Raw genomic sequence first — 141,385 nt, forward strand, 5'->3', positions numbered from 1 at the left:
AAAGCTTTTTTCCTCACCATTTTTTCCTTCCAGATTGAGGAATTGGTGGTGGTTTCCCAGCTCCAAGCATCACTCGTGAGCATCCCTCCAAATCAAGTTGCTTTAGTTGCTCTTGCTGGGCTTGGGCCAGGTGGGTTCAGGCTCTGCCTCTGGCCAGAAACCAGGGACCAAGTAGGCAAAAAATAAAAAACCAACCCAGAATACCCAACCTCTTGAAATTCTCCTCTTTACATTGCTCCAGGGACTGAGGCTTTGGGGGAAAACCCATTCCTGAGATCAGAGAATCATGGAAAGGTTTGGGTTAGAAGGGACCTTAAATACCATTTAATTCCAATTCCCCTGCCATGGGCAGGGACACCTTCCACTAAACCAGGTTGCTCCAAACCCCATCCAACCTGGGCATGGACACTTCCAGGGATGGGGCAGCCTCTCTAGGGGGAAATGCCCCATCTCATCCTTCTGAAACCAAGGACCACTTACTTGCTTTTATTTATTTTGTGTTCTTTTTTTATAAAGGCGCTGCTCACCTTGCTCTCCTCACCTGAGTGCAGAGGCTCCATCCCAGCAGGCTCCTTCTATTCCCAGCTTTTCCCAAAGCCCTGTTCTCACTTGCACACCATTCCCTGCCCTGGCAGGTGGCTCCAGGGGGCCTCTGAGGTGCCACAGCCCCTGGGGTGTCCATGGGGGAAAGGGAAGAGCTGCCAGCCAAGAGAGGACGTGCCCACCTTCCCCTGGGTGACCGAGGGGCTGAAAAGCAAATTCACTGCTGAGATTTGCCCCCAGTCCTCAGCCTGTGGGGCAGGGATGAGGGGAGCTCTGGGATAAATGGATGGATGGATGTGATGGTGCCAGGATTTGCTCACCACCCCCAGCACCAGTGTACCAAGGCTGCCCTCAGCGTGGCGTCACTGCGGCCGGCACGCCGGGAACAACCTTCCCACAAAAATCGGAGCCGGGAATCTGGAAATAAAAATATCACAGATGATTTCAGGCTTGCTGAAAGCATGATTGACTGTCTAATTCCCCCCCACCTCCACACACACACACACTCCTTTCCTCACGACCAGGCTGACTCAGCCCTGGCATGGACACGGAAGCTTCTCCTGGCTCCTGTGGAAAATGTCCCCTCTTGGAAAGGCCGGGGCTGAGCGGGCACTGCCAGGGCAAACAGAGCCAGCCAGGGCTTTCTCCCACGCTCAGAAATACCCAGTGCCAGCAACACCTTCTCCATCACCCTGGCATGGCCCTGCTCCAGCTCAACCCCAAATCCCTGTGGGACTGAGGCTGCTGAGCGGCTCCGCTGCTGGCACAGGCCCTGCTGGGGTGGGGAAGGCAAACACAACGGTGGTGGGGAGGTCATCAATGCCAGGGAATGGCCTCTGAAAAATGCCAAACACAACAGTGTTTGGGGTGTCATTAATGCCAGGGGATGGCCTCTGAAAAATGCCAAACACAACAGGGTTGGGGATGTCATTAATGCCAGGGGATGGCCTCTGAAAAAAGCCAAACACAACGGTGGTGGGGATGTCATCAATGCCAGGGGATGGCCTCTGAAAAAAGCCAAACACAACAGTGTTTGGGTGTCATTAATGCCAGGGGATGGCCTCTGGTTCCAGTGCTGGCTGTGGGAAATGCTGCCCATAAACCCATGGCTGTGCTGGGTCCAGGAACGTGGAGGAACAAAAACCTCGAGGGAAAAAGGTGAGCCCCTTGGGACAGCTCATCTCCCAAAGATGAGACAGTCCTGGGCAAAGCTGGGAAGAGGAACAGCAGGAAAAGCAGAAAAGCAGTGCAGTGGGTATGACCAGCATTGCTCCTGCACTGGGGAATGAGAAAAGTCAAAAGAGAACAGGCTCCTTCAGGGCTGGCTTTTTATAGGGCTGCCTGCTCAAGGGCCATCAGCCCGGTGTGGTTTTGGTCCAGATGATTATTTATAGTATCTGCAAGTCCTCACCGTGCACTGAGCACAAGCAGCCCTACCAGAGGCAGGGAAATCCTCCCTTGGCTGGCCCAGCTTCCCTTGCTGGCAGCAGGCAGCAATTTCAGGCTCACCTTGTGCCAGTGGTGCTGCAGTGACCGAGTGTGACCCCGGTGATCAAACACAGCTCTCCTCACTCCAACCTCCTCTTGTCACATTTTATGAAAAATCCTTTTGCTAGGAGTTTTTCTCCAAAATGTAACCAATGGTTATCTGCTGCTGTGGAATGCAACAGGTGCATCTGGGATTGGGCTCATGTGGTTGTTTCTAATTAACGGCCAATCACAGTCAGCTGGCTCGGATTCTCTGGTCAGTCACAAGATTTTATTATCATTCCTTTCCTTTCTATTCCTTGCTAGCCTTCTGATGAAATCCTTTCTTCTATTCTTTTAGTATATAATTTTCTTTTAATATAATATGTATCATAAAGTAATAAATCAGCCTTCTGAAACATGGAGTCAAGATTCTCATCTCTTCCCTCGTCCTGGGACCCCTGTGAACATCACCACATCCTCTCTCTCTGCTGCATGCACCCCTCCCAGCTGGTTCTCTCTCCCAGGAGAGAGAGAAAAAGAAAAAAAAAACTATACCTATACTTACACCACCTTAAAATTTAATATCATGTGCTAACAGCATAACCAACCAAAAAAAAAAGTAAAACCCAAAAAAACCCAAAACCAAAAAACCAAAAAAACCCAAAAAAAAAAAAGCCAAAAAAAAAACCCAAAAAAAACCCACAACCACCATAAAAATTCTAAACAAACCCCAAAATTTTAACCTGTTCCTTAAACAATAAAGACACTAATCCTCCTTAATTTAAATTTAAAAATCAAACATAAAATAAAAAATAGACAAATATATTAAAAATCAAAGCAAATAAAAGATATTTTAAAAAATCCCAAATAAAAAATAATAAAATAACCTTTAACTAAACTTTTCTTACATAACCATAAATGAAACCAATTTTTCCTATAACACAAAACCTACATTTAAGAAAAACCCAATAACTTAAACAAAAAAAAAATAACCTACTACAATAACACCAAATACAAAAATTTAAAAAAAAAAAATATATATATAAAATAATACCCTCTATTTTCTTCTCTACCCCTTCTATCCCCTTTTTCTCAGCCCCCAGTGCAGGATCCCCATGGATCAGCAGCCCCACAGCAATTCAGGGCTGCACTGTGCCCCCTGTGTGGGGACAAGGGGTTCCATGTGAGCTGGCATGTGCTGTGCCTGCCTCTTCTCCTGGAGTCTCTCACACCAATCTTGGCTCTCGTGCTATTTTTACACTCCAAGTTTCAAGCTGTAGACATGCAGCAAGTGCTCTCCAAATGTAAACCCCAGGATGCATATATTTAGAATTCAGCATTTCTTTCAAAACAAGGTTGGGTTGAATTTTTGTTTGAGGTCTGAATTGCCAGCTCTGGAGGAAGGAGCACGCAGGGCATCTCCTGGCACTGGTGGGATGCAGTGTGGGACTTGGCTTCCTTCCTCTCCCCCTGTGCCTGTTTTCCAGCTCCCCTGGGAAACCTGGAGCTCTCTCCCCTCAGTCAACCTGATCCCACAAGCTCCTGAGTCCCCAAGTGCACTTTAAGTGAAATACAAAGAGGCAAAGTGACATTTAAAACACAAGAATCCCCAGGTGCATAAGGACGGGGAGGGTTTACAAGGCACCCAGCTGCATCTCTCGGAAGGTGGAGCAGAGCTCAGCCCTTGTCTCCTACATCAGAAACAGCCTGGGATAAAAAGATTTCTTAAAAAAATCAAATCCAATAAGAAAAATCACAAGAACATTTGCTGCTGGAAGTGCTGGTGGGGAGGGAGGGATGCCTGGAAGGAGCCTGTGCTCAGAATGTGTGCCAAGGCAAGGGATGGGATGTGACAGCTCTGCATCCACGCTCAGAGGGGTGCAAAGAGCATCCTCATGGGGATGGGGTGCTCTGGGGCCACCCTGGGCCCCTGGCCAGGCTCTGTGGAGCCCACCAGGAGCACCCTGAACCCTGGGCAAGCACAGAGCTCAGGGAATGGCATCTGCAGGGGTGTGGGGGCGGCTCTGTGCAGATGGCACCACAGCAGCTCCAGTGCCAGCCCCACCGTGTGTCACCAGCCCTGCTCAGGCTGCAGGGATCAAAATGCACCCAACCATGTCATTGTGGGTGGGATTTTCAGGCTCAGACTGCCTGGCCAGGCTGAGAGCCCCCAGCAGGGCTGGGCAAGGATGGCCACCAGCAAGGGTGGAGCTGAAGAGGAACCTGAGTGACTTTTCCAAAGGTTGAGTCCTTTCAGTGCACAAATGAATTTTGTTAATGGCTCAGATTATCAATGACACTTTTGGCTCCAGGACATCAAAGCCTGTCCCCTGAGGGGCTTGGGATGGTGGCAAGAGTCACCCCAAGTGACCCAGAGCCCTGGGTTTGCTCAGCTCTGAACTCATGGAAACATCTCAACCTCCACGCACAAACTGACAGAAACTGGCATTTATAAAACACCAGACATTCTTACTTACCTCTGAAACTCCCCCCAGTGCCACGCTGAGCACAATGCCAGGGCAGCAAGGAGGGCTGGAGCCCTGTTAAACCCTTCTGCACCTCCCCACTGCATCCCACCCCGTGGCCAAGTCATGGCACAGGCAGAGGTTCCAGGGGCAGTGACTCCATCTCAGCTTTTCTGGCAGCAGCAAGGACATGGGACAGTGGCTTTGCCATCCTCTGCCCATGGGGCTGGCCCAGTGGTGCCTCCTCATCCCTGTTTTTCATGGGGAGTTGTGAGCAATACCTCCACTCAAACCCAAGATTTTTTCCTTTGAAAGCTCTGTGCCCAAGAAGGAGCTGGGGAAGAGTCTGGAGCACAGGCTTGGTGAGGAGCAGCTGAAGGAGAAAAGGAGGCTCAGGGGGGACCTTCTCACTCCCCACAGCTCCCTGACAGGGGGTCAGGCTCTGCTCCCAGGGAACAGGGACAGGACAAGAGAAAACAGCCTCTAGTTGTGCCTGAGGAGGTTTGAGTTGGATATTAGGGAAAATATCCTCACCCAAAGAGTTGTCCAGCCCTGGCACAGCTGCCCAGGGCAGTGGTGGAGTCACCAGCCCTGGAGGGGTTTAAAAGCCTTGTAGATGTGGCACTTGGACAGATGGTTAATGGTGGCCTTGGCAATGCTGGGGGAACAGCTGGACTCTGTGACCTCAGAGGGCTTTTCCAACCTAGAGAAATCCAGGAATCCATGATTCTTTGGCTACCTGCCCCAGAGCCCCTCAGGGAGGCACACAGCTCCCAGGGCTGAGGCACCCTCCTCCTTACTCAGCTCACACTGCCTGCAGCAGAGCCCAGGAAAATCCATTTCCAGCCCATGAGCTGCTGATCCTCCATGCTGCCTCAGCTGGGAGCCTGCACCCCTCTGGTTCCACCAGCAGGACCCAGGGTGTCCCTGGCACAGGGCTGAGGGGACAGGGGTGGGGAAGGAAACGGGAACAGCCTCACACAGGAAAGCCTGGGGTCCTCCATCATGCACACATCTGACACCCAGCCTGAGCAGCTCCTCATCCCTGGAAATACACAACCCTGACCTATTTCCAGGGAACATGAGCGCCCTTTTAAACAAATCCCTGACAAATGAAGGCAAGAAACCATTTCCTCCCCATTTCCTTCCATTAGAAATGAAACACTGCCATTAATCACCCATAAAGAAATAAAACTCCTAAATGATCTGCTAGGGACTGGTTGAGTCAGGTCCCTCTCCTGGAGCTCAGCACAGACCCAATCCCAGGCACAGCTGGGATCCTTCTGGCTGTGCTCAGCCAAACCTCAGCTCTCTCCCATTGTCACTGCATTAAAAAACAGCAGAGGATACAGAGCTGCTGCTGGGCTTGCTGATGCTCAGCCCTATGTGCACCCCCATTTTATTATTCCAATTATTTTCTTTTTACTCTGATTATTTTTTTTTCCTCCCTCCAGGAAAAGCTTGTGTGCAAGAACCCTTTAGGAAAAAAATCACACCCTGCACTGGGTACAAGTTATTCCTGGGGAGATTCCAGTTGGACACAAGAGGAAAATTTTTCACAATGAGAACAATCAGCCATTGGAATAATTTCCCCAGGGATGTGGTGGTTTCCCCAACACTGGACTCTTTAGAATTGGCTGGATGTGGTGCTGGGCCATCTTGTCTAGACTGTGCTTTTGCCAAGAAAGGTTGGACCAGATGATCCCCAAGGTTCCTTCCAGCCTGGGATTCTGGGATTCTATAAAACACCAGGGTCTCTGTGCACGAGCTGTTTTGCAGCCCCAGTGAGTGATCCCATCCCTGCCTGCCCTCCCAAAGCCCAGGAGCAGCAGCAGGAGCACCTGGTGGCTGTGGCAGCACTCACAGCCCGTCCCTGGACACCCAGTCCCAGCAGGAGCAGCTGCTGGAGATGGAGCAATTATCCCCAGCACGGGGGAGGGCACACACAGATGGCACAGGGGAATTCTTCCTGCCTTTCCAGGCTTGCTTTGTGAAGATAGCTTTGGGTGGGTTTGCTTTTTTGGAGGCAGGCTGGAGTGCTCCTCATGCACCCTGGGCAGGGCTGTTTGCTGATTGCTGTTGGCAAAGCAGAGCCCAGCACAAACCTCAGTGCTGGATGCAGCTCCCAGCTCTGGCTCAGGGGAGGGTGCAGGATTCTGCTCTGGCACAATCCCTGGGGCTTTCTGTGGGGTTTTCTGTGCCCCACACTCAGCAGATCCCTGGATACTCATGCACAGCATGCAAGGAGCTCCCTTTGCTCAGGCAGATTGGCTCTCACAGTGCTGTGTGGATGCTGAGCAGATGGAGGTGTCCCTGTTCCTGTGCCTGCTCAGGGGGTGCTGCATCCCCCTGGGACATGGGGAGGCTTCACACAGTCCTGGAATCATCTGGGTTGGAATGCACCTCAAAGATCAGCTCATTCCAGCTCTCCCTGCCAAGTGTGGAGCACCTCCCACTATCCCAGGCTGCTCCAAGTCCCGTCCAGCCTGGCCTTGGCCACTTCCAGGGCAACCACAGCTTCTCTGGGCACCCTGTGCTGGGGCCTCACCACCCTCACAGGGGAGAATTTATTCCAAATATCCAATCTAAACCTCTCCTCTTCCAATTTTAGCTCATTCACCCTTACCACCTCCAGCCTCCCTTTCTGGGTGAGTGTGGGGCTGACCCTGGGGTGCTTGTGCCCACCCCTCGTGGCACTGCAGGCTCCCAGCCAGGGTGGTTGTGTGGCTGCAGGATGGGGATGTTGGCAGTGCTGCCCCACCTCCCGCTCCCTCCAATGCCCCACAGCCACACTGGGACTGTTCCCAGTGTGGGACCTCACAGGAAAGCATGAAACCAACCCCAGGGTATCCCCAGCACTGCTGAGGGACTCAGGTGCTGCCCTCCAGCTCCTCCATCCCAGCATGGAGTCAGACACTTCCTGCCCCACTCTTATCTCCCTGGCCAGGCACTGGATGGAGGAAGCCCAGCAAACCCCCTGGTGCTGCTGCTGGGTGGCTGCTGGCCAGGGCTGCCCTTGTGTGTCACACAAACACAGCAGGGCTGCTCCCTCCCGCCCTGGGCACAGCCCACGGAGCCCAGCTGGCTGCAGCTGAGGGTGGCAGCGTGTCCTGCCACCAGCACAGGCTGAAAACAAACATTTCTGACCTGATCTGACTCTTACATCACTCAGCCCCTCATGGACATGTTCCTGCCAGGAATCCCAGCCCTGTGAAGGGGATGGGATGCCCAAAGTCCCAGGATACAGTGATGCACCCCAAGGTGCCTTCAGGCACCAACCATCAGCTACAAACCAGCTCCAGCCCCTCAGCAAACCTTGCCTGACAACTCAGGGACAGAACAACAGGGAATTTCCTAAACAAATTGTGCTGGGAGCAATTTATCTTCATTAAAATCCCCTCACCCAGGCAATGCCTCCCTCCAAAGGGCTGGGGGCACCTCAGGGTGCCTTGGGTGTTTTGCACCCTGCAAGTGCATGAAGAAATGCCAAAAACATGCAGAACCTCGATAAGGTCAGCAGGGAGGAAATGTAGCTGAAATCCTTGAGTTTCATAAGGGGCTGTGACAATGGGCTGGGGAGCTGCCAACTTTCCTTTCACGCACCGAGTGACAAGTGTGCTTGGAAACCTCAGCCTCGCTGCTCACAAAAGGGCCAGGAGAAAAAGAAATGTTGGAAGAGAAAGTTTTGCAATGGCTTTCTGAATTTCAGCTAGTTTTGCTGTAAGATGGTGAGAAAGGTCCCTTCTAGCATGGCTAAGCTGAGGCAGCCTTTGCTCATGCCCAGCCCAGGATGGAGCAAAGGAAATAAATATGAAATTCAAGGGCAGAGGAAAAACACGATGTTTCTAAATGAATATTTAGGCTTTTCTGTAAACTGCCTGCTGCAATTGCTTCCATCACATCACTTTTTGCATTTCAAAGTTGGGATTTTCAATGCAAATACTGCTGAGCAGCCAAGCAGGGCCTCTGGGATGTTCCAGGGGCTGGCAGGGGTGAGAGCACCCTCAGCTCTGCTGGGATCTGCCACAGGTTTGGCTCCTGGGGAAAGGCTCAGCCCAGCTGGAGGGTTGGAGGGGGTGAAAATGCTCTGAGGGATTTGCTCAAGGAGGTGCTCAGATGAAGCTGTGTCCCATTCCTGGTGGAGATGGGGAGCTGGGAGGGCTGCAGAGGCGATCACAGCACCACAAAAAGCAGCTGTAAGCCAAGAGTCCTCCTGCAGCAACAGGAAAGGGAGAAAAAGCAGCAAATCTGCTGAGCTCTGCAGTGGGTATGGGTGTGTGCCCTAACTGGGGCTGCAGAGATCCAGATTCAAACCCCAGGGAAGCCTTTGGGCCCTGGGGGGATGCACAAGTGACAAAATCCTCCCTGAGCTCCCTCTCTGGGGGCTGGGGACCCTCAATAGTGGGCAGAGCCAGGAAAGGCCATGGGGCCACCCCTCCCAGCAGGGCTAGGGAGTCCTTCCAGGGCAGCAAAGAGCATCCCCAGGCAGAGCAATTGACATCTGCACAGGGCACCAGCTTTGCAAAGCCTTGGGGATTTGCATTTGATTAAAATGAAGTGCTAGGAAAATAAAGGCAGCCAGTTCCTTACTGCAGCTGGGCCAGGGCAAGGTCCAATGGTGGGACCTGTGTAAGGGAAAGAGCAGGGACAGGGAGGACAACACCCCCAGAATTTGGTGTAAAAGGGGCTGGAGAAGGGCTGGGAGTGCTGAATGTGGCCAAAGCAAACACCCAGGACACCTCTCAGGGATCCTTGGGATTTGTCGCCTCCGCTCTGACACAGAATTTGTGTATGGAAAAAACATGCCAGGCCCATGACAGCAGAGCTGCTCCATCTGGATAAATAGTTAACTGAGTAGTCAAAATAGCCAGTGCTATAAAACAGCTGCTGGGACAGGAGACAGCAGCAGAAGCTCTGCTGGAAAAACGGGATGGGAGGAAGGAAGCGATGGAGGCAGAGGATGTGCCAGAGGAGAGCAGGGAACCACGGGGCCCTGGGGGAGCCACGAGCCTCCAGCACTGCCCAGGCTCAGCAGTGACCCCCACCAGCCTCCCCCAGGCTTTGCTGAGCCTCTTCCCTGGAGCACCCCACAAAACAGTGCTGGAGAGGGGACCCATTCCCCTGCACTGGTGCCCAGCTCATGCCAGGGTGTCTCACAGCTCTCAGGGGCACAGCAGAGAGGCTGGGGCAGGGATCCTGCAAAGCTGCTCACCTGGGGAGCTGAGAGCAGCAGATGCAGGGCAGGAGGTGATTGTGGCCCTGCTGGGAGCAGAGGCAGATCTCACACAGGAAATGCTGCACACCCAGCCTGGGCAGGATGTCACTCACCACCGGGGCTGTGGGTGCCCTGCAAAGGCCTTCAGAGGAGGGACTGGCCCCTCTCCACCCTGACTTTGTCCTGCTGCCACACCTGAACCAGCTCCCTGCACCTGCAAGCCTGGATTAATTTGCCCCAATGCTGCACAGGGCATGGTGGCACAAAAAGGGAAAGTTTCCAGCAGAAAGCTCAAATACTGAGGTGTTTGTCCCAACCCCCAGCCCTGGGTGAGCAACGAGCTGGGAGCCAGGGATGCCATCAGGAGCAGCTTCCCCACGGCTGGGACAGAGGACACCCAGGGCCAGCCCTCCCAGCTGTGCTCACCATGGGATGGGCCCAGCACCTCAACAGCAGCTGCTCCCAGCACAGCCCCAAGGGAGGCTCCTGCTGCTGGGGAGGGGCTGGGACCCCCAGAGCCCTGCAGCAAAGCTCCTGGTGGGAATGGCCCTGCAGGATGGAAGGGATGGAGCCTCTCCACACCCACAGGAGGCTCTGAGAGCTGGGGATGGAGGGGTTTGATTGTGCAGGAATCAAAGGAGATTTTGGGAAGGAAAGGGCTGACAAGCACTGTGACTCTGGAGACACCACCCTGGGGGAAGCAAAGTGCTTGTGCCCACCTTGCTGCACCCCACAGAAGAGCTCTGGGGACAGCAGTGCTTCCAAGAGTCCTTAATCCCAAAGGAAAACCCCAAGACAAGGCTGGATGTGGCCATGATGTGCTGGCACATGGCTGATGAAGAACAACTGAGCCTGGAGCCTTCCCAGGACCTCTCCCATCCCTCCCCTCTTACCTGCTTCTCCCACCATGGGCAGGGATGTGATTCCCCAGCCCCAGGAGCTGTGGTTTTATTCCCAGCACTAATTACCTGAACCTCTCCGTCCCCCCCAGGGCATGGAAATCACCTGGAGCCATTCACACACCTGGAGGGACAGGGGAGAAAACACACCTGTGCTCACCCAGCCAGAGATGGGCTTGCAAAAGGAGAAGATTTTCTTTTCAAATGCTATTTGCATGATCTGGAGGTGCGACCTGCAGCACTCTGTGTTAATTATCTCTAATTGGTTTACTCAATCCCAGCAGTGCCTGTGCTGGGAGCAGCAGATGCTCTGGGTGGGTTTGAGCACAGCAATAGGAAGTGGCAGATGGCTCCAGTCCCCAGAACCAGGCAGTACAGGATGGATTAAAAAATTATTAAAAGATTTATTAACCCTTCAAGAATTATTATTCTATGATACAGCTGGAGAAACAGGGACAAGAGCTCGCTCTGAAATTTCCAAGCTGGAAAAGGCCCCAAAATGTCAATGTTCCCAGGAAAAATTAGGAAATAAAAACAGTTTTTCTTCTTTAGCCAAAACATCATATTTCTGCAAAGTCACTTTGTTTTCTTTGTGATTTGTCAAAGCTGGTAACAGAGTGCAAAATAAAACAAATTATTTCCAAACAAGAGTAACTTTACAATAAAAAAAATGTAAATATTTGTACTGACGGAGTGAAAAGAGCTGCTCCAACACTTTCAACATCTTCCCTAACCCCTACTTCCCTACCCAGCATGTTTTGCTTTAGTTTTTACAAGGAATCAACAGTTGGAGAAAGCTTTTGGATTTTCCAGTGGAAAAGAGCTGGAGGGACACTCTTCCTACAAGTTCCGCCAATTAGCGCCTGGCTCCCCAGCCCGTGGCTGCTGTGAATTTTCCACTGCTGGAAATCTTAAATATCAAAACTGGATGTTTTCTTTCCTCCAAGACAAATGGGAGCGTGCTCAGGGCAGCTGACACCACACGCTGCTCCCTGCAGCCCTCGGGCTTACAGAACACCCAGCTGTGTGTGACCCATTTCTCCTGAAAACGCTCATTTTCCACCCAGCTCCAGCTTGGCTTTGTCTGCCCGTGGGACAACGAGCAGGGGGAGAGCCAGGACATCTCTGAAATCCTCCAGCTGTTCCCCTTCCTGCTCTGTCCCTCCTGGAGCAGCTGCCCAGATGTGCCTGTGCTCCAGATGTGCAGCATCACTGCAAACCTGCAGCAGTGCATCCCCACAGGGCTGGGATGGGGGATGTGACTCATGGGATATCCTGAATTCCAGCTGGAACCCAGTGCCAGGGTCAGAGCCTGCTTGGGGACTGCCCAGCACAGGGGCAGACGAGGTGCAAAGCCTCAGTGGTGTTGCCAAACCCAGTCTTCTTTTATTAAAGAGCATTAAAGGCCATTTTTCCCCTTTTAAAACCATAAGCCACGCACCACATACCTCCCATTAATCAGAAATTCAATTTCCAACACATTAAATATTTAGAAGCCGTGCCAAAGCAGCGGGACAATAAAGAACAATAACATTTGGGTGAAGCAAAAAGGTCTCATTTAATTCTTCTGCTGCACAAAAGTGGGGCCAAATCCTGGGAAGTGCCCCTTGCCCCAGCCCCTCCTTCCCACCAACACCAGGTGTCTGTGCTTGGCTGGATTTGTGCATCCCCTGCTCTTGTCAGCAGCACTTTGGGTGCCAGGAGGAAGAGCTGGGGCTCTGGGGCATGGTTAAGGCTGCAGCCCGAGGCTGCCTGGCTCTCCCTGGCTCCAGAGCATCCTGGAGGTGCCCTGGGATCCCACCCTGCAGGAGCACTGGGGGCAGGAGGGTGGGAATGGATGGAGATGAGAGATCTCTGCAGCCAGGTCAGGAACTTGGGGTTTATTGCAAAGGGCCTGGGTGCAGGGCCCTGCTGGGAGCTGCCAGCCACAGCTCAGAGCAGGACTGAGAGGAGTAAAGAGAGAGAAGGCAAAAGTGTGGTACAGAGGATGAGAGAGTAAAAGAGAGGATAAGAGGATGAGAGAGCGAAGTTCCCATTACAATAAATACAATACAATAAATCTTCTTCTGTGCTGAATATTCTCATTCTCACTGACCAATCTAGTACAAGATACAAATCCTATAGCATTTCCATACAGCCTATAAGAATCATTACATTATCATACTATGTAACATTTTAAACCCTAAAAACTCCTCTTTGGGCCCCTTCTGCCAAGCTGTAGGGTCTGCTCTGCCCCTTGGGCCTGTCTGCAAGCAGAGGGTGTTGTTCCATCAAAAGGGGATCACCTTCAGCTGGCCACACCATTGTTTTCCAGTTGTTCAGTAACTAAGGGATCTCAAATCTTGCTTTCATTTCAATCTCACTTATAGTTTCTATATTCTCAAAATCTTTTGCCAGACAATCATATTTATAAGGCTTTCCTGTTTCATCTTCCCCAACATCAGAGATGTCCCGGTGATCCCTGAGATGCCCCGGTGATCCCAGTGATCCTGGTGCTCCCTGAGGTGTCCCAGGATCCCTGAGGTGTCCCAGGATCCCTGAGGTGTCCTGGTGCTCCCTGAGGTGTCCCAGGATCCCTGAGGTGTCCCAGGGTCCCTGAGGTGTTCCCGGTGACTCAGCTGCAGTGAGTGTGACTCAGCCTTGCCAAGGAGCAGGGAGGGAGGCAGAGAGAGGATCCTGCTCCTCATCTCTGTGTTAGAGATGGGATCAAACCTCAGCTGCATCTGAAGGGGGAGAAATGAAACATGGGGAGACAAAACCAGGATTCCTGTGATCGACTCACCCCACCAAGGTCACAATGAGCTTTGCTCACAGAATTGCTCTTGAAACCCATCACCACCCAAACCTGGTGCAGGAAAAACACCTTGCAAATGAAGGGCAACTTCCCCTGGGTGGTTTCCATCTCTGGGTGTTTTTGTTTTTTTTTTTCCTGGGAGCACAACAACCACAGCTCATGAATGTGGGATATTTTCCTTTTTCAAGTGTCTCTAGAAGGCAGTGCAAACCCTTGGGAAGGCTCCTGGTGCCAGGGAAAGCAGAGTCCTTCAGGGGAAAAGCCTTTCCCCACACTGTGCTGAGCCCAGGGGCTGGGGCACTTCCAGCTGCCCAAGTGGACAGGTTGGGATATCAGCCATGAGGTTGATATCCCAAAAGCACTGATTTGGGGGAGTTTTATGCATGAGGAGAGAAGCATTCCATGAGAAACCCCCATGGTGTATCTGCAAAGTCTCTGCTGAGGGGCCATGGGACATCACCATTCCTGACCCTTCCCAAGGAATCTGCTTCTCCTGGGGACCTGGCTGCAAGCACCATCCCCAGCCCTGCTCCGTGCAGAAATTTTAAGGGCAATAACCAGAAAACAAATCCATACCAAGGGCCCCTGGCTGAGCAGGCTGCTTTGAACCCAGTGCCTGCAGAAAACTGATCCCAGGGGAGCAAGGAGTTTCCTTAACTGGCAAGGGTGAGTACAGCACAGGACCAGGGCAGGGCTTTTCTCAGGATTTTTATTTGGGTGGCAGAGAAATCTGACTGCAACAGAAAGGAGCTGGAAAAACAAACAGGTGTGTCCGGCAGCAAAGGGGCCGTAGCTATAGCAATGGGACAGGCCCTGTTGACAAAAGGCTGCACAAAGGACCTTCTTGAGAGATTAAAAGGGGTTTATGAGCTGGCAGGCTTTTCCGGGAAAACCCTGGCGCTGGGTCATGGCCGAAGGCAATTGTTGAAAACTCAGAGCAGGAGCACAGGCACTGAGCACAAATCTGCCTCAAATCTGCAGCATCCCCCGGGGCCAGAGCCAGGCTGGGGTTCCTCAGCAGCTCCTGGAAATGTGGGGCTGTGCACAGGGCTGCTCCACTGCTCCAGCAGCACTGCAGGGCCCCAGCTCTGCAGCAGGCAGCCCAAAGGGATGGTTTGTGATGGGGTATTGTGGGCATCACCCAGCTTTGCCTGTCAGATGCTGCTTTTCCTGTTACCCTCTGCAGCTGCAGCCTGGGGCTGCTGCTCTGGCCTCTAGAGGAGCCCAGGGTTTGGGTGGGGAGTGCAGGTGCCCTGCCCAGAGCTTCAGCTGGACACCACCCTCAAGACTCCCTTGCTCCCATCCCAGGCACCCACAGAGGGAGAGCTGAAATGCTGCTGCTGGGCTCTGCAGCTTTTGCAAGAGCCCTGATGGCAGCACCTAAAGCAAAACCATGAACAGTAGCAGGTCAGCCCAACACCCATCACACGGTGTCCAGGGGTGCAGCACCCTTAAACAGCCCCAGGCTCCTCTCTTGCCTTGTTTCTTCTGCAGCCCCTGCAGAAAGTGAGGCTCTGGTGCAGCAAAAACCTCCTGGGAGATGCAGCAGCCAGAAGAGACTTGTCTGAGGCCGGAGTTGGGCTGTGCCACCAAAGAGAAGCTCAGAGGGTGGGACTGCAGAGCCAGGCTTGGGGGCCAGGGGCTGCTGGGGACAAGTGGGGAGACACCACCAGCAGCCCTTGCCCTGAGAGATTCACACTGGGGCTGAGTTCTGCCACAGACAGGGCCTGAATGCCCAAGTGAACCAACTGCACACCAGCTGGGGCTGAGCTGCAATTTAATTTTTTCCTGGTTTAATTTATCTGAGGTTTTCCAAAAGACAAGTTTGTAATTAAAGCCAAGGATCAGTTGTACTGACAACTGTGTGACCTCACATACAGCCACTCCACAGCAAGGAGGAAAAGTCTTACAAGGAAAAAGCCAGAGATGGCCTTGGGCAGATGATGGGCCACTGGCACTGCCCAGCGTGGCTGTGCCCATCAGGGTTATAAAGGGCTGATGGGTCACTTGTGTCCCACGAGCCACATTCTGAGGAGGGAACAAACTGGACACAAACCAGGGAGGCCAGGGCTGCCACAGAGAGCTGGCCCGGGGATAAGGTGAGGGACAGGGCGCTGCTTTCTATGGGAAATCCAGAATTCCCGCAGGGAACGCAAACTCCTCTTTTGCAGGAGCCCAGCAATGAAACACGTGTTGCAGAAGGCAGAGCCGTCCCCGCAGGGTCGGGGCTTGCAGCTCGGAGAAGCCTCAGAGCTGCTCTCAGCCGGGGAAATTGGAGCATCTGCAGCTGGCCCGGCCCGCAGAGCCCGGCAGGAGCCGCGGGCAGCCCCGGGCTATGTCCGGCTGTGCTGGATGGGACAGGCGATGCCGGGCCCCACTCCCGGCCGTGTCCGGCTGTCCTCGTATGGAACAGGCGCTCCCCAGCCCGGCAGCCCCTGTCCGTGGGTGGCTGTGGCTGTCCCTGTACAGAACAGGCGATGCGGGCCCGGCAGCCCCGGGCCGTGTGTGACTGTGGCTGTCCCCGTACGGAACCGGGCCGTGTGTGAATGTGGCTGTCCCTGTACGGAACCGGGCCGTGTGTGACTGTGGCTGTCCCTGTACGGAACCGGGCGTGTGTGACTGTCACTGACCCCGTACAGAACCGGGCCGTGTGTGAATGTGGCTGTCCCGGTACGGAACCGGGCCGTGTGTGAATGTGGCTGTCCCCGTACGGAACCGGGCCGTGTGTGACTGTGGCTGTCCCCGTACGGAACAGGCGCTGTGGGGCCCGGAAGTCCCGGTCCGTGTCCGGCTGTCCCTGTACGGAACAGGCAATGCCGGTCCCCAGTCCCGGTCCGTGTCCCCGCACGGAACAGGCTCCCCCAGTCCCGCAGTCCCGGTCTCTGTGTGACTGTCCCCACACGGATCAGGCTCCCCCAGTCTCCAGTCCCGGTCCGTGTCCCCGCACGGATCAGGCTCCCCCAGTCCCCAGCCCCGGTCCGTGTCCCCGCACGGATCAGGCTCCCCCAGTCCCGCAGCCCCGGTCCCTGTGTGACTGTCCCCGCACGGATCAGGCTCCCCCAGTCCCCAGGCCCGGTCCGTGTCCGGCTGTCCCCGCACGGATCAGGCTCCCCCAGTCCCGCAGCCCCGGTCTCTGTGTGACTGTCCCCGCACGGATCAGGCTCCCCCAGTCCCCAGGCCCGGTCCGTGTCCCCTCACGGATCAGGCGCTCCCGGCCCCGCTCGGCTAACGCCGTTCCCCGCTGGCGAAGCTCCGGGCTCGGCTGCCTGGCGAGGGCTCGGGGTGCGCTTGAGGCAACGAGAGGGGAGGAAACGCGATTTTAGTGCGGGAAAAAGTCTCAAAGAGCAGCAGCCACTCAGCCTGGAGAGCCCCGGCACCACGGCTGCCCAGAGCCTTCACTGGAGCCCACAAAGGGGAATCGAGCGTTGGAAAAAAGCAGGGAAAAACCCCCAAGGATCTGGAGGGATCTTTCTTGTGCTCGTCTGACAGTGGTTTTTGGCTGTGAGGAAGCCTCGTGGAGCAGAGGAATTGCTACAGAGCAGGGAAGGCACAAGCACAGGGGACAGGCACTGGAAATCAGGCCCTGCACTTCATCCGTGGATATCCCCCATCGATTCTATGCTGGTTTAATTAAAGACAAGCTATTAGTGCCCAGCAGCACCCTGCTGGTGCAAAGCATCACCAGTGCAAAAGTGAGGCTTTGAGTTTCTGGTAAATAAAGCAGCTCCTTTCAGCTCCCCAGGTCCTGCCCCCACAGGATTGCCTTCCTCGACCTAAGGAACAGGAGGAGCCAGAGCAGGAGCACTGAGCACACCCTCCCAGATGCCATCACCTCTGAAGGGGCTGAGCCATCTTCTGCGGAAAAATAAGGTGGCAAAAGATCAAACACATCACGGTGTATTTTGAAACTGGCAATTGAGTGGGGGGAAAAAATGATGTTGTTTAAAATCCAGTAGTGTATCCAATACTGACCCCACAGAGGATGAAATTTTCCTTTTAAATATTAAGTCACAGTAGGAAGGAACAAAACCAAAACCCAAAACAAGCAAACAAACAACCTCCCCCTTCACTCCCCCCCAAGAAAAAAACATTGGTGGGGAGAAAAGAGCCCAACCTGCTGCTCAGGGGAATAAAAACCCCAAGGTGGGAGCGGGGAGATTTCTGGAAAACCATTGACGTTTTTGATGAATGAGCTTTCTGTGGGTGGTTGATGTAGAGGAGAAGGGTAAGAAACACAGACATGATTTATTCTCGAGCAGAATGATGAGACTAAAGGTCTCCTGACTCAACACTTCTCCTGACTCAAGAATTCATCTTTTTGTTTCCTGCCTTTGCAGATTCTGCTGGGTGCCAGGGAAAGCCACGCGATTTGCGCACTTCCCATCAACAGCACGGTCTGTTTGGGCTCCAAGGCAACAAACCCAATTTAAAGCCTACCTTTAAAAGCTGAACTAGATGTGCTTTAGATTACACCTTAATTCCATATTTAACTTGATCCAAGATAAGCACGGTGATGAACTGAAGCCCCAGTAAATGTCTACCTACGTACGCACGTCGAAGCGTTATCATAGATGACTTATTGGAGAGGAAAATCTGCACAGGATGCTTTTGCTGATTAGAAAGTATAAAATCCCAAAGGGAAGCATTTCCTGTGATTCCTCAGGTGCTTTGTTGGTTCTTAGTGGTTGAGGAAGTTAAAACCTTTGGTGTCTGAAAGGCAGTGAGGTCAGAGGTCCAGCCCACAACACAAAGGTGTGTAAAAGATCAGAAAATAATGGAATATGATTGGAAAGGACCTTAAAGCCCATCCCATCCCATCCCATCCCATCCCATCCCATCCCATCCCATCCCATCCCATCCCATCCCATCCCATCCCATGGGCAGGGACACCTTCCACTGTCCCAGGCTGCTCCAAGCCCTATCCAACCTGGCCTTGGATACTTCCAGGGATGGGGCAGCCACAGCTGCTCTGGGTACCCTGAGCCAGTGTAAGGGGAATTACTCATTATACAGAGCTAAAAAGAATTCAGTGTGGCCTTACCAACACCTACTGGATGTGATGATCCAGCTGTGAGGAGATGCCAACCAAGTGTTTTGGAAATGAGCCTGTAAGAGAAGCTACCACTGACAAACATTTGCAGGCGCTTCAATTCACATTTCCTTAGGTTTCATAAAACTGACTTTTTCCATGCAACACAAGTTTAAATATTTGTTATTTGCACTGCAAATGTTAAGAAAAAACCTCCAAAATGCAGTAAGATTTATGCAGTAAGATTATGGAAAGTCAGACAGTAAAGTGGGGAATGGAAAGAAGAAACCAGCTGAAAAAATAATTCATTGCTGTTGTCAGAAAAGGATTAGAAGGAAAAACTCCCCAGCCAACTTGTGAGGAAAGACCCCATCTTTGACACAGACCAGTTATCCCTTCTCCCACTTTCCCAAGCTCCCTAAATCCAAACATTGATTCTATTTATATTCAAGGAATAGGAATTTCTAAATTCTAAGGAGCACTACAAAACTGCCCAAGATTCCCATCTATTTATCAGGAATGCTTGTGGATGTTTCCAGTTGGAGGAAAAGAGTTTGGGGATTTTTTCCCCAAGTGTTTATTGCTGCATAGCCACATATGAGGCCCACTGCAGTCTGGGCTGGAGCTGGGTACCAGCTCTTTATTATTTGTTCTTTCTTAGGTAAAAATCAGGAAAGATTTTGCTGCAGAATAGACCTGATTACATTAGCCCTGACTGCCATGGAAAGAATGAGCTTTAATCTCATTTCTTTCACCTCTTACTTATTCACAGTGGATTTCTCTCTTATTCACTTGAATCAGGGCTGACTACTTTGCTTTAAAAGCAGAGGTGAGGTGGGCCAGACTTCAGCATTCCCCTACAAAACCCTGGGGTTTTTTCTGTTTTTCCAGGCAATGTTACCAACAGATATTCTTTGTTCCAGTTATTATCCAGCCTGGCCTCCTGGTCCAGTGCTGAAAACCAACCTCTTTACATATCCTAATGTGTTTTCCAACATTCTAGAGCTTTCCCTAAAGGCCAGGTGATGCTTTTCAAGGCTCCCAGGGTTGTGGTTTTGTCCCCTGGAAACAGGAATGATGCTTGTCCTGGTGCCTCCCCAGCAGACCCAACACAATTCACATCAGGGGGATTCACCATTGAAAAGGGGAAGGAGTAAATCAGATTATTGGGATTTTTTCTGCCCCAGTGTGCCCAGATTTGATAGCAGGGTATTCCAGGGAGTTGCAGACAGGCATTCCAGGTTTCAAATGGTATCAACAGGCAGGTGTTGCCCTTGTGTTTGTGAAGGTACAAAAACCCACTGGAAACACCAGACCTGAGTTGGGCTGTGAAAACACAGGGATTGGGCCAGGTCTGTTTTCAGCACAGCTCAGCCTGCTCCAAAAAGCAGTTTTTTTAAAAGTCACCCACCTCTAAGCTAACTGGCAGCCTACTTTTGATCTCTTGGAAGAAAAACAGTCTCAGTGAACTTGACCTGAACAGCAGATCCAAGGTGCTATGGAGGTGCTGCCCTGTTACATTCCAGTGCCTGGCCCCACAGCACAGCTCACAGCAATTACACTGAGCTTTTTCAGGCTTATCAGCTCAAACCTCAAACCTCAGGGAACAATCCTCACTCTCCCACACCCTCACAATCCTATTATTTATTTGTGTTGAATAAAATTACCTAATTAGCCCATTCTCCAAGGAAACAACTTGCAGCTTTAGGCAAATACAGGAAGATGTTGACTTGACACAGCCCTTTCCTCCAGCCAAACCCAAGGCAAACAACCTTTTCAATTAAACCCACTGGAGCAGGTAGGCACAAGCACCTCTGCTGATAAACATCACTAATTAGAATCAACACCTACTAAGACAAATCTCAGCTTTACAGGAGACATCTGAGGCCTCCAGACATGTGTTTCAGGTCTCAAAGTAAATATACACAGGCACTGAAACCAATGGATATCCACAGGAAAACTGAATTTTTAGGGTAAGGCCACTGGAATGTAAACAGCAGGGCTGGAATTTAAGAGATGACTCCAGAAGTCTGGGTCCTACATAGCTCAGTGTAATATCAGATATTTACCAACCACATGAGGACAAGCAGGTTTGCTTACAGGCATGGAAAATGAGGATTCCTAAGAAAAACCCTGGATCTCACTACAAATTCCAGCCTTAAACATTCAGTGAGGAGAGGAAAAAAAAACAAACAAAAAACAGACACCGTGTTGTACTTTTTTTGATTTTATAGAATTTTTACAATATATTTCTCTTCATTTGCATATTTTACCCACATCTGTAGCTTTCTTTTTACATGTTGAACTGAACTGGAATAAATCTAAAGGTCTGATATATTTTAAACAACTGATAAAAATTGCAAAGTAGTAAACCCGTAAGAAAAGAAATTATAAAACTCTCGTTTTTAAGTGTTTAATGAAAGCAAGTCAAATGTATCATTAGGAACAATATGATTTGTTTTAAACACATCATAGGTGATTCAGGCAGGACAACTTTTTTAGTTTTTCTTATATTAGGCACATTTTTTTCAGCATACCTGTTTTCCAGACAGTTTTATACAATTCAATATCATCATTCACATCCACTTGGAACTTCTGCATAATTTTTAAAATGTGATTGATCATGAATATTCATTATTGGTATTCTATTCCTCTTTCTTTAGAGCTACCAGAAGGAAAAAAAAATAATCAGTGTTTCTCGTCTGTTAAAAAATCCATAATTAATGATTTGAGTTATAAGGCAGCAACAGATTCAGTGTCAACTCAGGTCACAGTCCTTCAGTTCCATCTAGTGGGTAGAAATTATATTTAGTGGACACTGTTCCTAGACAGTTCCTTCAGGGCAAGATGACTGACTCATGAGGCCAGTCACTGCTGGTAGAGTAAGTTGAGTGGTAATGCCTAGCAAGGAATTCTGGCCACTCCTGTGTCATCCTTGCAGCCTCATGTCTTCATCCAGAAAGCAAAAGGACAGTCCAACAGAAAAAAAGTGACTGTGACAGAGCTGTGACAGGTTCTATGAATGGTTTATTTACAGTCTTCATCCCTGATGTGAGAAAAGAAAAATCCTTCTTTGACTGATGGGCAGATGCCAGCACAGCAGCCCAGTGCAGATCCACGATTCCTCAGCCATGGGTGCCCATGGAGGCAGTGATGAGGAAGTCCTCCTGCTCCAGAGAAGCAATTTCCAACCTGTCCCATCCACATGGCTCCCTAGCATCAGTTTAGGAACATTTCCTTTGGTGGAGAACTCCCTGGCCAGGACCTGTTCCAGCAATGAGGAGTGAAGCAGATGAGGTTCCCCAGGATCCCTGACAGCCCTGCAGGGAGGCTGCACACTCAAACACCTTGATCTGTGCATTAAAGGTACACCAGAACCTTGATAATTCCCTTCCCATCCTGATGTCTTTAAGGAAATCAACTCATGGTGCTCAAGGAGACCTTTCAGAGCAGCATCTCTTTGCTTCCTTTCAGTCTTCCACAAATACTACACTTCTGAATCCTGGCATTCTCATTTGCTAAGAGAGCCACTCCATTCCTGAAAGCATGGTGCTTCTTGGTCTTCAGTTTTAAGTCTTTCAAGCAGAATAATCCCATTCTGATTCAAGCATTTGGCTGAACAGAAGTCAAAACAAAACTCTACAGCACAAGAGGCCATCAAAAAAAATCCAAGGGATGTATTACTGCATGTTTCCCTCTCAGAGGGAGATTGGGCCACCCTTAAACTCCAGCCCCAGCTGAGAAGACCATCAGTTCAGAGGACATTCCCAAAGCACAGCTCCTGTGCACTGGTATTTGGGCACCACTCAAATTTGGGACAAGCAGGGTCAATAAATACATTTCCTTCTGACAGAGCCACTGCTTCACACAACTTGCATTCAGTTACTATCAGAGCTTTTGGCTGTCTTTTTTTCCCATTCTCCAGTGTTGGGGTGAAGAAGCAAAGAAGAAAATATTTAGCATTAAAAGTAATCTGAATTTATATTTGACAAGACCAGCTCTACAAACTATGCAATGGTGCACAAAATACACCCCCAAATCTCTCTGTGTTCTTTTTGACTCTTTGGAAAGGGAATAACCAATGTAGCTGTGCAGGAAGAAAGCCAATTTATTGCAGCATAGAAGGTCTGCAATTCAATCCATGTTCACTAAGAGAAATGTGGTTATTGCTCTGTAAGATAAGAGTGGATTGATCATTAACCCCACCCTGAGTGCTGGGAGTCTGGGTTCCCAACATTGCCAAGAAGGACCTCCTAAACCACTGATATCAAAATAACTGAAGGAAAAAAACATTCTTCTCATAATTTCTTGTAAAGGTGTGATTTTTCAGAAACATATTAGTTCTTCAGGTCTTCATATCACCACTGCCTTGTGACTGAAGGCCAGCCTTTGCTCTCTGCACTACAATAATGGGCTATTAGGAATAATGCATTGGAGATAAAGCAAGGCAAGAACAGGTGACCCAAAGAACAGGAGAAACATAAAGCTCTTGCACGAGGATGCTGTGAAACTGGAATCCTTCAGCTGCTTTGCAAATCATCCACAATTTGTTTTACGACCTGTAGTTTAGTAAGAATTGCAATCCTTTTCCTTGGGAAACAGCCTCCAAAGCAAAAATGACAGGATTCAAGCATGGACCATTGCTGCAGCAGGCACCAGATTGTGATTTGCCTGCTTCACCCTGAAGATGTACAACAGATGCTGCTGATGGCATCACCCCAAGTTCAGCACTATTTTCTGAAGCTGACACTTTCATGGATCAAGTTTCCTCAGGAGCAGACGATACAAACGTGGGGGCTTTTCATTCTCATACTTCAGCCACCTTCTTTCCTTTACTTCCTCTGAATAAAAAACAATATTGTTCTGTTTACTCTAACATGCTACAATATGTGCATACATAACTGTAGGACGCATGAGTTACTTCAGGATGTGCTTTTTCATTGAAGTGAGCTGTTACTTTTACAAATTCTACATCAAGGTGGAAGGAAGGAAGAAAGGCTGCAGCGTGCTCATACACTGAAGCTGAAGGAACTTCTCCTGAATGGAGTTAAGATGTTTGTTCCCATGTCCTATGGACAAACTACTCTATCCCATGCACTCCGGCCTGAGCCAGTATTAAACATTCCAGAAACTTGTTGATTTGTTTGGGTAGTTAATGGCAAGACTGATAGCAGCAATGTTTTTCAGGGCCTAGAAGAGAAAAAAGGAAAACAAAGTCACACCAAATATTCTCCTCAAGCTTAAGTGTAAAGAAACCGTATGAAACTGAACAGAAAGAGAAACCTGGAATCATGGACTGCTTTGGGTTGGGAGGGACCTTAAAGATCATTTCATGGACAGGAACATCTTCCACTGTCCCAGGCTGCTCCAAGCCCTCTCCAACCTGGCCTGGGACACTTCCAGGGGCAGCCACAGCTGCTTTGGGAACCCTGTGCCAGGGCCTCAGCACCCTCATGGGAAGAATTTCCTCCCAATATCCTAGAAAAGCATTTGTGCAGAGTTCACTCAACTTTCAGAGGCCTGTCAAGGTACTGTAATGACCAAGTACATTAAGATCTTGTTTATAAACTCCACAGGGCAATGGGAAATCATCCAGGGTCTGCCACAAAGATCCCAAACCCTCCCAGCCCTGGGGCTGTGCAGTCCTACCTGTGCTGTGCAGCGATGAAGATGATCTTCAGTATTTAAGGCAAGCAAATACTCCTGTAGAGATCCAAGCTCCTGTGGCCAGAAAACATGCAATGAACAGCAATGTTTCCACCAAAGGTGATATTCTACTAATTAACATTAAAATGCTAATCATTAGAGTCCCAAAGAACCAAAGGTATCAGAACTGCACACCAGACTCTCCCAAACTAGAGCACAGTTTGATCACAGAAATGAGCTCATGACACTATTCATGTTTAAAGTTCAAAACCAGTTCTACAAAAACCACATGCAAATACCTTTAAATTAATTATTAAACCAGAATTGCTCTCAGAATAAACAGTGGCTTTAGGGCCTTAATAGTCATGACTATCACTTAAAGCCCAATGATGGATAAGGTAACAGAATTCCCCTCTAATTAGAACTTGCTGCCACACTTCATAAGTGAAAGTTGTTAATGTTTCTGTAGCTCTGAGGGATAAAGGAAAACTGAATTTTGTGTAAAACTCTGTCATTCCCAGCACAGAGGAAAGGAGGGATAGAGACAGGAATTGCTTACAGTAACTCTGTTTTCTGTCACAAAGAAGAGTTCTGCCAGTGCACGATGAAGAGGAAGGAGGATACCAGGCTTGGCAGAGTCGTGACATGAGTTGTTTTCCATGTGGGTGAAGAGCTGCCAAAGTGGCTTCAATAAGGTGAGGTCACAGTCCCTGGGAAAAAAAGTAATTTAAATGAAATTGTGATGCAATAGTGAGTAACCACTATGCCCTTTTCTGGGAATGGGAGGGGAAACCAAACCAAATCAAAATCAAGAGAACAAAACCATACGTTTGTGACAGTTAACAATAAAAAAAACCCACTTTGCTAAATGCTCTTGAATCTAGAAATAATCATGCCATACATACATAAGCTTAGGGACACATATCCCTTCTAAAACTCAATTACAGGCTTAGTGGTACAACTAAAAATAATAATTTAGAAGCTGTTTACTTTACAGAGAATCAGATCATCACTTCACCATGTTATTATTTCATCCTTACCTTAATTCTGCAGTACAACTAATACAAAGAGAATAAATTTCTAGAAAATTAATTGAGATCTACCTTTGTCCTAATTTGTGATTTTTTTCTTAATAATGACACTTTAATTCATTAGACTTCTTTAAAGGCCAGCAAAGAGAGTAAAACACTCCTGCTATCAAAGCAGAAATGATATCAAAGCTATCAAGCACTGTAAATTGCATCTGACAGACAAATGAACAAAACAAAATCACAGGGTTTTTTTTTTTTTTTTTTTGCTTGAAAACAGTATCAGTTTAGTGCCTTTTTGGTGCAGGGGTGGAGCAGTGCACTCACCCCTGGCTGCTGCACTGCACTATCTTGAGGAGCAGGTGGATGGCCTTGAGGCGCTGGTGCCCTGTCTGCCGACACGCCACTCCCACCTGCCACTCCCAGATCCTGGCCAGGGGCAGCTGAGGAATTACCCTTTCCTCACACAGCATCTGCTTTAGAATCTCAAACCCTGGGGAAAAAAAAAAAAGAAAATTCAAACAGCTGTTCGGTTTTGTAGGGAGACATTTTGTTCATATAGTCAAGCATTGCAAGGCAGGAATATTGGATTAAAATAGCAAACAAAAATCGGAGATAACTCTAAATTACATCCTGACATGGCAACTCTTTCCTGAGGCAAAACTGACATAAAAATTGGAAAGAATCATATCCAAAATTAATTTTTTGCCCAAATAAGGCAAACAAAACACAGGCTCTCCCTATTATGACATGCAGTAGAGTTTTGCTGATAGCAAATAATCCATCAGCCTCTATTTCATTAAAAATATTTAAACTCTGGAATAAACTAACAAAACCTCTTATGCTAAAAAATTAGACCCAGAACCATCTTATTTTAATGGATTCCCACTTTGGAAAAATGCAATTACCATTTTTTCTGTTTCCAATTATGGCATCTTGGAGTGTTTACTAAATACTCCGTGTAATTACTACCCTATAATGAGATTTTGCATGCAAATTACATTATTATAATTGTAATCTTCAAGTCTCAGTGAAGATTTTGTGTTTCTACCCCAAAATCACAGGAAATAAGAGACATCAGTTGAGTTTCACTTGAACTGATCATGTTAGAACTGATCACGTTATTTCCAAGACACTGAATGCAAATTTTAACTCAAGGAAAAGGGATAACCACAGGTCTCTCAAAGCTCAGCAAAATGACTAAAAAAGGCCCTTTTCAATACATTCTGAGCATCTCTTACCTGTCTGAAACCTGCCCAGATGACCTGCTGTCACTGTAAACTTATAACCCCACTCAGTGTTGCTCATGTCAGAGGTAAATCTGTAGTAGAGGGTGTCTCCTGTGTGCAGGGAAGGAAGAAAGCCAACATTACCATCTTCTGAGTTAGTTCTGCCATCTCAAATACAACTTAAATGAAAAATCTGAAATGAATTCATCCTAGATGTCTTCATTTAAGAGAGGTGGTCTTTTATTTTTTGGTAACTATGAAGCACAAAAAGAGGAGGCTGAAGCAAAACCCACAATAGTTTCCCCTGTCTAAAGATACTGGATAGGAAGGATAATGTCTTTTACATTTTTGACAACTAAATAGAGGAACTTAAAGAAACTCTCATATTCTCCACATGTAACTTCACTTTTCCAATTGTGTTACTGGATGAGTTATGATTTATGAAACAAGAACCCCTGTGCAGGCAGCCAAGTTCTTTGCAACAACACTTGAATTCATTGGACAAAAGGTTTAAAATATTTGAAAGTATTGTCAGAAAATGAAAATGAACATTTTTACTCCAAGGAAGAAAACAAACTTAATCACTTTTAATAGAAGGACTATCAAAACATTTGATCACTTCACAATCAAAAAACATTCAAAAGGTTTTGGCCATTGTAGCATCTTCACCTTCAGGGATAAACCTGGTAGTTTGGTAGTAATGCTACACAAAACATCTTCTTACCTACTGTGCTCTATAATACTAGAGCTATGTTAAAATAACTTTCTGCCCCTTGGAAAAGCCTTTCACCCTGGGACAAGCAGGTTAGGTTTCATTGGGAAGCAGAATTTTCAAAGTTTCACGAACAAGAAAAATTTCGAAAATTCTTTTTTAGGATTTAGAATGAAATATCTATAAAAGAATTTCCCTTTTTATCATGAAATGGAGAGAGTGCTCTCTCCTACTCATAGGATAAAGCCCTTCAATCAAATGAAAAGCCCAGAAGCCTTCAAATGTCTGGTTTCAGCTAAAACCTGCTGGAATCAAGAGCCTTAGTCCAGACAGCCTTGGTTGGAAATGAATTTCCACAAGGTGAAACTCCAGTTTCACAGCCAAAGCTGCTCTAAACAATGAGCTTCGAAGTTCAGCTCCTTGGCAAACCTCAGCAACTCTTAGGGATGAAAGAGAAGACAGATAGAAGTTCACAAAAATCTAAAATATTTCTACAGAACACACATCTGCTTTTAACCAGTACCTTGTAACCCAAAGCCAGCACTTGTAACCCAAACTGGTTTGCTAAGAAAGTTCCTAAATCTCTTTACAGGTGCTGGCAGTCCTTGAAGTCAAGAGCTTCCTGCAGTGCCCAGTGCTCAGTGGGTTAAGATCAGAAGCAGGGGCTGTGCAGTCCTTGAGCTCTCTGGCATTTGCTCCTCACTGTGCTCTCACAAATGTGCTGAGAGAATCCAGAGTGCAGCTGGCAGTCAAACCCTGGGTTTTTTCCAGCTGTGCTCTGTGGCACCAGCTGGAGCCAAGGTGCTGGCACTGGCTCTCTTTGCTCAGAGCAGCAGCAGAGCACAGAGACAGAGATAAGCATATATTTTCTTTTTTTAAATTAAAAAAACATGCTTCCTGTGGAAAGTAAGACAAGGCATAAACAATGTCAGTGAATATCGTGCAGAACAAGGACTGTGTTGGAACAGAATCAAGATCAAATTTGTTTCCAGTAGCTGAGTGCATGCTTTGACTGAGTGGTGGAAAGAAAAGGTCACAGCACAACAACAGATAAGGCACTTTGCAGAAACAAATGCAAGAGCAGCACGTCAGAGCAAAGAGAGTGGCACAAGGAAAGGACTGGCCTTTTCCCTATACACCTCAGGATATTTAACTCATCAGGAGTTTCTCTGAGGAGCCCCAGCCATATCCTGCATGGCCTTGAGCAGCCCTGCTCACCTGGAAGCTCGAAGTCAGTCCATTTCTGGGGGGAGCCACTGAAGCTGTGCCGGTCCTGCTGGAAGTCACTGCTGCTGGACATGAGCAGCTCATCACAGCCCTCCTCTGTGTTACACTGCGAGTCAAACTTGATGGAAAGGTAGATAGCACCAGGAATGTGAACTTTATCCTGAGAAATAAACACAGCAGCTTTGTGTCCTGTCACACCGTACTGCCCACAGCCCACTGAACTTTCACTGGATGGAGTACAGTGAACTTTCACAATGGAGGTAGCAAAAATATTACAGCATCTCTGTGAGGTTTTTTACTTTGATATTTTTACCCTGAGCTAATTTAACAAATGTAAAGCATGGCCTATTGTTCACATTAGCTGTTAAGCATGTAAAATGAATTGTCAGCAATGCTCTCCTTTTTTAAAAGCAGTAATTGTTGCTGATATTGATCTCACTGCCAGAACCTAAGGGGTTATATGCATTTTAAAAATGAAAATCAGAGGAATCAGAGCAGCAGGGAAATTAAAAATCCCAAGACTGCCCAGAGGCAATAATTACTTACCAAACCATATCAGAAAAATGCTATTAAACAGTATCAAGAGAAGAAAATCAGAAACTGTTTGTGTCAGAGAAAGAGTCTAAAATGATAAAAACAAGAAAAAAGACACCACTCCTACTTTCTAACAGCACAAGGGCCAACTGGAAGAGGCCAACTGAAACAAATCTTTGGAAGGAAGGGTAGAAACATTTGATCATTAAGGCCTTGAAACCATTTACAGATCTGATCTGCTTCAAACACACACACAGTAAAACCATGTAAGTAATTCACTTTTCATAGGACTGAATTAGAATTCCATGAAAGTGCCTGATTGAACACATTTCTTTGCAGGGCAAGGCCTGAGCTATCTGACATCAGCCTTTTCCAAGGAAGACTGAGCAGATTTCACAGGTGCTTCAAGCACAGAATTCAGTCCCACAGATACCCATGTGGAACTTTGAGAGGCTTCTGCTCCACCCCCTGGGTGATTCCAGCTTCAAGCCATGCCTGTAACCCCTGCCTGCCCTACCTCAAAGTTGGTGTTGTTGTTGTAGGGATGCTGAGATTCCCTCATCTGCACAGCCATCCCTGGCTCCTCCATGAACTGACAGGCTGTCAGGGCCATGGTCCCCAGCATGCTCTCCTTGCACCCATGCAGCACTTTCTGCAGAATCTGGGGAGGAGAAATGTCATGGAAATATAATTTGCTGTCAAAAGAACATTTACAACTGTACATTCAGCCATGTCCAGCCACACAGTATTTTGGAAGAGGGAACCAAGGTACCAGCAAGATAAATTCAGAAATTCTGCCTGCAAGTGTCATCTCCATAAGCACAAAAGATTTCACTCTGTCTCTGTTCTAGATTTTTCCTTCTTTATTTGATAAAAACGTGATGGATATTGGCCGTGTCTCTTACACAACTGCTAGAATCAAGGCTAATCCATAAAGTAATTAACAGGAAACTAAAGCTGTAATCAAGTGAGATAAACAACTCTGTTAACACTCTAAACAGGCACCTTTACCTTCTATATCTACAGGCTTTGATTTTAATAGAACATGTCATCTATTTCAGCATTCAAAAACAAAAAAGTACAACTCTGTACATAAGAAGAAATGATAAAGTATCAATGAGATGGCTGAAGTTTTGAAAGCAGCAGATGCAAGTCCTGTGCATTTAAAACTACCCAAAAATGCCCTTTAATCTATCAGGACACACTAAAAATAAATCAGAACCACTTGAGTCTCCCTTTTTCTTATTTTTATAACCGTGCATAAATGCCCTGAATCCAGGAATTCTGTTACTTGAGGCCCTTTCATGTCATCAGAGCAACTCATTAAGGCCATGTCTTCATCTACCATCTCCCAACTCCTCCTATAATAAAATGCAATCCACCAGCTCAGGCCAGCAGGTTCATCTCCAAATCTGCCAAAAACTGATTTCTTGGGAAAAGGAGTTTAAAAAACAAAGCAGCATGCAGAGTTTCCTGGATGCACTCTGCACATGCAGAACAGCCTAAGACAAAGGCTAGGCTTTTGCATTTAATATGCCTTAATAGATTTTATTCTATCAGTTCATCCTGCCCTTTTCTGAACCCATAAAAACACCCTGGGGCAACAATTTCCATGACTTTCTGTGTCAAGAGCCTGTTCTTTTGGTTTGTTTTGGACCTGCCACTTATTACCTTAATCTGACACTCCTTTGTTTTCTTACTGGGAGGGCCAGTGAATAATACTGGCTCTTAACTTTTGCATGCTATTTACTGCTTTAAACCTACAGAGAACAGATTTTTCCATTACTCCTTCTCCCTCAATGCCTCACAGGGGAAAGATCCAGAAGGAAGAAAACCAGCTGGTTCTTCATGCTGAAATTATTTTATGGCTGTAATAATCCCTGCCATTCTTCTTTAGGCCTCTTCCAGTTGTACTGCATCTTATTTTAATTTTTTAATGAGATGAGGGAGTCACTGCAGTCCAAAAAAGTGCACAGTATTGGTTCAGTGGCATATCAATGCCTTCTGCTTTATTTTTCATTCCCTTTTTGAAGATTCCCAGCACTTGATTTGCTTTGACTGCTGTGAAGCCTTGAGCTGACACTTTCATTACAACATTCTATTGTAATTCCAGGATCACTTCCACCAGCAGCTCATCAGTGGAGTAGCAGCTATTACAATATAGACATTGAGATCTAAGAAAAAGCAGCTTTTAAAAGGCACTGCCAATTTTACCAATTTCTCTAGATTACCAACTATATTGTCTATTTTCAAACCAGACTGCCTATTTTACCAGTTTCTCTTTCATAACTGATAGAGTTCTCTCTGCACAGCTCTTTTTTTCATTTTCTCTTAACAAGATCAGCACATCAAGACACTGACAGATTCCAACTGTTTTTCAGAACTAATTTAAATTTCGGAGTTTCAATTTAGTTGAAAAAAGGAACTGCAAGTATTTCTGTTAGTCAGAGTCTCATGGCATGTGGGCACAGGTTTTGTTCACATGTCTAAGTGAAATCCACTTACTTTTTCCCATAGCTGCTTCTCCTCCAGCTGCATCAGCATGTCCAGGATGTATGTCATATGGGCTGGGCCACTGAGATCTAGGATTTCCTCATTTATTGCCACATCATCAGGCCACTCAGCTAACAAGGATGCCAGCACATGCCTGGCATAGAGAACTGCAATAGCCTCATTGACACGGTACAGGTAGTCCCTGACAGCCTTTTTACTCCTGGAGTCCAGCTCCTTGTGCAGGAGGATGGAGCTCTTGGTGCGGCGCTGCTTGGCATAGCTCAGCTGCAGGTCACTCTCTGTGTTGGTGATGAGTTTCTGGGCCACAGGATTGGTTTCTTCTGTTGCTTTATCACACAGTACAGGCTTTGACTGCAAGAAGAGGAATGCAAGTTTGAAAACGGGCTGTTAATAATTTATTGTTATGTTTGGATATCTGAGCGGTCAAACTGCAAGCTGAATTTAGAAATGAATTTGGCAAAAAACCCCACAAAAGTAGGATCTCTCACACAGCTAGAGATTTCCTGAGAAACATTGTTTATGTCTACACACCTCACTATACACTGATGCATTTGTGGAAACAGCAGTCAGAATTCTAACCAGAAGTGTTGACTGAAATTCACCTACAGAGGTAAAGCTGAAATGAGGCAAGCTGGGAGGGACTTTTGGAGATCACTTGCTCCAAATTTGACTTAAGGCTGAGATAACTTCAAAATCAGGGCTTTGTCCAGTTAAGTTTGGACAATTTCCAGGCATGGGTATTTCACAGCCTCTGTATAAGCTGTGGAAAGGCCTATTTTTTTCCTTATAATTCTGTGAAACTGCTTCAGGAAGCTCCTTCCCCTTTGCTATGCAACTGATAAACAGCTGTGCTGGTGACACCTCATGGCCAGGAGTGAGCCCTCAAAATAAAGCAGAACTGTGGGACCCTGCAATTGAAGGCAAAACCCAAAGCTTGCAAGTGTAGTGTCTACTTCACAAGATAAATTCATTGCTTCCTTGTTCTGCTGAATTTAAGATAACAGTGATAAGCTAAAACAGTAGCAGGGCATGGGCTTACAGCAATGAGATACAATCTCTCTTGTGTAAGGGGAGGAAATTACAGCCTGCAATCACAATTTGTTCTCCTGACCTGGGAATCAAGTTCTTTCACTTCCTTAAGGACAGAATAACAAGGAAGAAATACTTGCTTCTTCTACCTGCTCATTCATTTGGACATAAAACATTGATAACAGATTATTTCAGATGTATAAAAAAAAATTTCTCAGGCATGAATGCCAACATTGATTATTTTCCAACTGTTCTGTTTGTAGAGGTGTCCATACCAAACAGGGTAAGATGATCATATCTGTATCCACTGCCTTGGAGCTCTGCTCCTCCAGCCTCAGGCGTTTGCTGGGCTGCCACTTCTGAGCCAGCGTCCGGATCCTCTCATCCGTTGTGATCACATCCCCATCAAACCTTCACACAGGCAAAGAAATCAAAAATACACAAATGTGTTTCCAAAGTAATGCAAACTCAATTAGGGCAATTAAATGTAAATTAAATCTTCCCACCTTCTGTTTTGGAAAGATTAAGCTCTGCCTATTTTTATCATGTTAACTGTTCCCCTGTTCTAACGAGCCAAAGGATTTAAATGTTACAAAAATCACTCATTTCTGTGAGAACATGGTGTCTCTGTGAGATGCTCTGAGTACCAGAAGCCACATGTGAGCTCTTGACTGTTCCTCAGTTCACAGAATTTAGAGCCAGAGTGGATCTTCATCTGGGAGCTACCATAGAAAAGAGCATGTGATGTGTTTCAGAAGATGGTGACTTGCTTCCATAAATACAACTTAGCAGGACTTTATTTCCTTACTTTTTCACACATGAAAATCAAATCTTATCCTTGGAAGAATTTCTGTCCAGAACTGAGAGGATTTCAGATTTTCACCCACCAGTTTCTCTGCTGGAATCAGAACTTCACATACCTCTTTTGAACTTCCAGGAAAAAAGATTCTGTTCTTTTCATCTGCAGCTCATACATGGCTCGAAGGATGTGGAGAGGTGCATTAAGTGCATCATGTGTCATCTGAGCAAGGAGCAAAAACAAATTAAAAACCCCCAAAAATATATCAGAGGGGGAAAAGAAAGACTGAATTTCATTAAGGATGAGCTAAGCATTCATTCCCACTTTGTAGGTAGAGAATTAATTAACTTAGTATCTGGATTTATAATAATGAGAAGCAATTTAGCAAAACACTGTATAATGATTTTGTAGCATTCATTAGTGTAGTTCTGTTTTCTTTTCTCTAAAAAATGATGCATGGAAATCACAGACCCATACTCTATAAATTTAGAAGGAAAACAACCACATGAATTACCAAATGTTTTATGCAGCTAGCAAATGCACATTTACCCAAAAGTAGATAAAGTAATTTAAATACCAAGAAGCAAATTTTGGTGGCTTCATCCAGGCCCTCCAGAGGATCAAGTTTGTTCTGCTCTAAGTCAACAGGACCAACAACAGGCTGCTCCACATCCTGATCTTGTTCTCTGTCTTCCAGTTCAGTATCCTCCTGTTCAGCCAGGGAACTGATATCTTGCTTTGAGGAATACAGCATTATTGACAAAATCTAGACAGAAAAAAGGTAGCATATGGTGTGACAGCTGCAGGTATTAGTAGTTTATTTGCAATCAGCATCTTAAAGGAACATTATCAGACCTGGACAGTGCTTAACACATGCTATTTTATAAAGAAGCACACCTAAAAATAAAAAACCAACCCCAAAACACAAACCAAAACCATTTCCCACTTCACTAATGAGTCACACCTTCCATGCTGCTGCAAAGACAACTTCAGTGATTAGCTGAAAGTGCAAAGGAAGTTGAGAAAGTAATTATTTAACCATTTCAGTACATCAAAGACTTGAAGATTCCAAGACAAAAACAGAGCAAAGGTGACCATCACAAAATACCAGTGATGGCCCTACACACCCTGCTCCTTTGAAAACAGCCCTTTGGCTTCTCCATAGTCCCAAAGATGAATTAAAACAACTCCTGCCTAAGATAAAACAGAACTAACAGTTGAACCACACTTAATCTTTCAGCAATTAACAACCACTGTCAAAGAATAAGCCCATGTGTGCATCCCCACCTGCACTGCAGCAAAACCTTGTGCAAGTCATGCCTTTCTTTGAGATTATTTTCTAAATTGAAGAATGGAATTTTCAAAAACAGTCTAAATAAAATCCATAGAACAATCTGAGCAGGTGATTAATGTCTCATCCTGCAAATTGTTTTCCAAATAAAAGCAGATTAGTGAAAATCAGCTCCTGCTTTAAAGAATTTAGTCTATTATCCACAGGATTACGATGGGCAGAAGGAGGCAGATTCAGGGATACAGTTAAGTGAACATTGGTTTAGAGACTAATTAGGGATAATCCTGAGTCCCCAGGAGGAGAGTGTACTGCCATAACCTCTCATGCCACTGGCTGAAGCCTGACTTTTTACAAAATGTCACTTTTCTTACCTCCAAGTCTCGCAGAAGCCAAGTCTTACTGAAGCCAGTTCCTTTGCTACACTTCTTCACTAGAAGTTTGAGTAAACCAGACTGAAGAAAGGCAGACTGGATCTCCTTAAAGCCATGAATCTGCACACACAGACACACACAAGTAAATAACTGAAAAAGGAACAATGCATCACAGTGCTGGAGAGGCCTTGTCACACAGCCTTGGGTGAATTTCCTGCCCAGAGGAATTACATTGGGAATCTTTTCCTTGCATTTCCCTAAAATAAAATCCCCACTTGAAATCCCTTAAGGGTATCATCTGTGAGGTGCACAGAGCAGAAACTGAGGAAAAAAAATAGGAAAAAGAAAGGAGGGGGGAAAGGAAAGGGGGGAAAGGAAAGGGGGGAAAGGAAAGGGGGGAAAGGAAAGGGGGGAAAGGAAAGGGAGGGGGAAAGGGAGAGGGAAAAAGAGAGGGAAAAAGAGAGGGGAAAAGAGAGGGAAAAAAGAGAGGGAAAAAAGAGAGGGAAAAAGAGAGGGAAAAAGAGAGGGAAAAAGAGAGGGAAAAAGAGAGGGAAAAAGAGAGGGAAAAAGAGGAAAATTTCCTCTTCAAATACTTCAGGAGTGAGAAAACATTTTATGGAGTGAAGCTCACTTATCTCTAGGAATTTCCTCCTGAACTCTCCTGAATGGCTGGCCCCCACAGAGGAGAAGCAAATCAACTTACAGCTCAGACTCACAAAAGCTATTTAAAGCCCAGCAACATTTCCAAACCCCTACAGACTGGCAATAAAGGATCCAGCTGTGACAGAAATGCCCTTGTGGTGATTCCCCAGTGTGCTCAGTCAATACCCAAGTTCCTGTAGCACAGGGTAGAACATGATTTTTTATTTCTCTATCCTATTCTGTGTCAGGTACCTTGAGAGTTCTGTAGAGCCCCTTCAGAGCCAGTGACAGGACCCAGGTTGTTTCCACTGCCTCAGCATAGCTGCTGTCCATGCTGGTCTGCAGGAGGTGGGTGGAGATGAGGACAAAGTGCTGCAGGTACTGCCTCAGCTGGGTCTGGGAATCACTGCCCTCCTGCCCACATTTCTGAATCAACTGATAGTCTTTCACTACAAGAGAGAAAAAGCCATAATTTCACATTGGTTCACATCAAAATGTTGTGGAGTCATGTCTCAACCTCCTCATATCTACTAAGACATGAGACATCCCTACATCAATCATGTTCTAATAAAGGTCTTAGACAAACATTATCTCAGATTCCCTGAACAAAGTATTTCATTTTTCAGTACATTTTTTCAGGTCACTTCTGGCAACAGCACATATTTGCACATTAGCAGTACAGCATGCAAAGTAGCTCATGCTGTATTTTACAATTAAAATGGGGAAAATTCTGACCTGCAATTGATATGATGAAATAAATATTGCTGATCTTAACTGTTTAAAATGCCAGCGGTTAAACAAAAAGAAAAGCTTTTATATTCAAATCTTCCTTGAACATCAAAAAGTGGTTTAGTCTGTTAATTTTTCCAAATGTCTTTTACACAATTCAGTAGTCAAATCTTAGGACAACCTTTGCTTTATTAACTTCACTATATTAGGTCATACAAAGAGAAAAGCCCTTGCTCCTAAAAACCCAACTAATTTCTTATAAAAATATATGTTATATATATATAAAATGTCAAATATACATTAAATATTAAATATACAGTATAAAATTTTATATTATACATATTAAATATATTATACATAAATATTATGTATAATATTTATATTATAAATTTTATATTATACATATAAATATTATACATATTAAATATAATATATTATATATTGAAGGTATATTTTATATATATAAATACATATTAAATGTTTCACTTGGTCTGAAATTTTAGGGATATCCAAACCGTTTTTAAATTGTTCTAAAACATTAAGCACAGGTTTGTAAAGGATAAAACACAAGCACTAGACAAATCTTGAAACAACTGCTTCATTTTCATCAAAAGCCTGTTTCTGAGATTTCTCAATTAACAGAAAGGTCTCAACAGCTTTCTAAATCCTTTTCTGAATAAAAATAATTGCAATAATTACTGTAGAAGCTTCACAATTTGGCAGTGACCTGCAAGCAGAATTTGGTAACCTGTGAGCAGAAAATCAGACAATTTACTAATAATGGATTTCAAACTCTGCACAGTGGTCTGGTTAACATTTGCTTTTAACAAACTGTAAGGAAATACTCTGTGATTCTCTGATAAAACAAAAATGTCACAGAACCTGTTTTTCTTTTTCGGGTTTTGATGTCTACAACCACTGCCCTGTTTTTCTCAGTGAAGTGCTTCAGGATGATCACATTGTGAGGCTCATTGGCATTGTCCATGTACACAGAACGAGTGCCCATACACAGCACCTGAAACAGCAGCAGAACTGCAGTTAGCATTTGGAATATTAATTACAAATACACAGCCATGTCTTATATTGGTCACATTTGCTTATTCTTCCTATTGTATTTTATTGTATTGCTTATTCCTGCTATTGTATTTTATTGTATTGCTTATTCTTGCTATTGTATTTTATTGTATTGCTTATTCTTCCTATTGTATTTTTTAGCTGAACCACTGCTTGATGCCTGGTATTTGCTGCTCTTTAGAAAATGGAAGTTCAAGTCTAGAAAAGAAATGTCTACAAGAACCAACTTAATGTCACATAGGCAGTGTATCAGTTATGAACATCAAGATGGAGAATGGATTGTTTTGCTTGTACAAAAGTCCCTTTAGATATTGAAACAAATGAAGCTGGTTTGCTTGTAGCAGTTATAAGCAGCATCCAAAGAAATGCCAGGCAAAACCAGCTCATTATTCTTCATTAGATCAACGTCAATTGTGCACTAGTGGAAAGATGTGAACTCTGACACACATCTGTCACTGTCATGTTTTCTGGAAAAATCCCCTTGCCCAGGATTCTTCTCCTGGGAAGCTGAAAAGCCTCAGAGAAAAAGGAAAACAATATTTTCTCATTTGCTTCTCCTGTGTTTTGCTGCTTTGGAATGTGGTTTGGATATTGTTTATCCAACATGTGAATTGTTTTGACTTAATGACCAATCACAGCCAGCTGTGTCAGACTCTGAGGAGAGAGTCAGGAGTTTTTAATTATTATCTTGTTAAGCATTCTGGAAGTATCCTTTCTCTATTCTTTAGTGTAGTTTTAGTACAGCATTCTTTAATATAATAAATAATAAATAACATGGAGTCAGATTCATTCCTTCCTGCCATGGGGGACCCCAGAAAATCCTACACACATCAGCTTTTGAGAGTGTAAAAAAGTTGTCTCCAACTGATGGAATCTGTAGATTTAGAGACACCTAAAAGCTTTAACCAATTCTGTTTCCTTTAGGACTGCCAGGCCTCTTACCTCAGGAAAGCCAACCAGCACCAGCAAAGTGAAGATGTTGGTGTGCTTCAGCTGGAAGGGCAGCTGCTTAATGCAGTGCTCAGTGAAGGCAGCAATGACGTGGTGCCACTGCGCAGAGGAGTTCAGCGCCCGCAGGATGTCGGCCATGGAGCTCGCCCAGTCCAGCCCCACCCGGCTGCAAAGCAAGGGCAGGCTGGGTTAGGAGGGCTGGATGCAGACTTACCTGAGGCTGCTCCTCCTCCAAGCAGCATGAGCACTGCTAGTCTGTCACAGCTGCAGCTTTCAAATTGTTACAGAGCTGTTTTTCCAAATACTCCAGGCTTTCGTGCCAGTTGACACATGAATTCTGCTTTGTTTTCCATAGTGCATAAATCTTATTCTGCTTTCTGAAAGGGTCTACAAGGCCCAAATCAAAGTGTGCCTGAACATTGCCACTGCTATCTCTGAATTTTAGTTTAGAACTCAGAAGTTTCTGTTTGCATGGCAGCAAGAGGTTCATTTCCTATGGATGTGACCATCTGCTCCCTCTGTGGATCACACAAATAACCCACAGGGACTGGGCTCTTACACTAAAGTTAGTCTGGTCTCTTATTAACTAAAGCTAGTTTTTAAGAAAGTCCTTTCCCTCAGCTTATGCTCAGGATATTCTTAAATTTTGTATGCTTTCATCAATTTAAAAATTATGAAAATAATTTCATATGTTTTTCTATTTATTTATGAACCCTCCCTGTAAAACACAGCTACAATAAGATATAAGTCACTTTTAAAAGGCATGACATTAATCTCAGAATGCCTCAAAACTTTCTCAGGATCTTCAAAATTGGTCCATCCCTGCTGTTTCCAGTGCAATTTTACTATAAAAAACCTCTCTCTCAAGTACTGTTACACAGAAGGGCCAGATCCAGAAGTCACCACTGGTGATAGTTTTTGACACACCCTCCTCCTTCCCCAAGTTACACAAGAGATGTGTAACAATGTGAGAGAATGAATGTCACACAAAAAGTAAAGAACTGTACTTTTGGCTTTCCTTGTAGTTTCCAAACCTCACTTCCTCCTCCCTGACATGCTGTGGAGGTAAGCACAGGAAATCAGGCCACTCCTCAGCAGGAGCCTTCTTCTGGAAGGAAATTCAACTTCCCACTGCAGCAAAGGCTGCAGATGCTAAGCCCCTTCCATGACCATGGTACAGGTTTAATTCCTTTCCTATTAAAAAGCCTCTATGAACAAGGCATACATGAAAAAAAAATTCCTGTTCAGCAGAGATTAACTGATTGGGTTAAGGTAAGAAGCACCTGTCTAAACAAACAGCTCCCAGACTGAACAGAAGATGAGTTGTCTTCCATCCTTCTGGCACTGCAGACCCATCTCCTGGTACAAACAAATTATGTTTGGCTGAAAGGATTTTAGTCACAGCAGCATCCACTTCTGCAGGCATTAGCCTGAGGATTAACTGGCCCAGGAGTCCCAAGGTTAAATGATAAGTTTCATTCAGGTGGCCAGCATTTGAGATTACAACATGAAACATCAGTGGAAGTATTTGTTCTAGGTTGATCAGAGACATTGTGGAGCCCTGTGGAGAGAGAAAAATCTCAGTGAGGCAGGGAAAGAAAACAAGATTTTAGTCAAAGTCAGCACATGCAAAAGCTTCTGTTCTGAAGGTCTTTCAAATGGGACAGAAGGAATGAGAAACCACATTCCTACTTTGGTTATTGGCCTGTTAATGTGAGCTGACTAAAGTGTCTGTGAAGCTAAACTGAAGATTTAAAGCCTGCTAAACAGCTAAGGCTCTACTTCACAGATACAATAAAATTCCCTTCCCTCTCCCCCCAGCCAAGAACAAGCTCTTACATTCCTTAGTGATGTCAATATCTGAAGACATTCTAATTCACATTTCATAACATGTAAGGAACATGGGTCCATACCCCACAGTTAATTCCTATGAATTTTATTAATGTTATTTGTGCACATAGAAAAAAACCCAGATGGAAGGAAAAAGAACTAACTGATTTGAAAGGTGGTAACATAGCTGCCAGCAACCCCAAAATCCTCTTCTGAGAGCATTCAGCAAAAACTTGTTCCTGGCTAGGTATTAAAACCTTCTCTGTTGGTTTTGGGGTTGAGTCCTCTGAGACGGAGTCACCTGCTTTGTAAATAAAAACAAAATAAGAAAATCCCCTAAGTGACAGAAAAGATAAAAGAAATAAGTGATAGCTTAATTTTTATAATCCAAATCTAAAAAGAAATAGAAATTATAAAAATGAAATATTGGGATTTGAAAATAAAGTCTTTATGAAAGTGTATGGAAACAGAAGGTAAAGAAATTTATACCCTCTAGTAAAACATATATGGGACAGTGCTGGACAGATCCATTTAACTTTCAACATTCTTACAATCCCAGTCTTTAACAGGATTAAACACTTATTTTCTGGTTCCAAGTGCATCAGAACACACAGGTGTTGTGTGTTAGACCAAGAGGGGCCATTATCTCCATACATGGATAAATACTTGTGGAAATCTACTCTGATTTCCAGACTCCTTTAAACAGACTGCAAGGCATTTGTTCAAAGCAATGTCTGGCAGGTTTTCACAAAGCAGACATTTGAAAATATGCAAAACTGGATTAGGAATAAAAAGGACAGCTGTTTGTTTGCAGATGAGTAGATATTTCTGAGACAGGGAAAATGAGAAATCATTTTTTACCTGTTGCAGGAACATTCCCATCCACAGTCAAGTCTGACTCTTGTCTCACAGCAGCTTTCTTTGCAGAGACAGCTTTGATTTCAATTTCTTGTTTTCCTACTTTATCTTCTGCAGGAGACTGGATTTCTTTGCGAGTATCTCCTTTCCCCTAAAAATAAACCAGAAGTATTAAAAGATTAAAACAAAATGTAATACCTGCAGGAACAAGCATGGAAAGAATTCAGTCATCTGCACTTGACAAACATTTTTCTTTGAGTATCAAAACCTTCTACTGAAGAATTTCTTGACGTATTCATGTTTCTATACAATTAAATAATGTTCTTTCATTTTGCTCATATCTCTTTGCATAAAATTATTACACTACAATAGTTTTAAACACTGTATAAAACTGTAGGAAACTCATACTAATACTCAACCAGGAGAAATTACAGCCCTTTCACAAAGAACAAGACATGTCCCTCTCCTGCAACACTTTTGTGAAAATCAGCTAAGAACAAGAAGTTTTTGATCAGCTGTATCTAACGAAAAAAACCAACTGCCCCCTCTCCCCCCCAATTTTTACCTACAAATGAAATCCTTACTATCCCTTATTTCAGTCCCACATTCAGAATGGGTGTTTAAGCACCTGAGGATGTTTGATATCAGATCACATGTCTGGTATCAGGGGTTCTGGAGGTAACAGCTACTCACACTGCGATGCACCAACGAGCCTGGGCTGCGCTTCTCATCTCTTCCCTTCCCTGCTCTGTCCCCAGGGTGACTTTTTGGAGCACTGTCTGTGGGGGGACTGCCTGAAACAGTGTCATTCTCTGAGAAGGACTCATCTTCTGGTAACATGGAGAGGAGAGCTAAATTCTTCAGGCCTGGAAGCAAAAAAGTTATGGAAGTTATTTAGCTGTTGAGTGGCAAGACAGACAAAAAGCAGAACTTAAGCACTTTAAAAGAGAACTGCAAACTTCTTACATAATTCTTTTGAACATTAGCTTAATCAAAAACATATTTTCTATCAAGCTCATATAATTATGTAGTTCCATTGAATACTAGTGATGGACAGATGGTGACATCTCCCACCTCAAAGATGCCATTGGGGCAGTGGCCTTAATTTAAGAAAATAGTAGAGTGTCAATTATGAATAGCAAATGACATTTGTCTTATTTTTCAATCTTCAGACCACTTGCACAATAGAACTGTATATTGTAAACAGATTAATTAATGAGTAAGTATTTGGTGGTGATGGTATTTCAGTTGTATTAGAGCTGCTACCAAAAACTACCAGCAAACTTATTTGAATTTTAGTCTAAAATTTTTGATACATTCAAAATAGATCCCTATTGTATACATCCTATTTTCTGTAGTAGGTCTTTGTTCACAGAAACCCCAATTTCCAGACAAATGAGCACCATTGCCACAAATTTATACCACAAACACAGTTTAAAATCTCTTCCCATGAGACACAGAACAAAAAACTTTTTCCATCAAGTCATTTGCTGTCCTTCAGCTGTCAGTGATACATTACTAAAAGAACATGAAGTTGTATTGACTGATCCCTTTACAACAGCTAAGATGGAAAAAAAAACAACCAGAGACTTGCCAAGTTGTGTCCAATGTTTATGTTAGCATAAAATTAGTTTTCTCAAGTACTCTATTTTCCGTGTTCCAACGACCCTGAACGACACTTGTTCTACATTTGCTTTCTACATAAACAGTTATTCTCAGTGAAGTACACAGTAGCTTCCCCTTTCCTTTGGAAACTTTCAAGTGAGTAACCACAGCCATTTCTGACACTTGTAGAAAGCATTGTTCAGAGCAGGAGGAGCTGACTCACCTTTTCCGTGCTGTGCTTTCATCAGGCAGTCCCCAATGAGCTGAATGCACTGATGCTGCAGAACTCTGGCATGACTGAGGACCTGAGGATCCAGTTTCTCTCCTTCTACTTCCTCCCCATTTGCCAGATCTGCACTGTAGAGGGTCAGGGCAGCAAAGAGCAGCCAGGAGTAGTTGTGGACATAGGGCTGGATGAGGCGCTGGCGGTCGCTGATGCGGATGGTCACCATGGGGTACACCGTGATGCTGTGGGTGGGCAGGTGGCTGCAAGGACAAGGGACACGGTTAGCAATGCAGCTTTTGGTTTTCTGCTACCCAACAGAGTCAGTCAGTCAGTCAACACAAAATAGCTTCAGAGGAAAACACTTAAAACCCAACACATTGCAGAGGTTTGAACTGGACCTGGTTTTCGTGACCTCTGGTGTCAAGCACTGAAAGCTGTTGTTTTCCACAGCAGGGAAACTCATACTAATACTCAACCAGGAGAAATTACAGCCCTTTCATAGGAAAGGGAGGCATTTCATTGTCTCTTCTGTCCTGTCATACAGGACTGGTAACTCCTTCTGCAGCTTTCCTAGCCACATCCAGAAAACTATTGCTACCAAGTGACTTCAGAGGCTGAGGCAGGTTCCCAGACATTTTGCCAAACTGTTCCTATCTTTGTTTCCCCAAAGGACACCGAGGAGATGTTCTGATGTCAGACACAGCTTTATAGGAAGCACCATGAGAAGGACTGGCTCTATTTAGCTACTAAATACTGTCTTTCTGCCACATAGAGGAAAGCAAATCACATTTTTAATGTGATTTAAATACCTGTCAGAGTATTTCTTTGCATGATAGCATCCATAGCAAAGGTCAAAGTCATCACAAACGTTGCAGTTCATTCTCCGACCTATGATAACTCCTTGGCAGTGATCACAGGCATATTCCATATTCACCATTTCATGGTCATCCTCATGTCCTTCAGGTTTAGCTCCACCTGGAAAGAAAGACTTCCCTGTAAATCTTTTTGAAAAAGGACCTTTCCTAATTTCAAGGTCACATTCATAGCAGGGAAAGAACAGTTAAACATTTCCAAAGAACCCAGGAGAAAAGTGTTCGACTTTATTTTGTGTGTAATTGTCCTGGCTTGCAAGATGTGAGTGGGGGTGTGTATTTTATTCCCATCTGTTAGAGCTGGGGCAGTTATCTTGTGTTAATTGGGCAGTTGTCTTCATCTCTCCCACAACCCATCCTCCCTGCAGGAGATCTCTGCTGTCCATGGCCACTGAGTGTCCCTGCAGGGCTGATCCAATTCCAGCATCCCATGGGGAGATGCTGCATTGCCCAGGGCAGGAGCCAAGCATTCCTACCTGGATCCAATGTGAGCCTGGCACAGCCCAGCAGCCTTTGCCCAGGGCATTGCCAGAGGAGCAGCTTCTGCTGCCCTGCATGGCCAGAGGGAGCCCAGGCCCATCTGCAGCAGCCCTGGAGCTGCAGAGGAAAACTCCCCCCTTGTGCAGGATCCCTGCTCCAGCAGAGCCACAGCTGGCACTGCAGGAGGGCTGAGCCCCCATGGGATGGGGCTGTGCCACCCCCTGACACACAGGGGACAGGGCTATTCTGACTCAGTCAGGGTTGGTTTGTATTACTGTATTTTTCTATTTTTATTTTCTTCCCTAATAAAGAACTGTTATTCCTACTCCCATATCTTTGCCTGAGAATCCCTTAATTTCAAAATTATAATAATTCAGAGGGAGGGGGTTTGCATTTTCCATTTCAAGGCAGCCTCCTGCCTTCCTTAGCAGACTGTCTGTTCAAACCAAGACAATAACTTCCAAGATCCTGTTTTGGCTTCAAACAGAGGGTTTGGGGGGGTTATTGAGTGGCTCTTACCAAGGAAGCAGGTTTTGCACAGATCCATGTCGTTGCACTGCAGGCAGCGGTAGCGATGCCATGGCGCGATTTCATCACAGCCATCACAGGAAATGTCCACGTTCAACAGGTCACAGTAACGAGCAACAAACATGTGCATCTACAGCAATAAAGCAAAACAAGTGACTTCAGTATTGTTTTCTTGACTTTCACAAAGCTTCAGACATGAAGCAGAACGTTTTCCCTGCCAAAAATGAATCAGGATATTGTAATCATTTTAGACTCTTGAAAGTCTACAGAGATCCAGCTAATAAAAATTAATAATAAATCAGATTCCTTTCTGCCCTTTAGGCTTTTAAAGGTCTCTTATTTATCCCTTCTGCAGGTAAATATACAAAACATGAGGTCACCTTTCTCTGCTTCTCTGGGTCAGCTTGAGCTATCTTTTCATACCAGGTCTCAAACATTACATCCTGACATTCATCCATCCATTCACAGTTTTGCTTGTAGTCTGCAATTTCATCTTCTTCACTCCACTGACTAAAAGAAAAGCAAGCTTAAAATTAAGTTTGAATGCTATCAGGCTTCCCTTTAATAAAGCTTTACTTTTTAATGAAGAACAAAGTGCTATGACATGCCAATAAAAACAGAATTGTGAGAAATCCCATTCACTCAGTTTAAAAATGACCATACAGACACCTGCTTCTTGCTTCTGTGACATGTTCTTAAATACATATGGGGACCATAATGCAAAAATCAGGAAAATCTACTCTTACAAAATAGCTTTTGGAGTGCTGGCAGATCAGATCAGACATTTTAAGTTTTTCACATTTGCACATGTGCAAGTACAACTTGCCTTCACATTTGCACATGTGCAAGTACAACTACTATAAAATTGCCACATGAAGGTGTTAAAAACATTTGACATTCATCAAGGCAATAAACAGTAATATATACCTCCTGCTACACTGCTAAACTAGCAGTGTGTTCCAGTAATAATCAGGTTAAACATTAAATTCCAATAGTTCTTGCAAAAACTATTGAAATGCTGAAATTTCAATATTGAAATTTTTTTGCTGAATACAGCAAAAAAAATTGAAATACTTCAGATAAGCCCTTGGCTACTGACCAGAATTATGCTATACTTGTTAATAGTACCCTTACTGCTTGTTCCAGCAGGAAGTTTAGGAGCCCTCCTGGGTAAAATGGAATCAGTATTTAGCAGCATGAGAAAGCTGCATTGCTCCTGACTCACCAAATGACACTGTCATGGGTACTGATGTTCTCCTGTGATGTTGTCATGAGGAGCTGTGGCAGCTGGATCTCCACAAAGAAGGAAAGATCACTGGGCTCCCAGCTCATATCCAAGAGGTGCAGGAGAGCTGTCTGCACACAGGATAAGGCAGGAAGCAAAGACCTAAATAAAAACAAAAGACATTAAAAAACATTAAAACATGACAGCTCTAAAGGTGACCTAAAGTTGAAAGACCTAGAGTTGAAATTGTGTGAGGAGAGGAAGGGTAGAAAAACCCCTAGAGACTGATTTTCAGGCTTTACTGTGCATTAAAGGAACTCTGTGGCAAACTCAGGTTTATCAAAGTATTCAACTGACACAATTTAGCAAGTACAGACTAAGAACTTGAAAGAAAGACAGTTTTCCTTCTGGATTCAGTTAAGATCAAACTAATGGTGTTGTCTAAACATTAGAAAGAGGGTTTGTCTCTTCTCCACAGTATAGAATTTTCCTGGTATTTGTAGGAATTTTTTTTTTGTTTGAAACCTTTTTGACATTTTCACTTGAAACTGAACAAAGGACTTGAAAGTTATTGTCAGAGAGACTGCCATTATAGCCATTAAATTTTCATTTCTCTCAGACACCTGGCTATAAATCCTCCAAATTCTAACCAGAATGTTGCCAAAACAAGAGTTTTGACATTAAAGCATGGCTGCAGAATTGCCATGTTTCTTGTGGCATTACCCTTGCCCAAGTATTCAACAAAAAATTTGCTATTTCTAGTATTTTACTACTAAGTTCAGAGACACACTGCAGAATTGTAACTACAAAATGCAGTAAGTCAAGTTTTTAACACTGGTAAGTTCTTGTGCTTTCCTTTATTTCCTAATAAAAAGCCAACTTGGCATTTTTGATCACAAGATCAAGGTTCCTCATTTAGTTCTGTAAATAATGGAAAGTACAGACAAAATTAATGAAGACATTAAATAACAAATAACAAATTACAAAGGAGGAGTTGTGGAGGAATGCAAAAAAAAAAAATCACATAAATAAAGCAAACAATGTACTGTACCTGTCATTAATTGTACTGAACCCCTTCACAGAATTTACCAGGAACAAAACAAGCTGATAGTAGGACTCTCGAATCTCTTTGTGTAGCTCAGCACCACAGCCTTCCAAGTTTCCAAAGTAGCTGCAAATTAAAGAGTCAGCTTAGTAGCCTAGAATTCACTGTGTTGTTTTAAGTAGCATGATTTGTGCAAATTTTACAAACAGGCCCTTTTTAACCTCTCTCCACAAGTGGGAAGGATGTTAATTTTATTTAAAAATGCAGTCTTGAAGTTTCAAACTTGAAAGAATCAAGTTTCAAAAAGAATCAAGAAAAAGTTTCAAAATGAAAGAATCCTGTACCAGGAATCAGAAGTGAAGAAACAGAACAGGCAAAGAGAATATTCTCATAGCACTAAGAAGAGAACATTCCTTTAAATTAAAAAGTTGCTTTATGAAAATCTAATCAAGATTTTAAAGGAAATCAGTGCATTGCAAGATGACCACAGAAAGCTCCTGCCAGGTGAGAAGCCAAGAGACAGACTTGTGACAGCACCAAACACAACACAGAAATCAAAGTTCAACATGTTCATGGCATGAACAGCTGTGCAACTAAGTCCCACTTAAAAATAATTATTAATTTTTGGAGTATTTTCTAATGAAGTACACAAGATATGCCTACTAGCCTGAAAACTAACCTCAAGTCATATCTTTATTATCCACATGCATTAAAAAGCAGAACTTTCTACTCTTGTCAATATGCATGCCTGGAGGAACACAAGAACTGAGACAGTAAATCACATGGCTGAGATTTGCTTAAATAATTACTTACTTTGTAAAATCTTTCTGACAGGCTAGAAGTTCCAGGAGAAAAAGTACACAGGGTGGGTGAAAGCAGTGTGGCTGCCCAAGAGAGTCCAGGCACTGGCGGATGGTCTTGAGCACTTCCAAAATGCTCTGCCCTTGGGATTTTCTCAAAGCAAGAACCTTTAAAACACTGAAAGCAAAAAATAGCAGTGAGAACTTCAAAACACTGTATTTAAAACAACACAAATAAAAGAATGATTCAATAAGCGCTTGGCTAGTTACACAATTCCTTTGTATCTGAATTTCCACGTGTATTTCAGTGTATTAGTTGGAGTGAGTGATGAAGCTTTGAACAGAATTCAGCTCTTCCTGCACCACTCCATGTTCTAGAGCCCAGAACAGACAAGCTGAGAATTGGAAATCTTTCTTTTGATTTATATTTTCACAATACCAGGTAATTTAATGAGAGATGCAACTTGTCCCTATTTGGTCCCAAGGATTGGTAATAGTGATACACCATGGCTTTGCTTTTGTAGACAAAAAGCAAAACACCTCTGCAAACACATCTGAGGAAGCAAGACAATAAATTGCCAAGTGACTGGTTTTTACATTCTGTTCTATGTGATAGAAGCAAATGAAATTAAATAGTACTCTCTGAGTCCCTACATCCTTGTGAATAACTGAAGTTTGATACATAAGTCTGACAACTGTATACAAAATATTCTGCCATATTATCTTACTGCTAAAATACTTCATTCCACCTGAAGAGGTGTGAGGACAAGCTTCTGTATAACTGCAACATTCTCAATTTGCTTACCTTTCATGTGAAAGTGACTGATCCTTAATAAAGTCTAAAATGCTCTTCAAAATAGGATATTTTTCCTTCACAGTAGGCACAGCCCTTGGCTCTTCCATTGACCTGAAGGAGAGCAGCCTCAGTCTGCCACGGCCCAGCTGAGACTTGCGGGTGGGAGTGGAAGGAGGTGATGACACATCTTCCTGCTGTGAAACTGTACTCTCCACAGGCTTGCTATGAAATGCAGATGCACCTTCTGCTTGGTGGAGGTCTGGAATTTGTTTAACTTTCAGATCAGACTGTGAAGCCTGATCCCCCTCTTTTGAAGCAGGGTGGATTCCTGCACTGGATGACACCGATGGGGCTGCCTGGAAGTCCATGTCCACAGCTGATCCTTGTCTTTGGCATTGATCACTCACATACTGCTGGGGATCATCCATGTCTTGAGCTTCCAAACTCTCTGAGGCACAATCTTTTGTCTTTGCTCTTATGGGCAAAAAATTCAGTAACAAAAGGCTCTTCTGCACACAGAGTTTTGCTGCAGCATAAAAATTGGAAGAGTTAAAATCACGACAATAGAACAACAAATTTGCTGTCTTGTGCTTAGGAAGAAAGTGATTTATCTTATTTCTTCTCAGTTGAGACAGCTAGAAAATACTGTCTTTCCTGTTATACTGATCATGATACTATGGGTTGCCTAAGTTCAGATTTCCAAATGCTAAATCTGAATAATCACACTGAACCATATGAAGTACAGAGCAGTCAGTGAGAACACATTTTGTTCTAATAACAATCAGCTGCTGTCCTAACATCAGTTAAATGTGGTAAGAAGTATCTACAACAAGAGATGAATGTAAGTTCAGAACCAGATGACCTGAGTGAAAGGTCACTCCCTGCAGAACTTTCTTACTCTTTTCTGCAGAGAATAGCAGAACATCATCCCAGATAATTAATCCAATCTACACTAGGTTATCTCTTAAGGTATGAAAAAGTAGCCCCAGTTGCTAACTTACCTTTCACAGCAAAAATAATGCCTTCAGGTTTATAATGCTTTCATAAGCTACCTGGAATGCTCACACACACATGGCAACACTCACCAAGAGTTTCTGGGTTCACCTCACTTGCTTCTGTGCTCTGCTTCTCCTCAGCATCATTTCCCCTCCCCATCAGTGATTTCTGCTTCATTTCCAACTGCAGACAGGACGTTAACATAGTTAAAATATGATTCTCTCTGTGCCTCTATACAGCAAGGCAGGATGAAGACTGTAATGACTGAAAGGAATTTAATCTCAGGAATAGATGACTGTGGTTACTATTCCCAGCTTTGCAGAGCAAACCACCCAGGAGCCTAAAGGAGCAGCACCTGAACTGTCAGAGCAGTAAAAGCCTCACCCTGAGCTGCTCAAGCTTTGTAGGCTGAGACCATTCCCTGGCTTGTGATTTGATGTGCACCAGTCCTCCAAGGAAAAGAAGGTTTCTCATTTACCCTCAGCACTCAGGAAAATATAGACACCTAGTTGTGAGATAAAGTCCTCCAAAAATATGTCACCCCCCTAGCAAGCTCTGTCAGATGCAAACATCACCTGCCATGCAATGGGCAAAGGCAATTACTCATCTTAACATGCATCTGCACCCACTGCAACTCTAGTACATCAACCTGCCAGGAACTCGGGCAGAAAAGAGGAGGAAGAAAGTTACAAGACAATAGATTGGTGTCTAAGACACACTTGTTCTATGATATACCTCAAAAGAAATCCAACTGCAATGTAAGAATCTTTCTAATTTACAACGTAAGTTCTTGCTAAAATATAACACAAATTTAATTAATTTAAATTTGATAACAAATTTAATTGATTTTCAGTCAAATTCAGCCCAGCTACCCATGATGACACATCTGGGGCTGAGGGAAGGAGAGGAGTGTAAGGATGCAATTAAACACTCAAGTCCAAAGTTTCAAAGTTAACATACATTCTTTCCAAGTGAAAATAGTTCATGGAGAATAACTGAAGGAAAACCTGTTCCACCCTACTCCTTAACACTGAATTGTAAAGTACTAAAGTAAATGACATTAATAGAGATCTTCCTGAGTGTTCTTACCATCCATATTCTAATGGAATCAGCCAGGGAATATACTTGTGCAAACTCATCACTCAAAGGCACCTTGCCTCCACTGTTGACTGGAAATGAGAGAAAGAAGAGAGTCCTGTTTATTTACAGCTCCATTTTTATACAACTGCTTAACTAAAATTATGCTACAGCCTTCCCTCCATCTCTTAGTCAATACTTGGAATTATACCTGTAAGAAAAATAGAGAATAAACCTGCCAACATTCATATGTCCTAAATACACAAACTGCACCTTGACTGATTTATTTACAAAGTTAATTTACGAGTATCTTTCTCATCTCTTCCCAAAATTGCTGCCTGAAGCCATGGAAAATAAAATCGTTCCCTATGCATGCAATAACAGTGATGCAAACTTATCAGAAAAATCAACAAATGCTTAGCAGTCACTTAAAGCTCTATAGAAGTATTTGTTTTCTCTACTGTTTTACACTATGAATTTCTGGAATGGACTTTCAAGAGCAATTTGCAAAAACTAGAAACCTGACAAGTCGGTTTCTATTCAAACTTCCCTGAAAAGGACTATGGAGAAAAAGACTGAATTCTTATTCAGTCTCTGGTTCATTTTCCCTTTCTAATTTTTCTCCTGTATTCTTTTCAGCATCCTTTCTCCAAATTTCCCACAGCACAGCTGAACATGGATCCTGAAATTAGTCTGCCCCAGATGAAGATACTGACAGAACAGTGGGATGGATTTCTCAAACACTCATTAATATTTGTCCAGTTTTCAATGTCACTCAGAAAATGAGCTCAATTGTCAGACATAGACAAAATGACTAAAGGCAGTAACCACATTAGTCATCAAGTCAGTCTTTGTGTCAGTCATTTTTACTCATAACTTCACAGCTCAAAAAATAGCTCAATCATTCTATGAAAATGTAAAATGTTTGGTGTCAAAATTATGACAAAAAGAGAAAACCTAAAATGAAATCCTTCAAAACCAAGTAACATCTTATTATCCAATACTTCAAAGATATCAATAAATTTAATGGAAGATGCTGTAAGTCAAAAAGTTGCTCGTTTTACCTACTGAAAAATACATAAATGGTAATACAATGGCCAGTAAGTTAAAAGCAAAGCATTATCTTCTATTGGAAAAAAAAATTCTGAGGATGACAGGGTTGATTTCAACAGAATGGTATTTTGAGAGATAATTCACACCTCCTCCAACCCCAACAGTTAATAACAGAGGTTGCTGCTGGCTTTTTAGAAAAGGTACAATGTAGAAAATGATCCAAGAACCTCTAATAACTGGAGCCACACTCTTCTGAATTAAAGCCCCAGAGGACATCACTATCCTCTTTAGGTATAGCTTTACAGAATAAGAGCTTCTGATGATTATTATTTTGCCAGTGCCCTGAAGACAAAAATATATGTTGATAAAAAATAAACACTCTAGAGAGAAAGCTTACCTAGTCTGCCAAAATGATACCTTTCTACAGAACATCTTTAAATTGCCCCACTGAACTTTTTCAATGTTATAAACTCAGCTGTAAGAGAGCCTTTTACAAACTGTAAGTCTTCATTATTAAGATAATCTAATAATATTAGAGTTACCATATTTTTGAAGCTTCTCAAATAAATCTGGAGTGAGATACACCAAAGCAGCAAATGTTGAGTTCACAGCTTGATCAACAGTAGGACCAGCAACTATATCTGTCTTTGGGGTCTGTTTTTTACATGCCTGTATAAGTCCTTTGAAAAGTTCAGATTTTTGCCCACTGAAGTCCTGGGCAGGATCTGATTTTGCAAAGTCGATAAGAAAGTTACGGCAGACGTCGTGGGGAGAGCTCCGGGCCTGCAGAGAGAGGTGCAACACATCAGCTGCAGGAGTACCTGAGAGAAAACAGTGCAATCCTAATTCAACCTGCAGTTTTTCCACTGCACCTGAGCAAACTGAACAGTAAAACACATCCCTGCACAAGGGGGAGAGTGAATGAGAGGATCTTCAAAAGTCTCTCCTGTCACTGTCATATTTCTTCTCCTGGGAAGCTGAGAAGCCTCAGAGAAAAAGGAAAACAATTCTTATCTCATTTGCTTCTCCTGTGTTTTGCTGCTTTGGAATGTGGTTTGGACATTGTTTATCCAACATGTGAATTGTTTTAACTTAATGACCAATCACCATCCAGCTGTGCTGGGACTCTGCAAGGAGTCACTAGTTTTCATTATTACCTTGTTAAGCCTTCTGTAAGTATCCTTTCTCTATTCTTTAGTATAGCATTCTTTTATATAATATAATATCATAAAATAATAAATTAGCCTTCTAAGAACATGGAGTCAGATTCATCATTTCCTTCCTGCCATGGGAGTCCCTGAAAATACCACACTCTCCAAACCGTTTTATGATTCCATGAAAATGGAAATTAATAAAGGGCACAGAACAACAGTTTCTTTCCCCCTTGGTATTTGAATCCAACAGCACAAATGACCCAAGTTTAGCACAGAAGTGTGTGTTTAAGGGCATTCCAACTCCATAAAGCCAATCCCTGTGTGATGCACAGGGATTTCATGCCAAGGGAACACAAGCAGGGGCTGAGTGGGTACCTCGTTTTTGTCTTGGTGCTTGGCACTGTTTTGCCTGGCTCCCGGGAGTGCCTCAGGACACAGCTGATGCCTGAAGACAGGTTTCCACAGAGGAGAATTAAGAACTGAGGTTACTTTCAAAGGAGGCAAGTCTGCTTCACTACCTAATTCTGCAAGAAATTCAGAACAGACCATTCAGTTACGAAATAACTTGCTTCATTTTTACAGATTATTGAAAATAATAAACATTAAACATCCAGTAGGGAAAACAACTGACAACAAACTTGCAACAAAAAATTAATGCAAATAGACTGACCAAGTAATTCAACAATGTTCTCTATTTTTCTAACATGGTACAGAAAACTGATGTACCCTTTCATTAATGGCAGCATCAATATCTTATCTTATAGTGACAATGTTACAATATGGAAGGACTTTAAATCAAACATTTTCACTGTATTATAACTAAAGCAATTTTCCAATTTAAAAGAGTTTAAAAGCTATCTCTCCTACTAAACACCTAATTTGTCATATGCAAGCATGCTTATATTAAAAAAGGAAGAAAATATTCTAAAACACTTCAACTAGTTCCCTGAATTCACAGGTAAATAGCTGTCAAATATTACAAGGTAAATATGGATCACCTGATTGGAGCAAGAACTTTTTACCCCTATTTAATTTCCACTAAGTGATGGATGGATTCAGATTTAGAGAGCTAGAGAGAAGTGTTCTTGCTTTTAAATTGAACAATGAAGATTAAAAAAAAAAAATTTAATTTACCTATCTTCAAGGCCAAAATCCTAAGTGTACTTAACTACTGTAATCAACCAAACTTAATTTTTGACTTCAAATTTCATTCAATACCAAATGCTCATGTGAAAGTCAGAATCCTTTGTATCCTAAGCTCTGTTAATTTTCCAGTTTGTTGGCTCCATATTCACACTCCCAATGTGGGGTGGATGACAGCACCAGGGAACAATTTTAAATGGAAAAAAAAAGAACATACTACTTCATAAATGTAATTTAGCTTAGGAGGATTGCTTCCATGTGTCCAAGTCTTCCATGGGCTTGCAACACTGCAAGTCTTCCACAGGCTTGGAAAAAGCCAAGTCTGCCACGGGCTTGGAACACGCCAAGTCTGCCATGGGCTTCCAAGATACCAAGTCTTCCATGGGCTTGGAAAAAACCAAGTCCTCCATGGGCTTGGAACACTGCAAGCCCTCCATGGGCTTGGAAACTTGGAACACACCAAGTCCTCCATGGGCTTGCAACACACCAAGTCCTCCATGGGCTTGGAACACACCAAGTCCTCCATGGGCTTGGAACACACCAAGCCCTCTTTGCCTTGGAATGCTCCAAGTCCTCCATGGGCTTGGAACGCTCCAAGCCCTCTTTGCCTTGGAACGCACCAAGTCCTCCATGGGCTCGGAACGCTCCAAGTCCTCCATGGGCTTGGAACGCATCAAGTCCTCTTTGCCTTGGAACGCTCCAAGCCCTCCATGGGCTTGGAACGCACCAAGTCCTCCATGGGCATGGAACACTCCAAGTCCTCTTTGCCTTGGAACACTCCAAGTCCTCTTTGCCTTGGAACACTCCAAGTCCTCTTTGCCTTGGAACACTCCAAGTCCTCTTTGCCTTGGAACGCACCAAGTCCTCCATGGGCTTGGAATGCACCAAGCCCTCCTTGCCTTGGAACACTCCAAGTCCTCCATGGGCTCGGAACGCTCCAAGTCCTCCACATTCACATGCAGCAAATACACAAGGAACTCCATTTTCACATGGGATTCTCAACACCAAACCCTTGTAGCTCCTCTGTGTAGGGATGGAGCAGCGGGAGGCACTCACCTCGCAGGGATTTGAGGGCCATGCTCCGGGAAGCCAAGCGCCCCATCAGCCTGGAGACAAGCAGCTGTAAATCCAAGCCCCAAGACACGGCAACGTCTGGGAGGCCGTAAGCAGTGACGGAAAACTTGTAGCCCCACTCATTATTGCTGCTGTCAGAGTGAAAGAGAAACTGCAGCCGTGGGCCAGCCTTAAAGGTCACTTTCTACAGAGCAACAAAACAGTCATTTTGCCAAATGTACATGACAGGAAAACGTTTCAGGGTAATGAATTCCCTTCAGCAACTCTGGGGTTTCAGTATTATGTTCTGGCCATAACAGATCTAATTTCCCCCACCATCTCAATGAGAAACCCACAGTGCTAAGCAGGTAAAATTTCTATTCAAGAGCTTAATGAGCAATTTTATATTAAAAGTCACAAAAACAGAAGAGCAGCATCCCATTTGAGGACAGAGCACAGCCTCAGGAAGGACCACACTTGTGCTATGATTTAAAAACTTGCAAGGGCAGAGCAAGTTTTACCCATGTATTATTGACAGTTAAACATTATTACTCCTTTTCACTTTAACTGATTGTTCTTTTGATAACAGGAGCAAAGAGAGATTACTTATTCACTCCTTTTATTTGCAGCATTTCAGACTTTCTTCCCCATCTCCTGCCCCCCACCTAAGAAACCTAATGAACACACCCATGCACAAAAGCACACATCCTCTTACATAATAGCTTTCCACAGGAATCATAAGGACTTCCTAAGACTGGCTAAATAATTTGGTTCATAATTTTAAAGGTGCTCACCTTAGGCCATTTCTCAGTGCCAACCTTTGTATCGTAACGAGTTTTTGCCCCTCTGGCATCAGTAAACTCCAGGTAATCATACCTGTGAAAATTGCAATTCATTACTTCCAAATTTACTTTTTAAGTTTTGGGGGAGAATGGTTTTGCTTCTGGATTTTCACAAGTGCTGTATCTAAGTGCACCCTGTCACTTCTTTCTGAACTACACCTTCATGTGACTGCTAAGGAATTTATTTCATGTTTCAATGCAGAAGTCCCAGCAAACACAGATCTGCCATCCTACAGTGCATTGGAATTGATGATGGATGCCAAATCTAACATCTGGCAAATGCTTTAACTGAGCTGTAGCCTGATGTCTTACCAAGAGAAAGAGGGCAAAATAAATACCACAAGCACAACTGTGGTGGACACAGCATTATTATCAAACAGATCAAGGCCAAAGGAAGCAAAATTCATATGAACAGCATGTCTGTAAATTTGCCAGGAGAGGTAGCTTTCAGCACAAGGTCATTCAAAAATACACATTGTGCACTGTTCTGGAAGATGAAGAAATTGAAATGGCACGTGTGGAGTGCACATTGAAACATGGATTGCCCCCTCTACAAACAGACACTGGAATTTAACACAGCACAAGATTAAATTACCTCCTTTCAGTTTCACATTTTTCATCAAATTCCACCTCAAAGTAAGTTGCCCCATGACACAGGAAGACTGAGACATCATGGCAATTATTTTCATAGTTATGAGGTGATTCCATTGTCCAGGTTCTCAATACTACAGGCTGCTCCTGCTGCCAGCTTTCCATGTCTGTCTGTAAAACAAAAATGCATTCTTAGATAAAAATGTAAGAAAAAAAATTACCACACTAGATTTTTGTATCTATACTTTTAAGTTGCCAGATGTGCATACAAATGGCATTTAAAAGGCTACAGCATTGATTTACACAGAAATTAGCTCTGAAGACATCCAGCCTCTTGGTAATCATAATAAGGAAGCACTTCTAAAGCAAAACCCACCCAGTCCACTGGAGGAGACTGTCTCACCCACAAGTGATTCCAAGTCTCCAGTCATGACAAAGAGACACTGGATGACTAATGCAGATTTAAACATCTGTGCTACAGACTCACAGATTTTATTTGCATCACCACAAGCAGTGAAGCTAAAAATGTTAAGTATATACTATTTTTAATTTATTTTCCTCTTCACCCACAGAATCCCCTCCTTCCTATCTACCTTCCAGGCTGGCTGCTCATTCCAGTTGCACTTTCTGACCACTCTGCCAGATCAGTAGATACGTTTCTCATTCTCCACTCAACATTTCATTACACATCCTACACTTTTAGAAGCTTTCTTGCTCTTTTCCAATGCTCACCAATGGAATCACCTGAGTTTTCTGTCTTTCTTGCAATTCTGCTTTTGTTTCAGAATGTTTGATAGTGCCTGTGTCCTTAGTTACCTTATGAGGTTCACTACAAAGGCTTTTCAGTGGTTCTATCAAAGTGCTGAATCCCTGTAGCAGAGTACAGTAGGGAATGTCTAAAGTGCAAAACTCCAACAAGAAGATGACCTAGGAGCAAACACAGGTGTCAGGAAATGCCAGACCCACAGCCATGCCTCCCAGGAACAGGATAAAACCCCCAGGTCACTCACCAGCTGACGAGTTGCCATTGCAAAGACAGAGCTACTTATTTTTTCTACTATTGTTTTGCCACTATATTGAGATAAGAGTGACTGCAAAATTGTTCTGATATTTGACAGGAACTGGCCCACATCTAAAGAGAAAAAAAAAAAAATGCTTAGTAGCTACCTTAAGGATTTGCTCCCACAATTCACTTTATCAAACATTAGGTGCATGGTGATGTGCACAAGGACAAACACAGCAGGAAAGGATCTGCAGCCCCAGGGCTGCAACACCCAACACTTCAGAGAAGTTTTCTGTGATATTTCTACTGTGGAAACAAGTCATGCTTATCAACAATATCACTGAAAAAATGGGTGATGAGTAATTTCATCAAACACTCCAAGATTGTTTCAACAAGCTCCATGTACCCAGTAGTCTCCATACACTGCTAAGAAATGCAGCTGAACTAACAAGTGAGGGTAGGAATTGTTAACTACAGCCTAACTCCATTTTTAAAGGTAATACAGGTACACAGCAAATTTATTTATATACAAATAACATAATTATGATGTAATTTTACATAAAATTACACATTTGTTAAGTATTTGGCCCAATTAACTCAACACTGAGCTGCTGCATTATAAATATCTAACAATCCCCCCACAAAAAAAAAGAACCAAAAAAAAACCAACAAAACCCCTTAGATGAACCCAGCTTCTTAACCAACTTCTTGCTAATACAAACATCCAAGAAAGCACATATGACCACCCAGGAGTTTACCAAAATGTGTGATGGTATGAAACTAAAATGTTCAAATGAAAGCCTGTAACTATTTGTTGTTTGGGGATTTTTTCAGTATTTGGCTCCCAAAACTTACTGAAATCTTTCTGAAGATTCTCCCAATGTAAGATTATCAGTACAGCTAAAACTCCATATTGCTTAATATGCCTACTAATTATTTCCTAGAGAGATTAAAAATGCTATGACAGTTCTGAATATGCCTCAGGCAACCTTTAGTGATCCCTAATTATACTGCAATTTGCAAAATCACATTTTAAAGTATTGCCCCATATTTAATTCTGTTTTCAATCCCAGCACTTACAATTTTTAAGTATTTCTACTGCAAGATCCTTGGCTGAATTATCAGTGCCTTTAAGCTGCAGATAGCACCAGGAAAGGAGGCTACCCTGGACAGACCAGAATAAGGAAGACAAGACTGTGCCACTCTCTTGCTGTGCAACATCCAGCATCATCATTTCACACTGAAAAATAAGGAACAATAATGAATGTACTGGAGCCTCCTGTGCTGCAGCATGACACACAGTATGCACCAAGTAAACTGGGATGGACACAGTCATCCCACTCAGCCCAAAAAAAGATGAAATGCAAATGACAAGCAGCATGTAACACCCTGTAGCAAGTGATGGGCTTTGTTTTGATATATCACAACTTTAAATAGGAACAGCTACATATGAGTCACTTGATGTTCTCAGCACAGTTTTTCTGCATATGTAAATAACCCTCCTCCATTTCCACCTCCCTTAGTGACATGCCCAATCCCAGCCTCTCAAAATGGAATGATTCCTTCTGTATCCCAGTGTCTCTCCATAGAGTCTTTTCAATGCTATGGAAAAACACCACATCTTACATAGCTCATGCTGGAAAAACACTATTCATTTCCTACTCTACTAATATGAAATGTTAATGCTTAAAGGAAAACACTCAAATGATTGGAAAAGCTAATCCTAGAGACTTGCACAGCCATGAACAGGAGCATCCAGGACAGGGAAGCTGTTCCTCAGTACCCATGGAAGCAGCTTGTGTTTGAGTGCCTACAAAACTCATGGACAGAAGCAGGAGCAAAGCACTCACCTCTCTTGCTGCCACAAGCAGAAGGGTGTCCATGACTGACAATACTTCACTTATGTCAAAATTTGCAGAAACTCCTTTCTCTGGTAATAATAGGAGTCCACCTGGATCTTGATCACTACAAATCAAAGATATTCTTACCAACCAACAACAAGGAGTTCCAAACAGTTCCAAACCAGAAATTTAGTAGTTTTTGTGTCAGATCTGTAGAGATCTTACTGTGTAATTACAATGAAAATCAGAAGTTTGTGTTCTGATGACTCTAGACTAATTAAATCAATACCAACCATCAGCACTGACAAACAATTACTTAAAAAATTGGAATACAGCCTAGGAGAAGCCTAAGAACAATATACTGTGATTTCAGCACCAACCTTGGCCAGTGTTTTACAGAGCTATTCAGTTAATAAAAATATTGATTAGTAGCATGTCCTTTCTAAATAACATTAGCTGATTACTTCAGAGAATTATTGTTCAGGGAAGTAATGTTTCTAAAAAGGATTAAATACAAGCTTATTAACAAATGTGGGGTATCACAAAAGTATTTTCAGTTTCAGAACCCCTCACCTGAAGTGGGTACACAAGGATCTGAAGGCAAGATGTACAGATTGCTTATGTTCTTGCTCTGTGATGTTTTTCTAGAAAAGGAAAAAGATTTATTTTTATGATACATTCTGTTTTCCTCTTCTGTGACAAAGAATTTTAATTTCTGTGTTCTATTATTCATTTTTGGTAAGAAAGGCAGGGTTAGCTCCTCTTTCTTTGGATAAGCTGCAGAGAGAAAAGGGGCAGGGTAAAAAGAGGCAAAGAAAAAAAATAAGGCTTTTACTTGAATGGGACAAAGTATGTATTATTTGAGAATAACTAGTCAGATTTGTCCTCTTTTCTGCATAAAGAAAGCAGGCACCAAACAAACAATTTCTCATTCAATGTTTACCATCATGGTGAAGAGCTGGTGTCGCCTGGTCTGTCTATCTGGGAAAAAAACTGCTGCTCCACTGAGTAAGGTGTTCTTAACTTCCTCTTTCAGCATTTTCATTGGCATGAAGTTACTGTCCCCCATATCCACTACTGCTCATACAAAAAGGAAACAAAATTACAAGTTCTAATTAATACCCCATCTAATATGTTAGAGGCATAACTGAATTAAATGTTAGTCCACACAACTCCAAGCCCTTGCAATCCCATTATACACACAGAAAAGGAGGGGAAACTTTTTAACTTACAGCAAGAAAGATTTATATTAAGAAAGAATATATCTATTCACCAAGTAAATGAATTCTAGGAAGATTATAACTTGACACCCATCAAAGCTAATACAATTTTCAAGATGTGACAGATTCTATATAAAGTGTTTTCCCTTTAGCTCACTTCTGCAGGAGATTCTTCAAATTACACTTGAATAGAGCATGCCACCCTACTTCCAATGAAACCTAATGTGTATTTCCCATTCTCTTCACTGGCTCCAGAATCTTCCCTGTGTCCCTGTAAACCTCCCATTCTACTCATGAGCTCATTCATACTGATATGCAATATCAGAAATAAATAAACCCCAGTAATGCTATAGTCAAAGGGCCACAATCCCTGCTGCTACAAGCAGGTGACACATTCAAAAGGAGTTTTCTATTGCAGCTGTTTCCAGACTGTGTTGTCAGAAAGTCTACAAAACCATTTCTTTGGGCCAGGGAAAGTTTCTATTGATAGACTAATTAGCACACACTGACATGAAGGAGAAACAAAGGAACAGGAGCTGATTTGGCCTCTAGGAATGAGTATCTTCTCCCAAAATTTAATAGACAAAACAGTCAATATATATTGAATAAAAATTACCTTCACACAAATGTCTATAAAGCTCTTCTGCAGCTTCTGTGTGACCAGCTGCTTTGCTCTGAGGAGTTTCTTGAGGTTTAGCAGTTTTATTATCTCCAGTAAGTACAGAAAAGCAGCGCTGGAGAAGCTGCAACAGCAGCGTTTGAGCAAAGATACATTCTTCCCTTGGGCTGTAAGCAGATACATAACAAATAGAAGAAAAAACTAGAAAATCAACTCTTTTCATCAAATAAATATTGCTATCAAAGTCACCATTTCAGACAGATTAAAACCACTGAGTGGAGAGACATGGCCAAAGGAAGTGGAGCTACCAGCTCAACTGATCTACAGCTCAAGCTTCTACATAACTTCATAGTTAGAAGTCCATATGGCAGCAGTAGGGAAATGTTATTTATGTAAATGATGTAGTTTAGGAAGAACAAACTGCAGTACTAAACAAAGCATATTTTATTTATACACACACACACTGATTAGTGCTTCAGCAGACACTAAAGAAAAAACTTACTTTTGCTGCAGTTTATTGTAAAAATTCCAGAACAGCTGCAAATCAAGGCCTGTGAAATCTAAAAATGACTTGTATTTTAATCCACTCTCCTTCTGCTGAACCTTAAAAAGGCAAAGAAAATGCAGGATTGGAAAGTTAAATCTATACAGAACACACTTATAAAACATAAATCTCTGAGCACTGGGCTTAAAGGAAAGCACAGCCATCTTTCCTATAAATTTGCAGCTAACATGAATTCCAGTTTTAAGTTTTTTCATGGACATTCTGGTGCCTAAATGTGACAGTTCATGCTGAAACCTTCTTATTCACAGAATCCTCCCCTCTTTCTGGATTTCTAGGATCCCATCCCTTTTCTCCATCACCAGAACACTTCATAACCTCTACCTCTCCATCTAATTTAATTGGAAGTAATAAACCTTCATCAAACATACACAGAATTCAATTGTTCATAAGTAAATTTTTTTTTCCACAACATGCTTTTTAACTGTTGTTAAGAGTATCCCAACATACTTTTTAACCTTTGTTAAGAGTACCCCAACTTTCCTTCGCCCATTCACAACTGCTGTTTGCACAGCCTTATTCCTTTCAGCCTGCCAAATAAGAAGCTTAAAAAACCTTAACAAGTAAAAATACCAGATCCTGTGCCAGCTGCTGGATGAAGTGAAGTGTCTTCAGGAGCAGAGTTGTGCCACAAACTGTGTCCTCCTCAGTTCTCCTGCACTGCAGGCAGCTCATGGTCCTGCAGGGCTCGTCCCGCAGGGGCCGCAGGTGGCCCAGAACACTCAGCCCTTGCACCCCCAGCCGTTCTGCTGACTCTTGTCTTGTGCACAGGAACTTGATCATCAGGTACTAAAGGGATACAAAACCAGCACAAGATTTGGGTTTAAAAGCTGCTACAGATTGGGCTGTTACAAGGCATGAGTGCACATAGGTGAGGATTGAAGAGGGAAGCCTTAGTCCCTTGTTGTGGCCATGTTTCTCTTCACAGAGAAAAGCAAGGCGCAACTTCCCAAGAATATTTCTGGGATCCACATTCTCTGAACTTCAGAGAAAGAAAAAACAATTCTTATCTCATTTACTGCTCCTGTGTTGTTGACAAGTGGAATGCACTGTGGAAGATTGTTTACCTGAAGGGAATTGATAACTGGATTCTGGTGTGAGTGTTTTGATTCACTGACCCCTTGAACCCAGGTGCGTGTGGGGACTGTGGGCTGACAGTCACGAGATTCTGGGCAGTTGAGTGGAGCTGAGTGCTTGTGCAGATCCAGTTTAGATGTAATGTAATATAATATAGAATAATAGAGCATAATAAAGTAATTAATCAGCCTTCTGATATCCATGGAGTCCTCCTCATCATTTCTCCCTGCCACAGGGGCCGTGTTTAATCCTATACCTTGTCTATCACCTTCAGAGGTTTAAAATACTGAGCCTCAGATTCAGGATAAGTTTGATCTCTTCCTGCTTCCAAAAAGTCACAGGGATGGTTCTATGACCACTACAGGTGCCTGCAAAGTTACTCAATTCATTATCAGCTCATTTATTCTGCACACACTGCTCCTCACTGCCACAGCTGCACTATTCTTGCAGGTTAAAGAATTATTAGATGCTTTTAAAAGCAAGCAGAGGATCAATATGTAATATTTAGAACATACTTTGATCAGTCTGTTCTCAGTGAGGTGCAGAGCACAAAACTGAAGGAACAGCAAGTCGTGCCATCCACAGGCACTGGTTACTCTGCAGCAGTCAGAAAAAAATCCCAGCTGACACAACAATGTCACCAATTCTCTTAATTCCCACAGTGCAGATGGACTGGGGAACTACAACAGCTGATTCCAGAACCATGATCTGAAATGGAACATTCCCTATAAATGCACCAAGCACTTCAAATCAAAACCATCTTCTGCCATTCTCAAAATGAAAGAGTCTCCATTCTCCAGGGACAACAGCCTAACTGATGGAAACAATTTGCAATTGTTTGCCCACTGAAACAAGGATTGAAAAACCTGGCTCTGAAAGAATAAATGCTATGACTACACAGTAGTTAAATAGTCTAGATACTAGAATAAAGCAACAATCATATTAAAACCAGTAATCTGAACATTATCACATAGCTTTGCATTAAATTTGATCATGAAGCCCAGCTTAACTACAGTTATACATATATATATGTGTGTGCATGCAGAGAAAAAGTAACTATTTCAGAGGACAAAAGTTCAATTATTCACTTAACTAGAAGCCTATTCATTTTTTTCTCTGTACAGCAGAGTTCTCCCTCACAAAACAGAATTAGGTTTATTTCAGTTGACACAGAAAAGAGCCCCTGTTCATTGTGACTGGGCCAATGGGTTTTTGTGGGTTCTTACTTGGGAAACTCTGCATTGCTGCATTTTGACATCAACTTCATCCCATTCTTCTTCTACTTCAAACCAGCCAATAGGATCATCATCTCCCAAATCATCACAAGAACAACTGCTTCTGTGAATAAAAGAATGTAACACATTTTGTAAAGAAAAAGTTTAGAAACATTGCAAAGCTGTTGATACTGTAACAAAACACTTAGAGCATCTTATGGCTATAAAGATGAAAGACAACAGAAAGTTTCACAAACCCAAAACTCTATCACATGCAAGGTAAAAAAAAATAAAAAATCAAGAAAGCTTTTTTTGTCAGAGCCCCTTAACCTCCCCTTACTCCTAAGCAAGAGTTCTGAAAATTGATTTAATAAAACTTAATTAAAAATTTTCTGTTATCACTGATCTGCATCCCAAGTGCAGATTTTCCTATATCCCCCCAATTTTGCTATATCCCTTTTATAACAGGTCTTTAAATCAAGTGGCTGAAAATAACAGCTATATGCATATTTCATTCAACACATCAAATGGAGGCTCATTAAAATCAAACAACAATTAAATGATGCTCCATTTTTAAGTCACCTGGAACAACTCTCAGTAGCTGGAGTGGCATTGCAAAATGATCAAATATAACATTAATTTTCCATGCATGCATTGCAAAAATCCATTGATACCTGGTTTTTAAAAACTGTTTGAATTCCCTCAGCTTCCATTTGTCATAGCTCTCAAACCTTCTGAAGTGCTCCTCAGCATGGAACTTTTCTGAGGCCCTGTTGTAGGCAAACACCAGCCCACACTGAGCCCCGATGGCGCCGCGCCGCACCTGGAGGGCAGAGCCACGAGGGCAGCAAGGAAAATAAAGAATTATGGAAAGCAACCAGATCCTGACAATCCTGCTCTCTGGAACTGCACAGGAACATCAAACACGTTTAGAGAAATGTTATGAAAGCTCCTGTAACCCACTGAATTGAGATCATGCACATGGTTATTGTATACTGTATTTATCACCCTGCCAGCACCCTTACATTAACCAGAATTCCACATATTAATTAGATATATTACAGTCCTGCATATTAATTCCCATTTTGTTTTCCTTTTACATTCAAAAAAACCCAACAAAACTAAAATCATGTTTCCCTATTAATATCACTACACTGCAAAACAACTCAGCTGCCTCTCCAACCCCAGGTAAAATTTACTTGCCAGAAGCCCATTCATGTTTCTATGTTCTCTGACATAGAAATATGCATTGTTGCTCCAGGAATTAAATAATACTATAGCTTTGCCTTAAGTAAATAAGCCAGTTCAGCTGCAGAAACCTCAGAGAAGTCTTGGCCATGAGATTTAATCACAAGACCTTCCTTTGAAACCACAGTCACACCAAATGCAAATGACACTGGTGTCTACACAGAATTTGAAATACCTCCATTTAATCTGAACTCACATGCTTTGTATCTTGACACCTGCTATTCACAGAGCCAAAAAGTTATTTTAAACATAAGATTAAAGACCTTGCATATAAATCCACACACTTCAGTGAGAAACCACAAACCAATGAGTCTCTGGCTTGAGATAGATATTGCAAGATATAGATAAAATCCATATAAAATAAATGTCTTTACTACATGCTTGTGGCTCCCTGGAACAATTTAAGACCTCCTTTTCCTGAAATTCCCTGACTTACACTGAAGAAAAACTCTAAAATAACAGTATTTCATAATGAATTTAAATTTCAGTTCATATAAAAAATATCCAAATTCAATTCCACCACTAGGGGAAAAAAGTAAATCTTCTACTTCAAAAGCTCCCAGCAACTACATACCTTTATTCTAATTTGTGTCACTTGAAATGAAGATTCAGTTCCAGTAGAAAGAATGATACTTGCTCTGGTTTTGCCAGTTTCAGTGAGAAAACCTAAAGCAGCAGTGGGAACAGAAAGAGTCTGAATGAAAGAAAATACTGGGACAGTGGGCTGAAGGGGGGAAACAAAACCACAAAGCTTTTCCAGTGAAATGCTCATTAACAAATATTTCCAAATAAAAGAGACTACTTAAAATATTGTATTTTACACAGCATCCTCCAGTATCTCTCTGGGTACTGCAATATCTGCAGCAGTTTCAAGAATATTTTCTTATTAAAGTTTATTAGTAATTCTCAAATGTTACTTTGGCTTGTGGTTCTATTCACTGAACTCAGTGAATAGTCCCCCAAACTGTGACACACAAAACAACAGCAGACAAGCCACAAAATAACTAAATAATAAACTCAAATAATGCACATGAGCTAACAGAGGTGTAAAATAAGCATTTAGAAAGTGCCTGATTTTCTGTCACAATGGCTTTCATTTACCGGTAGCACTGCACAAGACAATAAACTATTAAAAAAAAAGATTAGGTGGCATTTCACTTAAAAAGGAGGTCAAGAAACACAAATCTCTTTGTTTAGGTTGTATCCAGTATATAAAAGCACTGCATTAACAAAGAGAGGCTTTAAGAGAATTAATAGGTACATGCAGTGAGAATTTCAATGATTTCTACAAACTGTCCCCATCAATATTTGGGAAACTAACAGCTATTCATGACTTCAACCCACAAAGTTTGCTCTAGGAGAATATTCCCTGTGGCAGCTCACTGCTGACTTCCACATAGAATATTAATAAATCTCTCCAAAATCCAATCTTTTGTTTGGTTGGCTTGTTTTGACAATAAACTGGTTTATGACAAATCCACACTGCTGCAAAATCGAATTTATATACTGTTTTAGTTTGGGTTTTTGTTTGTTAGCTTACATTTTTTAAAATTACAAATCTTCCATAGCATAGAACTATAAAGAATCAAATATATAGAAGTAAATATAGAACACCACCACAGCATTGTCAACAATCATTATGTTTGGTGAAATCATCTAACTTAAATGCTTTTATGATTCTAAAATTATGGATTTTAAGTCCAGGCTCTTACCATCCCCAGTCCATGGCTCTACAAGGAGGTTTTCAGGCCCTGATTTATCTTCTTTTCCCTTTACATCACATGCTTGCAGAGTGAGTCTTAAAGGCTTTCCTAAGTCAAAAAATCAACAGGTTTATCAAATTCATTTAAAACGGTAAAATATATTTTCCATAGCTCTTCGTTCAGAAAATAAAAATGGGAAAAAATTACAAAACTATGAGATTTTCACCACTGTAAGACCCAAAAAAGGGAGGGAAACTGGAATATGAGAGATACATTAATCTAAAGTAGTTGGAGTTTTAGATACAGACAGAAGGACAATGAAATTCATGACAATTAATGTTCCTTCAACTGTTGCCACACTTTGGAATTCACAATCCATGAAAAACCACTTGTCTTACAAAAGGCATTACCTACTCTGGGGAAAACAAACCAATTTTCACAATTTTTGAAAGTAAACATCAATAATTATAAAATAATCCACGTGTTCTTTGGCACAAGACAAGAAGTACTGAAAAAACAGACTAAAAGGCAAATAAAGGGTCTTCATGAATGCTTCATGAGACACTAATGAGAATCTCAGAAGTTGATACCTGAGAAAATACAGATTTATCAAACAAGTCCAGCAAATACAGCAAAATCACCACCTGATGCCAGACCATGAACAGCTCTACACTCATGAAATACTCAGATTAATAAAACTTCATTTTAACTCATCTTGTAAAAGTGAAAAAAACAAGGAAGAACCATAGAGAGATGCTAATGGCATTACATTTAAAATGCATCTTCATTTGTACATGCCTGCAGGAGAGAGCACTCACAGAGGCTCACTCACACAAACAAATGTTTTACTGGAAGAAGAAAAATGCTTCTTGTCATTTGCCTTTTAAGCAACACAAACACCATCATCCCCATGCTGATACAGGGGCCATGATCTACAAAGTTCATGTTTTCTCTCTTGGTTGAACTCTTTAATTACAAAAAGCTGATCAATCACCAACTTTTTGGGCAGTTTAGCTGCCAGGTTGTGATTTCAGTGACAGTTTTTAATTAAGAAGGTTTGGATCATTTTAAAACCCAGCAAGTGGAACAACTCAAAGCTATATATATATATAATGTATTTGCTTAAGGCTGTAAAGGATGCAGGATTGTTGCATTACCATATTTATAGAGCAGGTTCTGTCTGACTGCTGCCATGGAGGAGATCAGGGAGGAAGCCTTGTATGGGGTGTCCAGATGATCAGTGATGGCACAAAGGGAACTCAGCACTTTGGCAACACTCCCCCGAGCTAAGGCAAAGGCCAGGAGTGTCAGCTCCACCTCTGGAGTAGTGCAACAACTGGGAGGAGAAACAACACCAGTGTGAAAAGAAAAACTGGGACATTCTGCTTTTTAATAAAGACAAACTGCCACAGAGCCTCCCAGGTGCCTGTTTATTGATGGATTTGTATTTTTCAGGATACTTAAAAAAGAGCATGTGAGTAAAGATGTAAAAATTTGATTTGCACTCTTCCAAACCACTTCCCACCCAATCAACCACACAAGCTCACCTTGTTATTCTGATAAGGAAGCTATCTACTTCTTCCAAAACATTTGGTGATAAGAAGCTTGAAAAATCTGTGGAGCCTGGTGTTAGGGATAGAGGTGGCATGTGCTGCAGTGCTTTCCTAGGAAAAAGTGAAACATAATGTCAGGAAACCAGGCAGAATTGCAGAAAAGAGCCTCCTAATGTGAATTAGAGGCTTGAATCTTCATGCTTTGTGTGGGCAGGTCTCTGCAAATTGCTTCTGAATGCACTAAATCTATTTACACAGAGATTCTCTTCAAAAGGGAACCACAGTATTGCATTCTAGGCAGGGAAAGTTCAGTGACTGCTGGGTAATCTTGAATCTATCTAGTCTCAACCTCAGATTTAATGAGACAAACATATCAAGGAGTTTTAAATTAAATCTGTGACAGCATTAGAAATAGCTTAGTATCCAAGCACTGCTTCATTTTAAATTGGTCCAGAATTGAGCGAGAGCCTGTGAATAAAGGGAAAATTGATTTGAAATTCCCTCAAAAGAAGAATAAGAGAAACTAAGGAAGACACTTGGTAGCTCAAATCAGGATTATTCTGAATTCCCAAAGACATTGTGATAATCCCTGAAATTAGGAATTCTCAAGTGGTTTCACCAATGTTATTCTATCCAATACTAAAGTTTTCAGTATTACAGTTATTCCATCCAATTCTAAAGCTTGGGGCTTTTGCTTTATAACTCTAAACAGTAAATCTAATTTCTGAAAGCATGATTTTAGTCAGGATTTCTCCATTATAATTCTTCAATGCTTTATTAGCTCAGTGTTCATGTCATATTTCTAAAAAATCTCTAAACTTCACCAAAACTGAAGGCCCCCAGTTTCAGCAGAGCCTGCAACTATGGCATTATGAGCATGTATGAAGTTATCTAAACTCTGAAGAGATTTCACAGATAATATAAATTAAAAGATAGGCTTAGTGGGCTTTAACCTAGAGGATTCATTAACCTAATGACAGCCCTGCTCTTCAGTGTGGTGACACTGTGCTAACTGAGCTCTGTAAAAGCTCATGTGGGTGTGGAGAGGTTTTATTGGGATTCCAATCCTTCAAGTCATCCAGCAGAAGTGTTTGGCAATCTAACAAGGAAACGTTACACAGAAAATGGTCAGTCACCCCAAGCAAACATTTGCATGGAGATGGTGCAAATACTCAGCTATATCCCCACAAAATCCATGACAAGGCATTATGTAAGTAGAAATCTGCAGAAAATTAAGCTAAATTAAGCTTCAGTCCTAAGTGGAAGATGTAAACGTTATTGATTATTAATACTGGACAAGAAAAATGTATTAATTTTAGGCTGCTCAAAGTCATTACAAGTAAATGGATCAGTGAAAAATGTATTTTTCAGTGTCCATTAAGTCATGGTTTAACAACTAGATTAGATGAAACAGCCAGGAGGATTACACTTATTCTAGCACGTGCAAATGGATAGAAGAAAAACATCCAAAATCTGAACAATGAGACAGGGAGTAGAAACCAGTCACATACAACAGATTGCTTCCTAAAGCCAGAAGTATTTTTCTAAAAAAATGAAGAAGTAGCTAAAATCCATTAAGTCACAGTTTAACAACTAGATTAGATGAAACAGCCAGGAGAATTACACTTGTTCTAGTACATACAAATGGATAGAAGAAAAACATCCAAAATCTGAAGAATGAGACAGAAGAAGCTGTTTAAACACCTGAAGAATGAGACAGAAAAAGCTGTTTAAACACATGAAGAATGAGACAGAAAAAGCTGTTTAAACACATGAATGAAGGGCGTAGAAACCAGTCACCTACAACAGATTGCTTCCTAAAGCCGCAAGTATATATATTTTTTTTTTTAAAAATAAGAAATAGCTCAAATCACACCCCATGTAAGTTTGCTACTTACTGAGTATTCTGTAAAATGGTGTGAACAAATGCTGGGTTGGTTTCCATGGAAGCTGTCACCAGAGAGGTCAGCAGGGACCAGTACCAGATGGCCGAGGCGTCGCACACGGACACTCCCACCTTCCTCACGCGCTGGTAGCCCGTGGCCCGCAGCCCGTGGATCCTGGTGTCACAGCCATCGCTAAGGCAACGCTTGATGTTTATCTGTACATCTGTCAAAAAAAAAAAACAAATTCCAATTTTTTTTTTTCCCATTTCTTCTAGATTAAGAGTTAAAAGAATAGATATTCTAAATATTGAATTAGTACGGGATCTCTTGGAAAAGTAATGGCGGGTATGGAACAGCATTGCTTGATATGGGCAACCACACATCCTCTTATCTGGAAAATTTACCCTTTGCATCAATATTCATCTGTGCATCCATCACACATACTATGGCTAGAAACTAGGAAAAATTGTAATAAAATATCCTAAAAGTGGGAAATAGATTATTTCACCAGTACCTTCCTACCTAGATACACAGGAAGTGTCTTGGAAACAAGTGGTTGTGGAGATAATACAGAAAAGGAGCAAAGCCCAAAGGCAAAGTTTAAAGTTACATGAAAATTTTCACACAAGTTCTTGACCATTTTGCACAGATGGCATTGTCCTGATTACTTTTGAGGAACAACATCCTTGCTGCCCACTTCTGTGGCAGTGAAAGCTCCTCTCAGGGAAAAGCATCTTTTGGAACTGAAGGGACAAAATTCCTGAAGCTGCAGAAGCCATCTAAGGAAGGAGCAGCTTTTCTTGATTGATTCCAATATAGCACCCACAGAGCTACCAGAATCAAAAATAACACTATTTAAAAGCATAAAACCTGCCTTACATTGGACCAACTTCAGAGTTTCAATACCAAAAAAAAAGCAGATTTTTTGCTAGATACTATCAGCTAACATATGCTTTCACTCTGCAAGCAAGGATATTTTGAAACTGCCCCATGACTTCACATTGAAAGGCTAAAACTGCATCTTCAGTCATTTTTCTCTTCAACCCTTAGCCCACGTTACAGAGACCACAAGAAAAGCTTGGAAAACTCTCGTACAGGCTAGAAATTAAACCAGCATTAAAACAATTCCTCTGACCCAAGAACAAGGCCCAAAGTGTCACCCCTGATGAATGCCACTTCAACACATCTCTCCATGATCTACCCAACCTTTGACCTTGCAAAAAGCACCAAAGCAGAATCCCAATGGTATCTTTATTGACTCACACATCTGACTAATGTTAGCGTTTTCCAAGAGTGTTACGTAGCCAGTGATATTGCTTGGAATGTGAACATCTCGGACCTCCTGGAGACTGCTGGCATTCCTTCCCACTGCCACTGTGACCTGCTGTGGCATGTAACTCTGGTCATTAGCTGCCACTGCAATGGACAGGTGTCTCAAAACCACATCTGGTTTCATCTTTAAACTGCAAAGCAAAGAAGAGAAATGGTTCTTGAAAAGAGAAGTCAAGCACCGTGCTTTTATTATTATAATATTATACATGTGTATATATAATAGATATTATATTATTATTCACTCATTTTCCTCCTCTACAAACACAAAGAAATCCTCTGAAATTTACCTAATGCTTCACAGGTGTTCTTTACCATACCATGGTGAAGGAGTTAAAAAAATTTGATTTAGAGAATAGTTGCCTCTAAAAGACTGTAGAATTTTCTATCTATATTTTCAACTGAGAATTCATTCCTCAGGAATAAAATTGCAATGTTAATAATGACCAAAATGACTTTTTTTTTCCTTTGAAGCACACATTCTTAGATCTACCACTGAAAAAACCACTAAACATTTCTGTTTCATTGAGCATTTCTGTTTCATGGAACTTCCTGGACAGTGGCAAAGTGTTTCTATTCAAGTACCAACCACTGCATCTGTATCACAACTGGGAAAGCTTCACTACACAACAAGGCTTTGTGTCACCACAGGTGACCTTTTATTTGGCAGTCAGGCTTTTAAATTTTATGCAGGGATTAATGATTTCTGCTTTTATCTGTATTATATGTCTCTCATTAATTCCAGCTGTTTTCAATTACACCTGTAATGAGTTTGTGTGACAAAGTTTTGGCAGTGGGGGGCTCCAGGGTGTGAGAAGTTGCTGGATGCTGGATCTTTGTCGCCAGGGGGAGAGCAGTGTGCACTGGAGGAGATTTGCTGGCAGGATTTGTGATCCCATGGGCAACCCATGCTGGAGCAGCCTCTTCCTGAAGGACTGATCCCCATCAGGGCCAATTACTTAAGATCTGGACTTGGCAATCCTTGGGGGTCCCTTCCAACTCAATACTCTGTGATTTTGTAAGGACCCACACTGGAGCACTTTGAGGGGAACTGTCTCCCATGGAAGGAACCCCACACTGGTGCGGGGAAGCAGGTGAGGAGTCCTGCCCCTGAGGAGGAAGGAGTGGCAGAGCCAGCATGTGAGGAACTGAGTGCAGCCCACACTCCCCACCCCCCTGTGCCTCTGGACGGGAGGAGATAACTTCTCTTCCCTTTTTCTCTAAGCCTGAGAAGAAGATTTGCTTTTGCTTCTCCTAACCCCAGCCTGATTTAATAAACTGAACTAAATTCCCTGAATCAAGTCTGTGATGGCAGCTGGTGACAAAGCTCTCCCTGCCCTTGAGCCAAGAGCCTTTTGTTACATTTTCTCTCCCGTGCCCAGCTGAGGAGGGGAGCCATGGGGCAGCCTGGCAGGATCAATCCAGCCCAGCCCCCTGAGCTCACCGGATCCAGTGGGAGCGAGCGCTCCCGTCCGACTGCCAGAAGGACGAGGTTTCTCCGTTCGTCATCTTGTCGATATCAGCGGAATTGGAGGAGGTCTCGATGTGTGTGTAGCACTTTGTGACAGACTTCAGCTTGTCTGACTCCTGATTACCATTCAGATCACTGGGGTATTCTGCAAAAAACCACTCAGAATATTTTTCTTTGGCCTGTTTTGAGTGTTGTTATACCTTTGTAAGAACTATCACAGCCCCTGAAGGAATTTTTCTGACAGGAACTAGGAGACAGCAAAGTTTCATTTCAGATGAAATTGCAATAATCTCCATCTACCACTCTCTGTATGAAAACAACTCCATTCCCTGGAGTTCAATAGCTTTTATCTACCCCTTTCATTACTGGCCTTAACACTGCTTTATTATTTTTGTGCCCAAATACAAACAGATGAAAGGCAAAAGTAAATTACAATGGAGAAAACTTCAATTCATGTATTTCAGGGAAAGGACAAAGCACCCTGTTTCCTATGTAACTTGATCTATTTCAATAAAAGTGCAGAAATCTGAAAATATCTAGTCAAGCTGTAAAGAAATGGAGCCCTCCCTGCAGGGACCAGGCCAGTCCCATCAGAGATACAGGGTAGGATTAATCACCTCCAGTCCAAAGTGATAAAGTATCTTTAGTACTGAACAGTCAACTTCATAAAACATCCACCTTCACATGGAAACTAAGTTTCCAGCAACTAGTAGAGATGTTTGACTGAATACAGAATATCACAAATGAGTAACCATCAATTCTGAACAGCCCAGGAGAAAGATAAGAACATTCCAGAGTGTTACTCAGATTGCTGAGCAGTTAATGAAATAATCTATGCACTTCAAAAAACCAACAAAAACCCACAGAAGCATGCAGATCAACTTCATAATAGTCAAGAAAGGTTTTCATTTTATCTGTAGCCTATTTTTCACATCCTGAAAGAGAAGGGAAGCACTGCACACCTCTCTCCTTGAGGAGAAGTCGATCCAAGGAGTCCTTGAGCACGGAGGAGCGCATGGTGCAGATGTTGTTGAAGTACTCCAGCACTGGGTAGGGGATGGCAGTGCTGGAGATGCGGTTCCTGTGCAGGAACCTCAGGATCATCGAGGCGTGAAGGCCCAGGCGCTCTTTGGACTCAGAAAATATATCAATAAAGCCTAGAAAGAGAGAGCATTTCCTCAGGCACCACAATGTGAGAAGGATGTCAAACTATTAGAGGATGTACCTCAACTTTGCAGCAGGGAAAAGTGCAGGGAAATATTTCTGTCAGTGACTTGAAATGCCTGAAGGTATTCAAAACAATTACCAAAAATCTCCTGTTTATTTTGCTGCCCCAAACCCTTACCTTCAAAATCTAAGTGAAGCAGTTGCTACTTGGTGAAAAATCATTCACCCTGAGCTACACTGAGCTTTTCCCTTTGGAATTGTGGATTATTCCTAATGCTTTCCACCATCTTGGTCAGCTGAATGTCAGCTCCTGAGCACTGGCACCTGAATCCCAGTGCATGTACATGCATAGAACAGCACTCTCCAAGTCCTCTCTGCAGCAAATTCTAGTGTTTCTTGTCTGATCCTTTAAGGCAAATCCCCTTTTGCCACTTATCATCAAACATGTGGAAGGAAAGCCAGTAACTGACACTTATCCCAGAAATCAAATTCTGGAAACTGGCACTTTCTGAACTATAAACCATAAAACCTGAATTATGTTTTATCAGGATTTCAAATGCTGAATAACAATATAATAATAATAATAAAATATGTGACTCATCCCCTGGAACAGGCTCCATGGAGGATTTATTCCTCCAGTTACCAAGTACAAGGCTGCATTAGCTGGGCACTCACTAAAATTCTGCATTTTCTGTCTGTGAGATGAACCAACCAGGGGTAAGACACTCCCCAGTCACACAGAGAGGGAAACAGTGGTTATTTGTGAAAGGAAGTTCAGCATGCCATTCTGGGAAATGTTTCATTTACAACAACTCCACTTGCTTGACACTAAAGAACCAAGAACCTTCTGGAGGATGGTTTTGATAAGATTAGGACAAGCAATGCTATTAAAGCAATTTATTGAAGCAGCACCTTCTTTATGGGGCTGGGCTTGGGAAACCCTTTCTTCCAACACTTGCTCTCATACCTGGCACCAGTGAACAAGCTTGCAGTTGCCTGATTACATGGCTCAGCTCCCCCTGAAGATTTGCACCACTAGAATTCTTGAGAGACTCCAGCATATTCTCCACATCAACAGTGCCATCTCCTTCAGCATCAAATTGTGCAAAGGCCTGAAGAGTAACCAAAAAAAAATGTATTTCAGCATATTTCCTTAAAGCAAGGTATTTCATAGAAACCATAGCAACAAATGTTGTAACACTAGTAAAACAAAATCAAAAGAATCCATTCCCCAGAGTATTGGATTCATGGTAACAGGAAGCAGCCTGGCTGGAAATCTGCAGTGTTTAGCAAGTTTGAAGGTATTTGCACTGCCTTCCTATAAAAGTCAGCTGGAGTCATGCTTAGGTGGAGACAGCCCATCATAAACAGCAGTGAATCAGCAGGATCCATCCATGGGTAGCTGGGACTGGAAGGAAGGTAAAGCTTCTGCTTAGCAAAAATCTCCTCAGCTGAAGGGTGGTTTGGTTCCAAAAGCCACACCTTCGATTACTCATCACTGCTGCATCCCTCTCTCACTGCATCCACTCAAATTCCTCCAGGGTTAACACATTTTCTTTATTTAAGAAATTGTCCTAAGAACAGTAATATTTTTTATTTGATTTTTCTTTCCATAAACTGTCCTCCTACACCAAAAATCAGTTTAATATAGTTTGTCTAAGTGTTTTTGAAAACAAAGGAGAGAGTTAGAAAAGGGTTGGGATTTTTTTTATTGAAGAGAACACTGGCAGTTTTACTAACTTTGACCTTAATAAAATTTTTAATATAAAAGTTGTGTTGAGCATGTACAAAAAGTAACTCACACAGCATTTCACAACTTTGAACTAACAAATGTACAAGGTATTTTAATCCAGCTGAGCCTATAAATCAGAACTAAGGTCATACATGTAACTTACTTTAACTAGCTATTTCAGACAACTCATGATTCAGTGACTATTAAAAATCTGGCTATATTTTCACAATCAGATTTAATTTTGAAGCAAATTTCTGCTTAACTGCTAAAAATGGAATTTGTTCCAAAAGAGAAATGCAGTATTTCAGGAGCATCCACCTTTTTCATATAAACTGGGAATGCACTTACAAAAGATATTTCTTTACAAGACTTGAGTCTCCCTGCCCTGAACTTTGTATTCCAAGCTGAGCCACACAAACCAAGGAAATCTGGTCTCTAAGGCCAGATGATCTCACAGGAGTCTGAGTCAAGGGCTTGCTGCTGCTCAGGAGGAAGCTCCTGCTTCCCTCTCTTGGTTTGTTCCCTGGTTATCAGACTTGATGTACCATTAACAGTGCTATCCTAGAGAGGAGCAGCCTGAAATGATTAGCTCAAAATAACCTGCCAATTAACCATGGCATAATTACAGCAGTAAAATGAGAGCAAAGTCCTCAGAAGACAACAGAATTGAAACACAGTGTTTTAGCTGACTAAAGCTCTCATGGCACTTCTGTGGCACAGAGCTGGATTTGAGCTTGGAAACTTTAGTGTCTCATTATACACACAGCTGAACCCAAGCTAATAATGATCACCTTTGAACAATTATTTTGAGCAGCAAAGCTGGTGCTGAGCATCCAGCAGGCACCAGGGCCAGTCCAGCCCAGGCACTGGGCAGATGCCAGAACAAAAACCCAACACCTTTGCTTGAGGACAACAAACCAGAGGGAATTAATTCTAACAGACATAACTCAGTTGCCAAAACAATTCAATGTACAGTTTCACACCACACCATTCTCACAATTTTTCCTCATACCTGAAGTGAAACTGCACAATTACTAAACTACAAATTGAACATCCTCCATCCTTGGCTGAGGAATGTGATGTTACTGGTGACAATAAAACACAAGGCAACAAGGCTGAATCTGCTAACACCTACTTGAAACAAATTTTTTATACTCTCACATAAGGAGGGATTACTACATATATGCTTTTCTTCACAGCTTAATGCAGTATTTTGTTATCTTATTTTTAAACTCTTCCTTCCTCTGATCTCAGGAGATTGCACCAAACCTAGAACTCTAAAATTATTAACTGTTCATTATAACTTAAACTCTGTATTTGACAAAAACCATACATAATTTCCACTGCTGTCCTATGTAATGGGAAAAAAAAAAGTGGGGGGAAAAAAGAGAGTGTCAACCTGTACTCAAAAAATTTTTGAGCTGTGTGCAGGACTGGGACATGATACAATTCAGCAGCAGCCTTACACAACCCACCTCAACCTGCTCCTAAAGAAATGCAGTCACTCCACACAGCTCAACCCTGAACATGAAGAAGCATGTGAGAAACATCCTCCATAGGAAATGATGGGTGAGAGGGTTGCTTGGAATTATGACCCATGGAAAAAGCAGCCCCTTATCCAGCCCCTTATCTCACAGCTCAGGAGCTGGATGGCACAACAGGGTATCTGAAAGGTGACCTGGGAGAACTTCATGTTTCACCCTCTGCTCTCAGAAGAACTGCAGCGTTAATGCTGCCAGCCAAAGCTGGATACATGACATGACAACTGCTGAAGCAGTACCAAGAGGGATTCAGAGGTTCAGTTCATACAGCAAACAGATTTTGCATTTAAACATTGTTTATAAAACATTTGAAGTCTGTGCCGAAAGGCCTGCACCGAGAACAGAGTAACTGAAAGGGCAGATCAAACCTGGGCTGTGCCAGACAGGACTCCAGAGATATTAAAAAGTGAAACCTATTGACCTGCCACTCCTAAACTGACTCCTCAGTGTGCAAGGAAAGCTCAAACACCACAGTCGTGGGTTAGTGCCAGAAATGATGACATCAAAGTTTTCCACAGAACTCTCAACATCTCAGCTTTGCAGGGCAGATGTGACCACACATCCGTGGCACGCTGAATCCTCTGACAAGCTTTTTCCCCACTCCTTGGAGCAGGAAATGAAACCAAAACAAATAGATTCCTCATGCAGAGGAGGACGTGAAATACAGACAATCCTCAAAATATTTCTGCAGCCCACAACGCCCAGCTGTTTGTGGCAACAGGAAGAAGCCCAATGGACCCATTTCACCCTGGCTGCTGTCACAAATGAAGATGTGCTCGTTACGGGCTCTTCTTGTGAACGAGCTGCAAGTGGAGGCAGCATTTCACCGAGCTACTTAAACCAGTCTGGTGAAAACACACCTATCTGGACATGAAATGAATCTCCTTCCAGTTTCCAGAAGCCTTGTTCACCTGTCAGCACTGATTTGAGGCGTGTGTGTGTGATTTAACAGTTTACACAGTTGTTCTGCTACTCAGCAGCAAAACAAAGCCAGCAGGAAGTGACTGCTGAGCTCAGGAACTGCTTGCACTAAGGAATTCAGACACAGCCACTTTCTCAAGGGAGTATGGAATTCCCAACAGGGTGTTCTGCTGCATTTTGGATTGCTACAGAGCAAAGCTTAAGTGTTCTAGACATTAAATTCTCCCTATCATTTCCCACAGAAGGGGAAAACTGGAAATCCCAGCAGAAAGGAAAACTACTCTCTTCAACCATTAAAAGCTGACCATAACACGTTCTGGCTGTGGAAGGGGATCTCTGTTCCACTACTTCCTTACAAGTTTTCCAAAAGTCCTACTTTACAAGAAAAGAAATGCTTGACAATTTCACTGCTGCTTTTAAAAAGCTACAATAAAATCCAGCGTGGTAAACTTTGGCTTGCTGATAACGCTAGTAAGTATCAAGAGGAATTACTCAGGCAGGATTTCCTAGCCGTGTCCCCACCACACCTGTGCTCTCAGCTGCACCAGCAGCAGCAACAGCAGAAATATTGCTGTAAAAACCCATTTTATTCTTCAGTGGCTGCTGAGCATGATCACTGATAACTGACATAAGTTTTTGGGTTTTTTTTAAGGGCTATCTGGAGGCTGACAGGCTGTCCATCAACAGCAGCAGCCGCTTTCCAACCTCGCAGAACCCTCTGGCCTGGCCCTCCCCACGTACCAGGACGCGTGTCCGGGGTCTCCGGGGTCGTGTGGATGGTCACGGACCCGGGCCCGGGGACAGCGGCCCCCAGCAGCACCCAGAGCTTCCCCCGATGCCGACCACCCCCCTGCCCGGACAGGCGGATCCCCGGAGGGAACCCCCATTCCCGGCAGTGCCCGAGGCCGGGCCGGACGGCTCTCTGAGCAGCCCGCTCTGTTGGAAGGTGTCCCTGCCCGTGGCAGGGGCTGGAACGGGATGGTTCCCAGGGTTCCTCCCTGTCCGAGCCGTTCCCGATCCCCGCGGACGGCGCTTCCCGGCGGCTCTCACCTCCTCGCTCTCGCCGCGGGATCCGGCCGCCAGCCGGGACACGCTCTCCAGCACCTCGCAGAACTGCTCCAGGCTCACGGCCTCGTCGCCGCGGCTCAGCCGCTCCTCCAGCCATCGCACCAGCGCGCTGTGGTGCCGCGACACGAGCGGCTCGGGCAGGGCCGCCTCCCGCAGCCGCGCCGTGGCCTCCCGCAGCCGGGCCTGCTCCAGCAGCACCTCGGCCGGCGGCAGCGCCGGAGCGGCCGCGCCGGCTTGGGGCGCGCCGGCCGCCCCCTCCATGCCCTCTTCGGCGCCCTCCTCCTCCTCCTCGCTGCTGTGGCTCGCCGCCGTCCCCATGAGCCGCTCGGGAGCCGCTCGCAGCCGCCGCCGCCGGTGCCGCCGCCGCTCCCGCCGGTCCCCGCCCGGCCCGGCCCGCCTTAGTCAGCAACTTCCCGCCCGCCGCACCTGTCAGCGCGGGGCCGCCACACCGCCGCAAAGCGACACCCGCCACACCGCCGGAAAGCGCCGCACCGCCGCAAAGCGACACGGCGCTGTCGCAAAGCCCGGCCCGGCGGCTCCCGTGACAGGGACGGGGCCGGTGGAGGGACCCGGGGGGACAGCGGGGGCTGGGGACAGCGATCCCGGCGGCAGAGAGCGGCACCTGAGCCCGGTTCTGTGAGGGGATCGCATTAATTCATAGACGTATCTCCAAGGGGTGCCAATAGGGCGGTGCCAGACTCTTCCGTGGTGCCCTGTGACAGGATAAAGGCCGCACGACAAATTTCACCTCAACATGAGAAAAACTCCTTGACATGAGCGTGGCAGAGCACTGGGGCACACTTGTGCAGGGAGGGCACGGAGTGTCCCTCTCTGGAGAAATGCCAAACTCACCCGGACCCTCCTGTGTCACCTGCTCCAGGTGACCCTGCCCTGGCTGGGGTCAGACTGGGTGATCTCCACAGGGCACTGACAACAAGAGATTCTGTGGGAAAAACGTCAATCACTTGTTTTTAAAATTTTAAAGGTTTAATAGTAATAAAATGGTTATAAAAATAGTAATACAATTAGAGTAATAATAATTTGGACAATTTGAATTAGGACAATAGAAACAAAGAGTTATGGATGTCCAGGTACCTTTTTCTGGGCAGCACAAGCCCAAAAAAGGACCCACGTTAACAAAGGATTAACCCTTAAAATCAACAGCCTGTTGCATATTCATACACCTCATACATGATGCATAAATTCCATTAAAACACAGGATTCTGTTTGGACACTGACAACTTCTTCCTCATAAGCCTGACGGCATCACCTGCCCGAGCGAGGCGGGAAGAAGTTAATTTCTCCTGATAATGGAGCAATAAATTCCCTTTCTCTGAAAGATTTACGTGTCCTGTGGCTGTTATCTAAGTGTGAGTCCTTTCTTTAGGGAAAAAAAGTATCCTACATAGCATAGGATATTCTATATCTATAGGATATTCTATATTCTAACACGGGTAGGAAATCCTGCCTGAGTAATTCCTCTTGATACTTACTAGCGTTATCAGCAAGTCAAAGTTTACCACGCTGGATTTTATTGTAGCTTTTTAAAAGCAGCAGTGAAATTGTCAAGCATTTCTTTTCTTGTAAAGTAGGACTTTTGGAAAACTTGTAAGGAAGTAGTGGAACAGCCTTCCACAGCCAGAAGGTGTTATAGGATTCACTCCTTGGCTGGGGGATTCACTCCTTCTATTTTAATATTTTGTTATAACCTAAAGCTGTATCTACCACACTACTAAGAGAACTAATACAGCATTACCTTCTAACACAACACGTATAATATTCATGTTAATATTTGCGAAAAGCCAATCATAAAATACGCATTTTTCACATTCTGTGACGGTCCTTATGAACAACGGCGTTACTCAGAGGGTGCTGAGGGCTGGCACAGGGCACCCAGAGAAGCTGTGGCCGCCCCGTCCCTGGAGTGTTCGAGGCGGGGTTGGCCGGGGCTCGGAGCAGCCTGGGCTGGAGGGAGGCGGTGTTGTTATGAGCAGAATTAAAAAGGAGAAAGGTCTCCTGCCCGTGTTTATTTCAGTGTAAAATCAATGTAAAATCATCTCCTCCCAGCCCAGAGCGCTCCACGGCTCTGCCGCCACACTGCCGTAAAGCGCCCCCTGGCCCCGGCCGCCCCGCTGGACGCGGTTGGGCCTCCACGCTGCCGTGCGGCGAGGGAAGTGTCGCGCGAGCGTTGCGCTGTCGCGGCGCGATGTGGCGGGGCGCGGCCGCGGCGCTGCTGCTGGGCCTGGCCGCCGCCTGCCTCCTGCGCCGCGGGTTCGAGCCCCGCGCCCGCCTGCTCAGCGCCGCCGAGCTGCGCCGATACCGGGGGGCGCCGGGCGAGCCCGGGCTCTACCTCGCTCTGCTGGGGCGGGTCTTCGATGTGGAGCGGGGCCGCAAGCACTACGGGCCCGGCGGCGCGTACAGCGGGTTCGCAGGTACCTGTGGTGGGGCGAGGGGGGGGCGGCTGTGTGAGGGCCTGAGGTGGCCTGGCTGGGGAGAGAGAGATGGATCACCCCCGGCTGGGGAAAGAATAATCTCCGGGCTGGGGAGGGATCACCTGCGGGTGTGGGTGTCATCGGGTGTCACCGCCGGCCGGGGAACGCAGCCCGGGCTGAGAGGAGGGAGAGCTCAGCCCCTGTTTGGCCGCTCCATGGCTGGGCTGTATTCCAAGGCTGGGGTCGCACCCCCGGCTGGGGGGTTCACTCTGTGGTTGGGGAATTCACTCTATGGCTGAGGAATCATCCATGGCCGAGGAGTTCACTCTATGGTTGGGGGATTCACTTCATGGCTGGGGGAGTCCCTCCTTGGCTGAGGGATTCATCCATGGCTGGGGAACATTCACTTCATGGCTGGGGGAGTCCCTCCTTGGCTGAGGGATTCATCCATGGCTGGGGAACATTCACTCTATGACTGGGGAATTCACTCCATGGCTGGGGAATCCCCTCTATGACTGAGGAATTCACTCTTTGACTGAGGAATTCACTCCATGGCTGGGGGATTCACTCCATGGCCAGGGAATTCATCCATGGCTGAGGGATTCACTCCATGGCTGGGGGATTCACTCCATGGCTGAGGGGTTCATCCATGGCCAGGGAATTTCATCCTTGGCTGAGGAATTCACTCCATGGCTGAGGAATTCACTCCGTGGCTGGGGAATTCACTCCGTGACTGAGGAATTTACTCCGTGGCTGGGGAATTCATCCATGGCTGAGGAATTCACTCCATGGCTGAGGAATTCACTCCATGGCTGAGGGATTCACTCCATGGCTGAGGAATTCACTCCATGGCTGAGGGATTCACTCCATGGCTGGGGAATTTCATCCTTGGCTGAGGGATTCACTCCACGGCTGGGCTCTCCTCACCCTGTGCTCTCCCCCTGCTGTGCTCTCCCCCGTGCCCCGCAGGCAGAGATGCCACCCGAGCGTTTGCCAGCGGCGATTTCAGCCCGGCGGGGCTGGTGGACTCCGTGTCAGGGCTGTCCCCCGCGGAGCTGCTCTCCATCCACAGCTGGCTGAGCTTCTACAGCAACAACTACGAGCCCGTGGGTAGGTCTGGGGGTGGGCTCACACGGGGGTGGGTGTGCAGCTGCAGCCAAGCCAAGCCAGGTCTCTGAGGTTTGCTTCCCTCCAAGGGAAAGTTAAATTGTTTTCCCACCTGGCTGCTGTCCTGCTTGGATTGTCTCTGCCGAGCACAGAGCGTGGAGCCAGCCTGAAATCACCCAGGAGAGTGTTGGGGCAGCAGTGCAGGGAAACTGTTCTGGGCAATGGCTTCTGGGTTGTGCAGCTGAAACTGGCTTTGGTTTTCAGCTCTGTAATGAGTGTGTGCCCAAGCTTGTCCTGCATGGGTTTATTCATATGGGTAAATTGCTGTGTGATCCAAGGCTTGAAGGGATGTAAGCTCAGTTTGGTTTTAAAATTGGGCCATGGTGACATCTCCTTTTACATAGCAAATTAAAAATAAAACCCCACCAGAACAATGCATTTTCCTTGCCTGGAAACAGGTCTGTGGTCTGGAAACACTGTGGTCCTAATTGATCTCCTCTCCCAGGGAAGCTGGTGGGCAGATTCTATGATGAAAATGGAGCACCAACAGAAGCCCTGAGGGAGGTGGAGGCTGCCATTGAGGAAGCTCTCAGACTGCAAGCAGAAAGTGATCAGAAGCAGCAGCAGTTCCCACCCTGCAACTCTGAATGGAGCTCTGCTAAAGGCACTCGCTTCTGGTGCTCCAGAGAGAGGTGAGCCTGTCCCCTCTGGAGCAGAGGCTTTTTTTGGGTGCCCTGTGCTGTGTTCCTGCCTCTCCTGGCAGGGGCAGCATGGGAGGATGTCCTGGCCCCTGCAGCCACCTCACTCCATGGGTAGGTGACCTCTGGGGCCTGGCAGTGGTGCTGCAGGGCTGGAATAAGCAGGCATGGGCTCTGTCCCTGCCTGAATTCCCAGAGCTGTTCAGGTGGGAAAAGCCCTGTGAGAGCCCCCAGTCCAGCCATTCCCCCAGCACTGACCTGTGCCCCCAGGTGCCACATCCACAGCTTTTACATCCCTGCAGGGATGGGGCCTCCCCCACTGCCCTGGGCAGCTGTGCCAGTGCCTGACCACCCTTGCCATGAAGAAATTCTCCCCAGTATCCAACCTAAACCTCCCCTGGTACAACTTGAGGCTGTTACCTCTCACCCTGTCCCTGTGAGCACAGCCTGACCTTCACCTGGCTCCACCCTCCTGTCAGGGAGTTGTAGAGAGTGAGAAGGTCCCCCCTGAGCCCCCTTTGCTCCAGGCTGAGCCTCTTCTGTCATCCTGGAATCAAAGAATTTACCACACGTGCATGTGATCTCCTGTTCTCAGCAAAACAGGACAGAAATCCCAGCAGGACTGGGATTCAAACAGGTTCTGTCACCTCTCAGGAATACCAGCATTAACCTGTGCTTGTCAGACAGTTTCACAGCCTGGCTCAGAGGCTGATACCACAACATTTTCACTTAAACCACAGAAAATGAGGTTAAGCTTTGAATAATCATTTCCTACTCTCCTGTTAGTAGCTGTCTCTCAACTTAGGGACTGTTTTGTTTGAAGATGAAATCATTTCACAGACCACACTCAAAATGCTTGGGCTTCATGTCAGCCCAGCAGCAGCTCTGTGTGCCCCAGGGATCTGCTCCTGTGTGTCACTGAGCTTGGGGACAGCCTTGGGACCAGGTGTGATGTGGCAGTCACTTGTGTTAGAGGCTTAAAAGCTGCAGTGGTTGGGGAACAGGCAGGACTTGGCCCATAGAGAGACACTTAGACATAAAGAGACAAGATGAATTAGCTGGGGAAGTACTTTTAATTCTTCCCCAGTTCTCAAAATCACTGTTTAGTCAAGGCACAGAGAGAGGAGAGCCTGGTCTGTTGGAAGTCCCATGGCAGGGGATGGGGCTGGATGATCTTTAAGGTCCCTTCCAACCCAAGCCACTGTGATTCTGTGAAGATGTGTGGTCACCTGTGAGCATTTAGGTACCTCCAGCAGAGGCATTTTGCTGTGCTCCAGCAGGCTGTGATTCCTCTAGCAATGGCAGCATGGAATGCAGGAGTTGGTGACTCCCAGAAGGGTAGAGCCTGCAGCAGCAGTGGTGAAACCAGGCCCAGGCCATGGGTTTCTGAAGCACAGCCAATAAAAAGATGAAGGCTGTGGGATGGTGGCTGTTTAAACAGACTGGATGTGGCACTCAGTGCCAGGGTTTAATTGAGGTGTTGGAGCATGAGTTAGACTTGATGATCTTTAAGGTCTCTTTCAGCCCAGTCATTCTGTGAATTCTGTGTAAGCAAAACCTACCTCAGTGTTAGTTCTAGTTTAGAATAACTATTTATCTCAGATTATCTCGGGTTTTTCCATAAGGATTCTCTGTTGACTGGAAGCATTTTCCCGGGTTTGAATTGTGACAGATTTTCCTTTTCCATTCGCAGCGGGGGCGTGCCCAGAGCCTGGGCCGGGGTCCCGCGGAGGCTGCACCGCCCCGGCTCGCAGGGCACTCCCTGCGTGTGTGTCAGGAGCTCGGGGCCGCCCTGGGGCCAGCCTGGCTCCTCCCAGCACCGCGACAGAGGCGACCTGGATGACCCTCGGCTGCAGCTGTACGAGGGCTGCCATCCCCTGGCCGAGCAGTGCGTGCTGCCCACGGGCTGAGCCAGGCAGGGAGAGCCCTGCACTGGAACCTTGCACCGGGGCTGGGCAGCTCCAGCTCCATCCCTTCCACCCGGCCCTGCAAAGGGAGCAGCAACAATCTCATGGGGTTTGTGATGCTTTTCTACATATGGAGATGGAGGAAACACTTCAGCCAGCTCAGTGGCTAAAAAATCAAGTAACAGGATGCTTGCTTTATTTCTATGGGAAATATTTCTGCACCTGTGAACAAAGTGTAAGATGCACAGCCTGAATTGTGTTTTAGAACTGCTCCTTGTGCAGTCAGGGACTGGATGTTTGTGTGCACAGAGGTGGGACAGTGCTGTGGTTTAAGGCAGTGGAATCAGTGAGCACAGAACTGCTGCAGCATCACTGCCACAGGTCCTGCTGCAGGCACTGCTGATGCTCCTTCCCAGGCACCTGACTGACTCCCAGGAGTTTAAAGGTAACAGGGAGAGCCCTGAATTTCTTCTGCAATTAAGGTCCACAGTATCAGGAACTTGCACAGTTTAGTTACACACAAGCTTTATCAAATTCTTGGAATAGAGAAGGCAAAGGCCAGAGCTGCATTTCCTCACTGTGTTTGCATTAGATACTGTGCCAAGATATTGAAGCCACCTGTGAGGATTGTTTGACATTAACCTCACTGTCTGCTCTGTGATTCACCACTTTCCAACTGTTCTGATCAGGAAGGAGTAGTTTTAAATAGCTTTCTTTTTGTTGCCTGGGTGGCAACAGAACCATCCTACTGTAATCTGCTCCTGTTTCCATTCTGGTATGTCTTCCTCCCATCTGGTCTGTGCCTGTCAGACTATAACCTGAGCTGGATGTGCCCTTACAAGACCCTGCACTTTTAAAATCCATATTTATTGTGTCACAGCTGGCAGAATTCAGCACTGTGAGTGACTCCCAGACATGCAGGGCAGGTCATTACCCTCTCTGAGTGGGGCTAAAAGGGAGGAAGCAATACCTGCACTACAAACCTCAAGCTGCAGGGAAGCATTTGCTGGTTTTAGGGAATCTGCTGTTAAAATCAGTTTAGGTGGAGCTGAGCTTTGAGAGAGACATGCAGATCAGGGTCCAGTGGTGGCACAGGTTGTGGTCAGTTCTTGTTCTTAAGGCAGCTGCCACCTATGTGTAAGCAGCTGGAAAATGTTTATAAACTGATTTTTAGCTACCCCCACCTCTGAAGAGAGGCCCAAAGGTAAGTGATGAGTTAGTTCATTAACAAGTTTACAGGAAGCACCATTCACTCCCTTGCAGCAGGACACATTACAGCACTTCCCACTGCTAAAACTCAGAGGAAGCTCCAGCTGCCAGGGATGGAGCCACACAAACATAAACCTGCACATGCTTGGAACACTGGGGCTGTGGTTTTATTTTTGGGGTTTTTTACCTATCTTCATCCTGAAGAGCAGCCCTTGCAGGCATTGCCCTGCTGTGCCAGCCTGTGGCACTCAGGGGAGAGCAGAGCAGGATGTGTGGCAGAACCAAACCTCAGCCCTGGGCTTGAGCCATCTCTGGGGGTGGAGTGAGGAATGAAAACTCATTTCACTCAGTGCTGAAGATCAAGCTGTGTAAAAGGTGCAGCAAAGAGCTGCAGAGCAGCACTTCACTGCCTCCACAACTGTGGCCTTTGCCACATTTAAAAAGACATCACCACTTTAAAAAGAAATTGCATTTAAAGTAGTGAAACCATCCCTGCAAATGATTGGCAAGTACCTTTAAAAGAGGTTTTTAAAGCTATTTAAAAGTTGCAGCAAATTCCAGACTATTAAATGCTGTAAGAAGTAGTTTGTGAGGGCAAACCAGTCCCAGAGAAGGTGGGACCAGCTTGACCTTCTAAGCAAGTTTCATCTTGCTGGAACACTCAATCACTATGCAAATAGTGCTGAGGGGATGGTTTTGATTGTAAGAGCTGCATAAAAATCAAATAAACTGCTGCCAAAAGGCAGGGCAGGGAGGTGCTGGTTTAAGTTAAAGTTGGTTGAAAACCAGTTCCTAGCTTATTCCCCAGTTCAGGGTTTGGAAGCTCTGGGGAGGAAGAGCCTTGCACTAGGAATAAGTCATCTATTAAAGCAAACAGGGAGACACCCTCAGTGAGTGAAGTGCTCCAGGTGTCTCCAGCTGAGCAGCTCAGCTGGATTCTCCCATGGTGGAAAAGGGAACAGTGACAGCTACAGAGGGCTCCAGTCACCACAGACAGTGCTCTAATAAAGCTCACCATTCATCTGTACTTCAGTAAGTTTTATTAATAAAAGACTAATAATGCATCACAATCTCACCCAGCAGTCTTGGCTGGGTTTGCTATTGCACTGAAGTTTTCCTTTTCCTGAAGTGAAGCTGCAGCAGCTCAGTGCTCTCCAGGGGCTGAGCTGCCTCCACACCCAGCTCTGAGTGCTCCCAGGGCTGGGAGCTCGAGCTGATGAACTCCATGAAGCAGCTCTGGCCCGTGGGGAGCTCGGCTTCGTTTCACAAAACTGATTATAGGTAAGTCTAGGATAAGGCATTCAAGATGACTACATGTACAAACTAGAACACCAGACCTTGACAGCCAAAAGAACAGTTGGAGCAGTTCCACAACATGAAAATGAATACCTGGACTAATTTCAGAACACAGAATAAAGCTGTTGTGCCCAATTGGATGTTGGATCCCTGGTTTTCTTCGTGGTTTGTCAGGATAAGCTTGTAGAGGGGCAGCTGTCTCTACAGGAGCAGACACTTCCTTAGCAAGGTTTCACCTCACAAAGCATCATCTAGTTCTGCATTTTATTACAAGTAGAATCATTACACAACGAAGAATGCATATTGGAAAAAATACATTTTTACAACAACTCCAGACAAACATTGCAGATAAAATGCCATTGTTCTAAGACTTCCTTTTCTATTTCACAGAGGGTATTAGAAGGTTCAGTTATTTCTGTCACTCACACAAGCTTTGATTTTTCTAGAGATGAGTTTGCTGCAGTGACCACCTCTGCTGGTTACAGAAAAAAGAGGACTTGCTATTAACATTTGATCTACAAAACCATCCAGCCTTGGCCTCCCATACTGTTACATGTTAGTTTATAAGCACTACTAGAGCAGTTGGACAAGCTGTTGTTATCTCCAGCACGGGAAGTCATTAAGGCATCTGTCAGCTTTAGCCAGCAACTTACTCTGCTCTGTTAGTGCCTCCACCAGCGACGTTCTCACTCCACTCAGTGGTGTGAAACAGTGACTGCACCTCTCACAGACAGAACATTCCAGCCAGACCATGGTTTGTGCTTGTGTAAGAGTGCTGGACCATGGTGTTTGCTTGTGTAAGAGTGCTGGGTGACTGCAGGCAAAAGGAATCCAGTCTCAGAACAAAAAGCTACAGCATGAACCACCCATGACTCCCCATGCAACCCTGCTGAAGTGCCTGGAGCCCCGTGTGACAGCAGCACTTCAGGGACACAAGCTGAGTTCCCATCTAAGCTTTTGTTCAGTGCTTGGCAGACTTGAGTTAGTATTTACCACTAAGAGCAGGGCTAAGAGGGGTGGGGGTTTGGTAACAACTGTATTATGCTACAAAAAGGGAAGAGCAGTTGTTTAGAGTTAGAAATGTGTTGACCACCACTACATTACCAAGTGCCTCATTCACATTTGTACCCTGTAGTGGAGCATTGCCAGCAAAACTCCCAAAGAATCTCAGTGGTCTGAGAGCTCAGACCAACACCAGGCAGAGTGTGTGAGGGACTGAGCCCCACCAGCTGTCTGGAGGGGTCAACTCCTCAGCTGAACGAGAGAAGAACTGACATGGGTTTTGGTTCAAGGTGTGAGCTTTCCCTTTTAGCTCTGGCAGAAAGCTATTTAGAGTTGGCTGGAAGGAAACTATCTCAAAGGCACTTTAAAAGGATCAAATTTGCTGAATTGAGTTGCTTTAAATTAAACAAACACCTCAGGCTGTACATTTCACAATAACCTACTTACAGACTTCAGTAAGTAAGCTGGGACAGTGCTGGCTGTAAACAGCAAACCAGGAGCACTGCAGTGGTTTCCAGATCCTTCCCACAGTTTTACAGTTCTGATCAATATCCTGTTTTTTAGAAAGCAACTACCCAGCTTTAACTTGCCCTTCAGTTAATCTGAATTTTCACCAGATCCACATTTTCCATCATTGCTTTCCTGGTCCCTTGCCCTTCCATCAGAGAAGCCACTGAAACAGTGATGTTTAAATGCTTTGGCAATTACATGCTGGGCAGTTTTCCCCTCAGGCTGAAGCCCACAGGAAAACCCCTCCTCTGCACTGTCTTTCAGCATTCTGAGCACACTCTTACCCCTCCACATCACTTCAGCTCCAAACCAAGAAGGAAAACAACATGTTACCATGGGATTACAGTCAAGACTTCTTTCACCAAATGCACTTTCTCTCCATCATTCTTTCACTGCTAGAGAACTGCAACCAGTGACACCCTGAAATATCAGAAGTACAATGTTTTCCATCATCTCTTTTGTTTAAAAACCCCCAAACTGTAGACTGTAGTTAACTGACACCAACAATTACTGCAGCTACCACTAACTGACAGCACTATTTTCCCTCATTCACCTACAATATTATGCCAGAGGTGCATCATTTGCATTAGGAACTGTGTTAGAGACCAGCTGTGTTACCCAGAGCATTCTGTTGGAACATGTCAGCAGCAGACATCAAACAGTGAGGCAAGTTTGTATTTCATCCATTGTTCTTCCCTAGTGGTACAGGGGTGATTCCAGTTACAATACAGGCATTTTGGAAGATCAAAGTGCAGATCAAGTGAGACTTGATGTGAAATTAATCATACAAATGTCAGCAATTGCACCCTCTCCTATCCTCTCCTTGTACAAGCTTGAGAAAAACTGAGAAAGTTTCCTGTAACAGGAGCAGCCTGGTTCATCTTCTCATCTTACTCCTGAAGTCACTGCTCCAACCAGGGCAACACATCATCACCTGTCCATACAGTTCACTGGAGATAACAGTCATTAAAAAATGCACACCAATTCCTGGAGTAAAGATGAGGAATGCTGAATTGAGTCTATACTAGCTTTATCTTTTGAAATAAAAACTGCCTTAACATGGCATGTAGTTTTGCTTAAGTACCCATTTTTTCTAACTGAAGCCTTTGCCCTCCAAATCACAAGCTGGTCTACCAGCCAAGTACTTTCCTGTTGACCTAGAACAGTGTGGTGGTTTCCACAGATTCAGCATGTTGAAGAGAGCACAACCAGCCTAGATTAAAATACTGCAGCTTACTCCCAACAGGAAGCCTCCATGTACACTCCCACTCCCCAGCTGAAAATGGCCCCAGGTTTAGTGTCTAGAGGTGCAGCACATTCTACACTTGCTAGGGTTTCTGTCTCTCCCACAGCAGTTACCAGGCCCCTTAAGCCCCAGGAAAGTGTTTCTCTCCCTCCTGGGACTCCTAATGCACTTCAGCATTTATTGCTGTACTGGGAGTTAGACTCCACCACTTTTAGTGTTTCTCCTTTAGCACATGCTCAGGCCTTTCAGCAAACTCATGGTCATTTGTACAAGTGCCATGGACTGGAAGGACCAGCAACATAAATATGAAAGTGCAATGAAGACTGACAGTTCCAGCAGGTATGAGCAAGAGCATTTTCCTAAAACAATCTTGCACTTCTCTTGAACATGCTAAAGCTAATGAGTCATTTGCTGAGGAGGTATCAAGATGTGGATCTGCAATTCTGACTGCTGTGCATCAGATGTTGTAAAGCTTTCTGTTGTAAGGCCACAATTCTTGAGCTATACTTAGAACTACCCCCAGGTCTGAAGAGTTTCTTGAACAGTGGTTGCAACAGCTCAGTTTAGCTTCACAAAAAGTCTTCTCTAGAGAAGGGGAACGTTTATCTTTAAGACAAAGCAAAGAAAGAGACCTGGTTACCCTGAAACTTAATACCACCTCTACTAAGCAGCCTGAAAGCCACAGGACTTAATAGAGTTGCTCAGTGCAAAGCACCATGTTGAGGACAGACCTGTTTTATGCCGATTCAAGCAGTACAAATTTCAGCTTCCATACCCCACTGCAACTAGAAGAGGGTCTCAATTCTTTTGTCACTTGGTTTGAACAATCCACTCTGATTCCTAGTGAAGTCTATCGCAGCCCGATACATTTACAGTCATACAAAATCATTTATACCAGAGTATATCAGAACAGGGTCCTTAATTAGTTCAGTCTATTGCAGAAGACATGTGTAAGCCTCCTCTTCCCTATCCAGAGGGCTTGTAAGCAGAGCTGCTGTCAGGAGCACTGACTGGGAATCCCTTTACTTCCACAGCATACTAGGAGACTCCTCCCAGAGTCAGGACATCAAAGCAGATGTTGCAAACTCGAACTGGCTTGTTCAGATCAAATTTTATGATAGGAATCTCCTTTGTTGAGCACTTATGGCAGAGCAGGCGTCCACAGTGTCGGCTGTTGACAGAAGAGGGGTGGGGGAAAAGTGAATTCCCTCCTAGTGAACAGCAGGATGTTACTGTCTGACATTCTTTATCTATGATAGCATCATTAAATACACATTAGCAGTTGAAAAGCTGTGATTATCTTGTATCTTCTGATATTTGTCTTGTATCTTTCTGAGATTTTGGAATAACTGACTAATGCCAACAGCACGTGCTGGTTCTCTGCTAGTCAATCACATGGTACTGCTTCAACTGAGGCACTTCTTTGAGCTAAGAAAAATCTTAGCTTAACACCCTTCCAAGCAGCATGTTTTGTACAAGTTCAGGCTATTTTAAAAAGGCAACTCCTATCTACACAAGAGCAGCTCATGTTCATCTTCAGCCATTTCCACACTGCAAACAGGATCCCAAACCTGAGCTGTCAACACCTGCCCAATAATAATTGGCAGTAATTATTTGCCACCTCTTTTGGAGGAGGTCATGCTACCACTGTGGTGGGGCTGGTGTGCTCCCTCCTGTCTTTGCTGTGTAAGGCACAGCCCCAGTGGCTGCTCTCTGAACCTCCTGCCTACACAGGAGGCTCTCCCTGTCCCCAACCTCTATGCAGGAAATAATCAAGTCCTGATAAACCACTGCCACATTTACCACTGAACTGCTATTAACTCACTCTCTTAATAAAATACATTGTTGCTCCTCTGGGGAGTGAAGTGCCTCACACTCTCTCTCTGACAATTGGGTATTTAAATCCTGTTTCACTACTGGAACTTGGACATGATTTCTCATTTACAACTAATCAGAATATTAAATGCACAAGCTGCTTAAAATATGATTTCAGTTAGACAACAAGTTTCTGATCTAAGTCAGGATGGAATATTTGAGCTGGATTAGTGGTTATACACCTACATGGAGATTTCCTAAGCTATTAGGAGCAAGCCCAGCTATGTTTGGGGAGGAATCCATTTCCCTGTAAGCACAGCAAGGGGGCTCATATTACCAGTGATGCTTTCTTGTCGTGACTCCAAATTTGGCAGCACATTCATAGCAGTTGGAGCCATCACACCAGGGAGGTTCTTTTGTCAGCATATCTGTTAAGAGGAAAAAATGTGAAGGCAAAATGGGCTCAGACACCATTACATTAAACCTGAAGGCTTTTTCCAGTTCTAGGCTGCATTCAGTGTAATGGATTTAACTACTCTTGCAGGAGCTGGAGTCTCCTTTGTAGAGAATCTGTAGTTGCTTTCCATCACATTGTCCACAGCAACTGTACAGTTAAAAAGCAGTGTCTGTGTTTTAAGCTACATTGGACTACACAACCAGCCAAGAGTTTCCATGTCCATCCTTCCAGAAAAAGTAGCATCTAACAGTCTGCATTGTACAACTTTTCAACTAATGACCAGAAAAAAATAGAATTTCTACTCTGCACTGTTAGCAGTATAAAATTCACAAGTTCTGCCTCTCTGGAATTACTGGCATCTAAGTCAAAAGTCCAGAGTTTCTTCCTCTGTAGTATCCTGGAAGCATAAGCCAGAAATACTTTCCCACCACAGCAAGTGGTACCTACCCAGCAATCTAAAGAGAAGCTGTTTTGTAGCAACTTGATAGTTGAAGATATTGACTCCTTGGTTATTGTTCACTCCCAGGCGAGCCCCAGCTCTCACTATTGCACGACACAAGTTAGCATTTCCCTTCATGTAAGCCAAGAGGAGCACTGGAAAATGAAAGACAGACAGTTCATGTAAGCCAAGAGGAGCACTGAAAAATAAAAGCCAGCTAACAGAGTGGTAGATTGTGTTACATCCAGTCCAGACAGGATCTTTAGTTTTTAAATTTCCATGTATTGTGTGCCTCCTGCTGTAATTAACATATTACTGCCAATTATTCCAGCTTTAAAAGTGACATACCATAAATACAACTTGATTACTTTCAAGTTTAATAGTTGTTGAGTCTCACCTACCTGTGTTTCCTTCAGCATCAGGTTTGTCTAGAGGGTATTCTGGCATACACTCCAAGAAGAGGTCACAGATGGCTGCTGCATTATCTTTCCCATACTGTCCCAAAATATGCATTGGTGACTGGCCTCTGGGGAAAAGAGTTTGTTATCCTGATCAAAGTCTGCTTGCTACTGCAGTTACTCATCCAACTCTCCTTGCTTCCAAGTTTGGTTCAGACTTGAACAATGCTACATCTCAGCAACTCAGTACATCACACACAAGAGCCTACTTAACTTTCCTTCCTTGGTCTATACATATAATTTGCACAGAATTTAGATCCAGCATCATCTGCACACTTCCAAATTCGTGTATAAATAATATAATACAAGCCAAATATATGTTTTTAAGCAGCATGTCAGCACATATTTTAAAAGTGGTTCTTTTAGCCTGTTACCTGATATTATTAGAATATAAATAATTACCTGATATTAAAGGCTTTAATTACCTGATATTATTAGAATATAAATAATTACCTGATATTAAAGGTTTTAATTACCTGATATTATTAGAATATAAATAATTACCTGATATTAAAGGCCTCTGCATCGACATTGCACTCTGTGAGGAGGACCCGGATGTTGTTCAGCCGGCCGTGCATCACTGCCAGATGCAGAGCTGAACAGTAAAAAATAACAAAGAAAAACAGAGAAAGAAGTTCAAGACTCTGAGTACCAGCAATAATTACAGCCTAATAACTAAATGAAACACCCTCCTTCCACTTTCCCAACTCCCCCTTCTCAAACAACTCCTTCCATCTGCTCTGATTTCCTGGACTTTCATTCTTTCACCTTTGCAGTGCAAGGACATTCAGAGTGAGCTCTCCACCACTAGGACACACCATTAACAGACCTACTGAAGTCTTTTGCATTTACTTGTCTAACTTGAAGTTTACCATTATTTCCATTTTCATCTACAGCTGCAAAGTCTACTCCATTCTCCAGAAGGACTGAACAAATGGTGGGCAGGTCTTGCTGGGCTGCTAAGTGAAGAGCAGTCTGACGGTGCTTGGTCAGTTCATTCACCTGGGCACCTGCAAGCAGCTGTCAGGAGGCAAGAAGGAAATTGTTCAAAGATGGTTTCAGGGCTATTTTAGCCAACAGTTTATTTCTGTGAATGAAGCACACAAGACTCTACTGCACAGAGATACTTCTAGGCCTCCAGAGTGTATAGAATGGTATCATTACTGAGCTGCTACAGCTTGTGTTTGTGTTCAAATGTGCAGAAAGGGCAAGGGAAGGTTCTTTACAAAGACCTAAGCCTAGGGAAGGTTCTGTACGAAGAACCAGACCTAGGGAAGGTTCTTTACAAAGAAGCAAACCTAGGGAAGGATCTTTACAAAGAACCAAACCTAGGGAAGGTTCTTTACAAAGACCCAAACCTAGGGAAGGTTCTTTACAAAGACCCAAACCTAGGGAAGGTTCTTTACAAAGAACCAGACCTAGGGAAGGTTCTTTACAAAGACCCAGACCTAGGGAAGGTTCTTTACAAAGACCCAGACCTAGGGAAGGTTCTTTACAAAGACCCAAACCTAGGGAAGGTTCTTTACAAAGAACCAAACCTAGGGAAGGTTCTTTACAAAGAACCAAACCTAGGGAAGGTTCTTTACAAAGACCCAAACCTAGGGAAGGTTCTTTACAAAGAACCAAACCTAGGGAAGGTTCTTTACAAAGACCCAAACCTAGGGAAGGTTCTTTACAAAGAACCAAACCTAGGGAAGGTTCTTTACAAAGAACCAGACACAGTGATTGCTGCAAACCCAACATCCTCACATGAAGGCCACTGTGGCAGCCCAGCCAACAGCCCAAGCCAAGGGGGCTCTCTGCTGCAGAAGAAGGGCTGTCAGTGCTGTGAGGGACCAGCCTGCAGGACTGTGCAGGGGGCAGAGGGCACACTTTGGGCAGAGCAAGGGTGAGGCCCAGCACACACCAGGTTCCTCACGATGATCTCAGAGCCAGCCTGCACGGCCAGGTGCAGCGGGGTCAGCTTGGAGGCGTCCTGCACGCGCGAGTTGACGTTGGCCTGCACGCTGATCAGGAACAGCACGCTCTCAATGTCCGAGTTCTGGACGGCCACGTGCAGGAAATTCCGACCCTTGTTGTCCACCTGAGGCAGAGAGGGCACTGAAATTAGTTTGTTGTTCCTGTAGAACAAGGTGTTTTATGGAGTAGGACGTGTTTTCACTAGGAGACACTCGCTCCCTCTGCTTGAGCTGTAGAATCTTGTTCCTTTCACTGGTTGACACTTATCTGATAGATGTGACTATTGAATAACTGAACTGAGAAATTATCTGCTGCAACTGCTCAGTCCAGTCTGCCTCACACTATTTTATTTCTATTTTATAACCTTGTCCTTTCTTGACCACACACTGGACAGTATTTTTAGACAGACAAAAAGTTAACAGCTGTTGTGGTTAAGTACTGAGCAGCAGTTAATGATAAACTCAGTTAAATGAAACAAGCTTGAGTCTATCTGGCAATTAATCCAGGAGAAGGAATCAACATGGGATCCTGCCACAGGGACCTCCCAAGGTGATCCAGACCACCCCCTGCCATGGACAGGGACACCTTCCAGTATCCCAGCTTGCTCCAAGCCCTGTCCAACCTGGCCTTGAACACTTCCAGGGATGGGGCAGCCACAGCTGCTCTGGGCAACCTGAGAATTCATTTTTTTGGCTTAATATCAAGTACATGTTGTTCAACTTTGCCTTGCAGCTGATGTCAAAGCATATTTAAACTGGCTGTACTTGTAACCATGTTTTAGATATAATACAAGAGCTCGCTAAGCACTCAAATATTTTACTGGTCATTAAACTTAAACAGGATAGGAAGACTCTCCTGAACAGCTACTTGAAGTGTCACACCAGAAGCCTGAAGATACAGCTGGAGGTTTTATAGTTCAGCAGGGCAGCATAGCATCTATTATTCAGTTATTTTAGGTCAGGTTTTCTGTTGTGGGTAGCTTTAGGAGAGCTGGGTAACAGATTATTTCTGTACCAGTCCAGCACAAGACAAGAGTGGAGTTAGAATTTTCTCCTTATACACACATATGCCTGTTTCCCAGTTTAGTATTGACAAGATAAGAAGAATTGACAAGACACTAACCCTTAATGTTCTTACACATATCACATACACACCTACAGTTTCCTAATAAATTCTGCTTAAGAGAACTGGCATCTGGCAAATGGATTGCATGTAAAGCCACAAAAGGATAAAAACAGAACTGACTTGTGGAACAGCTGTTACCACAAAGTAGTACAGTAACAAAACCAGCATGGTTTGAACTCTCCCAGCGTACCTGCTCTGCAGCTCCTGGTTCCCTCTTCAAAATTGCTTCAGCTGCTTTGTTGTTTTTGTATGTCATGGCACAAGCAAAGGGAGTCATTCCTTGCCTGTCACGTACATTCAGCTTAATATCTGGATGTGAAATCATCAGCTGAATGATAACATTATGTTGGTTGCTAATGGCAACATGGATTGGAGTTCTTCCTTCTGCATCCTAGAAAGAAACCAGAAAGTTTGTTATATATAGACTCAGTAGTACAGAAATCCTTCCCTAATTCTGAAGGGTCAAAGGAACTTAGGAGTTTAGTCCTGTGACCTACCCAGCTTCCTTCAGCATGGACACCAAACAGCTGCAGGGCAAGCTCAAACCCACAGTGTAAGAAAAGCAAATTGAGATTTGTTTCTCCCAACAGGTTGACCTCAATCCTGTGCTGCACAGCCTTTTGAATGCTCACCATAACATCTCCCATTTAGTCAGTCATTTTGGGGGCAGACATTAGCATTCAAATTTAATAGCAAAGTCAGCTGAGGTGTTTAAACATTTGTTTGCATCAAGCAGCAGTTTACAGCCAAGGCTGCTTTGTTACTGTGTTCTGTGATTCATTTTAATGTCACTTCCAACAGCATCAGGACCTAAAAATGTTATCCATTCATTTCTTTTGTTGTTATTTATAAAGCTTCTGTTTAAGGATTACTGTGTAATCAAAATGAAGTGTAACTCATACTTACATCACCTCAGTTTACTCAATAACAGAAGACACTTCCCAAACATACTAACAAAGCAGAGTGTTCTGGGGTTTTACACTGTAGCTGGTATAATTATTAATTGCAGCTGTGCTCCTGCCTTTAATTCCCACTAGGGACAGGAGACACTGTATCCCATTGTTCCATGAGAAAACTAACATTGCAGTAAGTTTTCTGTATTATTTTCCTTCAGCATAGCTTCCTGAATTAACCACCATATATGGCAGACAAGCACCAGGTGTGGTAAAAAGGGACAGGGGAGAAAGCAGAGCTGCATCCAGTCATTGCACTGGCTCAGCTCTCAGAGCAAGATTTTCTTTTCTCTATCATGCAAAACACACAGATGAGAGGACAGTTTGTTTTCAGTACATTGGAGGAAAAGAATTTACTTTTAAAAATTGTGCCTTATTTGTCCACACACCTGAGCATTGACATTGGCACCAAACTCCAGAAGGCACTGGATCACCTCCTCTAGTCCCCAGCAGGCTGCCAGATGTAGGGGGGTCTGTCCATCATGGGCTTCCTCTTCTCCTTCTCCATTTGGGCCTGGCTTTCTGGGACTATTCACATCACACCCACTACAACAAACACAGTGCAGTCAATTATTGAAGCAGTTTAAATCTGGATTAAACATAATTAAAAGTCATAGAAAAGATTCCAAGAGCTGACACAGGAGCTGCTGACACATTCTACAAAGGTACAAGTTCCTGGTTTTGGTTTGACTCTTGTCATCAAGAACATGATGCTAGACCAGGTAACAGAATGTGTCCTTTGGATTGGTAAGAATCCCCCAAGTGTCACCCACCCAGCAAAAGCCTAAGGAAGAACACAGTTGTTACTGATTTAAGATAGCATTCAATTAGTTTATGCCAGGGACACCCACATGCACGTCAGAGGGTTTGTGTTTGGGAAGGGGTCTGACCTGCGGATCAGGAAACAAGCGATCTGTTCACTGTTCTCATCAATAGCCCTGTGCAGAAGGGTTTGTGAGCAGCCACTCGGTCCTGACCCCCAACACGTTGCATCACAGCCATGCCTGACCTGAAAGGAGAAGCCCAATGACACAATGAAGGTTTATTTTCAACAGGCTCCTACTATAGTCCCTGACTAATGCTTCTGAACATTATCCCCCAGAGATAAAACTTGAGATACCTTCCTTGTCTGGTCTTGTGACAGTCACTGAATTTCAGGAAGCTGTTTTAAAGTCTTCCAGAACAATACTTTATTGGTTTACTCTGTAATCCTTAATTAGGTGGTATTTATTAACAATTCAAATATTTGTCCATATACTTTGACAGACAGATCTGAAGCAGGTTGGACTAGTTACCTCACTTTCAGCAATGACAAGCACCTACAGTAAATCAAGCAGCAGCAGCAGTTGCCTTTGAAGTTCTGGCCCAGTTCCCTGCTTTCTCAGACATTCAGCTAAACAGAGAGTTTTTCTCCAGGAACTGTATTGCTAATATTTGTATTCTTCAACTAGAGAACTATGTACTTGAGCAATGTGGCACTTAAGGCTTGTTCTACTCCACTTGACAAACTATTGACAGGGTTTAATGAGTAGTTAAGAGGGTTGACTCCATAAAAAAGTGTTGACCAGCACAGTCAAGAACAGTTACAAAACCTATTTCTCATGTCACTAGCAGAGTTTTTAAAGTTTTTAACCAGTTGTCTCTAGCAGACAATTGGACAAAACTTCCAAATAACTTCCTTATGAATAAGACACAAGAAGGTCTACTTGTGTCTCCTAGGAAATCTGCTGTATCACCCATGCCTGAAAGTAAACAGTCTTTAAAGTAAATATGAGCATTTAAAGGCCTTCTTGGTTCAATGTTAAAATGGAATAAAAAGTAGCACATACACTAAAGCATAAAATGAGTATTCAGTTTTATTCAGCAAGCTGATCATTACACAAGTTGTGTATGCTACAGACTGATCTAAGCAGATCCTCACTCCATCCAGATCAAGAATCCAGACTGCAGGATGTATATAGAATATATTTTTTTATTAAAGTGGCTGCCAGATATTTGGTTATGCACACTACAGTATTTATAAGATTCCTGCAGTAAAGAGGAATTTCTGGTGAAGAAAAGACCTCCAGAAATTAGTAATATTGGACTAGTCTGTTCTCTTCATGCACTGAGTTTGCTTTTGCTGATGAAGCCTTTTGCTGCTAGCAAGATGAACAAAAGTGAGACTAAAGCCAACTGAGTCTTACCAGAGTTGATGCAATGTCTTCCAGGTTGTTTTCCAAGGCAAGCCACAAGGGAGGATTTCCTTTCTCATCAGGCACAGACATGTCTGCTCCCCTGGTACAAATGGCATCCACCACCAGTGGGAGCTGGTTTTGGATGGCCAGCTGCAGGGCTGTCTGTCCATCCTGGGTCCTGCAGCAGGGACACTTCCAAGTGTTACAGATGCATTATAAAGTTCAGCAACAGCACTTTACTGGCAAAGCCAAGAATTAACTCCTCTTGTACGTATCTTTGCTCTGGTAGGACCATCACAAACACACCATGTATTATTTCACCACAGCTCTCTAGTCTACCTTTCTTCTCCCCTTCACTTTTAGCAAGTGATTGATTTCTACAGTTGGAAAAACAAGTTAGTGATCTTAGCTCAGAGACATTCAATTCCTTCAGTGCAGCCATTATTTGAACAGAGCTCCTTCTGAGCCAGCCTGCTGCCATGGAAGCAAACAGCTTTGTCTCCAAGGTGGCAACACTTCAAGCAACAGTCAAACACCAACTGTTAAAAAGTTGAAGTCAGAACAGCAGCTTTAGGCAGTTTGTACCCATGACATTCACTACAGTACAGCTTGCCAAATTTAACAGACAGCCTGTCAGTCATGTAAGCAGACAAATGTTCTGTTAAGTCTAATGTAAGTTGTCTAGGAGATACTGAGGAGGCAAAATTATCAGACTCCTGTTGCTGGATCTGTATCTAATTATTTTAGATGGTAGCAAACATGCAGTTCTAACAAGCTGGCAAATAGATGAGACAATAGAAGTTCAGTGCCTCTAGGCCTGTCCCTAGGACTTCAGTCTGCTACAGAGGAAGCTGTTTTACCCAGAATTAAGTGGCACCTCCTTCTGCAGCCTCAAGAGGAGGTACTGACCAATGGAGCTATACCTAGGTCCAAGATAACACATGTAATTCCTCAGCCATAACCAGTGCCACAAAACAGTGCCAAACATAAAACTATGTGTAAATCAGCTCTGGAACAAATCTCAAGCCATTATTCAAAGGCAGTCAGCACTTGCTCCTAGATACATTCACAGGTGAGAATTGTACAGTTAGGACCTTACCTGACATTTATATCTGCCTGATGTTCCAGCAGGAAGAGGGCACTCTTACTGTCCTGTCTCTGGATTGCCATGTGCAGGAGTGTCTGTCCATCTGACATGGTGTCATTGATGGATGCCCCAGATCCCAGCAGCTGAGCTGCTATTGTGTGCATGCCTGAACAGACCAAGCTCATTAGTATTTTATCTTTAGTTCTATAAAACAGACACACTGAGACTAATAGAATGAAGTTCATGTGCACAGCCAATATGATTAATAGCTTTCATCTGATATGAAAACTACCAGTGAGTTCACAGAGGAAGAATTCCACTAAAGTGCAAGTACAGTCCTGGGCAGAAGCTGTAGGACTAGAAATCTTTCACTAAGTCATATGTGAACACTAATTTTAAAATATGAAGAACCATCTAAAGCTCTCCTTGACAACTCCTCCCCAGCAGCACAAGCCAGAACATGAACACACAGCAGCTGTTTTATCTTTAAGAAAATCTTGTTCACATTGTAGCTTCACATCCTGAAGGCACATACCTGTCCAAAGAGCCAATCCCAGCACAGTCTGGTCTCTCGAGTCCTTCAGACTGAAGTCAGGAATGATTTGCAAGTTGTTGGTAGCATGAAGAGCATTAGCTACAAGAAAGCACAAGGAATTAGGGTATTCTTGTACTTGACCTGCAGTCTCACACTGAAAGCTGCAGCAGCAATGTCACATTTGGTACTAGGCTGCTCCTGTAGCAGTCAGTTTGTAAGATCTGAGCAAAGTACCTTCAGCTACCCTGATGTGACACTGCCTAGGATTCAGACAATACTGCCACTACTGACTGATCTTAATACATATACCAAGAAAAAAAAATCAATTTTCTAGCTAAGAGGCTTAACCTGTCTCTTTCTAGCTGCAATTCCAAATAGAGTGGCATATACAAAGCTCTGAGAATGAAGAGTGGAGGCTCCACAATATTGTGCAGCCTGGGATGGACAGTATTTACCCCAGATCACCTACTGGGATGGGCAATATTTACCTGAGATGGGCAATATTTACCCCAGTTTACCTACTTCCTTCTAAATCCTACTTATGGTAGGAGACAAAATTGGCCCTGCTTCAGCTGTCAAATTCCCTTCCTGCTGAAGGGAATTCCCTTCCTGCTGCTAGAAAGAAGCTGACTAATAGCATTTAATGAACTCATCTGTGGTATTTGAGCACTCAAGTCTCAACTCTACTATAATACCAGCATTGCTCTGTATAAAGTCCTCTAGGAGTTGAGGGAGGCAGAAGTCTCACCACAGAAAAATGTCTTTATCCAAAATTGCTTCCAGCACTCACCTGAAGCAAATGCTTTGAAGCTATCTCAGGTGTAACAGAACCCAAGACTACCTGTTCATAGTCCATTATCTACAGTGGAGAATTTACAAACAGACAAAATAATTTTCTTGTTTTAACAAGCAGATGATTTGAGTTTAAGACTAGTCAGCCAGTCTTATTAATTGCTGTACTTAAACACTGTTTACAGGAAGATATGCTTTCTTAGTAGCTTGTGAAAACAGCTTGGATGCCATCCTGACACAGCAATTCACTGCAGCCTCAAGTCTGGACACCCACCTTTTTGTTCTAGGATGACTGACACCACATCTGGGTGATTGTAAGCAATAGCCATGTGAAGGGGAGTTTGCAGATGAACATTCTCTGCTGATGGAGGAGCAGGTGCATCCTTCTGCCCAGGCACTGCTTCTGCTGTCTGGATGTTGGGATTGGCTCCTTGCTGCAGGAGTTCTGCTGTCAGGTTTGCTAGGCCATGCCTGCAGGCTGTGTGCAGTGGGGTTTCTCCCTTTAATAAACAAGGTGCTGGGTTAACAGCTTGAGACATGAAGAGAAGCAGCTTTTAAACTATTAAAACTACAAGAGCTGGTGTGAAGAGTTTCACTCCTAGTAGCTGAAGCCTGTTAGGAGTTCCAAACTACATGAGTTAGCTTTTACTAAGGATTTTATTACCAGGCACTGCAGTAAGTGCTAAAAGCATGTTAACAGCTGGTGATTCTGCAAGAACAGTGCCACAAGAATGCAAGTGGTCACTAGTAAATACCTGAAAACATGTAAAGGTTCACCAAGTGCTCCAACTTGCTTTAAGCTATGGTTTAGCTATAAGAGATTTCTGCTATCTTATTTTTGAAGAGAAGTAAGGAAACTTTCGACTAAGTTTCTGCTTTTACCCATTTGTTTTGGTGGTTGACTTTTGCTCCATGAGTTGCTAGGAAGAGAGAAGCTGCCTCATTTCCTGCACCAGCTGCTCTCTGAAGCAAGCAGTTTCCTAAAGAAAAACCATGGACACTGTTATTCCAACCACACTTTGATACTAACAATTGTGCTAACACCTTCCCCACCACCTTACAACATTACACTTTGAAGTTAACAAGGAAAACCCTTGGTACTAGGGCTGGTAGTAGCCCCTTCCAATTGTCACATGCACTTCCATTTAGTGATTACACACCTTGAAATTGTAAAGAGGGTATCAGAACCTGGCAAGGAGTCCAGATTTTCTGTTACTTCCTGCAAGCCCATCTCAGCTTGTCAATGCACCAGCTCTGTGTAAAGCAACTACCACCTAGCATTTATTATGGAGCAATTGCTGCTGAAACCTCATGCATCTCCTCCAAGTGCAGTCAGCATTAAGCAATTAACACACAAGCCTTCCACCTACCATGAAATACAAACCTCTGGTTTACCTGTTAGTGTGTCTGGAGCATCTGTATTGCTGCCTCGCTGGATCAACCTTGCTGCAAAACTGTTCTCATCAAATGAGGTTCCATTCACAACAGGGGCATCCTCAAAAGGGTTCACAGACTGATCAGATGATACAGTGATATACTGGACTGCAAGCCACAGAGCTGTGCTGCCTTCATGATCCTTCAGCTCCAAGTCTAGCCTAAAAATAAAGAGTTAGTGTCCCCCAATTTATACCTTAAAAAGTGGTTCCCCAACACAGCTGAAGTTCCAAGTGCCTGAACAGCTGTACTAGCTCATCTCATACCTCTCTGACCACTTTTGCTTGCTAAGAAGCTACTGTAGATCCAGTTACTTCAGAGAATTTGTGAATACTCTGAAACAACCACAGCACCTTTCAGTGACTACTAGATTCAGGCTCATTGCTCCTAGGGAAGTGTAGAATCCCTGGTAGATTTGGGCTCCCACCAGGTGTAACAAAGAGGCAAATTCCCTTGTGCAGCTGTGCACAAGAGCTGCAAATTCAGCTGCAATGAAACTGAGTCAAATGAAGTCTTCTACTTCACCACCCTAAGAAGTCATCTCTAAGCAGAACCCAAGTTGAACTCATGAATATATTGAGATATTTCAAGAGTGTTATTACCCCTTTTAGCTCCACTAAAAATCAACCTTCACCTCTGGAATTATTTCAGTCTCTTTATAAAACACAGAGATGCAGTTTGCTGCTTCTTTACTTTGCTGCTTCAGCAGGGCAAAAACTTAGATGGCTTCTGATATGGTTTTAGCACCTCACTTATGCAAAGCCTTTACACTTTTGCATCCTAAGTTCTTACTACTCTTACTATAAGGCAAAAAGGCACAGAAGAGTTGTTAAACCAGTTTTCACATTTTCACTGTCCAAGGTAACCTCAGTGCATTTTACATTCATGTGAGACTTACTGCTTGCACTGCAGGAGCTGGCTGAACACAGGCTCATTCCTGACCACAATGGACACGTGCAAGGGGGTCCTGGAATTGGAGCAGAGAACAGTCACAGCAGGAATGAGTGAGACACTGCAGACTCTGGCCCCAGCCACCAACATGCCCCTAGAGAACTACAGGCTTTCATCTCTGCTAAAAGGAGAAGGGCACAAGCATTTCATAAAAGAAAGAGAAATCTAAACTTTTAGTGAACATGACTCCAATTAATTTGGTAGTAAGGAACTCATTCATGTAAGAAGTAACTTTAAAGGAAGAAGCACAACAGCTTCACCTATCAGAATCATGCAGCTGATATATTCCAAGTCTTCTATATTATTTTATAAACTTGCTTGCCAGCCTAACCTAACCTGTGGAAAAACTTACAGTCCCTACACTTCAGACAAACACACTGTAGAAACACACTGGCATTTTTGAGAACATTTTGGTTTTCCTGACAGCTTCAGGTATACTATTTGTCATCTTAGTTAGCTTTTATCATTCAGTGATATAGGCAATTTAACTGTATTCCATGTGTTCTAACACTATCAACTCACCCCAGCTTTCTGTAGCTGGGCTGTGTTTAATTTGCCATGACAAGGTACCATTCAGCCTGCACAGCTTTCTACTTTGAGTGCTACCAACAAGTCTCAAATTGGGTAAATGAGCTCCTGCTTCCAGCATCAGCTGTACTTTGCTGCAAGACCTGAACAGGTTCTTAGGAGGCTGCATCTGATCACCACAGCATTGTCTGTTACACTGGCAGCCCTTTGCTTCCCCCAGTATTTACCTGCCTTTGTTGTCCTGCATGTTTGGATTGGCTCCTGCCTGCAGGAGGGACTGTGCAATCTGTGCCATCTCTGCCATGACATCTGGTGAGTGCTTCTTGGGGCTGTAGGATGCCACAAGGTGCAGAGGAGTCTCCTGCTCTCCCAGTGTAGCAGCATTCACACGGGCACCATTTTTAATGAGAAAGTTTGCAGCAAATTTATCTCCTTTTGTCAAACAAAACAAGGTTATTAATGGATATATGCAGCCTATATATTTTATACTCCAGGAAACAGGTGCACATGACTTCACTCCATACCATACATTCATTCCAACACAATATCTGCTCCTAGGATGCCCCAGCAACAGGCAACCTCAACAATGCTTCACAGCAAAGTCAGGATTAAAATATTTCACAACAAGCCCTTGGAAAAAGTGTTTTGCCCAAGGTTACCTGGGACTCAAGCTCTCACAGCAGCTTACTGTTATAGAGATACTGACTTTGCTCATTCCTCTATCAAGATAAATCCATTGTTGCTTTAATAAAACATTGGACAAACTGTGCTACTAAACACAAAAGTCTTTTTTGAACAACAGGTACTATTCCAAGGCACTAGTCAAAAGTTTCCAGTTCAAGTCAGTCTATCAAGTGTTACCACATAAACAAGTAATAACACTGCCTTTGCTCTTGGAAATCCAGGCCCTTGTGCATACACAGGGTAAAGGGCTTCAGCAGTGCACACCCACCATGCACAGCATTCCCAAAACTCCTTCTTGATTAGACCCACTTCAACACATGAAACCTTGAACTTGAAACAACAATGCAAAGTATAACTTCAGGAAAATACTAGCTGCCCCTGCTTCAAAGGCTACTTTGCAGAGACATATTCACGTTTTGCTTGGCCTGAATGCAAGATCAGAGAACAAAGAACAGTGTTTCAATCTATAGTGCTGGATTATCTCTGCCAACAAAAACAGAAGTCCCATTTTCTGATTTCCATATCAAACATTCCCCCACTTTTCAGTGATCATAAGTAGTAAGAATCATGTGGCAAGTGCAGACAGTTTGCTTTAGCTCCATTTCCAGAGCATGTGATTGTTAACTGTGATTAATTCACTGAAGCTGTGGTTACTGAAAAGCAAGTGTTTATTCTCAGAGCTCTAGCTCAGACTGAAAGCAGACATTAGAACTAGAGACAAATGCCAGCAGTAAGAATGAAGAGCAGCCTGCTGGAAATCCAGTGTTTTCTAGGGCTGCAGCCACCACACACTGACCTATGCCTACAGTGTCTCCTACTCCTGCAGCTGAAGTCTCACTCACAGATCAGATGCCAGTATCACCCTGTTCAGACATGTAGGAGATTAATTCAAATTTTGTGAACTTAAAATACAGCTCCCAACTTCTTTCTCTACTTTAGACAGTTTGGTGCTAGAAATAAACTTTCTGGAACAGAGCTGCCAAAGACACTGCAGAAATAAGGAGCAGCACAAGGTGTTTGCTGCAGATTTTTACCACACTTTGACCACAGGCCAAGATGCTGCTGATCCAAACCCTTCAGAGTACTGTGGCCATGGCAACCAGAACCTGCTGGGCTCCAGTTCTCATCAGATGCATTTTCCACTCTAAGGTGGAGAACAGCTCAACATAATCATGTAGTTGTACTCAGATTCTACTCTGATAACTGCACTGGAGCTTTGAAAATATTTAGGCTGGACAGAGGTACCTCCACCTGCTCCTCATCTTCTTTCAGTCAGATTTTCCTCTTCTGAAACTGCTGTGCAGTAGTGAGGACCCTCACTGTTAACCATACCTCAAAGAGGAATATGCTGCATTCAACCCAAGTCTAGGAAAAGACTTCATCTTTGTGACCCTTATGTTGTGGTGCCCAATTCAACTCTTTGTCAGAAAGAATACTGTCATATTAGAATACTCCCAGTGTCTGCCTGTGTGTCTTCTTTTAGCAGGCAATGTTATACTAGATTGCACCTGGATTTCACACAGCATAAGTTTCCCAGCCAGCAGACTGGTTCTCAGATCTCAAATATCAGTCTGTTTGCTTTTGTGTTTAAAAAAACCAAAAAAACCACAACAGGACAAAGTTCATACTTCACTGCAATTTTCTAACTGCCATGCCAACTACAACATGACACAGGAATAGACTTTGAAATATATATTCCACACTGGGAACAACTGGAAGTTAACACAGCTTCACATGCCATCTACTTACCTCTCTGGATGGCTTTATGGAGCAGACTCCAGCCTCTCTTGTCTGCCCTATCTACATCAGCCTTGTAGTTGACCAGTGTAGTTGCAATACTCTCCAATCTTTGGGCCAGGGCTAGATCCAGAGCAAGATCTCCATTGTGATCCAATTCATTGAGCTTCCCAGGAAGCTACAACAAAACCACAGCCAACTGCCATTAAAAGTATTTGAATAATTATTCCCTGCCCTTTGTTGGGGGACAATTTATTTGCTATTTGTTTGGAGTTTTCATCCAAGCAGAACAAGCTTTTACTTCAGCTTTCAACAGAAAAGTTGTTCAAGGAAATGATTCTTACTGAACTGCCATGATGCAGCAGAGTTGTCTATTATAACCACTCACATTTAAATGGGCATAGCAATATCAGGTAATGGATTTTATTAGATATATTCTGTTGCATGCAAGATGTTTTAAGCATTATGAATCACTTCTAAATTATGTCCTTGTGTAGCTACTGCTAGATAGATCTCCATTACAGCCACAGAAGTAGCTGTGGCAATGCTAAACATGCAAATAAGAATTGGTGACAAAAATCACTAACAAGGTTCAGACAGGAACTTAGGAACTGGTTATTTGAAACATCAAATTCTAGACAGATCAAGTCAGTCTCACTGTACCTGAGAATCCATTTCAATAAGATACAAAAAGACTACATCTTCTCTCTCAACTTTAATGGCCTTATGCAAGGGATATTCTGTCTTGGACTTGAACATTTTATACAACAGCTGAGCACTCATGCTGCTGAAGTCTTCTTTACGCAAGTCATCCTAGGAGCAGTTCAAAAAGAGAAGGGTAAGCAACACTCCTGTTTTATTTATGGACAAGGCATTGCACAATGTAATTCTCAAGTTCACAAAACAAGTTCAGTTAAAAGTTCAATTTGGATAACATTTTGGCAAGAACAATCCCATATAGTCTTTTAAGATTAGGAAGAAACAATCAGGAAGTTTCAAATCTTGCACTTTAGTTTCAAGATCAGTTAGTGAAATTTTTATTCCTTTGTCTACAGACATGGAAAAGTAGCCTTTTAATTCTACTATGGTGGATTAACATCCAGTTTTTAAAATAATCCTCTACTAACTTATTCTTAACACTGACAAAAAGTCCTACAACTATTGAAGACTGATTCATAAAATTATGAATAAAAGTAAACAGAAGCTTAGGAATGAAAATATCTTAGATCTAAGTTAGTGCTCATTTGACTAAACAGAAGCAACTTCATTTCCAGGTAGAGGTAAGCATCAAAATTTAGGAGTCAAGTAGAAAGTCAAGAGTTAAAACTGCTGACCCACAGGTTCACATATAATAACCTTTTTTATGTATTAACATATTAAAACACTTCCCTCTGTCTTCAAATTAGCCAAGGAAAGAAACCTCCACATCTAGAGTATGCATTTTAGATTTAGAATAACCTAAAGCCCCCTCAAGTCTACTGCTGACAAGTCTTATTTTAAAGGCTAATTCATTACTCAGTTAATCAAACTTTCCTCAAAATAGGAGATCAGAGCAAGTGAAACTTCCAAGTTGGTTGCAAGACTGGCTGCCTTTCTCTCCATTACAGAAGATAAATTGCCCTGGCTTCCATGAACTATTTTTAGAGAAGTAAAAGCAGGCCTGGGATTTGTGATCTCCATAGACAGAGACCAACTATGGATGAACTTATAAACACTTTGAAGCCCAGATTTGATAAACAACCCTCTTGTTTATTAGGAGACAGTCCCTTGTATCTTCTTCATGTTTAGGAAACTGAGACACTTTGTACAGTGAAGTATTTCCAACCAACAGAACAAGTCTTTGGGTGGAAGTGACTCCTCCTCACTAAGATGTTCTCAGGACAATTGACCAACTACCAGAGGTCAGACAGTGTGGTAAGGTAAGCAAAATCCTCCCAGTGAGTTTCTGGAATATGCAAACATTTCTCATCTTGCTTCCTCAGGCCAGGACTCACCCAGTGGCTAGCAATGATCTCAGCACAGTAGTTGAGGAGGGTGCTGGCACTGAGCTCCTCAGCAGTCTGATAGAAACGGATGCAGTTCCTGACATTAACCAGTGACATCACTCCTTTTTCACATCTGTCAAAACAGGAAAGCCAGTGGGCAGTCATCAAAAAGCTTTACTTAATTACTGTCCCATGCTGTAACAGAGTCCTAACACTGTTTTTCATTGATGCTGGTAGAATATGGCATGGACTAGCTTTACTAGAAGCCTGAACTACATAAATATACTTTCATCAGCATCCCTAGAAGACACCTCCCCCAAGAGCAGACTTCTATCAGAATCCACCTAGCCAAGGTCCCATGATAACACCACACTGCAGGATGTGCAAGTAGAGATCCATCCCAGCTCTCCCAAGGGCACAAACTGCAGTTCATTCACTGCCATGAAGTAGGGAAGATGTGCTACAGTGATCACAAGCAGGGGCTGTTGAGGTTGGACATTAGGAGCAATGTCTTCACTGCAAGGGTACCCAGGCACTGGCACAGGCTGCCTGGGGCAGGGTGGAGTCACCATCCCTGCAGGATTTCACAGATGTGTAGATGTGGCACCTGGGGATGCAGTTAATGATGGATTTGGCAGTGCTGGGCTCTTGGCCACTCTATCTTAGTGGTCTTCTCCAGCCTAAACAATTCCATTATTCAGTGATTCTATACCTACAAAAACATCTCATAATTATGAATGGTATCCTACACATGGACCTGTCACTGGACTACTGACCAGACAAGTGCTAAGTTCACAGCACAACTAAAGAGCAGCTTTCAGGCTGGTACAAGGCTTGAAGCAGTTTTAGCATTGGCCTTACAGATTTCAACTCCTCTGGTCAGAACACTTGACAGCAATTTAGTTGCTTCACATTGAAGGCACACAAATCACAGCTTATGAATGTCATGTACTGCTACAGACATCCCTTGGGCAAAGGATTATTCTATCAAAGGGTACTTTGACTAAATTGAAGGCTTTGAAGTTGTACACAACTTGAGGAGGTTTCAATTTGTACATTCAGGCTTCTCACTGACTCTAAACGGTTTGGAACACCCCAAAGAGTTGAAGATAACAACACAGCCCCTAGTGCCTCAGTGTAATCAGTCTCAGACTAGGGAAGTACCATACTGTTACACTAACCTCATTTCTGAAGAAAGGTTGCACAAAATGCACAGAAGTTACAAAAATTACACCTGTGCCACTTTAATACTGCAAACTAACTGCCATTGATTCATCCTAGCATTCTCTAACAATTCTTTTCTTGCAACTTTCCTGAACCTGATGCTATCCTACTGATCTCTCAACAGCAGATTAGAGTTATTAGTTTGGCTGGGAGAAGAACTGAAAAGTAAACATAAAACCTATGAGAAGTCTGCTACAGTTTAACTCTAGTGCAATGCTTCATTTCCCCTGATAAACTGAATGACATGCTGTATTATTAAAAGCTCAAGACTTTGAAAAAGCATAATTTTATCCTATTGCCAGCAGCTATCATCTTATTTCTGTTCAAACAAGGTTTAAGAGTTGAAGTATATTTACTAAGACTCACCTTTCCCTAAGCAGCTGGAGCTGAAATTTATTAGCTAATTTCATGAGCTCTGTCAAGAAGATATCATCTTCTCTTAGCTCAAGTTCATCTGTGTAGATCCACCTCAGCATTGCCATGGTTACCTCTGGGTCAGCATCTGGAACAGGGAGCAACAGGATTAATAAAATACTTAAAAACAATCACCTATCCTAGTAGTTGCTATTCCTTTGACTTCTAAAAGTCACAGCTACCATAAAAAAGAAAAAGATAGTCTTGTTTTGAAACTGTACTTTGTTCAAAATGTCAAAATGAGTGAAATTGGTCAGAAGTTGAGTAACAGTGCTGGCACCAAGCAGGAAAACCTCCTTACACTGTGCCACTGTGCAGAATGCAGGGAGCACTGTAACATCTACCTGCTACACCAGTGCTGCACATTTAAGGGCCCTTATAAAGTCCTTGGTCCCTCACATATGGCCCAATGCACATCCACACCTGACAGGAACAAAGCCCTTTTTCATTTAACAGCCATATGTTATGAACTGCTGCATTCCAAGCAAGGTACTTACACCTTGGTACACCTTGGTAGTAACTACAAAGCATTTCAAACTGCTGGTAGCCATTTCTAGGAGAAGTACAAAAAATCCAGTTTAAGAAGCTGGTTAGATTTCAGGTCTTTACAAGACTGATCACAAACTGATGCTTTTATACAGTGAGAAAACCAGAAAATCACACCATGGGACACTACACAAGCCCAGTGGCCAAGAACCTTTGTCACTCACTCACAATTAAAATGACAATCCATCTTACAAGGATATAGATAAGAATAACTTCAGAAGATCAGATCAATCACAACAGAAATACCATCCATTTTAAAAATTAACCTTAGTTCTTTGAGCTGCTTTGTTCTTTAAAAAAATATTTTGAATGAAAAACCTTAAAGAACCAGAAATACCCATCCTAAAACATCTCCTTCAGATGGAGGGTTGGCCCAGATTATCTCAGAGTAGTAGAAGTACTTGGCATGCAGACTGCCTCTCAGGAATCACAAGGGTTTAGTAAGACAAGTATTTTTTGCCAAACTCAAAGCAATCAGAGAGCCTACTTGAGATGTACTATCAGCTCTGCCTTGGCAGAGGTAAGAGTGCATTTTCTCCCTCTCAATAAGAGAACATGTGTTCGTGTCTTTCTACTCTTTTAAAGATTAGAAAATTCTACAGATTACATGAACTCTAAAAGTGCTCAATCTCAAATGCTGCCTGCATTCTGAAGATAAGATTCAGGCAATCTTAGCCTGCAAATTCTTAAGAGAACCCCTTAAGAAAACAATTTGCAGGGAACAGCTTGTATCTTCCTCCAGTTACTTCATAAGCTAATCCTTGTGCCATTTATCAATTTTTTTTTAATCAATAATGCAATTTTACAGTGGAAAGTATCATTTACTAACAGATATTTAAGCAGTGTTTGCATTGTTAAACATGTAAGACAGCAGTTACATTTCAGATTCTCAGGCTAGCTTAGATGTGGACCTAGAAATGCTTTGGACTGCCACTTGTAATGACACTACAATTAACATAAGAGCTTTTTAGTAATTATTTTTGTTAGCACAGCACTCAGTTTCAAAACTCCTTGGCATCTGTTTTCTTGTGGCTGCAGAAGGATCCACCAATGGTGTTGCAAGGAAGCCTGTGCTGTCCCATAAAACCAGCTTGCTGTGACTTGCTACTTTCCAGTTTGTCTGCACTTAGAATTCACTATGAGATTAAGTGCAGAACGTGAAGCCAATGCTTAACATTCAACATGCCAGTCAGCAAGCCTGCTTAACTTCATACCTGCTTTTATTGCTCACTAATTAATTGTATAGGGCTCTCCTACACTGTTAAGTACAGAAAAGCCTTTTGAGAGGTTCAACCTGCAGAAGCACTGCCCAGTGTAAGTACATGCAAGAAACAGCTACAACAGAACAAAACACTCGTGTAGAAGATGGGCTGTTAGAAAAGTTCTCTTCCTCACCTGTTTTACAAAGGTATCAAAGTGCCAAAGCAAACAATTTCAGTAACACATCAGTACTTGCATTCACTTCCCACACACACCGTGTTAACAAGCAGCAAGGTATTTCCATGACACGCTTCAGAGAAATTATGCACACTACCTCAAAAAGCCCTGTCCTTCCTCAAAAAGGAAGAAGTCAAGCTCCTCCATATAGATTTGTTTTTCATTATGTTTAGTTGACTCTAGAAAAGACAAACAGGCCACCAATCTCAACCCCTGTTTGTTAAAGAGAAAGAAGGCAGGTTATTGATTGAACTACCACTAGCACCCACTTCACAAGCTCACTACCACTCCAGAAAGAGAGCTCGGCAATCAACAGATCGAGCACCACTTTTAGTGCTCAGCAGCAGACTGGAAGGCACTTCAGTAACCTTCTCCCAGCAGGCCCTCTCACAAGTCACCCTAAAGACAACTGAGGCATCACATTACTCAGCAGTGACTGACCTGACAGATCCAGCTCCTCTGTTGAGGCAAGGTTGGCAAGGCTCCACGAATCGCTGCGCGCCGCCAGGACAAATTTGTGAGCACGGATGTGCTTGTCCCCAACCTTTATCTTCAGATCACTGAGAGGAGAAAAAACCACAACCATGTATTATGCAGACTTCTCCTGCACCTAGGTATGTATAGATTCAGCATCTCCATGGTATCTGTATCTGGGTATCCATATTCAGGTTCGAGTTGTTTGAGACATTAAAACACAACTGGTTAAGCAGAACATGTTATCAAATGACAATTCATATTTTTCTAGGGAGAAATGCAATGAGTCATTCATACTTCAAGTGCTTGGTTGGTTTGGCTTTTTAAACCATTTCAGAATAAACAGCAAGAGAATTATTGTAGAAGTTAGGAAAAGCCAACAATGCTGAAGTTAAATATTTATGTCACAGTGTCCATACCAATACTGTCAGCTGAGCAGCAATGCTTTCAGGCAAGACCAGCAAGAGAACAATGCTGTTTGACAGGAGGCTGAGTACAAGGCAGAATCCCCAGTTCAAGGGAGACCAGCTGGCAAGAACACCCATTTCATCCTGACCCTTTACACCAGGTTATCCACTTGCCCTGCTCATTTGGAAATCCCATGGCTTGCACATGTTCTGACTGTGTAGGTTCTGACTGTGCTTTCCAGACCATTTGCCAAATCAAAGCACTGCTATAAACTACAGCACACAGAGATGTTCCCTAGTGAAACCTACACTGGGACCTGCTACTTTTCTCATTCTGTGATATGTAGGCCCTTTGAGACAACTATTCAATGCCTTTAAAGCTAAGATGAACAGAAATAAAATGCTCCAACTATTCTGACATATACTACCTAACAAATCTTTTACCCAGCAGTAAAAGTAAGCTCTTGCAAGCACAGAGCCTTTTCTCAGGCTCAGGAAGAGATGCTGGTGCAAGGAAATCTTAACTAAAATGGATTTTCCCTTACATGACCAAACTCCTCTACTATATTGGCATTGCTTTCAGTAACAGCAAATAAACTGATAAATATCATAGTAGTCTCAGATCTTAATCAGCTCAGGGATCTAGAACATGGAAGGGATCCTTACTGTGCCTATGGAAAAGAAACTAGTAACTAGAATTTTGTGTTGAGATTCAAAAATACATTGTATCACTAAGTAACATACATCACTAACAAAATTAGGCAAGCCAATTTAATCAGGCTTCTTCACACACAACAGGAATACAGCACTGAAAACGTTTTAGGACAAAGCCTTTCAAGAAAGGAACAGTTTTTCCAGACACATTGTGTAATTAATCCATCAATTAAGTATGGTTCAGTTCAAAACTCCTTCTCCTCAAAGCAAGCTTTGCTGCTGACAGTGATTGTGGTTAATTTTCTCTGAACTTGTGCTTAGAGCTCTCACTTCAAGAATTCAGTATGCCACAACCTTGGCATGCTCTTCCATCCACAACTGCAACTTAGGACTCTGCTCACACCCAGCAGGGAGAATTTTCCTTGTCTAAGAGCAGGACCCTGTGCAGTCAAGAAAACCAAAGGCTCCTGTAATCAATTCCCCTTGCCCAGAGGGGGCTCCTTACCTGTACTGCTCCTGCTGGTAGAGCTCAGCCACAATGGCCAGAAGCCGACTGATGAAGGTGTCGCTGGCATTGTCCTGGTTGGCCTCCACAGCCAGAAGGCTGCACCTCCTTTCTGTATCAACAAGTTTCTTCTGCAGCTTCACATACTCCTGGCGGAGGAGCAGCAGGTGCTTCTCCAGCTTGGCCACCTCCTCTGCAAGGCACACAGTGTTACTGCAAGGCTAAGAGAGATGCACACCTCTGTCTGGCATCTGAGGGTAATTGGCACCATGATATTTTCTGAAAAATCCTCTTTGCCCAGGATTTTCTCCTGGGAAGCTGAGAAGTCTCAGAAAAGAATGAAAACAATTGATTGCTTTGGAATGTGGTCTGGACATTGTTTAGCAACAGGTGAATGTTTGATTGGTTCCATGTGAATTGTTTTCATTAATGACCAATCACCATCAGCTGTCTTGGACTCTCTGAGTCAGTCATGAGTTTTTATTATTCATTCTTGTTAAGGTTTCTTGTATCCTTTCTCTTTCTTCAGTATAGTTTTAGTATAGCATTCTTGTAATATAATATAATATAATAAAATAATAAATCAGCCTTCTGAGAACATGGAGTCAAATTCCCATCTCTCACCTCGTCCTGGGGACCCTCACAAACACCACAGGTAATTTCACCCTCAGATTGCACAAGTTGTTTAATTACAACACTCCAAGGACAGTCCCTCCTTTTCCAAAGCATCTCACCCCCACTATTAAACCTTCTATTTGGTATCATTTTCATAAACACATTGAAAAATCCTAACAGTGATAAGAGCCACTTACAAAGAAAGTTCTGAATTCTGTTTTGTTAGAAATGCCATAAAGTTCCTAAAGCCATGGAGTCCATTTCTGTGGGAATTATGAGAACTAAGTCTTTGGTTCTTACTCATTTTTTCAGCCTAGTTCAGATGCTGTTTGACTTTTCAGCTAATACTTAAACCACAAATAAGCATCAGAACAGCTGCTAAAGCACTATATCTACCTCAGAGTATTTAACTGAGCTGTTTAGAACTCCTCAACCTGTCAGCTAAGAAACTCCCCAAAAGTGGCTAGAGTGGAAAACAGATTGTCCCCAGAATCCATGTGCTAAAGGCCAGTCAAAAGTCTATAAAACAACTTCCTGCTGGCACACACACTCCTCCACTGCTAAGGCATCACAAATGGAGCCAAGTCCATGATGGCTATTCCAGCTAAGGATCAGCACAGCAAGAGCACTGGGAATCTGACCCTTGAACAGGTATTTCCATCCCACTTTTCCACCACACTTAACTGGCCACTCCACAACATGCTGGGGTAAATCAACCCAGGCCACCCCCATTAAAAACCTCTACACCTCACTGCTGGAAGGAAACAGCTGTACAGGTATTTAAAACAAATCCAACTTATAAGTGCTTATTTATGGACTAGTTGCAAAAACTGTATGTTTGCTATCAATCACAGGGCTTCATTATCTTCCCCCTATCATTAAGTTGATTTTTCAAGTAAGGCCAAATCCCAGACCAATCCTAAAATAAGAGGGGGCAGGGAGAGGATAAATTTGGATGCTAACCAGTGATTTTAGGTGGGAAAGTTCCTACAAGATTACTCCCTACTAGCCAGGAGTTCATATTTCAAAGACTTTTCTAAAATATTTACTAAACATCACTAGAACAAACAAGGAGAAACTGAGCTCTGTTGATGGGTGTTTTCCTCTTGCTCCTGCAGAAAAGTTCCACAGTGCAGCTGACCTTGGCCCTGCTGTGACACAGGTCCCCAGGGCAGAGCACCAGTCTGTGCCTCTGCTGCAGCCAGAGCACCTTGTTTAGCCTGTCCTCTACAGACCCTGCAGCAAATGCTGCCTCAGAATTCTCTTAGCTTAACAACTTTTCTAATGGGTAAACAAAAGGCAACATATCCCATTTTATTTTTCAGTTAATGCTACATAAGCAGGTTTGGCAGGTACTTCCTTCAACAGCCTTTTTATTAACTTCATCCTTCAAAATTTCAGAGATACCACCTCCTTTGGGAAACCTTTCTCTTTCTACTGAAATATGCTCTGATTTCAGAATTGTGCCATCAGCACCACACCAAGCCTCCAGGAGGGTTTGAAATCCTGCTGTGGTCAGTGTTTCTATGTGAAGATGAATGCAGTTTTGGTGTTCCCAGAACTAGAAGGACATGTCCCTTGAGCAACTACTCCTTCCTCATTTCTCCATAAGGATAGTGGTGGGGCACAAGGCAAGTCCTACTGTTAGAGCAGGAGTCTGACAGGAGCCCAGAGCAAAAGACACTGAGAACTGCACCAAAACTTAGTGTATGAACAGCACCATTGTTTATCCAGAAAGATTTTTAGATGGCATACAAATTCAAATGCTAGGAATAAGAAGCTGCCTAATGAAGCTCATTGCATGCACCACCCTACAGAAATCCTGCATCTTCCACCAAAGCATGTGAGTGCAAAGGTGGGAATAAAGAATTCATACCATGATAAAGACTGACATTTTACCAAAGTCAGCTCACTAGCTCCAAATGAGCCTGAGATCACTAGGATACAATGCAGAATTACCTTAAACCCCCAAAGAGCAGCAGCTGGAGCTTTGTGCATGACCAACAATCCAGCTCATCACGCTGCTCTCAGGGCAATCCCAGACAATCCCCAGCAGCAGTGAAAGTACCTCCAAGAAGCAAAGCTTTGGGAACTCTTGCTTTCACACTGACACCATATGCTCCCTGCAAACTCAGTGAGAAGGGCTAACAGGTATTTGCTTACTGTACCAACGGCAAGAACTGTAAAATAAAAAGTTTCTCTTATTCTACATGACAACCTGCACACATGGTGTGTAGTAGCTAGACTTGAGGACAGTGTTTGATCTTACAGCACATTTCAAATGCACATTCAAGAGAGTTCTCAAGGTCCAGTTAATCAACATTTACAGCACAAGAGCAAAGGCTCAGCTTTCCCTATAAACTGCTCACTTAAGGAGTGAGCAAATAAAAGACACAATTACTGCAGGCACACACACACACACACACACACACTGAATGATGGTCCTTGCCTCAAGACACTGAAAGGACAGGCTGAGTCAGGTACCATTAACCTCTGGCTAAACACCAACCCCAAAGCCTCAGTGAGGAGGATACCTGGGTTCAACAGAGCAGAAAACACAAAATGCCTCTTCTGAGCCACAGTCCAGGTAAATAAGAGTAGCTTTTGTTAACAGCTTTCTGGCAGACTGATCAGCATCTCATGAACTGGCAGAAGTTTATATTTCATATCAAAGGCTTTGAAGAGGATTTCAGGAAAGGCTGCTGTCATTTTCTTCCAGGACAAAGCACAGAAGTACTCGGGAGCAAATAGGTTAATGCAAATGGGGAGGCAAAAGGCAATAAGGAGACAGATAGCACATATCAAAAATTAGAGGTAGGCTCTAGTGGAACCCATCACACAGCCCATTCCACCCATCAAAAGCAGTCCCAGAAGCCACATAGATAAACTTTGTTTCCTTACAAAGTGGAACTGAGTGAAATATTTCAGAAAACCAAATTATTTCCTTACCCCCTCCACTGCTCCACACTCAGACCCTTATCTCCCAAGGATGTACAGGTCATTGCTTTCTGGTTCCTCCTCACTTTTGCTTATTTTTGATCTTTACCACCCCAAAGCTCTACAGCTACTGCTTCTTTACACTCAAGGATTAATCCAACAATTCTTACCCATGCCTGCATGCAAACCTCCTGTATTAGCAGTACAGAACCCAGAAATTACACAGGAAGATGTTCAGTCAATCTGCAGGTAGCAATTGCAATAAATCGATGCAGGATTATTCTAGGCAGAGGCAACACTTCCTTATGAGAAGCACTTGGCTTCTGAGCTAATAAGCACAACTTGACAAGCTCCCTTCCTTAATGAGCTTTCACTTTTCAGCTGATTCAAGTGTAGCTCTTAACTAGAAAAGTGTGGCTGCAGGTAGGTACCTCGTTTGCAGGGACAAAATGAGCCCCTGTTCCAACACAACCTAAGGAACTGAGAAGGGTGACAACTCCAGCTTGTTATTCCAGTTCACACAGGATCGTTCATTGGTCATGTGCTTTATTCAGCCAAAAGATCAGAGAATTACTTAAGGCAGGGAAGAATCTCTGAGAACCACATATTGTCTGAAACAGAGCTTGCTTGTATCAGCTGCAGGTTAGTTCTGCAAAGGAGGAACCTAAGCCAGAGCCTTACATCCTTGAGGGTCTCTTTGGAGAAAGTTTCACTACCTGAAGCCAACTAAAGCCTTCCAGAACTGGGTCATTAAGGCTTAAAAGCAAGCACAAGAGGCTGGTCAGCTAAATATGAAGCAATGGTATTTCAGCACACAAGAAGTTAGGCATTCCTCTAAGGACTTATCAGACCAGCTTGACCACAGCATCCTCTCAGCTGATGCATGCCAGTCCAGCAGCATCTGCTCCATCTTATTCTACAAGTGTTCCTAAAATTTCACCACTGTCCAAGAGCTGCACTTCGAGAGTTGAAGGCTCTGCTTTCATCACTCTAACTTCATTTCCTTTGTAACTTGGAGCATTTTGGCTCTGTTTGCACACTCCGTTTCCCCCAAGAAAAAGAGGAAGCTTATCTTGCAGAAACGAGTAGAACTGTAAAAATCCAAGCGGGTTTTATTTTTCCCAAATCCCTTTACGTTAAATCAATTGGAATGGTGAGATTGACAGTTCAAGCAAAACAGCAGCACTCCAGGAGCTCTGCAAACCTCACCTGAGCCTGACAAAAGGGCTCCGGCACAAGTGCCCGGAGGCTGCAGCACCGGCAGCGCGCCCTGCTCCAGAGAAAGCCGGGATGAGCCCCACGACACGGGCAGGAGCCCCTGCGGCCCCCCGACCCACAGCCCGCGGGGAGGGCTCGGCGGGACCTCCCGGCCGGTTCCCGCCGCCCACGGCCACCCCAAGCGCCCTCCTGAGAGGCAAAGCCGCCCGCGCCAGCCGGCCCCGCCCGGGGGTGTCCGCCCGCGGCCCCCGCTATCTCCCGCTCACCTCGGGGGCGGCCCACCCCGCCCGCCGCGGGCAGGGCCGAGCCCGTCCCGCACGGGAGAGTGGCGGGAGCCTCACAGTGCGGTGCCCCGGGAGCGGCGGAGGCCCCCGGCTGCCGCGGCCCCCGGCCCCGCCCGGCCCCTCACCCGGGCTCCCCCCCTCACCTTCCGCCATGTTGGCTCCGGCGCCGCAGCTCTCGCGAGAGCCGCCGCCCGCCCCAGCGCCACAGCGCGGGGGTCTCGCGAGAGCAGCGCAATAGCGCCGCCACCGTCCGCGCTGCTGGGACGGTCCCGCTCGTTTCGCGTTATCCCGCCTCGTTATCCCGCCTTCTCCTCGTTATCCCGCCTTCTCCCGTTATCCCGCCTTATCCCGCCTTCTTCGGCGTTATCCCGCCTTCTCCCGAGCTGTCCCGCCTCCTCGGAGTTATCCCGCCTTCGCCCGCGTTATGCTTCTTTCTCCCGCCTTCTCCCGCATTATCCCTCCTTCACCCGCCTTCTCCCGCTCTCCTCCCCGCCCCTCCGGCGGCACCGGCACGGCGCAGCCCCGGGACCGCGGCGGGAGCAGAGCGGGGCCGGGTGGAGCCGCCCCGGGATGCGCTTCCTGCTTGCAGGCGGTGCCCGGTGATCCCGGCCGGAGCGCTGGGCTGGCGGGGAACAGCGAGGCGGCGACTGGCACGGCTGGGGAACTGGAAAATACCGCCCAGCAGCGGGGAAATCGCCTCCGCTCACCTGCCCCAGGAGCGCCGTCCCGAGCCCCGAAAGCGCCTCCGGCCCGGCCAGGGCTGCAGGAGCCACGGCGAGGGGGCTCGGGCACGGGGGCTCCTCCCCACTGCAGGTCCTGCCTTTGTTTCGGAGCCAACAATCCTGGACACTGAATCTGTGCCCCCCGGACCCTGGATTGGTGCCCGGTGGGTGAATGGTTGCATTCGGCAGGCAGTGACCGAGTACCGGGAACGGGATCATTTTCCCAGCCACGTGTACAACACAGCTGCCCCCTCGGCTGTTGTTGTTGTTGTTGATCATCACCGCTCCTGCTTAGATGCAACTGAAATGCCAAATACTCCACGCTGGTCCAACAGCAAGTTTGTTGCTTGGAGGAGCAACTTTCAGGTAAACGTTTGAAGACTTTATGCACAGTACTGTTTTACAGACGTAATTTTTTCTGGACTCCACCATGAAGTGACCTTTGAAAAGTTGCTCTGCATCATATTTATCTTGGTGTTGGATAAAACAGCAAATCCAGAGCTGGGCCTAGGAAGGCCACACAGTGTAGTTCTAGACATACCATGAAACAACCTGTCTCATTTTACACAGCTGTGTATGACTCTGCTGTATAGCAAATTACCCAACAGCTCATGGTGCTATTGATCCTCCTGAGGAACTGTGAGGAACCAAGTTAATGCTCCCTGATCAGATTTAGTTTAATTTCACAGTAACAACAGGGATCAGATTTCAAACCACTGCTATGTTTTGCATCAAGGGAATTGTAATCTCCTCTGGGGATTTGCCTGGGCAGGAAGCTGTTGCAGGAGTCTCTCTAAACCCCATCCAGCTTCTGATTTGGTTTAGAATCCCTCGTGTTGCTGCTCTGTGTGCACTGATGGCACTGCACCAAGAGCAGTGCACCAGATGGTACAGACACAGTGGAGTCCACCCCACATCGGCCTCCCAAAGCCCAAAATACATTTCTAATCACTTCAGAATTCATGTGCTCTGCTTATTGATCATCTAGTTCCAAGAAGTGTTTTCAGGCACTGCAGCAGAAGGAATTTTAGAGTGATAATTGACAATCCTTCTGAGTTTTAGGGATCTTCTCCGGTGCAGCAGGGAGAAACAGAAAAAATGAGTTAAGATGGCCGCACTAGTTAGACATTCATTAGTATTTGATGCTTTTCCTTTTCCCCCAGTGATGCAGAGATATCTGGAATGCAGGGCAAATGCCCTGTGTTGGGGCAAAAATCAGCTCAAACCCTCAGCCAGGATAACAAACCCCTAGAGAACCTACAGTGCAAACTGAGCACCCTGCACGGACCAAACCAGATACAAAGTCTTGCTACAAGAAAAACTGAGGAATGCTGGTTTAGTTCCTTGTTCACCAAGAATCCTCACACTACTTGTCAATCCTGCAGCTCCTCAGTGCTGTTCCCATCTGGTTTTATCACTAACAGCTTTCCACCAGTGCCCCTTTCAGTGTGGGGCAGGAGCAAAGAGCCAAGTGTGAGCACAGCAAAGTGAAATAGGCCATTTCCTTGCCTGCCAAAGGCTTCCTACAACCTGGACACTTGGCACCAGAGCCTGAGCTGCCTCCTTCATTCAGTCACTGGGCATTAGCCATACCTGCAGCTTGTAGATCTTAGCAGTATCCCACGGTAATGCTCCTCCCTGGGGAGTATCTGGGTCAGGTGGGATCACAAACCATCTGGGTAAGCCAAATATATATTTGAATTTACAAAGAGGGCAATGAGCAGTGCTGTGGAATTCCCAGTTCTTCCATATCACAGAAGCAAGACAAACATTTCCTGAAGAACAAACAAGCAGCAATTCTGGAGAGCACAGACATAAAGCTTTGAACAACTTTGTGAATGTACAGGTGAGTCTGTGAGTACTGTGTGTGGTACTTTGGAAGACAAAACAGAGACCACTCTTGAACTTGCTGAAAGCAGCAATACCTGAATTGCCTCAGTTCTAGATACACTGTGGAAATTGAAAAGGAAGGTCAGCCTGTGGGGGAGTAAGTCCATTGGTAGATTTAATAAGATCAGCTTTTTTCCAGTCTTTTTTTTTAATGGAAAGAATGACACCATGCCACTGAAATTCTGCACAGTCCCAACTTTAGGTGGAAGAGGGCAGTCAGCTGGTGGAAAAGAAAACACTCTGAAGACCTTTTGGACAAGTGCTCCAACAGGAACTCGAATCAGCTCTGTGTGTCTGAGGGATTAAGTACTGCATGCACCTGCCTGGCTGCAGTAGCAGCCTAGCCACCTAAAAGCAAATTTAACTAATGATTTCACAAAAATATTCATTTCCAGATATGTAAATACAGGTATCAAACATACCTGTTTATCCAACCCACCCATATGAGGAAGTAGTACCTTTCCCTCTAAGCCTTCTTACATTAAATGCCTTTTTGTCCCCAAGGGTTGCCTTGCCTCTAACAATTGTCACCTCCTTCCACCCCATCCCCCTCACAAAACCTGCAATATGTGCCTTTCAGCAGGTGCATGTTGCACAGCAACATAAAATGGAGTCCAGCCAGCAAATTAGGACTGAAGGCTTCTTCAAAGCTGACTCTTTGACACTGGAACCCTTGATTTATCAGTGGGTGCTGCTGTGCTGTGGAAAGAAAAGAGTTGAGTAGTTTTAAGTTCTTCTATAGTTTCTTTGGTCAAAGGCTTGAAAACTGCTTTGAGCAGATACTCTGAGATGAGTATTTGCTCACTAGAAGGCCAGAGACGGTTACAACAGGGATAAAGGTGTGTATTTTGTTTGCTCTTTCCTTATTCAAGCTGAAGCACAGCACGTCCAACTCCTCAAAGGTTTGCTAGTGTTGTGTTGTTGATGATGCTCAGGTAAGTTGTGCTCCAGCTACAACTGTACCCTTCCTATTGTGATACTCAAGACAGTTTGACACATCATTATTGGAAAAAATTATATTTTGGAAGAACTCACTACAGAAGGTGACAGAATTCCAAAAATCAAATTACATGAAAATATACATCGCCATCTTCTTTGTACATTAGGTGAGGAAAACTCTGAAGTAGAAGGCAAAGCAGATGAAGGGCCACAGAAAAGAGTAAAGGAGGGAAACTATTTTTGATACCAAACCCAGAAGTTAGTCATTTGAAAGCCTACAGATGTGCATGCTTGAACTCAACCTTGAGAAAAAACAAGCCTCCCCCCCCACACACCCCACCCCACAAACAGGCAATGAAAAAGGCAAACCAAAAATTTCACCCATAAAAAGCAGCTCATTCCTATCTTGGACTAACTTAGTCAACCAAACTTCCAAGTGAAAGCACTCAAGTCCTTGGAAGTTAAAAATCCATCAGGCTGCTCAAGGGTGCTCCATGGCCAGTTTTATTGCTATACCAAATTCAAGAAGGATGAGTAATTGGGTTTAAAAAAGGGGTGGGAAGAAAAAAAAGCACCTTTGAGACTACAAAGGTCATCGTAAAAGAAGACACAAGTAATTGATAGCAAATCCTTTCAGGGTTTAATTAGGAAAATTGTAAGTTCTGATGGGGGAAATAAAAGGGACCACATTTCCAAAACCAAAAAAAAAAGAAAAAAAAAAAAGGAAAAAAAAAGAAAAAAAGATACTAAACTTGAATAAGCAAGAAATTTTAATTAAGCCTTGGTGGGTCAAAGGAAAATTAAAGTGGGAGGAAAAAAAAAACAAAACCAAAAAAACCAACTTAGTATCCTAATTGGTTTTGACATGCTTCACAAGTTGTTGTTTTTTTTTTAACTCAGGAAACAATGAATAGGGAGAGAAAAAACCGGCTAAAATCTTTAGAATTTACACAATTCTATCCCTAACTACAGACAGCATTATTTGGTACAATGTGTATTTGTGGATGTACATGAACAGTATATATATTATCCGGATCATGTTGTGCTATGTACACATCTTTACAATTCTTCCTGAAGGTTAAAGCAGTTCATTAGATTTCAAAATGCGTAATCATCTTGTGTTGGCACTTGTTAGGCTCTTGTCAGCATTGATAACTGGCATGTTTTATTGCAGCCCAGTTCCAGCCAGTGTTTGCCAACTTGTAACAACAGAAGTCCAGCAATAGGTGGGTAGAGTGCAGGAAAAAAAACAGTGCCATGTTTCTCAATTGGAGACCTGCAAAGAAATCACAGGTATTAAAATAAAACCCCTCCTCACCCTCAATTATTTTCAAGATGTTAATTAAGTTTTTCAAGCTCAAGAAGATTAACTATTACTTGTTCAAGAGCTTCACATACCTCTGAACAGAAGATGGATAAATCCAAACTCATCACCTGAGAAAGCCTGGAGTTAGTTGAGCACACTGTGTGTCCAAGCTCAATTATGAGACTTTCTGGCTCCTGTACCTCGCGTTGCTTGTCGAGCGCGCAGCGTGCAAAGCTTGGATTATTCACACACAGGGCTAAACGTGGCAGATTTATCACTGAAAGTCTGTGCATTACTTACTGTGAGAGGCAGGTACAGCAGTGCTCAGCAAGCACTGACACCACAGCCCCCAGTCCCACTGGGCTGGTTTGAAACCAGCTGTGGCCCCTTCTCATCCAACTCCCTGCCCAGCGCTCACTTGGGAGGAGTCACCAGACTTAGAAAAGCTTTTGCCTTCCAGAAAAGCAACACAGCCAATTACTTAAAATATTTGTCAAGAGCATTGTTTCACTATAGCTAAGTTCAACATGGCAACAGAGCTGAGGTTAGTTAAGGATACTCTGGAGTGTTACTCACAGTTACTCCCTTTCTCCAAGACAGGAAAAAAAAAGTCAGCAGCATTAACAATTATTGCACTCCAGTTATAGGCAGTACAAGACTTTCTGTTCCTTTGCTTAGTCTTTTGGTCAATATTAAGCATTTTTTATGTTTAATCCATACTGGGGAAAGTTCCTTTCAATCAAAGCATTTTTGCAAAGAGGGACTGCAGAACTAATTTGTCACAGATGGAGCCTTCCCCCAACCCCCCCCTCCATGTTTACAAAAGGGTAAGAAAGGAACTCTCTCCTGTACAACTGTGATTTAAAAAAACTACCCAGCAGAAGAATGTAGTAAGCTGCTCTGGTTCAGTCTGAACTACATACAGTGCCATAATTCTGTCCCTGTGAATTGTGTATGCTGTAGGTAACCAGTAAATGTGGATTTGGGGTTTGCCAGCCAAATGGGTCAGAGCAGTTTATTTGCCAAACCAACCATTAAGAGAAGGCAGCTTCAACATGAAGTTCTGTTTTGCTTTGAAAAGCAAGAGTGGGAAATTATTAGCTCATGGAGGAAGTTTTCCCTTGGCATACCCAAGATAAAGTGACCAAAGGCCAGGGATTTAAGGGCCATGCTTTAATACAGAGCTTACTACAAGAGGTTATTTAAAAAAATGTCCCATTAAAACCGAGATGGGATTGTGTCAATTAGAGTAAGTATCTTGAGCCAGAAGCTCTTTAACAGGGTGGCAAAAAAAATGCAAATATCACATCAGCTCCTCTCAGGTCAAAACTTGTCCAAGCTCTCAGATATGCCACAGTTCAGTTTCCAGGCAGAACACAGCTGGTTTTATGAAGCTTTTCCCAAGCCTTCCTCACTAAAGATGTTTCTTGGGCTGCTGAAGAGAACACCACAGTTCTTGATATTATTAACTGGTAATATCTCAATTTGATGCTTTCTGCTGTGCCAGGAGATTTTCTGTTAAAACTCCCATAGATACCTGAAACAAACCCTTCTCAGTGGTTCCTGGCAACCTCACTGAAGTCTCATTTAACTCCTATGTGCAACATGCCACCAACATCTGCAAGATAATCCACAACTCCTGAGATAACAAGACTTTTAAGATGCTTTTAAGATTCTAGTAACTATTCTTCACAATAATGAATATCAAGGAATTGTCACCCCCTTCTATTACAGCTCCAGTAACCTCCAAGTGCCATTAATAAAGCAGGATGAATTTTGATAAAGAGAAGTTCAACTTCTGAACAGCATAAAACACAAGAATACAAGAGAAGTTCCCCAATTTTGGCAGAACAGGCTGTCAAGTTCTTTTAGTCTTTAGTACTGCATACAGGAAAAGAGCTCCACTGAGATCATGCAGCTGAGAAGAAAGGTTTGGGAGTTTCTTTTTGCTTTTGAGGGGGAGAAAAATACTTCAGCAACACTTAAGCAGGAAATCCTCAACTCAGGTAACTGACTCATCTTGAGAAGGATACTTACCCTGAAAAAAGTGAAGCTACTAGCTGCTGAATAAGTGTCACTCAAAAGCAGTTTCTTGGCTTTTTCTTACACAGCGGGCAACTTTTCTTTTAAATTCTCCATTTCTGTCTTCTCTCCATTCTTTCTGTAATTGAATAGACAGCTTTCAGATGTCAGTCCTACAACAAGGAGTTGTACAAGCTCTAGGAAGACTCTTGTTGTTCATGTTTTCAGACATTAGCCATCTAGCCAACACCTAAATTTGCTTACAATCATTGAGCTCCTCACTGAAAACCTGTGATATTCAGGACTGTCTAAAGTTTGCTCTGGGTTTCTGTGCCAGCTGCTTACAAGACAGTGAGGATGTAATTTTCCCCTTGGATTTTAGGCACACTCCAAGACTAACCTGGTGGCTTACCAGTATTTCACACTGTCTGTGGTAAAACCTATTTGCTTCAGCCTGCAAAGTAGCAGCAAACTCAACAAGCTGTTGTTATGTGTTCCAGACAGTGTCTTTAACTGTGAAAAGGGTACACAGGTACTGTGAGCCAGCAGGTACTCAGAGATTTTTTAAAAGACAGTTTCAGTTCCCTTCAATCCAGGCAGGACACTCCAGGACAGAAATACAGAAGTCACAGTCTCTAGAAGAGGCCCAGCAGTGTCCTTCGAAAGCAAACACTCCCAGTTAGATACGGCTGTAAGACACTGGCTCTGTGAGAAAGACCTTGGGAGAACACTCAGCTCACCTACAGGGCTGGGCTCTGTGACAGGGATCTGGTTTCAGAGCTGCAGAGATGAAGAGCCAAGATAAAGATGAGCAGGAAGATAGGAAAGAGGGAAGTCTGAACCCAGAGATGCACCCATCAAGGTAGCAAAAAAACCTACACGAGAAAGTGCAGCCAGGTTTGTTTTGTGCCAGGCTCACAAGGAGCTCAGATGAAAGCACAGGAGCACCAGGTGTGGTTAAGATTGATGTGCTGGGCACTGCCTTCCAGTCAGAAGTGGTGGGGAAAATATAAAGAACCCCTTATTTCATGAAGTTCTCCAGTTCTTAGTTTCTGATACAAGCAATATATTCTTACTGCAGGGGTGAGGGAAGGGGTTAAAAACCCCCACCTTGTCTCAGCTGATGCAATCTAGCACACAGCACCTTTTCAGCCCCACCTGGAGTGGAGGCTGTGGTACTTGGAGTGATAAATGGCATACCCCAACATCCATCACCTCCAAGCTCACCTAAACCATCAGCATGTTGGAGAGCCCAGCACGTCTTTACTCTTCTATGAAAGCACAAATAAAGCACTAATTAGTTTGTTCTTTTTCAGCAATTCATGCAGCAAACATTTGGTTCCTTGGACTGGGACATAGGACAGCTTACACAAGATGGCTTAAAGCCAAGAAAAGCATTGAATTTGTGCCCTCTGAGCTTCAGAGTCTTAGTTTTTATTTCTACTTTTTCTATTCATAGTTCTATGAGTTGTTCAGATTTGAATAGCAAGCAAAGTTTCCAATTTGACAGCTGATTCTCCAAAAATGTAATTTTAGGTCATGAACTGTTCTATTTGCTTTTCAAAATATCTATTCAGGTTCCTGATCCTCATTTTTCTCCCACTCCAAGAGACAGTACTCCAACATGCACAGTTCATTTTTTCTGAAAGCAGGTATATCCCCTGCTCCTATAATCCTGTGAATTGCCTGTAACACCTTATTCACTAAACTCACTTAAAAGCAGAAACTACTGACAGCAGACAAAGTATCTTATAGTAACTGCCCAAGTTTATTGCTGTACTAAACACAGGAGCTGCTGATTCTTCATTACCCTGAGTATGGTTTTTTGCTAATATGAAGAGATCTACAATCCAGCAGGAGAACCAACTGCTCCAGCAGCACTTCTAAAGTTCCTTGAAACATGTAATGCCACAGTCAAAAGAAGTTTCTAGTATCCAAAGTGATGCCTCACTATTATCTTCAGCCAAATTTAAGGTTTTTTTGTTCTTTCATGCTGGACTACAAAAAGCTGGTTTCATTTTTGACCTTTACCCTAAGGCAAATTCATTTTGTGTCAAACTTTCCTAAGGAAAAAAACCAAAAAAATAAAAAACAACCCACTCCTGAAGTAGCTGTCAGAGTGGGGCACAACACAAAAAGTCTGATGTCAAGAGGGTGACAAGCACAGCTAAAACCATGTGCTTTCTCCAGGCTCAGGCCAGCTACATTCAACATGCATGAGTTTGTGAAGTGAGGAGTTCTAACTGCACTTTTAGCATTTCATTAATAACTTGCTCCTGCTGGTGCTCAGCAGGAAATGTCCATATTTCCTGGGTGTCTGTTTCCACCAGCAACATGGCACAAAAAGGGGAGGTCCAACACTTAAAAAGGATAAATGAGGAAATTGTTCACTGCAACTTTTTGTTTGTTTTCTGTTTTCCCATTCAATTTGTTCTACATGAGTCTGTTCCCATAATGATTTTTCAGAGAGCTCAACCACCTTTGAAAATACTCACAACACAGCAGATCAAAGGCTCCAGGAAACTACTGAACTCCCACCCACTTTGGGAAGGTATAGCTTGGCTGACAGAACAGGTTAACATTCCTTTACAAAACTCTGCATCTCACAATTCCCATCTCATTCCTCACTCCCACAGTTAAAAGAGCAGAACTTCTCTTTTATGAGAAGACAATGCTCACTGCTGAACTGCAATTCAGGAGCTTGTCAGTTATGTCAGATGAGCAGGGCCTCAAGTCTGTCCCCCTATGCCCTTCCAGAACTGAGACCTTTTTTCTCTCCCCACTACAAACATTTCTCAGTCTCATTCTTATATTCTGCTCTAAACACAGCTCTTCTAGAGAGCTGATAGCTGGGTTTGTACACACTCACAGCACAGGCCATGGTCCAGAATTCTGAATCAAATGCTTCCATCTCACACCTGCAGATTCACCCTGGCCTTTGGCTGTAAATCAGACCATTTTCCCTCACTCCTGAGCCAGTCAGTCTAGTCTGGGACAACCCTCCCTGTTGAGTTGAAGGTGAGATGCCCAGTAAAGCCTTTGAGTACCTTCTCAGAGCACAGACCCACACAGTCAGACCCACTGCTCTCATCCATGGGACAGGCAGACTGCCCTAGAGAAGTGAAAGGAACTTCCCAAGGCTAATCAGTACTTCTGTCTGACAACATCACTGCTTTTCCCAGCACAATGGCAGCCTCAGCCTGTGACAGAAAAGCTTCTTCCCAAGTTCCTGTTTGCTAAACCAGAACTGCATTGCAAGGTTTCTACACTGAAGACAACTGGCAGACCAAGGAAAGCCTTACCGCTGCATCAACATTAGCAGGAGAATCACCATTGGGATCTGCCAGCATAGAAATAACACTAATCATGATCGTTTCCACTGTGTGAATGGGAAGCCAGCGTTCCTCAGGTTTTTCATAGCCATATTTGTCTTCTCCAGGCTCATGAAGAATTGAAATGCAGACATCGCCGTTCTTGTCAACTACAAAATAGAACAAGGCACATTTCAGTCACAAACAACATGCTGGCATTTCTTCAGGACAGTCAGGAACTGCTCATCTTCATTCCAGCTACTCTGAAACACTGTTAGTGGAAACACTTTATAAAGAAGGAAAGTAATGAACTATTGCAGAACTTAAACTGTAATAAACAGGGCTTGGTGGGAGTCTGAATGTGCCTGGACTCCTGACAGAGAGGGCACAAGGGGAGGAAGGGCTCAGTCTAACACCACATTGCACTTCTCAAGAATATTTATTTAGACAGGCTTCCACTACAGCCTTTTCTGTTAAGTTCAGCAAACTCGAGAGTGACTTTTTTCCACAGCAACAGCATCAGCTGGATATTACTGGAACATATTGAAATATGATTTAAACTGCTGGAATTAGAAAGTGCCTGACAAGTACTCTGGTATTTCCAGAGCTGAAACTGACACAGCATTAAAATATTCCCTTGTCCTTTTGATGGGAGCACTGTCTCCTCCCACCTTTCAACATCTACAGTTTCTCAAGTTGAAGAATATTTTTATTTCCCAGTCAAACCATCTTCTGTTTTATTTCACCTTCCCATCCAATCTCCATCAGTCCATAGGTGAATGAGGCATTAGGAGAAGTCTCCTTTAGAGAGACTAAAAGATTTCTTTTCATGCTTCACTAGATGAGGACAACCTTGGGCTTTCTATACTGAGCTGCCAAGTCAGTAACAGCAAGATGAAATAATTGAAGGTATAACAAAAGGCAGCTATAGAAGTCAAGTTTTTCCTCAGACTAGAATTTTGCACTTTGGAAAAAAATTAAGAAAAAAATTAAGAAAAAAATCCCTGAACAATTACCAAGAATGCAAGAACCTACTCAGAATAGCTTCTGAAAATACTTTACAAGTATTTTATGCTCTCAGAGTAGCACTATTAAAAACTCTGCCATTGTTATTACTTCTCTATTAAACGAGGATGGCAAAGTAAAAGCAGAGTTTCATATTTCTAACATGAACAGAAATGTATTTTATTTGTCTTCACTTTCTGCATTTTAGTTCTGAACTGCAAAAAGAAATTGAAACTTTGACATTTCTTACCATTCGGATGCCAGATTTCTGTGATGAATTTCATTTTTGGCGGCCTCAGTGGGTAGTCTTTTGGAAAAGTAAGATGAGCCTTGAAAACACCACCTTCACTGGGGAATCAAAAATATCTTAGTAGAGTTTCTTGTAAGCTTAAGCTGAAGACTGGAACTTACTGATGTTCTAAGTTTACACCTCACACAACTTAACATCATGTTGGTAATTAACAGTATCAACACTTCCATATGCAATCTAAGGAGTTTCTACATTCAGAAGATCCTTTCACAAGATACTGCCAGTTCCCCAATGTGATCTTTTTTTAGAACTGGGAAGATGTTCCAGAGGGGAAAAACCATGGGGGTGGGAAGGGGGAGGGAAAAAAAAAAAACAACCAAAAAACTGCCAAGGAATTCACCATCTGGAATCACAACTTATATTTTTTTCCTCACAGTACATTTATTAACAGGAAAAAAAAAGGTATTGCCAATAACTGCCTTTCTCAAGTCCAGCCCAGCAGACTCCCATTTTCCTCTGCTAGAGGCCTCAGTCCTAATTTTGTGGTCTCAGTCTGCAGCAGTGAGCCCCAGGGAAAAAATGCAGAAAGCTCTGGCTGTGGGTAGAGTTTATTTAATGTATTTATTTAATGTAAAAAGATTTCCAATGCCACCTTTTCAACACTAAACTGAAGTGACTCAGGCATGACAGTGAGGTGTCCTGCATTAGTTACCCACTCAACTGGAAAACAATAATAAACAAGAAACATCCATGTGGAGTTACAGGCCAGGAGTAGTGCCTTTTGAAAAGGTGAAGGTCTGTATTAATGGAAAGGTTTACAGATGGAATACTTTGCTAATGTCAATAATATTTGCCCTGCTACTGTCATTTCTTCTAACTGAAGGTTGTAACAAAATTTGGAATTGCAAAGGCAGAGCAGAAAGTGGAACATGAACCCCCAAAGATGGCATGAGATGCATGGTGTGACAAGCTACCCCTCAGCATCCACACACACACACTAAACAAGTGGTGAACAGAAAACTGTTCAGTGTGATTTTTTTCCTGTATTTGTAAAGGAGTAGGAATCTCTAAAGTGCACTGGCTACTGAGAAAAATAACATGTTTTACCATCATTATTAACCTAAGGGGTGCAGCTCCAGCAAGTGTCTCAAAAAAAAAACCAAAACAACCCCCCAAAGAAACAAACAACAAAAAAATAAACAACCCCAAAAAGCAGTGCCTTTAAGTAACTTGGCTCTTTGAAGCAGCTGAGGGGATCTGAACCCACAGCATTTATTTTTCACAAGTTTTAGAGAACCCACAGCATTTATTTTTCACAGGTTTTAGAAATGGCAGGCAGTTTCCAAAGAATCCTTCATCCCAGGAGAGGTGAGAATTCCAGAAGCACTGTTTAAACATCCATAATGTGAACACAAAGGAGAGCTGGATTGCATTTGTTGATAGCCCCAAACCAGTCAAAGCCTTTCTTTCAAACTGAAGAAGTCCTTCCTTCCCTTTTTAAAGAAGCAGATCCTAAAGCTACTGGGCTGTAGGGCATCCCTGGTTGCCCCATATCAACTGCATATAAATACATGTTTTAAAGTGGATACACATTAGATATCAGTTAATGAAATACAGCTGTCAATTAAGGGAGATCAATGCCATTTTTAGCAATATTCCTTAGAAAAGGGTTTCTGTCAGTAGAGTAATGCACTAAGTCTAAAGTTTATTCAAGTAAACTCAGAATAAATGAAGTGGTACCAGGAATGAGAGTGATGTTTGAAAATTGTTTAAGTTAAACTATTATATATGACCATCCTCATGAAACAGCCCAGGGAAGAAGGGCTCAACCCTGAAAAACAATAACCAAGGACTGGAACAGAAGTTTCTTACCTAAAAGCCTCAAAAAAAGTTCAGGATTCAAAAGTGGAGTTTAAAAAACCACTATTGCAACTTTCAACACCTAAGATGACAATCAATTAAAAGCAGCATTTATTTCTTGACAATATTTATAAAATTGCCATGAGAATATAACATGTTCAGAAAAGGTCAATAGAAGTTGGAGAAACCATCTCATGCAAGACATGAGAACCACAGTGCAGTGAGCTTGAGGAAAAGCCAAGCAATTTGATAACTGGGTTGAAATATTCACTCCAAGTCTGCTGACAGACAGACAGACAGAACTTCATGCTGCAATCAAAACTGACTCCAGTGAACGTCACTAGGCTTTTTGTATCAGTAATTCACCACTGCAACAGCTCCGTGAGGAGAACAGAGGGCATCTGCAGGAGTGCACCTTCAACTGAGCTCTCCTGGGCACAGAACCTTTCCCAGAAACTGGAGCAGGTGTCACCCCAAAGTGCTCCAGGTCACACCTGGAAGTTGTCCCATCTCCATCTGACAGGATTTGGAGCCAATTCTGTGGACTGCTGAGGTTTCCTCCAACTACATCCCACTGAATGGAATATTCTCCTACCACCATGGTTTAACGTGGCACTATCAGCTGAGCTACAGCCTCCCAGCAGCACCAGCAAACAGGGGATTTTATCTGCCTTACCTACATGTGAAAGAAAACAGAAGCTGCCTCTAAGTGCACCTTTTGTCTTTCTTTTCCATACAAGTACAAAGAGATCAGTGTTGCATTTTCCCAGGGGAGCAAAGCAGTTTAGAACTTCTACATAGCAAATCCAGCTATTTACAGGTACTCTGCTAGCAACAGAGGAGCATTACCTGATTTAGCACAAGGTTTTGGTTGGCTTCGATTCACTAGGAGCAAACTAGAACTAGTAAACCCGAGTTCATTCAAGTTTCTGTACAAGTATCAGTACTTACTATAGTGTATCTGGAGGACCAATAATAAGGACTTCCCATCGATAAAGATCATTGTCATCTATTAAGCCCGCTGAAAAGCCTTCCACTGGATTTTTGTTGAGCTCTGTGTAGGAAAAAGAATTTAAGAGAACTTTAGGTGTCTATAATACACATTTGCTGGTTTTGCTCCTGTGCCCATACAGCACCAAAAACCCCCATGACATTTGGTGCTTTATCATGGCCTGAGTGAGTGCCCTCAGCTCCCCCAGCACCAACACTTCTGTCAGAGCTGGGACCATGTCTGACCCTAAAATTCTGTGTAACGTGAGCAGAAGGGCCAGAACAACACCCAGCTATGGGGCATGGTATCCTAAACTAGATACCAACGAGTGTTTAAGTTAGGAAACTTCTAATAATATAGGCTAATAATAATATATCTAATAATAACTTCTAATAAGTCAGGCTTTCTAACAATACAAGAGCTTTACAAGAACCCCAAGGAGCCAGCTTAACTAATGTCTGTCTTTAACTCTAGAAAATGTTAACAACAGACCAAAGTCACATTATGTTTTTATTTAAAAGCAACATTCTACTTTGTTTAAATGATTTTTCTTTCAGACTCTGAAAGCATTTGAGACCTGTGCCAGTGAATTCTGGAGAGAATGATTTACTATACTCTGAACTAGTACAAGAGGACATGGAAGATAAGCTGCTGTGCTGTTCAGATATAGAATTGTGTCTTTATTTCTTCCTTTTGCTTCACAGTTCTTTTCCACAGTGACAAGCTGTAGAGCATTCTAAGTGTACAGGCTACTTCATAGAGTCACTGCCAGATAGAGGCTTCTCTGGGAATAGCTACACACAAATTAACTCATAGCCAGGTCTAGACTCCACTGAACTTCTGTTATCAGCCTGCTCCAGGAAAAAAAACCTGTAAGATCTGGAATTAAATCCTCCAATGAGTTTTGTCTATAATCCAGTGGTGGGGGTAGGAAGGTGAGAACATCTATTAACTGACAGCTTCAAGTCAGAAATCACATTAAATGCCATATTTATGAGAAATTCAAATTCTTCATCCAGCATTTCCAACAGTAAATGTAATACAGAAATTACATCAGAAATGCCATATTTATGAGAAATAAATTCAAATTCTTCATCCAGCATTTCCAACAGTACACACAAAGTCCTGATAGATCTTGGGTACTTAGGATACAGGAAGGGGGAAGTTACTCCTTCAATGGGTCAATAATTTGCAAATTAAATTAAGAATGGTAGTTATTGTGGAAAAAATACCAAAAAAGCCAACCAACCATACTTATTTTAACCTGTCAGACTCTATGCAGTCCTCATTATTCTGTTCCACAGCACAGCTTGTCCACATATTCCCATTTTGCAAACCTAAAAAAGACTTAAGAGGGCCTTCTAATGCCCTCAGGCACACGCAGAGGAACCTCAAGTGAGAACCTTGTACCTTTCTGGAGAAAAAGCTGCCATGAAATCCAAACTGATTTGCTCATAAGCTTGCAATCATTGCTGACCAGTTAAGTTGTGAACTATTTAAAGTGTGGCTGAAAAAGGCAGGAAGAATCAATTCAAGCCCTACACAGAGGAGTCTAAGTCCACCCAGGGTAAACAAAGTGCTGAGCTCACGTGAAGGAGCCAAGGTCCTGAAGAGGGAGAGAGCAGGAACATCAACTTTGGTCATTACTAATTCAGTCAAACTTATCCACAAGGATGACTCAATTCAAAATCCCAAGGGACACATGGCAAGGGGTTTTCCTAGGAGCTCCTCAGAAGGGTGTGATCAGGAGGTAAGGTCAGGCACCCAGCCCCAAGGTGCAGGACAAAGTTCTGGGTAAAAAGAAAGAAAAGTAACATCACAGGCTCTCTAAGCAAGATGCAAACCTCAGACCCAAAGGCTACAGCACGGCCATGCCTCCTCTAAGCAAATCAGTTTTCAGACTCGGGTATTTATGAAACTTTGTGGAAACAGCTGCACAAGCTTGGGTAAGTTTTTAATCTTAGCTGGAAGGGCAGATAGCCTAGGTGAGCAGCTCACTTTAAAAGAGTCTCACCACTCTCTTACTACCTCTTTAATACAACCATTTCTTCAGCATGGTCTATTAAAAGTTCCACCACCTCAGTAGTTGAACATAACCTGCTTTTTCAGGCAGGATTTCATTAAAAAATTGCCTATTGCTTGTGAAAAAAACATCTCTGCTCAGGACATGTACATCATCCTTTCAGATATTATTAATGCTGTAATACAGAATACCCACTGTAGTAACTACAGAAGTCAGTAAAACCTATTATTTGAATTCTATCTAACCTAAGACTTTCAAACTTGAATTTAAGCCTGTGAAACACAAGTGCCATCATTTCTGCATTTCCACAGAGAAAAAAGGATTTGTGCAGAGTTGTGTGTGAACTGCTGTAACTCAAACTGCTCACATTCAGCTTCTTTATTGTTTGCAAGTTATCACTGCTCACTGATAAGACTTTAAAGACTGCCAGAACTTAAGACTAAAAAAAATCAGAATGTTTCTCTCTATTTAAAATGCCACATTATTTCCAAAGCCAATATACAGATTTTCTTCTCTATTTCTTAACATGTACTGTTTCAATTTCTTTCTACATCTGTCTCAGCCTCAAACAACTTTATCCCTAAGTAGTTCAGAACATTTTTTGTGTATTTATTCCCAAAGAGAGACAGCTCTTGCACTCTGACTCTCACCTAGGACCATGTAGCACTACACTGGCAAGAGAACCTGGGAGAAGGAGCAAGATTCCTGGATGCCAAGTCCTTTAATGTAGAACATCTGTAAACTGTATGAAAGGGACAATCATTGACAAAAATCTTCAGTTAAAGCAGTTAAAGAAGATTGCTTAGTGGATGTTGCCTGTAAAGCAAATGAGCACATCACTTCTATTACAGGAGGTGCCATCAGTCTCAGCTTGTGAAAAGGTTCTTTTCCTTCCATGACAGCAGTATTGAAGCACAGCTCAAGCAGCTGCTGATTGCAGAAACACTCTTAGAAAAACAATGAATATAAGCTCATGCACCTTCTCCACAAGAGGTATGCAGAGTTACCATCAGCAATTTAAAAATGAGCTTTTCCATCCCGATTATTTATGTTAAACTAAACAACACGGCTGGCAGGCAGACAAAAAAGGAAGTCTCAGGAAAGTTCTGCACTGAGACACGAAAAGCATCATCCTTGGCTGCTTTACCCTGCCAGTAGCTGCTACTCATTAAAACCTGCAAACACCAAGGCCCAGTATTTGTTTGGCTCTGTTTTTTTTCCCTGGATATAGTGAGTGCTGTGTAGCAGAAAAGTTAAGCAGCAGTACCACCTGTCTCTGGCCTCTCTCTGCACTGGCTGAGGCTCCCACAGCACTGAAATCCCTGCACCAAAAGCCCCAGGGAGCAGCGATGCAGGCAGGGCACAAAAGGACCTCACAGACACAGCTCAGCGACACAGGGGCTGCTGCCAGGCCGGTGTCACTGCCCCGGGCGAGTGACACTGAGGGAGTGACACCAAACCCGCAGCCAGGGCAGGACGGGACACCTGCTCCCTGTGCCTGCCAGTGCCCAGCAGGCACAGCATTAACTGCTTGCAGCCTGGACTGAGCTTCCCCACACAAACGTGGGGGAAGCAGAGGACTCGGCTCCTTCTCCAGGAGGGGAGAGGGGAAGCAGCTCTCAGTGCAGGGCCCCTACAAAGCCCTGAAGAGCTGCAAAAGCAGAGAAGCCAGGCACATGTGAAGAATTGGATCCTTACACATTATTTTTCCAATAGCTTTACTTTGAGATTTTTTTTTCAGCTAAAGATATGCTGTGCTTTTTAAACATGAATGAGTATATTAACGTATTTCCATTATGTCCATACCTAACTAAATGCCATTTACTTGCAACTGCTATATATTACAGTCTGTTGTTCAGCATTTCCGACAATATTTTTTGCATTTCTGATTATTTAATAGGCATTTTTCTACTCAGTAAAATAAAACAAAAATCCAAAACATTCACTCAGTGTGGAAGCAGTTTCAGGTAGAGCCCTTTGCAGACCAAGAAGCAGCTGACAGCCAAAGCAGCACACACCTGGACAGCTGCCAAGCAGCAACATACTTGGAACAGAATCCAGTGTCTGCTTATAAATTAGACATTCAGTTCCTTTAATCCCAGTCCTGAACCTGGAATTAAATCCAATACCTGATTTGGGAGGTGAGGAAGACTAAAGGCCCATAATCCAAGAGAGTTGTTTAAATCCAGAACAGCTTCTCAAGCCCCATGGCTCCCTTTGCACATGATCTGCCACACAACACAGTCTCTCCCTTTAGCTCTTACTAAAGCAGAACTAAGTTACCATTGCCTTAAACTTGAGCCAACACAGTACCATGGGCTGCACTTCCAGTTTCAGTGTTTAGTTTACATCAAGCTACTGATGTTCCCACACTCACTGAAACTGCCTTTATATAAGCCCAGAGACTTCACCAATCCCAGAGCAAAACAGCATCAACAGAAATGACTAAGCAGAAGGAGGCCCACAGCTCCCTAGAACAGCTATGTAAGGCATCCAAACTTTTCAGCCTGACACCCAGACAGCCACTGCAGATCAACTCTTTCAGTATTTGAGCTACATTACAGTACAGAGCTTCAAAAATATGAGTTCCTAGAGTTTTTTAACAGCAGCCTCTTTAGTAAGTTACACAGTGTGTGAGTTTTGTGCAGCCAGTGAACAGAGTGCAACACAAAACCAGACTAGGGAGCCCAAGTCCTGGCTAAGGTGTCTGGATAAACCATCCAGCTGGCTCACACAGCTCTCAGAGCAAGCAGGCTATTCTGACACTTTATATCTGCTGCACCTTCGACTATTCTAACACTTTATATCTGCTGCACCTTCGACTATTCTAACACTTCATATCTGCTGCACCTTCGACTTGTGCTGTCTCAGCACCAGTCCAGGAGCTTCCAACAACTGTTCACACTGAAAATCCTCATTCTAGACTCTTCTCTGTATCCCATACTGTGACTTCCCTATAGCCCTATTACTTCACTGAGGTCACTTACAATTTCCAAAACTTTCCTCCATGCAGGGCCCAGCTGTACATCTCAGATTCTAGAGAACCAGGGCTGAGATTATGATAAAGTAACATGATCTCTCTGTGGAGATGTATTCCCCAAGCTCTCCATTTCATCTTTCATCATGTTCTGTCTTGCTCCACAAGCTCATCCAAGAAGTTCAGACAAAAGGTAGCACCAAATATGCACACACTCCTGATAGCCACTGTGGGAGTGACAAACAGACAACACTTAGAACAGATTAAGCCTCTGAAGGACATGGAAATTATTTTGAAGGGAGACTACAGTAGTAAAGACAAACCTGTCTTTAGCAGAGATTCTAGCAATCATTTCAGTAGAAGCTTTAGGTTTGACTTTAGCCTGGCCACTAACTAATTTCCAGTGCTCCACACATCACTCCTTCTTAATAAGGGCAGCACTTCAGACATTTACAAATCAAATTTTCTGAGCTCAGAAAATTTGTAAGAAGGGTTTCAAAATAACAGGCAAGCTGCATCTCAGTGCAGTGCTACACATGTTTCTGTACTGCTCCACTTGCCATCTCCTCAGCTATACCTGTGAAGTCTTCCTTAGATTTGCAGAGAAGGACAGAGGACAAGGCTGGAGGTTTCTTGTTTGATTTTTGGTTTTATCCCAGTTAAATTCCTAGCCATAGCCATAGTTCAGCTTTGCAAACAAGTGGAGAGCAGCACTAGCCCAAAGTCCCTAAAACTGCCACTAATATGAGGATTAAGGTACCAGAGAAATGGACATTGGAATTATTTTATGAGTAACACATCACATTATTCTCGAATTAAGCTAAAAATTGAGTTCCTTGACTCTGTATATTCTGTAGCTGCATGGTCATAGCAGTCATGACATACCTGGAGACAGACAATTGTTAGTTTAGATGAGTTATTTAGTGGAAAACTGAGTCCTAACACATCAACCAGGAACTTGCAGCTCTTTGGTATTGCCTTGGTTCTTAAGGAGCTCCCCACAATCCCTTAAGCCCATGGAGGTGGACATCAGCAGACATTTCATTGCTCCTTTAGATTTCTCTCTCACAGGTCTCTAAAGCAGCTCTTAGACAGTCTCAAGTGGAACACAGACACCCAGCAACTGCTCTAAGCTGGCAACCCCATTTCCCCAGCCCAAAGTCTGTTCCTGGGCCCCATTTCACCTGAGGGTCCTACAGACAGCCAACAACAGTCACAAGCTGTTCTGAGGCATTTCCCTCCTGCAGCACTCTGCACACACGGACCCTTCTGTGTGCACACCCTCAAACCAGTCCTTTTCCAACATCCCAACACAAGGAAGGTCTGCCTCC

At 43.6% G+C, this 141,385-nt stretch overlaps 4 protein-coding genes across 8 annotated transcripts in view; 1 reads left to right on the plus strand and 3 right to left on the minus strand.

Annotated features, from left to right (window-relative positions):
- Window positions 1-20,626: 20,626 nt before the first annotated feature.
- On the minus strand, window positions 20,627-79,941 carry ZZEF1 (zinc finger ZZ-type and EF-hand domain containing 1). 2 transcript variants are annotated; one of them, XM_071448117.1, is made up of 55 exons: window positions 79,503-79,941; window positions 75,226-75,370; window positions 74,054-74,248; window positions 73,065-73,236; window positions 71,555-71,754; window positions 70,304-70,514; window positions 68,400-68,516; window positions 68,010-68,188; window positions 66,862-66,960; window positions 65,724-65,815; window positions 64,576-64,724; window positions 63,914-64,025; window positions 62,184-62,399; window positions 61,551-61,651; window positions 61,046-61,215; window positions 60,153-60,286; window positions 59,783-59,853; window positions 59,219-59,333; window positions 58,449-58,608; window positions 57,376-57,497; window positions 57,182-57,292; window positions 56,370-56,536; window positions 55,727-55,808; window positions 54,936-55,137; window positions 53,112-53,260; window positions 52,125-52,365; window positions 50,542-50,621; window positions 49,542-49,635; window positions 48,466-48,982; window positions 47,674-47,838; window positions 46,867-46,986; window positions 45,816-45,977; window positions 44,971-45,100; window positions 44,582-44,720; window positions 43,520-43,685; window positions 42,708-42,970; window positions 41,573-41,745; window positions 40,883-41,030; window positions 40,186-40,322; window positions 39,475-39,752; window positions 38,183-38,357; window positions 37,049-37,181; window positions 35,690-35,886; window positions 34,796-34,915; window positions 33,711-33,899; window positions 33,255-33,355; window positions 32,610-32,745; window positions 31,297-31,656; window positions 29,309-29,452; window positions 28,249-28,417; window positions 26,331-26,429; window positions 25,417-25,582; window positions 24,621-24,771; window positions 24,065-24,136; window positions 20,627-23,605 (listed from the first exon to the last, which is right to left on the minus strand). In XM_071448117.1, exons 1-55 carry the CDS (start codon window positions 79,836-79,838, stop codon window positions 23,531-23,533), a joined length of 8,907 nt encoding a protein of 2,968 aa, XP_071304218.1. In that variant the 5' UTR covers window positions 79,839-79,941; the 3' UTR covers window positions 20,627-23,530. The 2 variants fall into 2 exon arrangements, with proteins under 2 accessions (XP_071304218.1, XP_071304217.1); XM_071448116.1 differs by having other exon boundaries at window positions 40,186-40,325.
- A 1,740-nt stretch (window positions 79,942-81,681) lies between these two features.
- CYB5D2 (cytochrome b5 domain containing 2) lies at window positions 81,682-88,304 on the plus strand. Its single transcript, XM_071448109.1, has 4 exons — window positions 81,682-81,952; window positions 82,922-83,062; window positions 83,565-83,751; window positions 85,451-88,304. The coding sequence occupies exons 1-4, from the start codon at window positions 81,727-81,729 to the stop codon at window positions 85,665-85,667; spliced, it is 771 nt and encodes a 256-aa protein (XP_071304210.1). The 5' UTR covers window positions 81,682-81,726; the 3' UTR covers window positions 85,668-88,304.
- Window positions 88,305-88,419: 115 nt separating this feature from the next.
- ANKFY1 (ankyrin repeat and FYVE domain containing 1) lies at window positions 88,420-121,071 on the minus strand. 2 transcript variants are annotated; one of them, XM_071448107.1, is made up of 25 exons: window positions 120,902-121,071; window positions 115,705-115,897; window positions 114,106-114,224; window positions 111,634-111,769; window positions 110,053-110,176; window positions 108,722-108,871; window positions 108,071-108,236; window positions 105,865-106,069; window positions 105,057-105,125; window positions 104,120-104,319; window positions 103,607-103,704; window positions 102,999-103,224; window positions 101,933-102,031; window positions 101,410-101,563; window positions 100,320-100,488; window positions 99,024-99,142; window positions 98,523-98,679; window positions 97,371-97,571; window positions 96,003-96,179; window positions 94,969-95,116; window positions 94,601-94,691; window positions 94,040-94,164; window positions 93,647-93,793; window positions 93,080-93,170; window positions 88,420-92,098 (listed from the first exon to the last, which is right to left on the minus strand). In XM_071448107.1, the coding sequence occupies exons 1-25, from the start codon at window positions 120,909-120,911 to the stop codon at window positions 91,966-91,968; spliced, it is 3,507 nt and encodes a 1,168-aa protein (XP_071304208.1). In that variant the 5' UTR covers window positions 120,912-121,071; the 3' UTR covers window positions 88,420-91,965. The 2 variants fall into 2 exon arrangements, with proteins under 2 accessions (XP_071304208.1, XP_071304209.1); XM_071448108.1 differs by lacking the exons at window positions 114,106-114,224; window positions 115,705-115,897; window positions 120,902-121,071 and adding an exon at window positions 113,762-113,883.
- Window positions 121,072-124,371: 3,300 nt separating this feature from the next.
- Window positions 124,372-141,385, minus strand: part of UBE2G1 (ubiquitin conjugating enzyme E2 G1) — a 25,841-nt gene continuing 8,827 nt past the window's right edge. Inside the window, exons 2-7 of one of the 3 annotated variants that reach the window (XR_011682445.1) lie at window positions 135,015-135,117; window positions 132,204-132,301; window positions 130,940-131,118; window positions 127,653-127,776; window positions 125,708-125,743; window positions 124,372-125,585 (exon numbers count right to left, since the gene is read on the minus strand). Coding sequence is in view for 2 of the 3 variants with exons in the window: in XM_071448241.1 (XP_071304342.1) it covers window positions 127,690-127,776; window positions 130,940-131,118; window positions 132,204-132,301; window positions 135,015-135,117 (467 nt within the window). In the remaining variant the exon portion in view is untranslated. Of the gene's footprint in view, window positions 125,586-125,707; window positions 125,744-127,652; window positions 127,777-130,939; window positions 131,119-132,203; window positions 132,302-135,014; window positions 135,118-141,385 lie in introns of those variants that run through there. The other 2 variants (XM_071448241.1, XM_071448242.1) reach the window with 2 other exon arrangements.

This window comes from Agelaius tricolor, unplaced genomic scaffold (genome assembly GCF_023055355.1).
Source record: "Agelaius tricolor isolate 1412-34295 unplaced genomic scaffold, bAgeTri1.0.p SCAF_25, whole genome shotgun sequence".
NCBI lineage: Eukaryota > Metazoa > Chordata > Aves > Passeriformes > Icteridae > Agelaius > Agelaius tricolor.

Bases quoted from the DNA above. Each gene is read 5' to 3' on its own strand.
- ZZEF1 (XM_071448116.1), bottom strand. From the start codon at position 79,838: ATGGGGACGGCGGCGAGCCACAGCAGCGAGGAGGAGGAGGAGGGCGCC. The intron at 59,854-60,152 runs GTAAACATTGAA...TTCCTTTTCTAG, and splicing joins ACCAGCTCTTCACCATGATG to AAAAACATCACAGAGCAAGA. The intron at 24,772-25,416 runs GTGAGTGCACTG...TTTTTTTCCCAG, and splicing joins GTGCAGTGCAGCAGCCAGGG to GGACTGTGACCTCACCTTAT.
- CYB5D2 (XM_071448109.1), top strand. From the start codon at position 81,727: ATGTGGCGGGGCGCGGCCGCGGCGCTGCTGCTGGGCCTGGCCGCCGCC. The intron at 81,953-82,921 runs GTACCTGTGGTG...CGTGCCCCGCAG, and splicing joins CGCGTACAGCGGGTTCGCAG to GCAGAGATGCCACCCGAGCG. The intron at 83,752-85,450 runs GTGAGCCTGTCC...TTCCATTCGCAG, and splicing joins TTCTGGTGCTCCAGAGAGAG to CGGGGGCGTGCCCAGAGCCT.
- ANKFY1 (XM_071448107.1), bottom strand. The intron at 104,320-105,056 runs GTAAGTCTCACA...CTTTATTTTTAG, and splicing joins CAGCTCCTGCAGTGCAAGCA to GCTAGACTTGGAGCTGAAGG. The intron at 95,117-96,002 runs GTGTGTGCTGGG...GCCTCCTGACAG, and splicing joins AGATCATCGTGAGGAACCTG to CTGCTTGCAGGTGCCCAGGT.